Below are 142690 nucleotides of genomic sequence, written 5' to 3' on the forward strand. Positions count from 1 at the left end.
ACCCCCCCACCCCCCAAAAAATATATTAATATATATCAGAGCCTTCTCTCCAACATGCATGCCAAGACACCCAAAGATATAAAAAAAACAAACAAAAAAAAAAAAAAAACCACAACAACAACACAGGCCTGTCGTTTTCCCCACCCAAAAGTCCTGCAAACTGGAGGGAGAGGTATGCAAATGCGGGTCTGGACGTTGGGATACGCATGCTGGTATAAATGACTCTCTAAGTAAATAAACGCGATCCCTCTTTTTCAAGTGTTGGGATCCATTAGAAGAAGAGCCATCTCTCCCTCTCCCTCCCTCCCTCCAGCCAAACCGTAATTCAACGGCTTAAGTCGTCCGGTCGCATAGAAACAAAGCCATCGACTGAACTATTATGCAAAATGTGGATTTGCATGCTACCGACACCCAAAGACGTAGCTCTCGGTGTCAGGGAGTGTTTTGAGTGTGTGTTTCAGCGGTGTGCTGCTTTGGTACTGTCTTGGATGGATCGGGAGCGCGCGCGCACACACACACACACACACACACACACACACACACACACACACACACACACACACACACACACACACACACACACACTAGACAGTTGAAGACAAGAGCACACAAACTGTTCTACTACTATACTGCCTCCAATGGAAAGGATTATAAAACATAAATATAGAACACTTAGAGAACTCAGATATATATATATTTTCCCCCATTTTCCCAACTCCCTGCAAAGAATAAAGGAAAAAAAACAAAAACAAAAAAAAAACATGAGTAGTCATAGGCCCTCGCGGTCGGTGCGACTCCAAAACAGGAAGCACCGCAGGACGGAGGCCTCAGCGCCTCCAGCCGCGCCACACACACACACCGTCAGTCAGCCCCAGTGTAACGTACGCTAGCGCTCCCTCCGGGGTCCTTCCCCTTGCCAGGTTTTTCCCATCGGAGTGGTGGGCGAGTGTATACGTGCGCGCCGGCGTGCGTGCGTGTGTGTATGCGTGCGTGCGTACAGGTGCGTGGACCAGGCGGGTGCCGGCACGTGCACAAAGGCGGCAGGTCAGCCAGTTCAAAGCTGGTGCACTATGCTGTCCGTGTGGTTGACGGACACGGGGCCCTCCTGCCGCAGGCGCTGCCACTGGAAGGTGGTGCTGAGGGAGCCCACCTCCTCCTGCTCGCTCTCCTGCTCCTTGGCAAACTCCATGAACACCTGGAGACAGAGGAGATGAGTGAGTGAGTGAGTGAGTGAGTGAGTAAGTGAGTGAGTGAGTGAGTGAGCGAGCGAAAGACTTGCTAACCTGCTCTAAGGTGGACTGGGAGAAGTTGTACTCTTCAAAGTTGAAGGCTTGCTTTGCTGAATGCAAGGGAAAAAGGGAAGAACACGCTACAGGAAAAACTGAATACAAATTAATTAAACAAATCAGTTGGTAAGACACGGCTTGTGTGTGTGTGTGCACGCGTGCAGTGACTCACCAGTCTCTAACCGGGAGAATGAATTCGCCAGTGACTTGACGTCCTCCATTGGGATCTTGTAAACCATCAGAGTGGCAAAGCTGCAACACAGCACCGGCAAATATTAGCATCTCATTACACGCACACGCACACGCACACGCACACGCACACGCACACGCACACACCTCTCTTGTCTCGCAGCGTGAGGGAAGATTCGGAGGATCTCTTTGTGCAGCAGCGCCACCTGCTGCAGCCCCGTCAGCTCCTCCCTGAGCTTCACCTCCAGGCTGTAGCCGCGGCCGTACTTCCCCTTCAGATGCTGGATGGAGCCGATGCACCTGGGGGCGAGGGGGTGGGGCACAGGAGACATTTTACAGACCGCTGTGATGTTGCTCAGGTACTGTATTGGCATAACGACACCGGATACTGTGGTTGTGGCTTTTTATGAAGCACAAACCTTAGCTGGCCAGAAACCATGATGGCCACCCGGTCGCACACAGCCTCGGCCTCTTCCATGTAGTGTGTGGTGAGGATGGCGCCTCGCTGGCGGCTCTTGAACGCCGCGCGGATGGCCCTCCTGGATACAGGACACACTGCGGTCAGAGAGACACGCGGAGGCAAGCAGGGCAGCGGCGTAGGGGATAAACTACCAGCGAGATGAAACCTCGCTGTCAAATTTCCAAAAGAGCCTCTCACCACATGCGCTGTTTAGACTTGGGGTCCATCCCCGTCGAAGGCTCGTCGAGGAGGACGATCTGAGGGTTTCCAAGCATGCTCAGAGCAAAGGACAACTGGGAACCCAAGAGAGAGCAGCCCAACTGACTTAGCAAACCAGTATGAAGGAGATGCCTGAATGATAATAGCCTTCTCTAAATCTCAACTCCATCGCAGGACGAGGCGGTCAGACAAAGGATGTCCGCCAGCTGGAAAGTTGGGTTTGTAAAAGCCATAAAATAAATGATGTCCTTCTCACCTTCCTCTTAAGTCCTGCTGAAAGGGTCTTGGCTTGCTTGTCCATGTGATCCTTCAGTTCAAGAGCATTCACAACTCTGAAGATTAAAAAAAATATAGATATACATACTGCATATATATATTACTGAAATCCATTAAAACATAGTCAAAGGCCGCAGTGTGTGTTGCTGTGGACCCTCACCGCCTGATGATACCAGGGACGTCCTGCCCCCGGAGACCCTTGATGGCGGCGTAGATCTCCAGGTGCTCCTGCAGGGTGATCCTGGGCCACAGGGGGTTGACCTGCGGACAGTAGCCCACGTGCTCCAGGGGGTTGTCCACCGGGTGGAACTCCGTGCTGTAGTCCCCCATTAACACCTACGGATAGAAAGGAGAGAATGTTCAACCACAAGGTTGGCCAATAGGGATGGACTGTGCCATTTGTTTACACCCAATACCGATTTGGAATCCTAAATCTACAAGCATCGACTGATAGAACAGATCCAATCCATTACCGTTACTGAATTATCTACAGTTTGACCGTTAGTTTGGGGGTCATCCAAACATAATTTTTGGAATATAAAAAAAAAAAAAAAAGAAAAAAGAAAAAAAAAAGGGGGGGGGGGGGTCAATCAATTCTCACATACTGGATATTCAAAGGCTAAATTATTTAATTAACAAAATCCTACTTGAAATGAAGATTCACGTGACTACAACACAGGGGTAGATACAGCAAGACACTGATGTGACCTCATGGACAAAACTGGGTATGGATGAATGGAGGGATTTGTGCCTTGGTACCTGGCCGGCGGTGGGGTCCGTGTCACCAGACAACATGTGCATGACGGTGCTCTTCCCTGACCCGTTGGGACCCAGCAGTCCGAGAACCTCTCCTTGGGAAGCACCGGGAGACAACAACTAGGAAGCTCATATTCGTTTCCAAAACAGACTTTTGCATTCGATTTGGACACGTAATAATCGGACGAGCTCATCAAAATTCCTCATAATCGGCACTGCTCTTTACCTTTGCGAACACAGAAGGAGACGTTCTTAGTGGCAACCTTCATATTCTTATCGAGAGAAAAGCCTTCTCTCTTGCCTTTGTACTGCTTCCTCAGGTTGCTCACCACCACCACAGGTTTCTAAATAGACGCCACAGAGCTTAATAGAGCCTGCAAAACAGACATCTCCAGCCAAGTCTCCATTCAAATGCTATTTATGACATAAATTAACTGTTGAGCAGCTCAAGTCTATATATAAAAAAAAAACAACAACATTCCGACTGTGATTTGCAGACCAACCAGCGAGCGCCCACCTCCTCACAGCACTGGCAGGTGAGGGCCTCCTTCACCCTGGCCTTCTCCATCTGCACATCCTCATCCTCGTTCTGCCCTTCCTCTGGATTCCTTTCTGCTTTGGGCTTTGGCTTAGAGGTGATCCTACAAAGACCAAAAGATGAAAAAAAGACAGACATAGTGGCGTTTGGTAATTTAGCTCTGACTTTATAATTTAAAAAGGATGATGCTCTTCTGAAACTGGACAGAAGTCAAAATAAGCTCAATGTACTTATCAATTACACAATCGGTTCCCAAGTGTTCTGGTGTCCTCTCAGCAATTTTATAGGAAGAAAAAAAAAAATCACCATAATAATACAATAATGTAAGGAAAGTAAAGCTAACATAACCGTGAAATAGATAAATGTGGACACAATTGTGTGTAAATTATACATTTAGAACCAGCATTTCTTGCAATTAGGCGTCAATGTGTGTCACGTCGACTTCAAGTTAGATAAGAATCTTTGCTGAGACAAGGTTTCTGCAGATGAAGGAAAATCCAGAGTCCCACAGGTCTGAAATTCACTTGTGGTGGTAGCCGGCTGGGACTCACAAATTGTTTTTCCGAGTTCCCGTGAACGCAGCATCGCTTCCAACATGAATTTGTTTTCAGAGTTCCTGTGAACGCAACGTCACTTCCTGCTTTGAAGCCTTTTCAACCAGAGAGCCGTTTCCGCGTCTCCTAACGGGTTAGGCATTCACCGAAAAGTGAGTTGTTTGCATCCCTGAACTTCCTAATAAGTTTTTAAGACCTGTGTTTCTTTCTAAAAAAATGTTTTTTTAATTAAAACATTTAAAAAATGTGGTAGATGGACTGTAGGCTGCGGTTGCGTGACATGCTGTTGCTTTCTCCAAACAAAACCAATAAAAATTGTGTTTTTATTGTAGATGTATTTCTTTTATCTACTCACGTTTACATGAAACAAAAAAATCCCTGTGTGCGGTGTCCCCCACAAGTCGGAACAAACTTTTAATTTACACCTTGTAGATCTAATGAGTGAAGATTCAGCAACTAGATTGCTTATTTCTCGCCCCAAATTTGTTCAGAAACAGATTTTGGTGGACAGATATGATGAAATCAGTGAAAGTTTGTGGACTAAATACAATGGAACCTGAAAGTCATGCTCAAACCTCATTGGCTCACAGAACTAGGGGCCTCAGGAGGGTGGTGCCACCCACTGAAACAGCCTGTCCGGACGCAGGATGATTTAGAGGCATGTTAGAATGGCTAGAATGCATGTGTGTGGTATTTTTCAGCAAATAAAAAAGTCTTGCAGCGCTCAGAGACCTATATTAACTTGTTGAAAAGGAGCATAATAAAACCCATTAATCATTTTAAGGCCTAAAATTACTATTATTGGATTTTGAGCTGAAGACTTTTGAAGGAAGTGCGGAAACCCTGCTGAGGACGGCCTCGTGTCTGTGATCCGAGCCTTCACCTGCAGAACTGGTCGCTCTTCATGGTCCTGCCCCCATAGCGGATCTCCAGCCAGCGAAGCAGGAACAGCAGCATGATGCACTGGAGATAGGGCTGCGCACCAAAACACACACACACACACACACACACACACACACACACACACACACACACACACACACACACACACACACACACACACACACACACACACACACACACACACACACACACACACACACACAGATACACACAGTCACACACAGTCACAGTCACGCCTGAACACAATGTGCCATGTCGGCAGGTTTGAGCGTTGTGTTGACACCAACGGTCACACTTTATTTCAAGTTCAGTACTTACAGCTATGACGGAAATGAGAAGGTTCTTCCACAGGAAGTTTTCCTCGTAGAGGGATCGGAGGAAGGTCGCCTGTGAACAAATGATATGCTGTTAAACTCGCTCCATTTTCTGTAGAATATTCTTGCTCTTAACTGCAGCTTTTGTTTTAAAATACATGATGGCAACGTCAATGTTTTCAATTTGTGAATTGCAGGCACCGCTCGACTGCTAAGATGCAAATAACTACCGTAACCATAAACTAGAGGAGAAATGCATCAGAGACATTCAGAGGGGAAACAAGAATCGACCCCGTCCATGAAACATTTTGGTTGAAATTAAGGATTGAATCCCAAGTATAAGCAGCCAAAAGAATGATTTGGAGTTGCAGGTGCATGGAGAGTTGCTACCTTGGTGATGAAGTTGAGGCAGGCCATAAGCGGGTAGAGCGGGTTGAAGAAACACAAGATGTTGTGCAGGTTCCTGGTTAGACCCAGGTTGTCGTTCACGAACGAAAGCTGCACCAGGGAGGCCGACACCACACACACCTGAGAGGAGAAGAAAATAAAAAAATAAAACAACAAACAGTCCCACAGTGAGTCTGGCATTAAACTGTGACAATGGACTCAGTGCAAAGAGTAGTTACTCTAACCGGTCAATATCTAGTAACTACTGCATCGTCCAAAATAAATGCTCGTCTTTACTTTCTACTCCCCTACACCCCCCCCCAAAAAACAAGTGCACACAGACTGTTTTGAAAAGCAAGATTTCTCAGAATCTATTTAAGTAAGACGATATCTGCAGGCGCAGCTATTTTAAAACCCATCCAGGGATAATAGTTCCTTTGTGCCATAAATAGGGGACATTTCACTGATGTAACCTTAAAAATGACGAATTACAGATGAGAGCACTGGAATGCTTAAATAAATGTATTATATATATATATATATATATATATATATATATATATATATATATATATTATTAAACTGTATATATAATATGTTCCATTTGTTACTGCATATCAAATCATACCAAGCCTTTTTGATAAGGATCATCAGTGATTTGGCGAGCAACACTCATCTCAAACCATATCAGTGTTGAGTTACAACAGGACCCTCTCAGTGAAATGTGCACTGGTGTGGTGAATAACTGTGTGAAGGACATGACAGCGTGTGTCTCACCATCATCGAGACAACGGAGAAAAAGTCTCTGTTGCTCTGGACACGGGCGAAGCCGAAGGACACGACATAGGTGAAGAGAATCATGGCTGGGCCGAAGCCGACGGTGCACAGAACCTACAACAGCGGAGACGGAGTGTCAGCGTGTTAAAGTCAGGAAGCGTCAGCGGTGGTGAGACAGTTCACTACTGATGATGAAGGGTCTTTCAGTGTCATCCTGTCGTGCTTAAACCAAGAGATAGCCCCATCATCATCATCATCATCATCTTAAAGATGGTAACGATGCAGAATTTCTCACAATATGTACACAATACGTCTAAAATATTAGAGGGCATATGGCACCATTTGGCGACAAAGCTTAATGACATAGTGTTCCAAAATACCTTATGGGTGACATCTATTTAGCTCAGAAACGTGAAAAGTGAAGATCCAGCATTTACAAGCATGTTTCTGTATTTGCATGTCGTACATGTGTTCTCATTTATGCAGCGTGAATCATGCATTGATCATAACATCTGGTTCCCAGCGAAATCCAAAACAAGCATGAGCACTGAGAGAAGGAGGGTGTCGAATAGGAAACAACAGCCTCTGCTTGTCTCACACTGCTGAAATGAAATTTCAATCCGAGATGAGTGTAAGACTCAATGCGGACAGAGGAACAGCCCTGGGCCAAGTTCCTCCAAATAAAACAACTAAAAACACACTGTATTTAGTTGTTTTGTTTGGAGGAACAGGGCACGGCTCTCTGCGATTGGTTACACAGAGAACCGGTCACACATCTAAAATATATTTATGATTCCCCTTATGTATGTACCGTAATTTCCGGACTATTAAGCGCACCTGAATATAAGCCGCACCCACTGAATTTTTTATAAATATTTATTTTGAACATAAATAAGCTGCACATGTCTATAAGCCGCAGGTGCCTACCAGTACATTGAAACAAATGAACTTTATACGGGCTTTAACGAAAGCACGGCTTGCAACAAAAATTAAAAAAAATAGCGGTAAACAGTAGCCTACCAAGAAAGTCATTGGTCACTATCTTCCTCCTCCTGCGCACTGAAACCACTGACGTTTCTCCTTCGGTGTCGGAGTTGAATAGCCTCAGAATTGCTTCATCTGACGTTGGATTGTTTTCATTGTCGCTCTCGTCACTTTCATCCGGAGGCAAATTCCCCGCTGAGCTCATGCTGCCCTCTTCAACACGCAGCAGTCCAGCCTTTCCAAACCCGTTGATGATAGTGGCTTTTTTGACAATGCTCCACGCTGTCAGGACCCACTGGCAGACTTGACCATAAATTGCTCTTCGCATGCGGCCCGTTTTAGTGAAGGATTTCTCCCCACTTGTCATCCAAGCCTCCCACTGAACACGGAGCCCCACCTTAAATGCACGATTTACACTGATGTCGAGTGGCTGCAAACACTTTGTTGAGCCCCCGGGAATCCCAGCTGGAATTGAGTTTGTCCTCTTGATGGCTTCTTTCACAGAATCTGTTATGTGGAACCTCATGCTGTCCAAAATGAGCAATGCCTTGTTCCTGTGAAAGAATCCTCCCGGTCGCTTGCCGTAACACTCCGTATGCCATTCATGCATCAGGCTTTCTGTCATCCGTCCTTTCTTGTTGACTTTCACAACAATTCCTCTCGGGAATTTTTATTTTGGCATTGTCGTGCGTTTAAAAATCACCATCGGTGGAAGCTTTTCTCCCCATGCCGTGCAGCTCAGAACACAGGTGAAGTGCGTTTTTTCATGCCCAGTTGTTTTCAGCGTGACGGGTGATTCGCCTTTCCCGTTGACAGTCCGAGTGAGAGGCAGGTCAAACGTCAAGAGGAACCTCATCGATATTTATGATGTCGTGTGGGCCGATGGAACGCTTCGCTATCTTTGCATCAGTGAATTTGCGGAAGCTTGAAACTTTTCCCTCGTAGTCGGGAGGGAGCTGCTGACACAGACTCGTCCGTACACTGATGGACAGGCCTTTACGTCTCGTAAATCTGAGACCCCACGATGGTCCACCTCTAAAATCCTCAAACTTCATTGCGGTGGCGATTGTTTTGGCTTTCAGTCGGATCTCCACAGTTGAAACACCTCGGCCGTCTGCTCTCTGTGTGTTGACCCAGTCTCCGAGCTCATTTTCTAGTTCGGGCCATCCGCTCTTTCTTCCCTCTGAAAGCTTTTGTTGTCTTTTTGCACCGAGTGAGTTCCTCACGCTGCTGTTTCCAACGTCTTATCATCGACTCATTAAGGCCAAGCTCCCGTGCAGCAGCTCTATTTCCTTTTTCAACAGCCAGATCGATCGCCTTCAACTTGAAAGCTGCATCACATGCATTTCTTTGTGTCTTTGCCATGATGAGGGTGACGAAATGACGACCGTTAATGATGGGAAGTTTGAGCGCGCTCGATTTGATCTAAACAGTTATATTGTTTCACCCTAACCCGTTCGGCAATTTCATTGGTCTAATGAAAGCTTCATGCCGCCAAAAAACTGAGCACCGTCACATAATGTGTTTTTTGCTCAGTTTTTTTGGCGGCATGAAGCTTGTGAAAGCGGGAAAAATCCATATATTAGCCGCGTCATTGGATAAGCCGCGAAGTTCAAAGCGTGGGAAAAAAGTAGCGGCTTATAGTCCGGAAATTACGGTACCCTGTTTTATCCTGTTACCGCAATGCACACTGACTGAAAAAAAATAAAATAAAAAAGAAATAAATAGATCAAAATTAAAACGGTAGGAACGCAGTACCCCAGTGATACCTGCTTTTTCTGCGCGGTAAGGAAAAAATGATACCATCACAGCCCCAACTGTATCATGAATGAACCTGCACTCATTAGGTTTAGGTGATTAAGGCTGATCTGAGCTGCTTGTTGGTGTGTTGGTGTGTTGGTGTGTGTGTTTGTGTGTGTGTGTGTGTGTGTGTGTGTGTGTGTGTGTGTGTGTTTATGTGATAGGTTTTATCTTTATCCTCGCACCACGGCGGTGAGGTTGCTGGAGGTGAGCAGGTCGCCGGCGTGGAAGGAGAAGAGGACGGTGGTCATGCTGGACAGGATGAGGTAGTAAAAGGGGATGTCCACCGCCGCCTGGCCGCACCAATAGGCCGACGGCACCATGCCCGAGATACGCAGCGTGGAGCGACATTTGATCTGCAGCCGGAGAACACGGGGAAATAAACAACAACATCAACAACAACCTTTAGTCGGTGTATCAACTTCTATTTGCTGTTATTAACTGGAATTGGCCTAAAACTTAAGATTAAACCAGCAACATGACATAGGACCACAAGACTGGGTTGGAGTGTGTACTGGATAGTACAGTTGTGGGAAATTATATTGCTGCACAGGAAGTGGTGTGGTTAAAGAATTATTTGACTGTATTTTAACTGTGTTGTACTTAATATTAGTATCGTTGGAATTTGTCTAAATGTGTCATAAATATTCATTATAAAATACAAAATATCGTTGCACAAACTTGTGTGGTTTTCTGTGGCGTTTGAGTTACTGTAGCTAAATGACTCCATCAGTTATTCACACCGTAGTCGTCTTGTAATGAGGATAATCACATCATATGTAAGCTACTAAGGCTAACTACATATAGTATACACATTCATATCATTAGGATATACCCCTTGAAATGCATCAACTCTTACTAAATTTTAGTAGGACCCAACATATAACTAACATGGAGATGTCCAGTTCAAACTTCAAATAAAAGTCTCTTTCACTGAAAGGGCAAATATACATTTATTATATATATATATATATATATATATATATATATATATATATATATATATATATATATATATATATGGTACTTTGCAAATGAATTGCAATCATTACAAAAATATAAACAAATAAATAAATGTCCGACTCTTCATGCTCTTGTTCACTGGAAGTCCTCTTTCCCTCACCGTGCGTTAAACAAACGGAATCAAATCGAACGACCCTTTTTACTGAGTGACTCGTCCAGAACCGAGTCTCAAAAAAAAAAAAAGAGTCAAACTTTTCATCACGAGTGGAGCTCCATTGTGACAGTGATAGATCCTCAGTCTACACAACGTTAGAATATTGTAGGGCGACAAATTAATAACTGATCTAATCTTCTTTGTTTACATTGAAGTACTTCCAAACAGCCGACATTTTCTTTACTTCGCTCTCTTCTTTGAGCTTCAGCTACGCAACTACGTTACGTTGGTATGGGGTTTGAGTATTGGAGCATTTTTACAAGTACGAGTACAGGAGCACTGTATCTGTGTGTAAATTAGACACAGAAAAATGATTTGGCACAGAATCAGAAAATATATCTGACACTGATCAGCCGGTGAAAACCAACCGATTCATGTGACTGGCCGACCGATCGGTGCATCTCACGTTTTATGTGTTAACATTACGTCACATTTTTGTGCTTTATTATAACTCTCCCACTTCCCATTTTACCTCAGAAATGCAGCTGGACACCTCGGTGAATAATTAAGTACCGCTCAGATTACCCGATGTTACCATGGCACTTCGTAAGGAAACCACGGAGGTTCAAAAAATCTCACCTCCCTATCTCGTGAGTGGTCCATGGCAAAGTACGCCGGCATCCCAGCGGCCAACATCCCCAGGATGACGGCCTCGATGTACACTAGGGCATAGGAGGTCCCGTCCGGGATTTGCTGAAGGATTGTAACAGTTAAAAAGTCTGTTATAAAAGCCATCTGTAAACTCCATTGGAAAAAAAAAAAAAATAGATAAAAGTAAAAAAAAATCACAACGGAGCTTGGCTCGTGATTTGAATTCACTGAACTCACGTAGTCGAAAGGTTTGGTCCAGGTTCGAATGTGCCCGCTACCGTTGAGCCCTCGTAGGAGAGCGTTGCTCAGAACATTGACGGCCATCGGCAAGGAGTGGACAGTGGTGCTGTTGAAAGCGAGGCTGTATCTGAAACCCTGTGAGCGGACAGCACAGCAGAAGGGATTGAGAGCGAGACTGATGACATTGCAAATGTCCGGCTACTGGCTGATGAACAAGCCCCAGTGTAAGCATCGTTCTATCTAAAGACTAGACCGTCAAGTACAAAGAGTCACTCCGTTTAGGGTCTGAGCAGTTGAGATCGGGATCGAGAGAGAGAGAGAGACGGACAGACAGACAGACAGACTCTCTGGTCTTGTCGCCGAAACACAAGCGACCGGACCTTGCTGGATCCTGTGACGTCGATGGCGGCGCTGTGCGGGGCTGCGGCCATGTAGTCGCTCTGCTTCATCATTTCCACCTTGATGTCCTGAGACTCCAGGTTGTGGATGAAGTCGGAAATGTCAGAACCTGTTGAGGAGAGGAAAAAATAAAATAAAATAAAAAAAATAAATAAAGAGGAAAAACTGATAAAAATCAACCGAAGACGAGGAAGGAAAAATAAGATGAACAGTTACGGAGGACCATATTAAATTAGCTATTGCTACTTTGCAGTGGAATTTTAATTGAGTTACAGCCAACATGTTACAGTTGTTTGTCTTTTCACAATAAAATATACTGTATAATTGAATGAATATTAAAAAAAAAAAAAAAAAGGTTTGGGAGGCTCTGCAGGAAACTAACCAGAGGAGTTCTGAACCAGCAGGCTGGTGACGTACTTCCTGGGGGCCTGGTTGTGTCTGAGGAGGTAGATGGGCAGGAACTGGCGGTCTGGAGAGTGGATCTGGATGTTGCCCGTGGCCACGGACAGCACCAGCACCGCAGCCACAAACACCACGAACAAGGCTAGACTAAGCAAGAGAGAGAGAATGATAAATAGAGGACAGAAAGATGGCGAGAGACGGAATGTTGTGTCGTCTGTGCTGATATCACTAAACATACTCCCCACCTACCCAAAGACAAAGGCCACAGCAAACGCCGGTACCACACGCACACAAAAATTTAATCGTGACCAACTTTCGATCTACCCTCTTATTAAATGAATGACTATTATATTAAAATGTTTAGGATCATATTATTATAATATATCATTTTCCTGACGGCGACTGTGATGAAGTCTTTTCCACTACTGTCAGTGCTGCTAAATCAGGGGTTTCCAAACTGGGGCCCAGACCCCCCTAGAGGTCCGCAGAATTATTTTGTTTACTCAACTACACAATTTTTTGTTGTTGTGATATATGCACTTTTTCGTCCACAAGGTTTTCGATAAATGTTAGATTTGTGTTGCCATGTAATGGCCAATATTATATTTGTGTAGGCAGATCATTTAGATATTATCACTTTTTTAAAATTTATTAAAAAATATATATATTTTACTCACGTGTAGGCGAAGGCCTTCCTCTCTCTGCGCATGTTGAGCATGTGCAGCCAGGCCACGGTGCTGAACTGCTGCCTCCACAGGGCGTGGCCGGACACGGTGTCCGAGCGGCTGTCTGAGAAGGTCAACAGCTGCTGGTCGGTGTCGCCCAGCGAGGCGGCGTCGTACTCCTCCTCTGCCTGCTCCTGGTTAAACACACTGTAGTCTACACACACACACACACACACACACACACACACACACACACACACACACACACACACACACACACACACACACACACACACACACACACACACACACACACACACACACACACTTAAAATAATAAAAGCAGTGAGGCCTGTTTCAGAACGCCTGCGTTTGTTCCACACTCACCTGCTTGGTCCACTTCAGCCTCGGCCTCCAGACGGAGGAAAACATCCTCCAACGTTGTCATGGAGACGCCGTAGTTGATGATTCCCAGGTCGGGTCGACAGTCAAGCTCAGAGAACAGGCCTGAGGGACACGAATGGGACCCACCGAGATCAGTTCGACTACATATAAAGACTTCTTTGCACTTACCAGATTGGTATGTGCAAAGTGTGTGTGTGTGTGTGTGTGTTTTTCATCGACGGTGAATAGAATAGAATGGTTAGTTGAAACTCAGTGCTCAGGAACTCCAACTCCAACTCAGCTCAACTGCTGAATGTTTAAAAAATAAACCGAAGCAGGGAGAAATACTAATGTCATTCTGTCCTGATCTCTATTTGAGTTGCTTCTCACCTGGAAAGGTGTCCATGCTTTCAAACGGCAGCGTGAAGGTCAGCTCAGCCTCCTGTTGCCGTGACAACTTTGCTTTGGGGACGTGCTGTTTGACCAGCGTCGCGATGCTTCCCGTCTCACCACCCTCGCTGACTGACATTCTAATGGAGGAAAAAAGGAAATAAAAGTTACTTTCTGAGGTAGGAATGCAAAGAATTATTATTATTTTTTTTTTAAACCACAATTGAAAATAAACGTAGTTGTATCACTTCCTATGATCATATGCATTCTACATATCACAGAAACAACTCAAAATATATTAGTACGCATCTTTCTTCATTTTCTAAACAAAGAGCCATGGCCTCAATATCACAGAAAAAAGAAAACACCTTTGTTTGGGTTGCAGTAAGTAAAGTTGTCAAGGGAATACATATTCAATTCAATATATAGGACAACAATTTCAACCACATGTTGTGGAACAAAAGAAGCTGTGGGCTTCTAAGTTCTAAAATATCTCTAAACTGGTTGAGTAACCATGATATGTAATCGCTTAGTCTGTAATGAATCAAACTTGAAACAAGAGAGCTTTGTTATATTATTGAGGTTGAGGTATATCGTGCTCGCCTGAGGTGGTATCCGACACCGCACTTCGTCTTCAGGTAGAGGGAGGAACCCACGCACCGCAGTTGACCCTGGGAAATCACCGCTTTCCGATCTGGGGGCAAATCAAATCGGGATCTGCTCTCAAATGTGTAAAGGAAACCGTTTTAGGGATTTTGTAATTTGTAAAAAATAAATAAATAAAATAAAAGGTTATTTGCATGTGTTTGTGTGTTAAAGCCTGTTAATACCTGCCAGTATGTCGGCCTCGTCCATATAGTGTGTGCTGAGGACGATGACTCTGCCTGCCCTGCGGCTCTTCAGCAGAGACCACACCTGGTGTCTGGAGCAAGGGTCCATCCCCGCTGTGGGCTCGTCCAGGAGCAGGATCTGACACACGCAGAAACACACTCAAGGGTCCGTACTCGGCTTCCTGACACTTCACCTGACTTGGAAACGGTTGCCAACAGAGGTTCCTGACAAGCAATGTTTATTTATGCGACATTCATCAACGTCTGAAGTCGCTGTTCGGCGGCGGCCATTCTAAAACCGAGACCTTCCTTCTACAAAGTACTTTGCATCATCATTTTCTCCATGTCCTGCATGTAGCTGGTGCGAGGGATCTTGAGTGGCTCACAAATGAATGAGTATCATCTTGCACTGAGGCCTCGTTTGAAAAATTAAGTTGTGCAAACGAGAACGTTTTAAAGTACAAGTGGGAGAAGTGTGCGAATGAAAGGCTGTCTCTCTCTGCAAAACAAACCCCATTGTGCACACTGTGTCTTAATTAATACCGTCCACAAAAATGGTTGGCACAATTGGTGGCAATCCAATTACACAAATGTCCCCAAGGGTCTCAAAGGGCTTTACAGGCAAATATTAACAAGATCAACAGGACGACTTCCAAAGCCCGAAGAGGCAAGAAAAGACTCCCATAAATTATTTGGAAGACCCTCAAGAAGGGACTAGAGAGAAATCCCCGTCCAGATGACTAGGCGTCCAGTAGGAGCACGTGGGGAAAGCAACAAAGTAAAAACACATAGAAGACAGTTGGTACCAAGTCCAGGAAACAGTCAGTCTTTCATCATAGACTTACGACAGACACACACCACCGACACCTACACTTTGTCCCCAGTGAACGCCGACACGACCGTCACACACTGACGGATGAGAGTGAGTGGTGATAATAGGAGCGGTAAACTGAACGCACCTTGGGGTCTCCTAGAATGGCAATGCCCACGGAGAGCTTCCTCTTTTGTCCTCCACTCAGGTTCTTTGCCTGGGCGTCCATGATCTTCTCCATGTCCAGATCCTTCAGAACCTTTCGAACCTGTGGCAAAATTGACATAGATGGTCAAAGGCAACACATTGACTGCAACACATTAGGACTCCCAGGATCTCATAAGCAATTTGATTTTCATATGAAAGGGTCAGGATTTGATAAAAAAGGATATTGATGACAGTTCTTCCCACAGAATTTGATTCCATTTGTGTTGGTAGCTGAGCTGAGCTGTTGGTAGCTGCTGTTGCTAGTGTCCCCGTTACGCATAGTGCTTTTTTTGTTTCGTTCCAATAAGGAAATTGAGTTAAATAAAACACTGCAATATATGAGGAGCAATCTCAAATAAAAACGCCATGTTTTTATTTGCTTTATTTAGAGGAAGGGGGACATGCGATCGCTCCCTCTTCAACATCTCCTGAGGCATGAAGAGGGAGACAGGCTTGCAAATTGCGCACCGATCGCTCCTTCAGAGTACACACTGAGGACCCAAAATGTACTTGAGTTTTTGATCAACGATATCATATTATTTTCAAGGACATGATTGGAATGACAGATGAATAGATCCAGGGCTATTTTTTTTTTCTTATTCTTATTTTTGTTTAAACAAAAAAAAATGTTAGATTGGTGCTATTTCAGTCATTCTTTTATGAATGAAACCCATTAGTCCTTAATTACTTTTCATATACTTATCACATGTTAAATATTAAAGGGGACCTATTATGCTTTTCCTTATGTTGTCATTTTTATAATATATGTATCAAATATATCACAATGTGGGATGTTCATATTAGACGTGGCCAAAGCGTCAAATAATGAGGTAAACTAATTACAAAGTAATCACTGCGAGATCAATTTTAACAACTGACCGTTTGTATGAACCAGACATTCTAGGTGGTGAAAACCTTTACCCGCCTATTTTATCTGACCAAGCATACCTCGCCATCGATGTTGGCGGGCAGTATGCCTTTGATGGCGGCAAATATCCTTAGGTGCTCCTCCACGGTGAGCACGTCGAAGATGATGTTGAACTGGGGACAGATGCCCACCAGCTGCTTCATCGCCACCCCGTCAGCGACCTCCGCCACGGGGGAGCCGTAGATGGTGGCTGAGCCGTCGGTGGGCGGACAGATGCCGCACAGGATGTTCATGAGGGTCGACTTGCCGGCGCCGCTGTGGCCCAGCAGGGCGGTGATCTGTCCTTCGTAGATGTCGAAGGTCAAGCCTGAGGATGGGTTGGTTTAAAAATAATGGAAATGACAACAGCACAGTACAGTAACACCGGGGCATCTGCAGGCAAAAGGTGTTATAGACTTTTTAAGAATTAAAAAAAAAAAAAAAAAAAAAAAAAAAAAAAAGTGTTCCTTTAAATGACCAAAGTTTCACTAAATCGTAGTTAATTTTGGGTCTAAAATGCATGCAAGCTTTGTACATGTTTTATCCATTAGCAGATATCCACAATGTCCATTTTCTGAATTACTGCTTGTATGGAATCTTTTTTTTTTTTCCTTTTTTTATTATTAGAGGCAAACAATTTGATACTTCTAAAAGTTGAATTTCAGACTTTCAAGTACAATTCAAGACCTTTGCTTTTGCTATAGATAGAACACATTTTAATGATACTCTGCAGATACTCCAAACTCCCCCTCTCTATTTTAACTTGTCTCCTCTGGGATGGATATAGACCTGCACATAAGCTGCATCATAAGCATTAAGAAACTCGACGCGCCCTCAGGACCCACTGATACTCAATTGAGAGCTCAATTGATTGGTTGCCGTCCCGCTTCATCTGCTATCTGAGAAACACTTGACACAGACTGAAACTCCATTGGGGTCAAAACGCTGTAGGCCTGACCTCTCAGCGCTTCCACGACATTGTCCCTCTCCTTGTAGACCTTGCGGATGTTGTTGATGCTGCGAGGAGGGAAGCACAGCGGAGGGGGAAATTAGGAGACGTTGAGAAAACGTGAATATCTGCAGACAGCATCAACAGAAGAATCAGTATCCAAATGTGCATTGTAAGCAGAGGGCTCTATTTCAATGTGAATGAGACTTTTACCGGATGGCCTCTTTGCCTCTGAACTCCGGTGAGACGGGCTCGACGGCCTCGTCTCCGGTGGGCGTGCCGTTCACCTCCGTCTCGTAGACAGAGCTCACTTCCACATAGCGCTCCCGGCGCTTGGACCAATAGGACGGCTTCAGGAAGTACAACAGCGATCGCCTCATGCCAAACTCACCTAAATGTGGCATCAAAGAGAATAGGTCATAAAGAGGTCATCTTATTAAAAAAAAAAAAAAAAAAAAAGAAAGCTAATATATATATTAAAAAAAAAAATATATATATATATATATTTTTTTTTTTCCCAGTATGTGCGTGCATACCCGGCAGAACCTGGTCCAGGTAGAGCGCCAGGAGAAGGTAGAGAACGCAGTCGATGACCAGCATGAACAGGGGAACGTAAAGAGGATGTGGACCGCTGGCCAAGGTGGAAAACAATGCTCCATCACCCCGGGCCTCCAGGTAGACGACCTGACACACACACACACACACACACACACACACACACACACACACACACACACACACACACACACACACACACACACACACACACACACACACACACACACACACACACACACACACACACACACACACACACACACATTATCGCTTGCATGACACTGGCTGACTCAAGAACTTATATGCATACATTAATAACAAAGGCTATTGGTAACTTATTATTATTATTCTTAAAATAAAATTTTATGTTTGCAGCTGTGTTTGCAATCTTAGAAGCATAAAACTTAACACCTAAAAATAATCTCAAAAAAAAAAAAGCCTTATTTTAGGCTTAATTTATTTAATTTCATTCAAAGATTATTTTTTTTCCCCCATCAGCAACTTGGGTCTTTTGAGCAGCCTACATTACTTTTCAAAAACACATTGTAACACCACATTGCACAACACAAGACATTAAGAAGTTTAAAATCTATTGAGGATAGATTGAATACTTTCGATTGATCATCTAGATGCCCTGCAAGCACCGTGTGTGTGTGTGTTTGTGTGCGCTTACCTGTGCGATGCCGATGGAGAAGGCGCTGGGGGAGAGCAGGCAGAGCAGCCAGACCAGTGGCTGTGGGAAGTCCTTCATCAGCACGGTGAACAGCGACAGGCAGCCGAACACCACCGTCAGCATGGAGCCCACCGTGCTGGCGAACTTGGGCTTCTTGAACAGAGGAGTGAGCATGAAGGAGAAGAATATCTGTGGCGGGCGACCAAAAGAGAGAGAGAGAGAGGTAGGTGAGAAGAGAAGGAGACGAAGGAGGAAACACATTAGTGTACTAATAGTCAGTGTGCACACGGCTGCATTGTAAGAACTTGGAAAAATGGGACATTTGCTGAAGTCAAAGTGTAAATGGCTTAGATATGTATAAAAAAAAAAATCGGATTTCCCAGATACACAGTTAACAGGATCGAAAAAGGAAAGTAATCTAAGCAAATGGGGAAAAGTAGAATAAACAAATAAACAAGGATCTTCTTTTTTTTGACATATTGTTCGTTGTGTGGCAGTCAGAAACCTAATATAAAGTAGAGATCCCCCACCCCCCAGATGAAGACAGAAAACATTAATTTCCGAGGCAAACTAGGTCAGCATCCCAAACAAGAACAAAATGTTTTGAAAAACAGTGCAGGGAGCAAACGCGGCACAAGTCCCTCAAGGCTTTCTGGGTCCAACTTCTTTCAAAACAAAAAGCGTAGGAGGTGCAGGGCTATTCGGTTCTCCGTGCACAGCGCTACTCACAGAGGAGATGCCGTAGAGGAAGATGAGGAAGAAGATGACAAAAAAGTCACTGTTGGGGAAGAGCGCCGTGTAGGTGGCGATGATAGACATCAGAATGGACATGGTGGTAACCAGAGCAGCGTAGAGCAGTCCCCATGACAACCTGAGGAGGGATAAACATCGCCGGAGACACAACAAAATAATTTTACAGGACAATTGTCATGTATTCACGCGTGTCTTTTTACTTATTTCTGCTTCTTTGACCTCTTTTCAGGCGTAACTGGGTGTGCAGAGGCCTCTCCTTATGTCCCTTATGTCAGCCTAAATCGTCTAAATAAATATGGTATCATATAGATATTCATTCTAAAATAAATATTGTACGCGTAAAAAAGAAATTTTGCTGCACATCTAATAAAAAATGTTCCACTATATTTTGGGAACTTTTGTCATATCACATGACTTTTCCATAGCTGTAAAACAAAATGATTGTCCTCCTCACCAGAAGGCGGTGTCGTACAGGCCCATCATGGTCATGGTGTCTTTCAGGCGGTGTTCCTTCTCCGCGGCCACGTTGACAATGAGGAAGGTGACGAAGGGCGTGAAGGCCAGCACCAGGTAGATGGAGATGAGGGCGTGGGGGAACTTCTGCACCTCCACCGAGCCCGGCTGGCCCATCATCACCGCCCGCAGTTTCATCTCACTCCACACCGAGCGCTTGGTCTGCATCTGTCGAGGCGGGAGGCAGATGCATTGGACCGAGGACAACTCTCCAAAAAAATTCCTCCCCGCGAGTCCGTCAGCTTAAACTTCTCTGGAAGTGTGTCATCAGACCGCCGTTGCAGTTCCCAACAGGACACCAAAAAGCATTTCCATTTGATCTTATTCCATTGAAAAACCCAGTTCTAATGCTAATTAAATGTTCATCCAGATAAAATAATATATCTTATAATGCATCAAGCAAAGCACCTTAATGTGTGTCCGCCAGTACCTCAGTGACTTGTGATATAACCTTTTGGAATCCATCCAAAATGTATCGCAACAGCATTGTATAAATAAATCATACAAATCACTTAATCACTTGAAAGCCGAGGCGTTTGCACATAGCGGCGCGTGCGGAGACCCGTCCCCTCTTTAGGTCAAGCGATTTCACCCCAGAGAGCTTTCCGCTGGAAGCCCTTCTCACCTGGATTATGGCCGCGTCGATGAGAGACTGGACGCGGATGAAGCCTGAGTACCAGTAATTGGCCGCTCTGCAGTTCATCGAGCTGGCAAAACAGTTGGCTGCAGGAGGACAAACGCCACGACAACCGCCATTACCGTCTCCACCCGGCTCAGGCTGCGCTTTAATCATTCAGAACTACTTAGGTTATATTCATGCTTTGTTTTTTTTTTATCCAACTCCTCTTAGCAGCGACATCACAATAAAATGGGAACATTTTCACAAACCGATATAGCTAGATAGCAAGAGAAGATTTCCTCTAGAAATGAGGTAAGTAATTTCTTGAGACGTGAATCCAATATTTACCAACAGCTTCGGTGTAGTCAGATGGTAGTGGCAGCTGGTTATAAGGGAAGCGTAGTCTGTAGGAAGTGGCGGCGCTGTCCAAGAAAACAACCCCGACGTAGATGGAGGGCTCGTACAGGCTTGCGTTCTCAAGGTCTTCTTCGCTAGAAAACAGCTCTAAACGGTCTTGCATGTCTGGAAGGGAAAAATGCCACGGAGCTCTATGTAAATTGCAGATCATGAACCCCATGAAATGCTGGTGAGGGGGATGTAGACAGCTGTATTCAGAGTAGGTCTGGGTATCAACATTTTGACCTGATGTAAATTAGTCAAGTCTAACGTGATTAATTTCTTAATAATTAAGTCTGTCGTTTTTATTTGTTATAGGTGACTTTTGGACAGTTTGGGTGATATTTCTATAACAAAAACTGGAATAGTCATTTTATTTTTAAGTATTGTTTAGCAACTAGTATCGAGGGTGAGGTGTAAATATCCCGAATAGGAAATCGACACAAGACTTGATCAAGTGGGATGAACTTGGAGGTCAGGCGTCACTCACGCAGCTCCTGGGCCACTTCCTCCATGATGTGATTCGTGACATTGGTGATGGGGGTGTATCCGAGGCCCTTGATGAAGTGGTGGTCTTCCCGATCCAGCTCCATGGTGCTGATTCCACCGTGGTAGACATGGGGGTTCAGGGTGCTGATGAGGATCAGGAGGCCCAGCAGGAGCAGCGGCAGGATCAGCTCCTGGAAAGAGAGGCCAAAGCATGACAAACAGGACACATAAGGAGGAAGTTCAGCTTCAAGTTTGCCGACAGGTGACCTCCGACAGAAACAAACTCTGCTGTTTAGGCATCGCCGAGGTTAATGAATGCTCCCGCACGAACGCACTTCACTAGATCCAAACGAAAGTATACGTGGTCAACTACGGAGCATGAAGCCTGTAAACTAGCAACACATTGCCATACAATTTTCAACTTTTCCAACACTGCCTGTCACCCCTCCCCATCGAGGCGCATGATGAACAACTACAGCTTCTCTCTTTGACCAAACATGACCGTGGCAACAGAGAGGGGATTTAAACCCACAACTGGTAGATATCGGTTCGCCAACATCTGAACCATATATGTTTCACACAGCTGTATATCAAGAGAGGTTTGGGGCGCCTGTGGCAGACACAATTTAAGCTGAATTGAGTCTGCGGATCAGGGTTCACCACAATGTTTTGCGCACAAAACCCCCCTATCTAAGGCACAGACGCGGGAAGAGAAAAAGATCCCCCCCTCCAGAGATTTGAGTCAGCAGGGAAACACTCAATAGAACCCAAAAACCCATTTGGTAAACAGCTTTGTTGGTCCTTCAACGCAAATCGATAGCTTAACTGGGAAAAGCAAGGCACAGAGTTGAGCTCACTGCAAAACATTGTGTAGCACAATTAGGTTGTTTTCGAATTTAATAACCTCTGAACCGGCTCTCGTAAGCCAAGACAGCCAGTGACAAACAGCGGCGTCTCGGATTCCGACTGAGATGAAAACAGGTTCTATTGTGGCTTCTTCACCAGTAGTTTATTTTTATTTTTTTTATTATTCCAGGAGGCTCACAAACACTTACCCCAGTGGGGGGGGGGGGGTGAAAGAGAGACACATTAAAAATGCATCACTTCAACTTAAATTCAAATGAAAGATGCATGGTCTCACAAAGGAGAAAAAGGGGAGGGGAGAGAGAGAGAGGGAGAGCATCAAGTGTAAGAACTATCATTAACTCTATTACAAAAGTCAAAAGCGGAAAAGCTAGAAAGTTCTCCAGACTGAGTTGGGGAATTGTTTTGTTCAATTTCCCCACTGCAGCGGCCACAGGTTTCCAGACTAGTCATACCACTGAGCCAGAAGCTCATTTAAAGGCCTTGTTGAACAGAAACGCTGGGGGGGGGGGGGGCTCATAAAGAATCAGCTGTGACCAAATATAGTGTGAGGTACTGGCAGATCACTGATAAAACAAACTATGTGGAATTGTTTTAAAGTTGAAATACTGGTTCAGTGAGCATATGAGAAATAAAAGATAACAAAATGGATCTAAACAAAATGGATCTAATGTGTGTCAAAACAACCTTCTAAGGTGAAATTACTGGTAGCAGTAAGAGAACAAATCAAAATGACACTGTGTAGTACAAGTGTAATTCATGTGTAATCTGCTCCATATTTTAAATCACAAGTTTGCTCACTATTTATGTTGGAAGATATCGAAAATACTAGAGCTGTACCGGACTCAGATTTTTGTCAGTCCAAATTGGATTCGGCTGTTCAATGCCAACAATGCCTCGGCCCGGCCACCCAGCCGGCCCTTCCTATAGGTGAGAGAGGTGGCCAGCTAGGGCGCCATCCTGAGAGGGGGGGTGGAGAGGGAGCGATTGAGGCGCATTTTGCGCACCTGTCTCCCTTTCCAACGATGCCTGCGCCAGCGGTGGGGCACCGACGCCGACGCCAAAGGAGTGTTTTTATTTTAGATGTAGGTTATTTTATGTCTGCTTATGGAACGAAACAAGTATGTATGAAACGGTATGGAACGAAACGGTGCGTAATGGGGACACTTTCTCTGTGACTCTTTCCCTGATCACCCCCCTCTCCATGCGTTATGGGCAGAAATGTAGCCGTACTAAATACAAGGGCAACCGCCAGACAGAACAAGAGACTTGTATGTATGTATACATTATTAATCCGTCTTGGGGAGTAATAACCGCATTTTATCCATCCTAGTAATCTAGGACCAGCGAATAAGGACCTCGCTGGCGCCTTGACAGTTTATCAACAGCGAGTTGAAGACAAAGCACCTGGAGACTCTGTTGCTTGGTCCTCCATTTGATGAGTAGATTCTTGTAGAGGAGACTCCTCGTCTGGTGCCAGACTCCAGCGTTGCTTTTGTATGTGGGCTGCATGCTGCCTGCATGCCTTGTGTGGGCGACGTATGGATGAGCAGTGGTCTCCCTGATGTTGGGCTCCGCTGCAAACCATAAGAGATGCCACTGAACAGGTGTACCCTCTGCTCCGAAACCCTCCCTTTCTTTCTTTTCTGGAACCTGACTCCTACCGATCGTCTGGTTTGTCGTGAGGCGTTGACGTATGAATGTCCCAGAGTGTAGACATCGCTTTATTAAATTTCACTGGGACTGCCTTTCACTTCTAGCGCATGCCCCGATCAGTGCGGGAAAGGCGGACCCCGCCACCAATGGAAAGGGCACCTCGAGGGACGCGTACGCAACGCAAATGCACGTCCGTTTCTTAGGCGCCGTCGAATTAAAGTACGAGATGTGGGATTTTTTTTTCTCTGTCAAATAATATTGTGGAGTACCACTTTAACACATGCACATTGGAGGGGTTAGCTGCGTGTTAGCCACAGGGAAGCTAGCAGGCAACAGCACAGTCGCTATGATCACAAAACATCACGCTATAACGTTGCAATGAGGAGAAAACGCATTCATTAGAGGTACTCACGTATGAAATACATTAAGGCATGTCTTTCTCGTAGTTTTTTCTTTTACGTAATCGCCTTGCGTTTCACTGATAATATATTGTACAAGGAGGAAGGAAAAAAACAAAACAGGAATCTTAGATTTTATCGTCGCTACTTCTGCTGTGACGTTGTGATTGTGCTGTTGTCCAATCAGATCACGCCCCGCGGTGATTGACAAGGATTGTGAGCCAATAAGAAAAGAGCAAGTGCATTTCATCGCTATGGGGGAAAAGTATTTTATTCTCAAGCGATAAACGCAAAACTTCGCATACATTTAACCTACCAAAAAAAAAAAAAAAAAAAAAAATGGCAATGAATGACAATTCTCATTTTAATTACAATCATTCAAATGGAGGATTGGAGAAGTTAAAGTTACAACAAGGGCATGTTTAAAGAGCATTTCGAAATTAATACTATTGAGTGAATGGAGCAACATATTAATTCCTCATGTAACTATGTCAAGTGCTGTCTGACATTGTCCACATATTAACTTCACCGATGGTGGATCCCAAAGATCGGGCCAGTTTATTTGGATAAAATGTGACCACAGAAGGAGGGACAAAAACATTGCCTCTTCATAGGACGTGTCGGTGTTTGTGTGTTCTGTAGTACTCCAGGATTCGATGGGACAGGGGCGGTGCGGGCGGCCGCGATGAGTGTGTGCAAGCAGGTTTGGGGACGTCCCTGAACTGCAGGAAGTCGTGGAGCAGCGGAGGCACCGGAAGCTGCTGGGCAACGGCGGTCCTCATCAGTACATCCGACCCCAGCGCCCTCCTGACCTGCAGTCTGCACAGGTGGGACAGGCAGGGAATGGACTCTGCAGGGGGAGGATAGAGGGGAAGGAAGGAGGGAGAAAACGGGAACACAGTCAACCTCGCTACACAGCCAAAGAGTAGTAGATCTGATCATCTTTCTGCCCCGCGTGTTGATCGCTGTACCGAAGTTCCCGTGTGGTGTCCAGGTCTTCTCTTCCAGCCTCTCCTCAAGTATGTGTTTCAGGGGGTCAGACAGAGTAGACCAGTTTACAAAGCCCAGCAGGTAATTCAACACGCCGCTCTCTGCCTCCTCCAGCCTAATAAGACAAATTGACGAGAGGAGGAGGAAAATCTCGTCAAGCGCGGACTCCTGGAAAGTTTGTACGACACGATTGTAGGATTGTAGGTTTCACGACTTACATGTTGGGCTGGAGCAGTAGCGAAGGCTCGAGTCCTGCATCGAGAAGCAGAGGAAGCCAGCAGGGAGCGAAACGGATCTGGCTGAGTGCCACACACACCATCTCCCTCAATTCCTGAAGCTTTAGCACCGTCCTTGTTGACTGATTCGACACTGCAACACTCCTGCTCCAGTTCTCTGGACTAGCGATCCACCGGTGCTCGAGTATTAGCTGCAACAGCTCTGTTTTGTCAACAGCCAAGGCATACAACCAATCGTCCTCATTCAAACTGGCCCCAGCAGCGAGCAGCAACCTCAACGATTCCCTGAAACAGATTTTGAATCAAATAAGGTAGAAAGGTGCATGGCTGAGTTTGTATCTGCATGTTACGCAGTTTAATTTGCTTGTGCACGGACCTTTGTGACTTGTTAGGTGCGAGGGACAGGGCGAGGGACAGGGGTGAACGGACGCCCAGTAAGTCCGTGCAGTCCTGTGCATCTGGGCTGTAACCCTCCCTCAAGAGCAGCTCAAAACTCTTACAGTGATTCCTCACAGCAGAGTACAGTGGACTAACCATGCCCTCACCGCGGTCGCAAACACGATCCGTGACAGCCACCAACCTCTTCAGAATACTAAGAGGAAAGAATTACACATGTAAGCTTGTCTGTGTGTGTGTGACAGTTTGTGCATTTAAATCCCTGTGACCAGCTACTTTGCATAAACAATGTATCTAACTAACAGGGTTCATACTGGCATGACAAAATGAAATTCAAGGACTTCACGCAAAAAAATATATACAATATACTGTCCACCATTGCTGGAAATAGACACTTATAATAGTAAATGACAATGAGATTAAGATTAACGAGATAAACCAGTCCCTCTTTTTACTGAGTGACTCGTCCAGAACCAAGTCTCAAAAAAAGAGTCAAACTTTTCATCACGAGTGGAGCTCCACTGTGACAGTGATAGATACTCAGTCTGCACAATGTTAGAATATTGTATCTCATTGTCATCTACTATTATAAGTATCTATTTCCAGCAATGGTGGATACATTTCCCTAGCATAATTTATGTTGTGAAAGCGATTCTGGAAAATGTTTATCATGTTACGATTTCAATAACAAAACCCGAGGGGATATCACAGGCTTTCAATGATCACGTTTTTTCAAGGACCTTTCAATAACTTCAGCACAAAAGGATTTTCAATGTTTTCCAGTATTTACATTTCTGACGGTGAAATAAAAGCACTTCAAGCACTTCAATGACCTAGTAAGAACCCTGAACTACGTGTTTAACTGTAGTTTAATCTCGAGAGAACCTTTAGATCAGTACCCGTCATGGCCAAATTCAGCCGCGGCATGAATGGGCAGCTGTCGCCAGTCAGAGCTGCAGGAGAGGTTTGGGTCAGCACCACGGTCCAATAAAACCTCCACGCAACCCTCGTGACCCTCCTGAGATGCAATCATCAGCGGTGTGGCCAAGTCTGCCGCCTGGGCGTTTACATTGGCACCTAAATGGAACAAAAACACAATGTTGGCCCAACCGATTAAAGTTCACAGAGGAGGAATAGATTTGGAACGTTTTTGAGCCAGTGAATGAATATGTGTTCTGTGTTGTGTGTTTTTGTTCCCGTGAACAAAAACCTCTTCAAATACAAACATTAACACACATTCATCCACACAAAACAGATGTTCACCTGCATTAGCAAGAATTTCCAGACATTCCTGCTGTCCATATTGAGCAGCCACGAAGAGAGGGGTGATCTTGTGGTCATCAGGGGCCTCCAGGTGACATACTCGTACAAGAATGCGCACAATCTCACTGTGTCTCTAGCAGAGTAAAATATTTGGTGTGTGTTACAATGCAGAACGATCCACGCAATAAAATGCCCCGTAACACCGGTGTCGTCAACATTTTACCTTATAAACAGCTTGATGAAGACAGGTCCAGCAAGATGCAGTGTGTAGGCCATTCACTTCTGCGCCTTTACTGACCAGCAGACGCACAACCTCTTTGTGACCACCATCCACAGCTATTGATATACATTTAGGAATTATATGTTGTTTTTTATATATGAGAAAATGTTCACAGTAATTAAAAATCATTGGTAGGCTTTTAAGGGCAAATGTGTGTGTATACGTATGTCGCTGTCTTTTACCTGCGTAGAGAGGAGAGGACAGGTCATTGGTTGACTGGTTGATGTTGGCATGTGCCTTCAGGAGGAGTCGGATCACTGCAAGGTGCCCACGCTGGGCTGCCACGTGAAATGCAGACTCACCCTCATGGGTCAAAGAGTTAACATAGGCACGGCACTCATCAGAGGAGCCTGATCCTTCAGCCACATAGAGAATAGAGCCAGGTCAAATGCTGATTTGCAATCCACTGTTCTAGTATACTATACGCCAACACATACAAAGCACACTGTGGCCATGGGTTTTGGAACTGTGCTTACCGGCAGCGGACAAAATCTCTCGTACACAGTCTTTGCTGCCAGCGGCCGCCGCCTCATGGAGGGCGTGCCAACCCCGGTTGTCCCTGCTATCTATGCTGAATCCTTTGCGGATCAGTTCCCGAGCTCGCTCTTTGCACCCAGAACGAGCCGCCGCAGCAACACTAGACACCGTGTCTCTGTAGCACTCTTTGAAGTCCATCCTCTTTTTCTCGATCCACCTAGGTTCGAGAGAATGAATTGTAGTTGGACGAAAGAAGCCAAAGGGGTGACTATTGAGCTAAACAGTGGTAAACTGAGTGACATCACACAAGCAAACTTTATACAGAGAACCAGGGATGTGATTCCTGGTTTGATGGCGACCCTCCCCAAATTCTTTGAACTATGCGTATTTTGAAGTCTTGACTTTCTCATGTCTGTACGTGTGCTGTGTTTTTAGCCTGCATTGGTTGTTTTATACGGTGAGCAGAATTTCACAACAGGGATAAAAAAAAAAGAAAAGTACATTAATCATTCAAGCAATTCCTGTTCCAACATGAGTTTTGACATTAGGCTTATCCTGTGTGTGTGTTACACAACAGAAAAGACATAAATGGATGGACATCATTCCCATCATTCACTGTCTTACTTAACTGTGTAGTACAATATTAATTGACTGAGATGATTTGAAGATGGATAGCATTGTAATAGTTTTGTAGACTATTACAATGGTATCATGCCTGAAACATTGTGTACATATTTATTCTGCCTGTATTATTGCATATATATACTGTGTATATATATATTTTTTTCATCATCTGTACAGAAGATATCCAATCTATATTTATGCCCACAGTCAACCATAGTGCCACTCAGCCTCTGATAACGCCTTTTAATGTATCCAGTGCATCGACCATGTTTCGTATATTCTTTTGGCATTTTTTTAGACTGTCGAGGTTTTTTTTTTTAATAAATAATACCGAGGCAAATTCCTTGTATATGAAAATGTACTTGGCCAAATACACCAATTCTGATACAAACGCAGAACAATGGCTAATCATCTCATAATGACAATTACAGACAGAAGATTCTACACCTGCGAGAACTCTACAGAGCTCGCTATACGGTTCGGTAGACAATACGGTTTCTTACCCCTTCTAACGTGTACTTCTAACGTGTAAAAAACTAATAATCAGATTTTTTGTTTTGATTTGCATTTTGCAACCTCGGCGCCTCTTGACGTTGAACCTACCACTTCGGAGTTCGGAGGTGTCGCGCGTGTGTGTGCAGATCGGAAACGTAACCCTTCTTCCGTAAACAAATATGAACGCTCCGCTATTGGTCTAAAACAAAGCCACGCCCACCAAGGACACTTCCGGAAAGGAACCGCAAAAGGGGTGAACCCGTTGGAGGTTTATGGTTTTTGTTTGTCGTCGTTGCGAAGATTTGAGGCAAAAGTACAAAAAAGGGAAACCCCGCACAAATCAGTTATCACAGGGCAATTGTTCACGGGAGATGTGCAATAACATACATATAAATTAATAGCAAAAAGGAGAAGGAAAAGAAACATAAAAACACAGGTGCAATTTGAACATTATCCTCGACAAATGCGAGGCGTTTTAAGTAGTCCGAGGACTTTCGCCCATTTTCTTATTTTTATGTTTAAAATGACAGAAGCCGAATGAGAATTTAAATCACAATAACTACATATATGGAGGGGGGGCGGTGATCTTTCATTTTCACGAACGCAATGCATTGACAGGGTAAGAATCGAATGTAGAACGTAATTATCATCCGCTGCTTAACTTGGGTTAAATCAAGCGGGGGGGGTGAGGACGTAACAACCGACTCAAATAATATATATATATTATATTTTATATATTTTTTTCCCCTGCGTGGGCTCCGGTTCCGCCCGCCGGTCCGGTCGGTGGCCGTGACGCGCCTCTACGCGAGTCGCCGACCGCCAATAAACAACCAAAGAAGAAGAACCCCCGACGTGCCGGAAGTAGAGCGACAAAAACAGCCGCGACGCTCTTCCGTGGACTCCATTTTCCCGGGGGCGACTTGTTTGTCGTTTTCTTTAAACAAAAAAAAAACGCGTATTTCGACGCCGCCGCTCTTCGACCCGCTTTGAAAATGAGACAAGGAATGACGGCGTCGGCGTGTTTCGGAGTCGTCGTTGTCGTCGTTTCGTGTTGCCTGGTCAGCCAGGCGCGAGGTCAGGCGCCGACCCCTTCGCCGCCTCCGCCCGAACGTAAGGGGTTCCGCCGCCGCCCACTGGATATCAACAACATGGCTGCAAACACAGTTGTTCTGCGGTCGGACCGTCCTTTTTAAATGTGTGTGTGTGTGTGTGTGTGTGTGTGTGTGTGTGTGTGTGTGTGTGTGTGTGTGTGTGTGTGTGTGTTGTGTGTCCGTGTCATCTGAACATCTCTCTCTCTCTTTCAGCCTGCACCGCCCTACCGAACTGCGATCGGTGTGTCCGGCGCACCGCGGTAAGGTTCGATCGGGCGACGGTTCCAAAAGCTCGAACCCTCGCTGCGGTTTCAGGGTCACGACACGAAGTTGTTTGTTGTTGTTGTTGTTGTTGTTGTTGTTGTTGTTTGTCGTTATTGCTGTTGTTTTCCCGCCCCCGCGCAGTGCCTGTGGTGTTTCACGAACAACACCTGCGCGGACTACCCCGGGAGTTACGTGCTGCCCCCGCCGTCGGTGTGCAAGTTGTCCGAGGCTCGATGGGGCGTGTGTTGGTGTGAGTCTTTCCTTCGCTGTTCGATCCCCGACCTGCAATGACAGTATTTGACCACCAAAAAAAAAGAAACAACCCAAAGAACACATGCCTCAGTCCTTTTGCATGACCTGTGGATTTAAATTTCAATAACAATTTTTTAAATTACATTTTCACATTTTTTATTCTATTGTATTCTATTCTCATATGTGTTTGTTTGTTTTTTTAAATTTATTTATTTGTTACCATGTTTTAATCAAATAAGCTTAACTATTCACCCTTCCTTCTCCCAGAGCGGGGATACATAAAGGTTGAAACATAAACAAATCTAGCTATCGAGCACGAAGCAACATGGGAGACATAACGCCCTTGTTTGAGATTGCATAAAATACTCTTTTAAACTAGGTTTGTCATGTAATTGGGTTTACCCAATTCATCGCAAGTTCAAGTTGGCTCACAAGATCTTCAACAAATATTCTTGGTTAGACATTTGCCCTGATTTGAAATAAGACCCCCCCCCCCCCCCCCCATGGATTTGAGATGAAAATGTACAATACAATTTGGAACAGTCCTCTTAACTATATATATTAAAAAAAAAAAAAAAACCTTCTGGCATTTCCAGGTTGTTCTTTCTGCTACTGATGAACTATTGAACCTATGACGAGAAACTTTATTGTCCCCATGAGGACATTTAGACTTTCATTTCACTCTTCCAAGGTTAAATGAGGGCACTCAAAAGAATACAAGAAGGCTTGGTACTCGGCCATGTTGCCGCCATATAACTACCCCTGCCTTTTGATTTGACAGAGTGTGTTAGTGAGAGGGATTATAATTGTTGTGCCCTCAGGCTACAAATAAAACGGACGGGATAGTCTAGCTTAGTCTGAACCCAACCCCCACTCACTCCACTTCAATAGTTAATTTACTTAAACAAGTCTCTTAGCAGCTCTGGGACACAGTCCAAGTTATGTTTCAATTCAAAGAGAAAACTGTTACAGTTTCACTTTGCACCAATGCCATTGCTTGTCGTTCCACTGTATTGCCAGTAGTTAGCACCATTGAACATTAAAGTAGTTTCGGTTAGAGAATTCAATTCAAAACGTTGCGTGACGAATAAAGACAGTTTCTTCTTTCTTCTACAACTTTATTAATCCCCGGAGGGCAGTTTGATTTTGGGCAAAGTGAAACACAATAACAACAGACACCGACAGACACACCAGTGCTATGGTAGTGCTGGAAGTGCAGTTGCAATTAGGTAAATAATAATAATACTACAAAAAGACAAAATCTATCAAAACATAAAAAATTGAAGTTCAAATAAAACTGATTTGTTTTGTGTCTGTAGTTGGTATCTTGGAAACCCGAATGAAACCTAATCAATCCCACATACACTCGGCATGTTTTCGAGACAATATTGGAGTGTTGACATTGACCCTTTTTGTGTGTGTTCCAGTGAACTTTGAAGCCCTGATTATCGCCATGGCGGTGGTGTGCGGGGTCATTTTAATCAGCATTATCGTATGCTGCTGTTACTGCTGCTGCTGCTGCTGCAAGAAGCGTCGATCAGGGTAACAACACACAGGAAGCAGCTGTTATTCAAATACAAACTCCTGGAAAATAAGCAAAACTTCTGATAACAAATCGAAACCTTGGATTACATTTTTCTTTTCCGATTTTCACTTTGCCTCATTCCTTTTTTACTGAATGCAATGTCAGTTTCGGACGCAAAACCCAATCATCAAAGATGATCTTTTTTTTTTTTTTTTTTTTTAAATAAATCTAGTGCTCAGCTTGTCACATGACAAGGTTCTTACCAGCTCCCTGAGGTGCTTGAATTGCTAGAATTTTGCCCATAGAAATAAATACTGGAATAAGTGATAATTGAAAACCTGTGATATTCCACCTGGTTTGCTAATTCAAACCGTAACGTGATAAAAATTTACACAGTAGTGTTTTTTACCACAGATTATGCCAGGGAAATGTACATTTAATCTAGCATGGTTGGAAAGATACACTTAGAATAGTAGATGACAATGGGATTTTATATATATATATATATATATATATATATATATATATATATATACACACACACACACACTAATATAAATTATAGACAGTGAGACCAAGATTATATTTTAATTAATAGAGGTTATATTGAAATTGGTATTATTTGTTTTGCATAAAGTCCTTGAAAATGAAGAAAATAGTGCTTACTAAGTACTTGAAAGTCCTTCAATTTCATTGTGTAATGGCAGAATGAAAAACCACCGTGGCACTTATTTGTCTTATTTCTTTGTGCTATGTCACTGCTACTGGCCTGCGGTTATTGTCCATTTGACACGTTCCAGCAGATGTAGATATTTGCAGTATATATGCTCCCTTGTTTACTTCGCCATTTTTTTTCCCCAGGCCAGACAGAGATGAGGAGAGATTCTCGCAGAGGAGAGAGGAGATCAAACAGCGATCGGAAGAACGGTGAGATCGTCCAAATGTCTCCCGGTTCGACTTTGCATTCTGTCGCTGCCGCTGTTTTGCTTTTTCATATTTGCATGCTCATAATACCATTTGCGTTATGTTTATTCTTATACAGTCACTATGCATTTGAGATAACTTTTTTTCTTCCCTTGACATCTTCACTGCTCACAGGAAGGTGGAGAGAAAGGCCCGGCACGACGAGATCCGCAGAAAGTATGGTACGTCGCACTGCCCTTCACTGCACTCCCACTCGAAACATGAAGATGGACAGACAGAGACACTTTATTCAACCACCGGAGGGAAAGTGCATTGTCTCGACGACTCACATAAAAAAAAAAAGTAAAGCGAAATAATAAATAAGCAATACAATACAAATATATAAAAAAGAAAATGGCAATAGAAGGAACATTTGGAAAAATGTAACTGTACAAAATAAAAAAGTAAGTAAACCTGATGATGAACAACAAATATAACCTAAAAATAACAGAAAAAAAAAGAAATAAGGTCATAAAAAATATACGGCCCTACAATAACTTGTGAAATAAACAGTGAACCAGGAACTTAAAATGGAAATGATGGTGACGTACAATAAACCTGACATCAAATGTTATAAACCAAAGTTTTCACAGTAAATATACACTTTTTGTATTAACAAAGTCACATTCTGGTGGGGTTTTTTTTTTTTTTCCCATCGTTCCCAGTTTGGCCATCAAGGTTTCATTTCGTAGTGTCATTCTTATTGAATATCATTTCAGTTTTCTGTGTCATTAATACATTATTCAGCCAAAGCAAGCGGCTTCAGCTCCTGTATCGTTTATGCAGACTGTCCCCAAATATATTCAATAATAATTCACTCGAATCACAATGACTTCATTCAAAAGAAGAGAAAAAAAAGGCTGAAGCGGCAGCTTGGGGGCCCCCTGGTGGCTTTGGGGGCCCTATGCAACCACATAGTCCATAGCAAGAAACGGCCCTTATTTGGATTGAAAAAATTAAAATAAACCATAACAAAAAAAATATTTATTTTGAATTAAAAAAATGTTTAATTTGCCAAATATACATAAATAGTGGAAAAAAGCAAAACAAGAATAGTCAAATATACAGAATAAACAATGCGATGGGTTATTGGTATGGTTACAAATGATAATTACAACTAATGTATTTACTAGATTGTTAATCATCATCCAAATGCTGTCAATTCCAGGCTCCTTGATGAATTCCAGCTGTTTTTTGGGGGGAAGGGAGGGCCTTACAGGTCAAAAGACCAAACAAATGTCCTTAAATGCAACACAATCACAGTACAGTACAGTACAGTACACAGCAGCAGTAGAATCCACTTGGCTGGGGTCTCATTTATATATTTCGGTTTTCATTTATTTCAATATCGGATTATGATTTGGCCTTGTTAAACCAGTGTCTTGGATAATTAACCGCAGATAGCATTGTTTCCAAATCTTGAAAGCAATAGCAATAATAGAATCCAGAATGCCTCTGGGTGCCACTTGAGACACTTTAGTGCCTGGGTGAACTTCATTTTTTTAATTGTATTTCATATTTTTAAATCTTGGCTTCCATGTCAATCCTGTTTGTTTCGCTGCTCATCACGAGCTCCACCCACATCTAACCGCTCTCCTCCTCCTCGTCAACCTTCTCCCGTTTCCTCAGGTCTGATCGTAGATTCCGACCACCCCTACAGCAAGTTTGACAATGAGTAAAGCTCCGGAAAGGCGGAGGTTTCCCCACCCCCCCAAAACCTCCCTGCCCACGCCCCTACCACCAGGTTGTAGCCACGCCCCACCGCCGGCATTACCGTTCTGTTGTTTTAGTCCACAACCATGAAAAACGCAGAAGCGAGAACTTAAATTTGAGAAAATGATGTCATTCCGTTGAATGCTGAAATCGAGATGCTGTCGAATTGCCTTCTCTTTTTTTTTTTTTTTTTTTTTTTTTTTTACCAGATTAAAGCCTCAAGTCATCGGTGATGATTTAGAGAGCGGAAGGATTTACTCCAGCTGAAGCTTGTTTTTCAACTGTGTTTCTCTTTTTTGTCATGAATTATGTTTTTAATCTACTTTTTTTTTTTTTTTTTTTTTCTCTTTCTTCTCATCGTTCTTTGCACTTTGACCCTGTATTTTATGAATCGAGGTTATTATAATATTTTTTTTCTGAATGGCTGCTCAATCTTTTTTTTTTTTTTTTTTTTTTTTTCCTGTTTTTCGTTAATGCCTATTTTACTATGTTTAATGATTTACTCGGCTGGCTAAATTAGCTGGAGGTTTGTGTGAAGGTTGTCATCTTGCCCTTTGACAGTTGAAGAAGGAAGCTCCCCAGGGTGAACCTCTGGAACCCTGGAGCTCCTCCAGACAAGCAACAACATGTTTTTCATTCTTTTAAATTTTCTGTTTAAACTATGTATAAAATGACAATAAAATACACTGATCGTATGAAAAAAACAAAACAACAAAAAAAAAAAACTTCGAATGGGGCACTATTACATTTTGGAGATGTTTTTTTTTCCACGCTGCAGCATTATTATTATTATGCATTGGATATCAATGGAAGTCGGAAATCTGATTCTCAATCTCAACACCAAAACACTACGAGAGAAGCGCGATGGTTGCCGCTCGTCGTATGTAGAGTCTTCTTACAAGACCTTTTGAAAGGCTTAGTTTTCAAGAGCTCATTGTTAATTTCCATTGGCTTTCCATTGAGAACATGCTGGGCAAAAACTGCTCAAACTGTATTTTTTTAACAAATTACGTTTTTAAAGAGTTCTCGTCATAGTGGGGGAACGTGCTTGAGCAGACTAGAGTTGGAATTCTCTTAACAAAACTTGGTGTTCATAAATGTACATTTTCTGACCAAGAAAACTTTTATCTTCTCAACAAGGAGCTTGATTTAGATTGAAAACCATTTCAAAATCAGAGACTAGAAGATATTTTAATATTCATTCAGTGAGTGAACCTGGTTTGCCTTAATTTAATTGTATTTCATTGTTTATTGATTGTATTTTGCATTTCTGAATTAAGAATAAAAAAATTATAACTCATCAGATGGTTCGTGCAACACTTTATATCTATCTCCTTATAACTTAGCAGTTCTAAGTTACTTTCCAAAAGTTTATTGAACACAATATCAAGGATGGCAGCTATTCATATTTTCTTTATTATACCCAATATCAAAGAAGACCACTGTGAATTCATTTTCCTTTTGTCTCATTCTGTCTGTCCTTCACAAATTCCCTTTTCAACATTAAAAGAAGGAAGTTTACTTAAAAGTGCCAGATATTAGATTAGATATACATATCATTTTGACAGATTGATCCCAATTTTCAAAAATTACAGTAATAACACATTATTATCTAAATGAATGCTATATAAAAATAGTTAGGTAAATTATATAACACTTTATACTTTATATTTTATTGTAGAAATAGCGACCCCTTCTCATTGGCTTCTAGCTGGTGTCTGCTTTATCTGTCCCATCCCTAGGCAACTCCCCTGGCATCCTCTCTTTAAAGACGGGCCCATTACTTTTTTCACGTGCGTCATCCAGTTTATTGTCTGGCTCCTGAGAAAGCCGTGGTACTGGTATTGGTATTCTCAGGCAAAAGCCTTTTTCGGGAAAAAGCTCTGCGATCGCAAAGCCCGTTCGTCAGTTATTTAGCGGAAAACATCGCCGCGTGGCAAACGCAGCAAGAACAAATTTGCAACCGCACGACATTCGCTGTGCGGTGACGATTTACACTTGCAACCGAGTTCCTACCCCGTCTGCTTCGTGGAAACACTTCCCTGGCTGTTGCTGAGCGACAAAGTGAGAGTTCCTCCCCCGGAGGCCTGGGCAGAGAGATTGAAAAGGCCTTTGACACAATGACACCGCCATAACTCAGTGTCCACGGCTAGGACAATTGGAGGGGAAGGATCAGGGGATGGGACGGGGTGTAGAGGAACAGGAGACATTGAATAGATTTAAGTGTGTGTGTGTGTGTGTGTGTGTGTGTGTGTGTGTTCGGCGCACATGCACAGGGCAATTGGTCCAGGGGGAGAGCTCCGAGACGGCCACTTTGAAACCTCCGTCCAGGAGCATCTAGGATGGCTGGAGCTGGAGGAGTTTCTCCGGCGCTGATGTGATGGAGAGCCGTCATCAGGCGGATACGCACTGAAGCTTCGTTTGTTCTGAGAGGGGAAGGATGTGATGTTCTGTGAGACAAGATAGACCGACAGGAACCCATGGCTTCTCGCGACCTCCCGGCACTAGTGTGGGTTCTGTGTGTGTCCTCGGCCGCCGCCGCCTCTGAAGGTGAGGCAACGCTTTGGATTTGTGTTTAATGATCCGGTACTGAAATGCTCCTTGTGGGGGAAATTCTTTTTTTTTTTTGCTTTTTCCCACGAAGCTACAAAACCGCGCATAATTAAACAACTAGGACATTTCATTAAAAAATATTCATCCCAAAACTATCTCAGAAATGAAGAGAATCGCTAAATAATCCTTTTCTGAAATAGAAATATTAATAAATAAAGGGCCTCCACAAGGAGATTGGGGAGAGACGCAATACACAACTTTAACAAAGAGAAATAACATTTTGGGGCACGGCTTACCATTTAATAAATGGGTTAGAAGGTACAATACGGACATTCTGACAATTAAAAAAAGAGATGGCAGCAAATAAATGGCAAAGTTTTTGTTTGTGTGGATACTATTATTCATTCTTTACCTAACAAAACAAATCATTTATTATTATTATTATTATTATTATTATTATTATTAATAATAATAATAATAATAATAATAATAATAATAGCTTTATTTATATAGCAACTTTAAAAACACAGTTTACAAAGTGCTTTGATGGAGGAAATAAAAGCAGAGTGCTCAGATCATGAATTTAAAAGGCAAAGGAATATTAATAAACAGGAATAAAATTCATCAAATTGTAAAAGAGGATAAAGAGACAAGAGAAAAATTATGATTATAAGAAATAGAAATAAAATGAAAATATAAAGTTAAATATACACGTTAATAATAAAAATCACTCAACTCACTCAGCTCACATTAAAGTAGATGTATAAAATGTGTTTCGAGAAGTGACTTAAAAGAAGTCACTGACTCAGCCAGCCGTATCTCCTCAGGCAGGTCGTTCCAAAGTCGAGGGGCCCCGACAGAAAAAGCATGGTCACCTTCAGTTTTAAATCTAGACCTTGGAACAACCATGAGGGCCCCTCCCGCCTGAGGATTTAAGGCTGCGCACTGGCTCATATAGGGTCAACAAATCCGTTATGTAGCTTGGAGTCAGACCCAGACGTGCTTTAAAAGCGATCAGATCAATTTGGTTAATTTTGTTTCCAATATGATCGTCTCTCTGTGTGGGAATGAAAGTCGGTCGTGCATTTGCTACCGCCCGCCTCCACTCCGCTGTCCTCCAGAGGTTCCCTGTCCAAAAGGTGGCCGGATCGACCAGTCGGGCCTGCGCTGCTTCTGGCTCTCTGAGACTCGTCTGTGCTGGTCCGAGGCGCGGGACGCCTGCAGAGAGATCTGGGGGGGAGACCTGGCGGCCGCCGAGGGCTCTGGCACGCAGAGCTTCATCTACCACTCCTTTCCCATGTCAGTCCAAACTGCCGGTAACTAGTGAAGATGTCTGTGCTTGTTGCAGTTTATTTACCTCTGTACAGATCCTTTCCTTTCTTTGCCCGTGTAGGAAAGACAGTGTGTGGGTGTGGATCGGGGGACCGGGGGCAGAGGGACCCCAAAGGGTTGGTGCTCTCGGGAAGGAGGGTCCTCGCCGGCTGGGGGATGGCGCTGAGGGTCAGGGGCTCTGTAATCAGATGGCGCTGGGGAGGCCGGCACAGCGGAGGAGGGCGGGATGCGTCGGAGAGTTCCTCTTCCTCTGTGAGAGAAAACTAATCGGTGAGAACCTCATTTAGAACCTTTAAAGGCTGTCGGGCTTTGTGGCTTCAGTTTGGATGTGGGAGAAGAATACTCCTTATCGCACGGATTAACAAATCATTAAATGCGCTCTTATGCCCCTACTGTGCGCTCAGTGTCGCTGCCGTCTGTGGACAGTTACCTGACAGGGGTGGTCCTCATGACGGGCGTCTACGCCAAGGTCCTGCTCCCAGCCCTCCCCACCCTACCTGACGCCAGGCAGTTCACAGTAGAGGTCAGTAAGGGACCTTTAACCACAAGTTCCCATCAATTATGAAAAATAACTTGATGATTTAGTGCTCTGCTAAGACACAAACTATCCATTGGATTCCATTGGATCCAAACTGCAGACGCTGCTGTTCCCTGGGCTGTGGTTCAGTCACGCAGGGACGTTGGTGTCGGTGGAGATGGTGGTCCAGCCCAGCGCGCTCCCCAGTCTCTCCCGGGTCCAGATACTCCGGCCCTACTGCAGCCCCAGTCAGCATCTTGTACCCCCAGGTAACACTCTTCTCTGGAGTTTGGTTTTTAACTGATACTTCTATACATACTTTTTCCCCTCCTCCCTAAGCGTTGGATGTTTAATCCCTCCTTTTGCCGCTCAGGTTGCAGTTCTCTCCTAAATCCATTCAGTTGCTGCTCAGCAGTGGCGCTGTGTAACACCACAGGGGGCTGTTCCCTCGGACGCTATTGGTGCCATCTGCTGGAGGCCTGCTTGCCCGTCACCAGCCCGTGCAGCCCCTATGACCACCCGCCCACCACGGGAGGCCTCAGCTATTCTCTGCCCCCCAGATACGCCGCAATATCTCCCTTCTACCACCTGGTAGCAGACCTGCCCCTCCGAACGGACCCCATCCCCGAAATGACGACTATTGCTGTTAGTTGGCTTTTAATGTTCAGTATTGCTGCCATGTTCGTCCAAGTAATATGACAATCACGGTGTAATACTCTCAATGTTATTGATTTCAACTGTTTAAAACTTTTCTCTCACAGTTGGTTCTTCCTGAGAGAAAGATCACCGTGTACCCTGATGATATTTTGGCTGTGCAACACACGCGTGAAACCGGAAACTTTCTACATTGTCTGGACAGTAAGTCGTCCCTGGATTCACCATGGCGCCAGAGCTACCTCTCCCTGAGGGGGGCGGAGCAGGGGGGCTGGTGGGAGGGAGGTGTCGTATTCCCGACCCAGGGTGGCCGATGGGTGGACGGGGTCGTGTGCAATCTACGGGTGTTGTACGCGGACACCGTGCACAGGGAGAGCCCCGGCCCGAACGCAGAGCACACCGATGATGATGTTGTTGGCTTCCCCAGCAAGGAGAAACCATCAGGCCCTGAGATCAAAACCCCCACCATCGCTTCTGCTCCACCCCTGAGTCCCATAGCTGGACTTGAAGTAATTTACCCAGAGCCCGATGAAGAAGAAAAACAGGTTCATGTGCAAATCAACGTCCCAACTCTGATCGTGGTCAGGATCCGGTCTGGGCAGGGGGCCAGCAGTTCGTGGTCAGCTCCGGTGAAGCAAACAGGGATCCCTTTCCTTTCCTTTTGCCCGGGGGAGTTGACTCAGTCCTGGCCTGCCTGCCACAGGGACTCCTACGACATCCGGTTCTCCTCTGTGACGCTTGTAATGCCATCCGTGGGAGTTCAGACTCTGAACATAAGTGCGATGAATTTGGTGAGCTCCCAGCGTGCCAGTGTGAAGGTGTGGGGCCACGAGGCGGTGAGAGGACTGAGTGTGGAGCCACGTGGGCAACGGAGGATGGTCACTGGCGTGTCACAGGTGATGAGACAGCAACCCTTTCCACCCTAGATCCATCCCAATACGACAACGCATCCTGACACATGTTTTTGTCCTTTAGTCATTCACGGCCAAAGTGGAAAGTGGTTCCTCAGTGAAATTCACCTGGGTGATTGACAACCTGGAGATTTTCACTTACGAAGGGGAGTCATACAGCGTAGTGTTCAAGAATCCTGCTATGTATAAGCTAAAGGTATGATGAAAGACAAGGTTGATTTTAAATAGGTATTTTGGTTAAAAAAGAGCTTGCTGTGCATTAATTTTATTTCATAATTCAACAAATCGGATATCACCACTGTCCTGACAGTTCTGTTAATCCATGAACATTTCCGTACCTGTATTTTTCTTTGTTCTTGAAAAATGTATGTACAGTTTGTTGACTACGAGAGAGGGAGAGAGAGAGATGATCGAACTCTTGGTCTATATGCCTTTTGCTTATTTGCCTTGATTACATGCATACCATTTGGTTGAGCCACATTCCACTCTGCACTTCAATGGCTTCAACACCTCCTGCCACAGACAATATTTTCGTTGTCTCAGGTGACAGCAGCCAACCCTGTGAGCTCCCAGGTGCTTGAGATTCTCCTGACAGCTGATGCTATGGCCCCACTCGCTGACCCAGAGTTCCTGTCTAACGGTGAAGCTGTAGCTGTGACAGATGCTCTTCTTTACAGCCTTCGGGTTAAAGTGGATATCTCCCTAGGGGTTACCTTCAGGTAGGGGCCTTCATCACTTTTCTCCAAGGTGTTTGATATTCTTAACATACATGGGCAATATAGATTAAAAGTCATTTGGGCTTTAAATCATGTTACAATTTCTGCATCACGGCACATGATTGCTTAGGTGGAGTTTTGGGGACGAGACTAGCCAGGTCAGCCACACACACCCTGCTGCCTGTCAGACCATGGAAGGTCTGGTGGAGAGGGGAGAGACACAGGTGTATGTCCAGGACTCAGTTAGCCATGCATACCTTTCCCCTGGTAAACAAACGCGCACATACACCTACAAACAAACTCACTCAGATTTGTTATAATAATAATAATAATAATAATAATAATTGAATAGCTGGAGATTTAAATGCGTCTTCCTTGCAGGTGACTTCACACTTCAAGTCCATGTTTCCAACCGTTACGACGGCATCGAGGCAGTCACGGTCGTGAAAGTTCGTCCGCCGCTGGTCCACCTCCTCCTGTCCTCCTCCCCTTTAGTGGCGCTTGTAGCGAGGCCTCTTGTCCTGGAGGCTCACCTGCAGCCCTCGTCCTATGGAGCCTCCTACACTTGGGACTTCGGCGACAGCTCAGGGACCGTCCGGGTGTTCCACAGCGGCGTCAGCCACTCTTTCGGATCCGCCGGGGTTTACAACGTCACCGCGCGTGCAGACAACGGCTTTAACGCGTTAACAGCTTGGCTCGCTGTGGAGGTGGCCGAGGAGGTCACTGGACTAACGTTGAGGTACAACGGACCCAATGAGCTGAACTCCGTCACAGAGATCAGGGGTCAGGTCAAAACAGGCACAGGGGTCGTCTGGGATTTCGACTTTGGCGACGGGTCAACACAGAGACAGTCGCAGGACCACTCTGCCTGCCATGTGTATGATTCTCCGGGAAACTACACCGTTGTCGTGAGCGCCTCTAACTCGGTCAGCCAGGCTTATCAATCTATCGAAGTTGAGGTCTATAGATTAGGTATTGGTGGAATAATGCCTATAGAGTGCATAGCCATTGGAAGAGATGCACAGTTTAGTGCAATGGTAAATGGAAATGCATCCACATTGACTTACCATTGGGATTTTGGGGATGGTTCACCGTTGACCGTGGTGATGGGAAAGCCTACAGCGGTTCACACTTTTTCAGGCGTAGGCATTTATAACATGAATGTGACCGCGGTTAGTTCCGTTAGTTCTGTTTCTCATCACGTTGGTGTCTGTGTCCAAGCCCCAATATCCGGTGTGACGCTGCAGCCGTCACAGAGCGCCGCGGCCGTGGGACAACCAGTGTGTTTCAGTGCACTTGTTTCTCCCGAACAGATTGGTTACCAGTTTACATGGAGTAGCAGTTCATCGGGTCACTCTGCTGACACAGAAGGGGCTCAGAGATGTCTTGTCTACAAGGAGGAAGGGACTAAAGAAGTGTTAGTATTGGTGAAAAACAGAGTGAGCAGCAAAACTGCCCAAGCCACCGTGGCCATTCAAAGACCTGTGAGTCAGCTGCATATGGCACATAATGGTCAAAGTGATACGTTAACTGTCAATACGATGACTTTGTTCTGGATTGACAGTTGCTCAGGCACTAATGTTTCTGCTCTATGGGACTTTGGTGACAGTTCTCCGATAGGGCAGAGTCTAAATGTGTCCCATGCGTTCACCTCCGCAGGTCAATTCACCGTCACTGCCACCGTGTTTAATGCTGTGAGCCGAGACTCCGTGACCCTTAAAGTGAATGTTTTGCTTTCTGTTTCAGACCTTACAATTCATACCAACCAGCCATATGCTGTAGTAAATGAAGAAACTGTTGTAACGGCAAAAAGCAGTTCTATTGGCAGTACTGTCTATTACTGGACTGTAGATGGGATGATGGTAGCCAATCAGGGAACTTATCAGCTTAGATATGTATTTACTACACCAGGAGTGTATCAGGTAAGAGTCCTAGTCCAGAACCCGGTGAGCAAAAGGGAGGCATCCATTTTAATAGAGGCCTTTGTAAGGATAGGGGGTCTTCATATCCAATGTCAGAATCTGACACACTTGAAATACCTTCCAACCAGAGAGAGAGTACAGTGTATTGCTTCACTCACTCAGGGTTCAAATGTCATTTTCCACTGGTTGGCTCTGCAGAGTGGAACGAAACAACAGTCTACCGGCGACAGGGAGCTTTTCCAGCTCCTAGTTGAAGCTCCAGGAAATGTCTCTGTCCAGGTCAAAGCCTCAAACAGGCTGGGTGAGACCACCAGCCACGTTTCACTTGTGGCGGTCGAGCCGGTGATGGATGCCAGCCTAACGACGCCGTCAGACATTGTGGCAGCGGGGAAACCCCTAAACATCTCTGTGACTGTAGCCACTGGGTCTAACCTCCAATATCTCTGGTATGTGAACTCCGACCTCTTACCCATGAAGTCGGATGTGCCCTTCTTCCGACATACCTTCACGAGTTTGGGTTGTCGTGTGGTCACGGTCTCCGTGCGAAATATTTTCAGTCACGTTAATATAAGCAAACAGATTATAGTCCAGGAGGAGGTTGGAAATCTTGACGTGCAAATAGATAGAAAGCCGCTCCCATTTCATGTCAATAGAAGTACAACTGTTTTACTCCATGGAATCATCCATACAGGAAGTGATCTGCACTGGGAATGGGAAATTTGGAGTACCGCCGAGCCCACCGCTTTTAAAGGATACAGTCAGTCTTTTAATTATAGCTTTACAAATGAAGGAGTTTACAAGGTTTCTGTGAATGTCTCCAATGGAATAAGTTGGCAGAGGGTTTCACACAGTGTCACAGTCCAGGACGCCGTCAGCGGACTAACTCTGAAAGTGAGCAAGGCTTACGTCTGTACCGAGGACCCAGTTGTTTTTACCCCAGTCGTTTCCAGCGGAACCAATGTGAGCTTCAATATAGAATTTGGCAAGGAGGATCGAACTCATGGACGCTCCCTTTTCAAGAGATCATTCACCACATCTAGCCTCCCAGTTGGGGAACATCTTGTACGAGTGAAGGCGTGGAACCAGGTCAGCAGTTCCGAGGTCACTTCCCTCATTGTTGTCAGCGATCGCATTAGAGGTCTACACTTGGTCGGCTGTTGTTCCAATTCACTAGAGTCTCTGAAAGAAACGACTTTTAAAGTACAAGTCCAAAGTGGCTTCCTGGTCAGCTTCACCTGGACGTTTCACCTGGAGGGGTTGGAGCCTTCACATGCCACTGGAGAGGAGGTGGTCTTCTCTGCACCCGGAAGTGGCCAGGTGTCTATTAGCGTTGTGGCCAGCAATGGAGTCTGCTCTCAGACTCTGAATGAGACCGCTATAGCGGAGTGGCCTCTAAAAGAAGTCAAGCTTTCATGTCAATCAGCAACAATCCTCACCGGATACACTGTCGGGTTTGCGGCCGAAGTTAACGGTGGAACTAACTTTACATTTCATTGGGATTTTGGAGATTCTACTGAGGTTTTGGCAACGGACAACAACCTGGCTGATCACATATATCACATTTCAGGGGGTTACATCGTTACAGTTAAAGTTTTTAATAATGTCAGCCGGGTGTCGGCACAGCTGTACCGTGTGGTGGTCGAGCTCCGGTGCAGCGGCCCCCAAGCATCCTTAGTCCAGAAACATTCCACCATCCGCAGGTCTAGACCGAGCTACTTTGAGGCCATAGTGGATATGAAAGACTGCTCTGCTTATAAGGCCATGTATCTGTGGGAGGTATTCAGGAGCTCCAGTTGTGCCGAAGCTGATGAGAATGTCCGTGGGAACGCGGTAGTCCTTAGCCGCCCGGTGGAAGTGACATCGCCGTTGCTCTCCCTTCCGAGGCAGGCTCTGGAGGTGGGGCTTTATTGCATGGTGTTCACCGTTTCGCTCCAGGGAACTCCTCTCCAAATCCAGTGTAAGACTGATGTGACAGTGGTCCATGCCTCCTTGGTGGCTGTTATTAAGGGGGGTTCACACCGGCTCTGGCCCCTCCTGGGCGACCTCGTCCTGGATGGCTCTGAGTCTCATGACCCTGATGATGAACCGGGGGTGGAGCACCAGCTGGAGTATCACTGGGACTTTACAGTTGAGGTAAATGTCTCTCGGTACTGCATCACTCTTGCGTTTGGTTGTGTAACGCGTGGTGCATGTCAGTCTCTCATAGCCTGAGTAACTGATGCTTTGTTTGTGCTTTTAGAACTCCATAGAGTTTGAATTTCCAAGCCAGTGCATTGGGAGAAATACCAGTAAAATGACTGTACCGGGCAGTGAATTACACCCCGGCAGGGTCTACATTTTCACCCTCACTGTACGCAAGGGTGTAAGGACACCCGCTTCTACTACACAGTTTGTGAGTACAGAAGATCCTTTCATTTGACACACAGACAGTCATTATTTCCTTTAAGTGCTGTGATATTTTTCCTTCCGTATACTGGTTCCGCAGTATATTATTTTCTGCCCCTAGTTTTGACAGATAGTCGTTTTAGATCTAATAGCACAATGCCTCCCTCCAAAGCTGGGACTATTTCACCCCGAACCCTCCCTGTGTTTAGGTGTCGGTGGGCAACGCAGAAAGGGTCTTTCCTGTGACAGTGGACTGTGTGTCCTGTTCTCCCCTCTCCTCCCCCTCCTCGTCATGCCACGTCAGCTACTCCAACCCCCTGGTTCTCTCCGGACACTGTGAACAATGCGACGACCTTGCACAGGTGTGGGCTCTGATACAGGGCTATATCCTGCATCGATCCCGCATGTCCAAGATCATTTTTGTTATTAATAAGAATGTATTTCTCGTGTTCAACGTTCAAAACAAGTGGAAATATTAGTTAACATTGTCCGTCTCCAAAACTATTTTGATTATTATAGCATGCACTGAGCACAAGTGTACGTTAAGAAAGGTCTCTAAAATTGCTTCAATATGTACTGTTACAGCTAAAATTTGATAAGATAAGACCATACTTTGAAAATGAGTTCATAAAACTCATTTCTGTTCATTTCTTTGTTGATTTGATTTTGAAGCTTATTTGCAGTACAAATTCAATATGCACACAAAGTAAATGAAATAAGAGTGGAGTTCAGTATCCTAAATGTAACTGCCATCTCTTTCCCTTCCCCTCACAGTACGAGTGGAGCGCTGAGAATGACAATGGCGTGGCCCTCGACCTGGACGAGGTCACCACCTCCACGGGGGGTCGTTCCCCCGACTTGGCGGTCCGGCCGGGGATCCTCCGGGACGGGTGGAGTTACAACTTCGTCCTCAACGTGTCGCAGCCAGCCAGACGGCAGTGGGGCAGCGCAGGCCTCACAATACTCCCCAACCAACCTCCCTACGGAGGGCGCTGTGTCCTGCGCCCAGAGTCGGACATACGCCGCCTGGAGACGGTGCTCACCTATCACTGCCCGGGTACAGCCACACAGTTTTTAGGGTCTGGGTCAAGCAAAGTCAGCTCATGTTAACATTCATCAAATTCATCGCATTAAACTGAGAAGAGGATAGCTGCTGTTGTAAAATTTTTCTACTTCTAACATACATGAACTTTGTATTGTTCTGTCATGAATATGATGAATAGCAGGAATATTCACATTTCTGACTCTTCTTCCTCAACACTTGGTTTGGCTATGCGCTGTGGTCGTAGTTAAAAAAAAATTCTGATGCCTTGCTATGCCCCTCACCAGGTTGGCAGGATGACAGCAGCGATTCCTCTCAGCTGATCTACACCTTCCAGGTCACCTTGTGCCGTACTAGAAGCACTGACTGCCCCCCACTCATCCTTTACAGGTCAAAATTGACCCTGACTTATTGAATATGATAAGATTAGTTCCAGGCCGTTGGTTATAGCTTCTCTCTTAAACGACAATTACAGTACATGTTTATTTTATTGATTGATGATTTTCTTCCGCAGGGGAACTCGTTCAACTTTTGGCACCCTGGTCCCCATAGGAAGTCCTGGGACGGAGAAAAATGTGTCATTTATCACTGTTACCTTATCGGTGGAAGACCAGCTTGGCGCAAAGGTCATTGCTCTAAACAGGTGAGCGACATGGAACGCCCATGTCTGTCTCTCTGTCACTCCGTCTGTCTATCCTTATTATTGTATATTTGACTGATCCCATTGCGTTTCTGTATTTTTACAGAACTTTGCAGACATTCAAACACCCTGGAATGGCCGAAGACGCCGGTCAGTGGCTTAAAAACAAGAGCCAGACGGAGCTTTGGGTTTTAGTCCAACATGGGAACCCTCAGGAGATCATTCCTTACTCGGTGGCCCTCACCAGCCACCTCAACCAGGTAAAGTCGTCCTTGGCAGTTTTATTTACTCAGACAAGTACTTTTCTCATAAATATTATGACTCTAAAAGGATAGGATCGATTCATGACTTGTGCTCGACCACCTCTCTACAGATGCAGGCGGACGGAGGCAGCAATGTGGATCCCAGGGACATGAGGGAGATACGGGGGAATGTGACCCGAGCCCTGGCCTCGCTCCCTCTCTCCACCTTCCACAGTGTGGACCAAGTGAGCTCGGCGCTGACACAGTCCACTGTGAGTCGGACTCGCTGTAGTTCTCTATTTTTTTAAATGGAAATGTTACCTGCGATCTCCAAACCAAAGGAAAGTACTTTAAATTCAAAACATGACAAATGAAAGAATGGACTCATCCTCTGGGCGTGATCGGTTGATGTCCGTGTGTTGTCACCAGGCTGTCACCGGTGAAGGTGTGTGGTGTGAGGACTGCCAGGAGAAGGTTCTCGAAGCTGTCGGGAAGATGATCAATGTGATAGAGGAGCGCAAGAGCGTCAACGTTCCTTCAGCCGCCAACGTGGGAAGAAACATCCTGAGTGTGATCGGTGCTGCTCTACTATAATCTTTCCGTTGGTTGTGTAAGGATTTTATGATCGATTTTTAGGTTATTGGTTCACGACGTGTGAGGTGAACATTTTTTTTTCCCCCTGCGTCTTCAGATAACACGTTGATCGCTGCGTCCAGCTCTTTGGAGACCTCCGGGTCCATTCCCGCCCACACGAACGCTCTGCGATCAGCCTCTAGAACGGCATTGTCGGCGCTAGACTATGCTGGAGCCCTCATGCGCTCTTTGATGAGATCCCGCGTACAGGGAGAAGAGCCCCTCTCGCTGTCCGCACCCCACATCAGCACCTTCGGCTTCCATGGAAAAGCTTCAAATCTCCTCTGCACTCAGACCATCGGGCGTAAGCCGGCGTCCCTTCTGCACTTTGGCGGACCGGAAACCACCCACCCCCCGTGTCGATTCCACATCCCGCCCTCCCTCACCGCTCACTTGAAGAATCAGAGCTCCGAGGTAGTGCAGATACTCTTGGGACTGGACGTAGGGTGGAGGTCTAATCCTTTCCTCAGCTCGGCAGACCCGCCTATCTCCACCGCCGTGGCCGCCATGGAGTTCTCCACCCCGCAGGGCCGGCACATACCCATCAGTGATCTGGAGCCCGAGCAGGCCATCCGGGTGACCCTGCCCAACAAGCGCCCCCCGGCTTGGGGAGGGAGTGGGAGTGTAGGTGCAGAGGGAGGAGTCGGGGAGGGGATTCCGTGTACGCTGGCCGCTCTCCCCGCCGAAGGACGGCTCAACTTCACGGTCCAAGCTGTGGACGATCTGGACGACAAAGCGGGGCTGTTCATCTCCTTCAACTTCAGCCTGGCTCCAGGTACAGTGACTTGTTGAACCGTGTGACCTCCGAGGGGTCAGCAGAGGTATGACAGGGGATCTGTGAAATTTATCTGAAATATAAATGTGCTAATATTTGTGCAATCTGATGTAAACAATGTAAATATACTGTTTGCAGGACATGCAATTTTTAATTAAGCATCAAGGCTTAATAAATGCTTAATAAATAATCTTATCTTATCTCATCTGGAAAAAAAAGGAAATCACTTCATAATCTTGACTGAGCAGAGATTGTATGTTTGTTTGCCTCTTGGTATTAGTTGATTAGAAAGAATCTGTGAGAACGGAGCCGTTTCTTGCCATATGTGGACTGTGCGGTTGCATAGGACCCCCGAAGCCACCGGAGGGCGTCCAAGCTGCAATTTTAGCCTTTTTTGCCACGGCGCACACCGTGTTTGATGAGCTCTTGCGAGCGCAGCGCTCAGTTTTTAAGCATAACATAGCTCCAAGGTCGGCAAAAAATTAAATGGGCATGACTTTTTTCAAACGGGTCCCTTGACCTCTCACGTCAAGATATCTAAATGAAATTGGGCTCATTAAAACCTTGCCATGCCTGCCATATGTCAGCTACCTAGAATATGTTAGCTTCAGGGTGCTAAGCACACATTGTGTATGGGTTGCATGCAGTGAAAATATGTTATTTTCACCTTTCCCTATTTCTGCAAACTGTGGTACCTAAACATTCATGGAATTGTAGAAACTGTGTGTGGCTACAAAGCAAAGAGCCCAATTGAATTCATGTGTGATGGGATAGGGCCTCATAGTAACCTTTTCAATGTGATGACAGCACGTTCTTAAACTTGACCTTACGGTATTAAAGAATCTATTGTGAGCTCTAGGATTGTCACAGCCTGTAGACACCTAGACCGTTCAGAAACTGTATGGGATGTCTAGGTAGATTGAAGATACGTGGGTTTTTATGAGCCACTTTCAGAAAGTAGTGCTTGTCATCCAATCGTCAAAATCCCACAAATCTCCAGTTTTAAAAAGTTATTGATACTGCAGCGCAGCGTTATGTTTTATAAAGTGTTTTTCAAGGTCATGAGATCTTCAGGTGGTCTTTTGGGGGGATGTTTGACCCTTTTTCTCCATTGTCGAGTTTTCAAAAATGGCTCGAAAGTGTACTAAAGCTGTGTAATTAATATCAACCCACAACTTGATGCAGCAACTAATCACACATAAATGGGCAAGGGAACAGCATTATGTTTATCACCTTTTAATTTATAGAAAACATTGGCATACAGTGTCAAGCTGCATCTCAAATAATTCATTAGGGTCTCAGCTTTCTGCGGCACCAACTAATGACCCCGAACCCCCGAACTTCAATCCCTCCACCTCACTCGGAGCCCTATCTAGCTTCTTCTCCTCTTAATGTGCACCAGATTGAAATGTTAAATGCATGCCTCGGACCACCTTAGAAGGTTTGGAAACCCCCCCAACATAGTATCACAAAATAGGGGCCCCCAAACATTTTTCATTGGGCCCACAATAAGCTAGAAATGGCCCTGAGTGAGGAACTAATCAAGATCAGACTTTTGTACATTGAAAATATAAAGGGTGTTCCATAGCTTATTGTGGAAATAAGGTCACACAGGGGAGAGACCATCATTGTTTTGTTTTTTTCAATGTTTCTTTTTTCTGTTGTACTCAATGTGTGTTTCCAGGAGCGTTACCGGGGAGCTCTGGGCAGGTCTGGGTAGAAGTGAGCGCTGTGCCGGACGACCCCGGCGCTGCGCCCCATGATTCCCTTGTGAGAGAGCTGACCCTGTCCCTCACCAGTCAGAATGACTCCGTAGAGGAAACCTTCTTTCTATCTCCGCTGTGAGTCCACGTTCTGCTTTCTGAGAACCATCGAACAACCCAGCGTCACGTTCCGTCATTACCCATTCATATAACGTCTAGACTTTTATGGAAACTCTCACATATTGTCATTATTGACACGGGATTTCTGCCCCCCAACAGGTTGAAGGGGAAAGGAAAGTCGCTCTTCGTCAGCGTGAAGCCGTCTCTGGCGGGCGGCGGTCCCGTCCGGGCCTCCTTGTGTGTCTTCAGCACTCTGTGCCGGTACTACAGCGTGAGGGACGGGTGCTGGAGCAGTGATGGAGTCAGGCCACTAGAGGGCAGCACGCTCCACACAGCACACTGCCTCGCGCAGCATCTCACCATGTTTGGGGCCAGTCTGTTCGTGCATCCCGGGGCTGTGGTGCTCGGGCCCCCGGTATGGGTGATTTTACTGCCCGGTAGCAGTAGGTTCCCGAGTGGATGATGTTGAAAAGATGCTCCTTAGACTGTCAAACATTCAACAAACTGTGAGGAATATATACTTGATACATGCAAGTAGGGGATGATTTGCAACCGGCCGGTCATCATGGGACATAGGATGTAGAGCTTAGGGATTTTGATATAGATGTCTGCATTCATGTCTTCCATTGTAGTTTCTATGTAGCGTCACAAGATTGAGCCACAGTATAGTGTTAGCAAGAGCATGTAGGCGGAGTGATGTGAATGGTTTGCCCCTGGCAGTGGTCATTATTAACAGATCAGTGGTCATCATTCAGAAATAACAACTGACGCTTTTGACCAACTAGATTCGACTATTCCACAGAGCTGATTTAACTTGTGGAGTTATGATGACGTCAAGGATGTTCACAAGCAGAATCCTCTCCTCCAGGCAGGTGGCCCGGTGCGTAATGTGGCGGTGGGGATTGTGTGCGCTGTGTTAGTCCTGCTGCATCTGCTGCTGGGGCTCATCGCCCACAAACTAGACCACTTGGACAGCGTGAGGCTGAGCCAGGTCCCTCTGTGCGGACGGCCGGGGGTCTACCAATACAGAGTGCTAGTGAAGACCGGATGGAGAAAGGGAGCAGGTCAGTCCAGCCGTCTATCCTTTAGTGTGATATTCCAAGTGTGAATCCACCGAAAAATGACCGACAGTGTTACCCGCCAGGCACCACGGCTCACGTTGGCATCAGTCTGCACGGCGTGACCAGGAGCGGCTCTCGCCATCTGCATAGGGAGGGAGCGTTTCAACGCGGCGGCCTGGACCAGTTTCACCTGGAGACTGACGCCAACCTGGGGGAGGTGTGGAAGATTCGCATCTGGCACGACAACACCGGTGCGTGGTGGTGATGACCCTCCCCACAGCCTGTAACTATGTAGTGAATTGCTTTTTGCGTGTCTGTGTTTATGGAGCTGGACTGTGAAATGCATACTGTGCGGGATTTTCAATCTGTTGATAAAAGCAACTCATCTGCCCTCATCACTGCCACTCACTTGATTATTTTTATTTTTGTCCTAGGTTTGGATCCGTCCTGGTACGTGCAGCACGTGGTGGTGTGGGACCCCCTGACGGACCAGCTGTTCTTCTTCCTGGTGGGGGACTGGCTCTCAGTGGAGAACGAGAGGAGCGGCACCGTGGAGAGGGAAGTCCTGGCCTCGTGTGAGTCCGCACCTTCCACCATTTTCCTTCTATCTTGCTTATGTGGCTGCTTGCGGTACATCTGACACACTGGGAGCATGTGCTGCTGGTCGATCGAGGCACAATCTCATTTTACGACTTCTGTTTTGAACCCAGGCCCCGAGGAGCTCTCTCAGTTCCAGAGGGTCCTCGCCTCCCAGCTTCTCTTCTGTCTGACCGAGCGACACCTGTGGCTGTCGCTGTGGACCCACCCGGCCCACAGCGCCTTCACCCGGGGCCAGAGGGTCACTTGCAGCGCCCTGCTTCTACACCTCTACCTGGCCCTGGGGGCGGCATGGTACGGGGCCGTTGGAGCAGAGGGACACAGGTAGAAATAATGTTAAACCCATGGTAGAACTATTTCTCTGTATTTTTTTTATTGAATCTGTCTTGATTTTACAGGATCCATGTTGATTTACAGTGTGTCCGGTTTGTTTTTTTTAGCGGGCCGATTTCAGCCCACGTGCTTGTCAGCGTAGAGGCGGTTGCTGTGGGGATGACTGTTGCCGCGTTGATGTTTCCTCTCCAGTGTCTTCTCTGTTTCCTGTTCCGGAAGATTCCCAGCCAGGTCACCGACTAACTCACATAGCCTCTAATAGTTGTGGCGGTTTCGCCTACCACACGCCACCTAAGTGGACACAGGCAATTGAGTTGAAAACACATCAGTTTATTGTAAAGAGTGGGCAAGGTGGAACAAGCCCGGAGCAGATGGATAACATGTCACGACAGGGGCCTCTCTCCTGTGTGAGTGTGTGGGGATGGGGGTTTTACCTGTTGCTCATTAGAGTAAACAACGAGCAACAGGTAAAACCCCCATCCTCACACAGGCGTACAGCCACACTGATACTGGGCCCAATTACCCAGACCAAGGACAGGTGTAGCTAAAAAACCACCCCCCACGCCACAATAATGTTTTCCCACTGCCCCTGACCCCCCAATGTGCCAAGAACTCACTGGTCTTCAATACATTACATTACTTTATGTAATTACAATACACTTTATTACTATCTACCATTGTCAAATTGACTAAACGTATCGCCATACTGCAAAACAAGTCGAGCCGTAGTTTGGGAAACCCAAGTTCCACCAGCCACAGTATAAAGGTTGTTGCACGACTATTAGCATAATTACAGTACTATCAATATCAGTCCTTTTAGATAGCGAGATAGGTAGATGGAGGGGGTGAAATAGTACTAGATGTGTGGAAAAAACTCAAATTAGTTCAAAGTTCAAGTTCAAGAGATTATTCGTCACATACATATACATACAGTCATACATATATGCAGTGAAATGTCATGACACCTGGTGATTACGCACAATAAGCTCTAAAAATACAAAAAAATACCAAAATGTGCGTAATCGACACAAACATACACAGGCTTATCTAGGCTTTCCTTTTATCTGCAGACTGTAGAAATGTTCAAACAGTGTGTGTGTGTGTGTGTGTGTGTGTGTGGGTGTGTGTGTGTCTGTGTCTGTGTGTGTGTGTTGAGCATGTGCATATGTGCAAGAGATATAATGTTTGGCGGTTATTGCTTTCAATCTTAAAGGTTAATGCTGGCTTTGGAGATGAAGGTATATAAAATCGAATTCAAAAACCAAACAATAATTTCACATTTTAGTGATGATGGCAAAATAATCTACTGCTAATATTCTTGTTCTTGTTCTTGTTCTTGTTCTTCATCATCATAATAATAATAATAATCAAGGTCAGATTAATTATTTGGCCTTCAATCAATTGTAATTCAGAATGGATTGAACTAAATCAGTAGTTTTACCCTTAGTAATCTTAAGGGGAGGCTTTAATGTAGATATTAACTCTGTGTAACTGCATGTGTGTGTATGTGTGTGTGTATTAATGTCATGTTGGTGTGTATTCCAGGTGGCGCTGGACGTGTCGGTTCCCCCGTCTCCAGTCTGTCACTCGGTGGAAATGGAGGTCTACCTCGGCCAGTCGGCGCTCTCCGACCCCTCGTTCCTGTCTCTGCCGGGCTCCTCTAGCATGGCCGAGCGAGACAGCAGTCCCTCGTCTGTAAGGACACACACACACCTAAACACGCACACACACACATAAATCCTGAGTCAATGTGTCTCAATGCCGATCCGTGTAACCATCAGTTCCTTCGTCTAGTTGTTAGGAAGCAAGGCGTTCGACTCTGGAATCCTGGAGTTCTGGTCAGCTTCGGGGCTGGCCCCCGGAAGAGCCGTGGGGGTCCACGGCCGAGGCGAGGGCCTGGTGGGGTGGCGGTCCCGCTTGAGCCTAGCGGAGCTCCCGTCCTCCGAGCTGACCTTGGACGTGACCTCGGACTTAGCCCTGGACGGCGTTGAGGCTCCATCCCGTGCACGGCTGCTGCGTCGGAAGAAGGCCCTGACGCAGCTCCGCCTGGCCTCCCCCTCCCCCGCCGCTCTCGCTCTCTCTCCTTCGTCTGGTTTCGGTGTTCCCATGTTGCGTTCCTCCCACCAGCCTCCGAATCCAACCTCTTCCCTCGTTCGTACTGCCCCCTTTGACCCCCACAAGCTCTACCCACACCTGACATCCACTTTCCTCACTCAGTCCGGTAAGGGAGTAAATGGTGGAACCTTGAAACCATCATGTTTGTCTGATTTCCTTTCACTTTTTTTTTTTTTTTCACCTCATCAGAGGAGAACCTGCTGAGATCGATAGCGGCCGACACGGCGGAGGTGGACGTCAGTGCCTCCACCTCCGACAGTGGGCGCGACTCCCCCAGGACCACCTCCTCGTTCTCAAACACGTAGGCCCCCATGTAGCAACATTTGCGGTCCAGACTGATAACAGCTAATTAATACACTTCTTGAATTGTATAATGTGTTCAAAATTCCACTGAAACACCAGGCAAGCAGTCAAGCAATTCTCTCAATACTGGATCAATTTAAAATGCTTTGTTACCAATCACTGGATTGACTCCCAAATGATTGAAAAATAAGTCTTAGGTGAAAATATACCAGAGTTTTCTGTTAACTCAAAAGCACAGAAACATGAGAGAGCATTCCTGAGCAAGGTATAGTTTGACAACTGTATGAAACGCAAATAATACACAGCTCAAGACGGGAAAAACTTGCTGGAAATTCCATTATTTGTCTCGACGCAAACTTCTTCTGTTAATGCCTTTCCCGTGAACTTTGCCTTTTATTGTTCTGCGTACCTTTAGCCGGAGCGGTTCCTGCAGCAACTGGTCAGATAAGCCCCAGCTCGTCCCGGCCTCTTCCAGCTCTCTTTACAGGTGTCCTTCCACTCTGTCGCTCGGCTCCGTGGCCAGCACCTTCCTCCCGAGCCCGTCCCCCGACCCCATGCGCTCCCCTTCTGTAACCCGCATTGGTGAGTGGAGCAGTTCTGCCTTCCGCACACCACCCAAGTGACGTTTTCAGGGCCCTCTGGCCCAGAGACACAGACGTCGATGAGGCAGATGGAATATGTCATGACAGGGCTCCTATCCTGAGTGAGTGTGAGGATGGGGGTTTTAACCTGTTGCTCGTTAGCCCAACCAATGAGCAACAGGTATGCAGCCACCCTGACCCAATCAACTAGTTCCAGATCAGGTGTGGCTGCTCAAACCATCCCATCGACACGCCACAGTAAGTAAAAAGGACGATCCACCCGAAGACGACGTACTGACACTACCGTCCCTGTGACCCTCTTGCTCTCCGCTCCCCAAGGTGTGGCCCGTCGTCCGCCGGGCTGGGCGCTCCCCCCGTGGGCTCTGTGTGTGGTCTACCCCCTGGCGGCCGTGGTGCTGGCGGCATGCCTGGCGGTGGTCGGCCTCTATGGCAGCCGCTTCCCGAGAACGGTGCTGCTCATGTGGCTCGTCTCGGCTCTGTCTGCCTTCCTGGCGTCCGCTCTGGTGCTGGAGCCGCTCAAGGTGAGGCTTCAATGTTGCATCCTGTTTTTCTGTCAAAATACTGCCAAACTTCTGTGATGCTGGGATCGAAAGGCAACATAGAAGGCTAGCGATTGGGGCAGCCTTGATAAGCCAAAGTGCCATTCTGTAGCTTACCTTAAGACTCTTCGAAAAGGACCAATAGATAGATAGATAAACTGTTTGGTTAGGGTCTTCAGGTGCCTTAAAGCTTATCCATGCTTATGCTTTTTGTTTGAGCAGAGTATCTGGCCTTCTAAGCCTCATCAAATAAAGAAACACCGAAATGACCCCTCATCCTTTCATCCGCCCTTCCCTTCACGTCTGTCCCATGTGCAGGTTTTTGCCCAGGCTGTGCTGAACACGGCGTTGTGGCGGCCGGTCGATGCGGAGGTGGAAGACCTTTTGGCGCAGGAGTCCACGGTGAGGAGGGTTGAGGTGGAGCAGGGGAACAAGGTCCGTCCGCCCTGTGGGTTCGGCCTCCTGCAGGCCAGGGCGGAGGCGCGCAAAGTCAGGGCGCTGCGCTCCCTCATGAAGGTACGTACTAGGACTGAGACTGGTCATTTCACCAAGGCAGGGAAACTGGGGTTGTGATTAAGAACTACATGTCTAATTGAATTGAAATATGGCCTCAGTGTCTTTTATGTGAACATATTAATAAAATTGGCCTTATATTTGATGTAGGGGCAGGCAGTAAGGGACAATTGATTATCATTGCCCTAAACTAAACTATTCACGAGCAATAATTCAAGAGAAATACTTTGGTGAGGAATGATAGTAGATCGTTTGATCAGAAATATATCTGGTATTATTATTGTTTATAAATGTATTTATTTATTTATCCATCTATTTGTTTATTTATGTATTAATTTGTTTGTTTGTTTCTTTCTTTATTGATGAATTATCATTTTTATTGAGAGAGAGACACAATTTGGGGCCCATGTGTTCTCAATGTTTTATTGTTTTAATTTCATTTTTCACCCGTAGCACTGTGTGTGTCAGCTGCTGTTCCTGCTGCTGGTGCTGCTGGTGAACTACCAGGGTGTCCTGGAGGACCGGCAGGGCCGACTGCTGCTGTCCAGCGTCAGACGGACCCTCCACCAGGCCCCCAGGGGCCACGCCAACCTCACCTCACTCAAAGGGCAAGAGAAACACTGTCAAACTACACCACCAACACCAAGCTCACACTAAACACAGATTGCACTTGCAGTAAGGTACTTCTGAGGTGAAAAATTACATACAGTATTTACAGTATTATTTTTCTTTGCATTTATAATTATACATTTATTATTATCAGTGGCACTACCATTTTTTTACTACTTATTATTATCCACATCATTATTATTTCCATTAGTATTATTATCCTTATTATTGTTGTTATTACCGAGATTGCTGTTATGATAATAATTATTTTCACTACTATACTGCTATCTCACCACTATAGATAGATAAATTTATACAATATGGCCTACATATATTTACTATACCAGCACATTAACCAGTAGCATCATATACTATGCTTTAGATGTGTGCATATTTTATTTTATTTTTCTATTTCATTAAATTTTTTCCCATATCCATTTTTTTTTTACTGCTATTTTGTCAACTTTGCTGCTGCAACACATGAATACAGTCTTATCTTGTTGTATCTCGTCCTAATAAACATTAAGCACAAACATTTTAATGCGTGATCGATCTCCGTGCAGCTGGTGGGACGCCTGGCAGTGGATGGACCATATACTGGTGCCCCACCTCCACCAGAACCCGGCCCTGCGGCTTGTAGGTTTACCACGGTTACAGCGCACTCATCCCCTCTTCGCCCTGGAGACGGTCTCCCTTGGAAACAGCAGCATGGCGACACGTCACCTCCTCGTCGAGCTGCGCACGGCAGACCAGGCCAAGGCACAGTGAGTTTTTTACTAGAACCATTACCTGCACTCCGGTCTAACTTATTGGGATATCCCATGATGCTGTTCTGCATCATGGGATATCATGGGATCACCCTGCATCACCCTATTGGAAGAAATACAATATGAATCCTTAAATCTCCTCAATATGCTGATGCTGGAGATAATAACTCAGCTACCCAAAAATTGAATTTTGTCTCTTTCGATCCCGACAGGTTTGAAACTCTTCTTGTCCACTTCACACACTACCACCGGGAGTCTGCTCTGTTCGTGTGTGTGTCCGTTCGACTGGAGTGGGTTCAGGCGCAGAGAGTCGTCCCCTCTCTCTCCATACATCCCCTTTTCATCCCTCCCTCCTCCTCCGGACCTGACCTGCAGCTGGCACTTTCGGTAAAATATTCAAAGCACAGAAAAAACACAGAAAAAAAAAAGTATTAAATTGAACTATTTGAATCCTGGAGAGATCCTGGTCACAATACTGAAACACTGTAATTTCTGAATGATTAAAGTAGAAAATATGATATAATAATATACAATAAAAAAAGGATATTAGTGATCCGCTCCCGACTCCTACAGGTTCTCCTCCTCACCTCGGCTTTCCTCTTCCTGGGATGGGAACTCTGGGCTCTGGCCGCTGAGCGTTCCCAGTACCTGCGCCAAGGCCTGCGATTGCTCCAGCTCTGCCAGGCCTTCCTGTCCCTGGCGACGGCCATACTGCAACTGAACTTCCTGCAGCAGGCTTCCTCCTGTGCCCGCCAAGTAAAAAAACGCTATACCTCAAAAATCTCTTGATGGAAAAAAAAAGGACATACACAGCATGAAATGCATAATCACATTTGTTCCTAACCTGATATTGATATGTTTTGGAAGTAAACAAACTCAAAAGAGTTTCAAATACGGTAAAATACTAATAATATAATAGGTCATTATACTCTACATTACTAATAAAATACATTATGACGGACATCTGTTCAGAACATGCAAAAACTTCTTGAATCTTCCTCGAAAGCAGATTTCTATTATTTTTTCCTTTTTATATTTCTGTATTTTATTTGCATTATCTTGACGCTTGACTTTCTTTTCAGTTGTGTTTTGTCTGCTGTGCATCCATTCTTCAGTTTGTTTTCCTTTTATCCATGATTTTGTTGAAGCACTTCATGCATTTTGCATTTCATGTATGAAAGGTGTTGTATGAATAAAATGTATAATAATAATGATAATAATAACAATAATAATAATAATAATAATAATAATAAATTGTGGGGGTCTCTTCCCACAGGTAATGGTTCTGTGAGGGAGGTAGAGTCTTTCTGGCCGTGGTGTGCTGACATGCCGAGTGTTTTATTATCCATTTCAATATGTGGCACGCAGGCCACAATTATATATATATAACTGAGGAGTCTTATAATAATCGGGTCAATTATGGTCCTTATAGTCAATTACAGTCAATTATAGTTCCTCTGCCAGGCTGCTCGTGAGCCTGTGCGCCGATCTCCCCTGTAAGACAAAATAAAATGTTAAGAGTCAGACCAATCGACGGACCAATCGACCCAATCCACCCAATCGACCAAATCGGCCCAGCATGGCGGGCGCTGATTGAGTCGATTCGAGGCAGCTTGGTGGCCGCCGGAAAAGGGAACCATGCTGTTGTCTGCAGCTGGTGCTTGACCACGCATCTTTGTCCGCCACATACCCCCACCGTCCGCCTTAGGCCGGGGAGCCGTCCGGCCGACAGCCGACCCCCCCCAGTGCCCCCCCGAGAGCGGGAGAGAAAGTCAGCCACGACCATCTGCGCCGCCGACCTGTGGACCACCTGGAAGTTAAAGGGCTGGAGAGCCAGGTACCACCGGGTGATCCGGGCGTTTGTGTCCTTCATACAGTGGAGCCACTGCAGCGGGCGTGGTCAGAGGGTGAAAGCTCATTCCAGGAGGTAGGAGCGGAGGGAACCCACTGCCCATTTGATAGCGAGACACTCCTTCTCCACCGTGCTGTACCTCGACTCCCGCTCTGAGAGCTTGCAGCTGAGGTAGAGCACCGGACGCTTGGTCCCCTCAACCTCCTGGGACAAGAGTACGCCCAGCCCTCTGTTCGACGCGTCGGTCTGCAGACAGAAAGGGAGAGAGAAGTTAGGGTTAAACAGCACTGGCTTCCCACAGAGAGCTGACTTTACCCTTGCAAACCCTTGCTGGCACTTCTCTGACCACTGGACCGAATCTAGAGCATCTTTTCGAGTTAAGTCTGTCAAGGGGCTGGTTAGCTCTGAATAGTTGGGGACAAACCTCCTATAGTCACCAGCCAGCCCCAAGAACTGCCTCACCTCCTTCTTGGTCTTGGGTCTTGGCGTGTTTGTGACCGCAGCAGTTTTATCTAGCTGTGGTTGGACCAGGGCTTTGCCCAAGTGGTACCCCAGATACCAAAGAGGTATCTGGGGTATAAGCCAAACGGCGTGGAGAACGCAGATTTTTTCTTGAGACAAGGGAATCTGCCAGTAGCCCTTGGTTAAATCCAGTGTCGTGAAAAAACGAGCTGTACCTAACCGGTCGAGAAGTTCATCGACCGGGGCATTGGGTAGGCGTAAAACTTGGACACCGCGTTCACCCTTCGGTAGTCCACGCAGAACTGTACTGACCCATCAGGCTTACCCACCCGCATGATGGGACTAGACCAGTCACTCGTGGACTCCTCTATTACACCCATGTCCAGCATGGCCTCTAATTCTGCCTGCACGATGTTGTGTTTGTGTTCGGGCAGGCGATACGGCTGAGAGCGCACCTTCACCCCCGGGGTCGTCTCCACATGGTGGTGTATGAGGGACGTGAGGCCTGGTAGGCAGGAGAAAACATCAGAGAAGCGATGCTGAAGTGCATCGACGTTCGCCCTCTGGGACGGAGAGAGATGGTCACTTAACAGGGCCGTGGTATAATCAGCCGCATTTTAAACCGCTGGCCTCGATTCATCTCGCTAAATGACTGCCGTAACCAGTGCCACGGACGCCCCCTCCCTCCATTCTTTTAATAATGGTGGGAGGGGGCGTGTCTGCCTGTCAGATCGTTCTACCTCATAATCGACCTCGCTAACCCGCCGTGTGACTACAAAAGGCCCTTGCCACTTCGCGAGCAATTTAGAGCTGGACGTAGGGAGCAACACTCACACCTTGTCTCCTGGTGCAAATTGTCTGAGTTGAGCCCCCCGGCCGTATAAGAGGCGTTGACGTTCCTAAGCCTGGAGCAAATTCTCCTGTGATAATGGCCGAATCAACGCGTTACTTTGCTCTCAGGTCCATAACAGACTGTATTTCGTTCTTACTGGTGCTAGGACTTTACTCCCAGTTTTCTTTAATGAGGTCTACCACCCCCTGGGGCCTCCTGCCAAAGAAGAGTTCAAAGGGAGAAAATCCCGTGGAGCCCTGGGGAACCTCCCGCACCGCAAACAACAGGGGGTCCAACCACTTGTCCCAATTATGGCTATCATCGTAAATTAACATTTGAATCATGTTGTTCAGTGTTTTATTAAACCGCTCCCCCAGGCCGTCAGTCTGGGGATGGTAAACGCTGGTCCGAATTGAGCAGACGCCCAGTAACTCGTAAAGTTCGTAAAGTGTACGTGACATAAAGGTAGTGCCCTGGTCGGTCAGGATTTCCTTCGGAATCCCAACGGGATTGACGGGAGATGACCTGAAACAGCGCCTGCGCCACACTTTTGGCCGTAATGCTGCACGGAGGCACTGCCTCTGGGTACCGGGTTGCATAATCCACTAGGACTAACACAAAATGATACCCGCAGTCACTGCAGTCTAACAGCCCGATGAGGTCCATAGCGAGTCTTTCAAACGGGACCTCGACTAAGGGGAGGGGTCTCAATGGCGCTCTTGGCATAGCCGGAGGGTTGACTAACTGGCACTCAGGACATGCAGCGCACCATTTACGCACATCTGCCCAAATGCCCAGCCAATAGAAGCGGGCCATTATCCGCTGTCGTGTTTTCTCGTGACCGAGGTGACCGGCCATCAGGTTATGGTGAGCCGCCTGGAAGAGCATTTCCTGGCGGCTCTTCGGCACCAACAACTGGGTTATTTCCTCTCCTGTCTGAGGGTTGGGGCTCACTCAATATAAGCTGTCCCTAATCACTGAAAAATACTGGTGAGTGAGCACGGTGTCTGGGCGCGTCAATACGCCATTGATTTTAACTACCCCCCAAAGGCCACGCGTAGGGTGTCATCTCGCGACTGCTCCAGTGGAAAATAGTCGATAGGGAAGGTTAAAGGGACCACGGGAGACCCTACTTGGGATCCTGCTGCCCCGCACCCGTCGCCCGCCGACAACCACTCCACGTCACCGTGCGCCACGTAACACTCACATTTCCCTACCGGCCGTGAATGCACTCCCCCAGCCTCGTTCATCAATGCATCAAACCCTGACCAACACGTGCCCAAAATCAGGGAATGCGACAGGTGGGAACTAACCACAGCCTGTACCCTATGCCTTGACGAATTTGAGCCGGACCATCGGATAAATGTGAATATCCCCATGCACACAACAAAACTAAATCTGTGACACCTCCACCAAAGCCTGGGTCGAACCAGGTGTTGCTGGACCATCGTCAGCTATTAGCCCGAGTCCAGCAAAGCCTGATGTCTACCCCCTTGTAGCCCTACTGGTACCGGAGGAGGGGTCCGGCAGGCCGGCGACCCGGACCACCTGGCCGAGTTCCATCTGAGGACAGACGTGTCGGTCATGGCCAGGCCGCCCGCAGTGTCCGCACCCCTTGCTAGGCGTCTGCACAGCTCCCTGATTTCCCACGGCAGCACCGCCCTGGGAGCTGACGAGGGACAGAGAGGGGACAGCACGGGAAGGGGAGAGAGCGTCCAGCAGCACCACAGAACCTGGAACTGCGTAGGTCCTGGGGTCAGACATAGCTCCCCCCCGGACATTGTCCTCCGGGGCATCGGGACAAGCTGGGGACCCGACGAATCCCGCTTAGGTCCTGGGGTTGGACAAAGCGCCACCCCTGACATTGTCCTCCGGGGCACCATGACGGGCTGGGCATCTGGCGAATCCTGTGTGGATCCTGGGGACGGACGTTGCCCCCCCTGGGGTGTCCTCCAGGGCACTGTGACGGGCTGAGGACCCGGCGAATCCCGTGTAGGTCCTGGGGACGGACATAGCGTGGTCATTAGTGTGGTCATTAACACATGTATCCTTAACATTCTAGCTCCGGTCACGACCAGAAGACTTTTTGGACTTGCACAGCGTCGCCGCCCTGGCTGCCAAGTCTTCCCAGCTTGCCGCCTTGCTCCTGACACTGCTGGTTCTGAAGGTACCATGACAATGCTGCTTCTGGTGGTACGAGGCATTCACGTCAAACTCAGTAGGCCCTCACGCTCGCGTTTGTGTGCTGTTTCCGCCGTGTGCTCCAGCTGCTGGGCACCCTGCGCTTCGTGCGGCGGTGGGTACTGATCGGCAGAGTGCTGCGCTCGGCGTGGAAGGAGCTCAGCGCTGGGACCGCCCTGCTGCTGCTGCTGTTGTTGGCCTGCGCCCATACCGGACACATGGTACACAACCGAAACACACAACACAACCGAAACACTTGAACAACTAATTTTTACTTATCGTATCTGTTTCCCCTTTACTCTCAGCTCTTCTTCATGTCGGCGGATGATTTTGGATCGGTGCGGCAGGCGGGTATCTCTGCACTGTCTCTCCTGCGTGGCCGGCTGGTTCTCCGCAGGCTGTGCCGGGCCCACCCCGTCCTGGGCCCCCTCTACGGGATGCTGCTGACGGGGGGAGGCCTCTGGTTACTGGCCAGACTCTGCGGAGCCGTTCTCATCCGTACCTACAGGTAGAAATAAGTGACAAAGCAGTCTGGAGGTTAAGGAAAGAACACATTCTGAAACTATATGGGTCTGTGTGTGTTTTGATCACTGGTCCGTGGCTTTGACACGTTAATTCATATCAAGCACAGTCATATGTATAAAACCACAGTTCTAGCTGTAGATTTGCCAAGGAAATATGAGCATCTGTAGTTCAGGCAAAGGAAAATAAGATTCTTCATGCAATGAATTGATCTACTTATAACAAAGTCATCACCAGACTGTTGATTAATAGGAAAATCTTTATGGTTTACTGATTAAATCCTGGAGACAAATTTTATTTTCTGAACCAGCTTTCCAACTCTGGAGTTTATTGGCCATGACAGCAAACGCTGTCACAAATATGAAAATTCCTGCTTTTGAATGTCCTTCTTTAGTGAGAAATGGCAAATTCAGAATAAATTATTTACATTGTCGTTGTGTGGTAGATTGGTGCAGGTAGAGATGTACCGTCCAGCCATGGAACCACAGGATTACGAGATGGTGGAGTTCTTCATCAAGAGACTGAAGCTTTGGATGGGGCTCAGTAAGGCTAAAGAGGTAGAGAGCACATTGGTTGTTGGAGGAATCTCTGGAAGTTGTATCAGCCTTGACCATTTGATCCAATCTCTCTCTTTCCAGTTCAGGCACAGGGTGAAGTTTGAAGGCATGGATGCCCCTCCTTCCAGGTCCTCCAGGGTGTCGTGTCTCTCCACCATCACCCCCTCCATCTCCCTGTCCCCGTCCCCCCGCTCCTCGTCCTCGGCCCTTTCCATGCGGTCGGACGACTCGTCCTCATTGGAGCCCGGTTCAGACATCCAACACCACCTCGACCAACTGCTGCCCTGCGTCAACACCCTGCTGGCTCGCTTTGACTGTGTCAACCAGCTTATGGACGACCTCTGTGACCTGGAGATCCGACTGGAGGAGACTCAGAGCAGAGCGAAGGAGAGTAGGAGGAGGAACGGGATGAATAATAGACAGCAGGAGATCCCCGGGGGAAGGACGAGGTCCAGAGAGCAGGGAGGAGAAGCAGGGGGGTCAGGAGGGTCTGTCAGGACTAGGAAGATAGGATTGGTTAACCCCCACAGGCCACGGATCTTCCTCCCGTCCTCCTTTTCCGCCAACCCTCCAACCCTTCAATCCACCCCTTCTGCCCCGCTCCTCCCTTGTTCACGGTGCTCCTACTCTGAATCCTCTGGGCTGCAGACTCACCTCTCAGAGGCCGTGCTGGACCAGGGGCCATTCCCTGCCAGGATCCCTGGCATCGGAAGTTTCCCCAGAAGGAGAGCCTGGCATTCGGGGAGTTCCCATTCAGCCGATGCAGCTCTGAGGGCTCCAGGTGGAGCTGCTGGGTGTGGGGATGGAGGAAACAGCGGGGGCCTGACAACAAAAAGCAGGCCCAGGAGTGAGGAGGGAATCAGGCGCCACTTCAACAATGGCGCACCTGTCAAAAGAAAGGCCTGGATCTCTGAGGGCTCAGAGAACCAAGACTAACTGACAGACCTGAATAACACCATGAATAACTAACTCATGAGACAAGTTTTCACTGTTGACTCCTTTTTTCCTTTTATAACAAAACCAACTTGTGTAGAAGAGACGATATAGAGGATATTACTGAAAAATAAAGATGAACCACATGGAAGGATTTGCTTATTTAAAATAATTGTGGTCCTAACCAGACTAGAATATGAAACGCCATTGTTTTCTATCTGCACGCTTATGTACTGCGGAAATATTTAGGATGATTACAGAGTGCTCTAATCCTTATATCAACAGTAGTCCCCACTTTCAACAATGCATAAGCAAAAGATCTTTCCACGTGGATACGAGTGTAAACAAATGAGGGTTATCGCCTAATGAGGGTTATCGCTGACCCCGTTGCTTGGCTGGTTCGCGAGGAAACACGAGGAACGTATCCAAAGCTTTTGTAGATGCAGATGTGCAGTACACCGACCGAGTATTATTATTAACCCTCAAGGACGTGGTCTTCCAATTGGAATCAGCATGCGGGAGCCTGGCACGCCGTCCAACTGCCCTTGACGGGACATTGTTGCTTATCAAGGCAGCGCCTCAAGCAAGGCATTCTATAACCTCTATAAACAAACACTAGCTGAAGGTTCCTTTACATTTGTAATTACGGGGGTTGACATTGAGGTTGAGGTCAAGCGTTATTTCATCACTTATCACTTGCAGTGGAAACTACCTGTGTGCATTTCCTTATAGTCAGCCCGTTTGTATAAAAGGGAAGCGTGCATCTTCCGTGGTTATTCAGCCTTTTGGAGTTTCAGGTGAGTCTCTCCCAGACGGCCACCAATCGGCATCTTTAATGGGCCTCTGCTTTTGTTCCCGCAGTCGCTCCGATTCACTGCATTGGTTGTCTCGTAGGCATTTCTCATAGATGTACTGCTGTGCTAGACTACAGATTCTGTGTTGTTCTGAATGACTGAGGCATGTGCTCCATTGCAGTTGACAACAAAACCGACAAAATGAAGTGGGTCCTTTTGGTGTGTGCCATGGTGGCACTGTCCGAGTGCCTTGTCCAGTAAGTGTCTTCGACCCCACAAGCCCTGCCGAGTAATCATAATTGACATTCACCACGTCTCAAATCGAGAAATTAGAAAGAAACATTTCAGCTCTTGCGCTTTTGTCGAAAAGCCTTGTTATTCCGTTTTAGAGGAATGACCATGAAGTCAGCTGGTCACAGGAGATTGACGGTTTATATTTTCTGAAATATCACCAGTCAAGGGTTTAGAAAGGGAATGGTATAGTGTACCGTTCTCATGTAAAATAGAGCACTGGTAACATTTAAACCACTTTGAACCCATGTTGACCAGGATCCCTCTGGAGAAGGGCAAGTCTGCCAGAGAGACCCTGGAGGAGCAGGGACTGTGGGAGGAGTACCGCCTGAAGTACCCCTACAACCCCACCATCAAGTTCGACCAGAGTTTCGCTGTGGCCACTGAGTCCATGACCAATGATGCTGATGTAAGTAGCAAATGACTGGGTGAATAAATAAATAGATGACTCCCGTCGTGGAGGAACCAGCTCTTTCTCATCGTCTCCCTCAACCCTTTTCCTCTGCCCCCCCACTCCAGTTGACTTATTACGGAATCATCTCCATCGGAACTCCTCCTCAGTCCTTCAAGGTCATCTTCGATTCCGGCTCCTCCAACCTGTGGGTGCCCTCCGTCTACTGCAACACCCCAGCTTGCAGTATGTACCAAAAAAAAAAAACAACGCGACAACAAACAACTCTTTCTTATATCATTTGATTTTTGGCGGGGTTTGACTTTACGTCTTTCTTTCAGACAATCATCAAAAATTCAACCCTCGTGCCAGCAGCACCTACAGGAACGCCGGCAGACCCCTCAGCATTCACTATGGGACTGGCAGCATGACCGGCTTCCTGGGCTACGACACCGTGATGGTAAGCACTGTCAAAACCCAAATTAGGGTCTGATTGAAGTGCTGCATTGATGATGAGCTACTACAATCCCTCTGGGTCTGAGAAAAGAAAGCATAAAAACACCAAATTACAGCAGAGCGGGAGTCAGGTATATGTGTGAGGTGTCGCAGTACCTTCTCAAGTAACTGTTCATTCAAGTGATTAATTGCGTCAAAAAACTCATTAAATTTTTGCCTCAGGCCCTTCAACATTACAATACCAACTCTGTGTGTGTGTGTTTATCTCAATGCTTTCTTTTGTGTTTGGCTGGCAGGTCGGAGGGCTCCCCGTGCGCAACCAGGTCTTTGGCCTGAGTCAGACGGAGGCTCCCTTTATGCAGCATATGCATGCTGATGGCATCCTGGGCCTGGCGTACCCCCGCCTGGCTGCCTCCGGCGCCACTCCCGTCTTTGACAACATGATGAAGGAGAATCTGATCAACCAGGACATTTTCTCTGTCTACCTGAGCCCGTAAGGACGGGACGTGGGCAGGGGCACTTTTTTAAAAACCTACATCTGAGGGCACAAAATTCACATAAAATTCTATAGCCTATAAAGAGTGACTGTACGTCCTATAATAAGTTAGTTAGCACATAATAATAATTCAATTATAATTTATAACCTATATGCCATAACAATGATTGGTAATGTTCATAGTGTCTCATTTGTAGATTTGTATATCTTAAACATCTGAATATTTCAGTTTTGTATTTTTGCCTATTTGTAAAAATTTGACATTTTAATTTTAATTTGTTGTTTTTAATCCTATTTTATTTTCTTATTTTCTTATTCTCCTTTTTTTGTTAAGCTTTTTCTTTTTTAATGCTTATGGTCTGTGCTGAAGTGCACCAAACCTCAACAGAAGAAATTCCTTAACGTACACGGCGAAAATAAAAACGGATCTGATTGTGATTGTGAAGAGGTCTGTCCATGGCAAGTCATCGCCAGAACGGCAAACTGCAGCTTAATGCTAATGTTTGATCCATAGGTAGGAAGGGGGATGAGGTCAGGCTCAGGGTTAAGGGATTATCTATCAGTAAGTTGTCCCTCTCTCTTTCTCTCCCTCTCTCTCTCTCTCTCTCTCTCTCCGTCTGGCTTTGCAGTAACTCCGCTGCGGGCAGCGTGGTGACCTTCGGTGGCGTCGACCCCAACCACTACTACGGCTCCATCTCCTGGATCCCTCTCTCCAGCGAGCTCTACTGGCAGATCACCGTGGACAGGTAGAGATCGGAGAGACCAAGAAGGTGTTTGTGACGGCGGAGTGGGTTTTTTTTAATGACAGTCCGTGACCATACCTATGTCTCTTCCAGGGTCACCGTCAACGGGCAGGTGGTGGCCTGCAACGGCGGCTGCCAGGCCATCGTGGACACGGGCACGTCCCTGGTCGTCGGCCCCCAGAACGCCATCGGCAACATCAACCGCCGGGTCGGCGCCATGGGCCAGAACGGAGACGTACGTATCACGGGTATCAGTCAAACAAGGCAAACGGAATGGCAATGGCTCCTCTTACTCTTTCTTACCACGCTCCCCCCCACCCCCATTCTCTCAGTATGTTGTCAACTGTAACAACATTTACCAAATGCCTGCTGTGACCTTCCATATCCACGGACAAGAGTTCACCATCCCAGCCCCCGCCTATGTCCGCCGGGTAAGTGTGTGTGTGTGTGTGTGTGTGTGTGTGTGTGTGTGTGTGTGTGTGTGTGTGTGTAGCCTTCTGCCTCAATAAAACAGTGAAAAAAGTGTACTGTTAATGTTATTATCATTAGTACTATTATCCATATTATTATTATTATTGTTAATACAGTAGTAATACCTTTCGTACTAATATAATATTAATTAATCAGGTAAATTGTGAGAAAAAATGTGAGGATGTTTACTTTGGATTAACAACTGTAGATCAACGAATCAAAAACGATTTATAATATAGAGTCATGCGGTTAATTTGTATAGACTATCCCTGGATTACAGTCTAAAATGATTCAGTGCTTCAGTGATTCCTCTCACGCTGATTCAAATGAACTGAGGGGCACAAAGCACTGGATTGTATCAAGCAAAAATCTTGTAAAACATATATAAATTGAAATAACTAGGAATAAAAAAAAGAAGGAAAAATATTAATTAATTAATATTAATCTTAAAGATCAGCTCCAATCGATCAAGAGAAAAACATATATATATATATATATATATATATATATATATATTTCTGACTGCATCTTGACCTTGTCTCCTCCATCCCATAGACTGGGTACTACGGCTGTCGCACCGGCTTCGGTAACGGAGGCAGCAACCTGTGGATCCTGGGCGACGTCTTCATCCGACAGTATTACTCCATCTTCAACAGAGCCCAGAACATGGTGGGCCTGGCCCGGGCCCGATAAGTCCGGGATCCAGGATCCATGTCTTTTTGGTTTAATTAAACATGTTATTAATCGTCTTACTACAATCCTCTTTAAATCGCATGCAATATATGTTATCTGTTGCGCTTTGTTGCAGTGTCTGATGAGTTTGACGTGTACTTTTTCCTCCTTTTTAATAAAGTAAACTAGAAGCAACTCAGCCTGTAAGGTTGTTTTTGTTTTGAGTGTGGTCTTGAGTTGGGTTGTTTGGTGAGGGCATGGGCAAAATACACTAAAATGTTATGCCGCTTATGAAAACAACTATATATATATATATATATATATATATGTGTATATGTATATGTATATATACAGGATATAGATATATATATATACAGTATGTATATATATATATATACAGTATTTATATACAGTGTATATATATATATATATACACACACAGTGGTACCTTGAGTTACGAGCGCACTAACATACGAGTTTTCCGAGAAGCGGATGACGTCCATTGACTCAAAGCGCAAAATAATAGAAAAAGCATGAGCGAGGTGTGCGTGTGATGGAACTGGCGAGGCAGTACGGGCGTAGTACCTCTACGATATGTACCATACTGAAGCAGAAGGGGGCGATAAGAGGTATCACGCCAGCCTAGGGCGTTAAAATAATGTCAAAGCTGCGGACCGCTGTCCATGAAAAGACGGAGAATCCGTTGCCGGTGTGGTGGACGGAGAAGCAGCTCGCAGGAGATAGCGTGACGGAGGGCATCGTCTGCGATCATTCTCTTGTATTGTGTTTTTTTATGTTTTTATACAATATTTGTTATTCATAAATACATTTGTCTTATTTAAAAACACAAAATTGGGGTGCTTTTTGTTGGGGGGGGGGGGGGGGGGGGCTGGAGCGGATTAATGGCATTTCAATTAATTTCAATGGGGAACATTGATTTGCTATACGAGCAGATTGAATTACGAGCTCTGTCACGGAACGAATTAAACTCGTAAGTCAAAGTACCACTGTAAATATATATATATATATATATATATATATATATATATATATATATATATATATTATATATATATATTGTTGCTTGCGCATGTTGTGGGAATTATGGAAAATACTTTTTTCCTAAGTGATTCCAAAATAATGGACCGATCTGGATCAAACTTCGATGGCGGCATGTCGGATTTTACAGTTTTTCATGTCCTAATAACAATTATATAATTTGTGTGAAGAAGAAGCCTTCATTGCACAACGTCCTCCCGGTCGGAGGTCCTCGCCGGATCGCCTCCGCCGCTGGCGCGCAACCAATGGCGGCGGCGCCGCGCGCGGTCACGTGACACCGCGGCGGCGGCTGCACGGTTTGGACGCGTGAACGAGCTCCCTTCCTGGTGGTGTCCCGGTGCTCTTTTGGAAGGTGGTGGTGTTGGTGTTGTCGTCGTCGTCATGGCTGAGGCCGAGGCCGGGGCCGGACTCCCTAACTCGGACTGGATGTCGAGGTTGCCGGAGCAACTCCAGCACGTTTGCCTCTGGAACCTGGCCATTCCCGGTGAGGTGCACGGGTTTTGTCGCATTTTTATGCCGTTTTTATGTCGCTGTTTGGTACCGGGGGAGAACAGGACGAACGCCGCACGATACTATATATAAACAGAACAATTGAAATACTTCAGTCGTATAATATGCGTTTTGAAAATGTTATTTTATTATTATATATATTTTTTTTAAAATAGCACCCCACAAAGCTGGTACCTCTGTGTCCGCCTGTGTCGCGACCCTCCTGAAAGATGGTTCCCAGACTTTAACGTGCGAGGAGGCGGAGAGTTTTGTTCCATTGGGGTGGGAGTGTGGGCAAAGCTGTCAAGGTAAAGGGAGGTTACTGCGAAGAATCTGAAATATACTCCGATCGAGCATTTTTTTGGGTTCCTACTTAATAAAACAAAACGTGTGTGTGTGTGTGTGTGTGTGTGTGTGCGCGCTTATAGTTGCAGAATATAAATGGCGATGATACAGCGTAATGTATATTTTTTCAGGTAGCCACGACACAATGAGTTATGACTTGGACATCAATTCATCCATAATGGAGCCTGACCAGCTGAGACCGATGAGCAATGTGCCTTGTGTACGTCACCTCGTGTACAGCTGGGCTCAGACTCAGGTGTGTGTGTGTGTGTGTGTGTGTGTGTGTGTGTGTGTGTGTGTGTGTGTGACCTGCAAGCATTTTGTGTACCAACCACACAAGTCTTGGTCAAAATACCCAGGTACAAAATAGCAGCTGAAACTATGCCAAAAAAAAAAATAGATATATTTTTTTTAAATCGTAATTTAAGTACGCAAAACAGTCAGTCGCTACAAAACAATAGCGTACATTTATTGGGTATTCAAACTACACCCCCTGGATTGGACCGGATGCTACGACCTGTAGTTCTGTAAGCCCTCGCTCTCCTCTCACTCAACTGATATGCATCTCACTGGGCGCTACTTTATTATCCACGGAGGTGTAATGCCGCATTTTGAGGTAAAATGGGACGTACGGCCGATATGATCAGACCAAATGTTAAAAAAAAAATTGTAATGTTGTAATTCTCCGATTGCGGATATAAACTCAAAATGATCGGGCAAAATGTAAAAGTTATTTATTAGTGTGTTTATTACGAACATACAATTGAATGAAAATCTGAATCGGCAGGTCAGACTTTGGAATTGTAATCGACCAAGAAAATTGCAATCGGTGCATCTCTAGTTGGTGAACATGTTTGGTAGCTTTACAAGATGATGCATTTCAAGGGGTATATCCTAATGATATGAATGTGTAAACTGTATATACTGTAGTTAGCTTTATCAGCTTACATACCATGTGATTATCCTCGTTACGAGAAGACTACGGTGCAAATAACTGATGGAGTCATTTAGCTGCAGTAACTCAAACACGTGCGTGCGTGCGTGTGTGTATGTGTGTGTAATTATTTTTCTGAATGCCCTGTTTTCTAGATAACAATGAAGAGGAAAGAGGTTTTGGTCTCAAAGTGAATTTATTATCTTGTACAAGGGTTGGACCAGAGATGTGCTTAAGAGCAGCTCTCTGGAATCAACAGTTTCTTTTGGGGAGTCAGAATATATGGTCCGTTTGGTGTCACAGATTTGCACGTGTTCAAGATGAGCCAAACCCTGTGACGGTCGAGGGAATGAATGAATGTACAGTTTATCTCGTTAGATAGTTCACAGTGCATACTGTCTGTGTGTGTGAATTAACTGTGTGCTGATATGTGATTACATAGATTTACATATGTTGTTACACACACAACTTTATATGGTCATGGTGACATAACGTGTGTGTGTGTGTGTGTGTGTGCCCGCGCGCGCGCACTCCAGGAGGTGAACATTTGTAAACAGCTGGATGAAGGCGTTCGCTTCTTTGATCTGAGAATCGCGCACAAGGAGAGCGACCCCACGCGGCTCTACTTCTACCACGGCCTCTCCACGCGGTCTGACGTCGAGGTGAGGCCACGGCAGAGCCCCTCTGCGTGTTGACGTGGCTAAGAGTGACCCAGGGTCAAATTTGGCGTCTCTCCAAAACATTGAATCACCATCTTAAAATGATATTGGACGATTTTGATGCACTGACTCAACGATGAGTGGCGTTTTTTCCTGAACACTGAGAAAAAATATTTCTTGTGAAGTTGCTGATTCACTGCAGGAAGTGAGTGTCTAAAATAAATGCACCCCCCACCCCAGGTTCAGAAGCCCTAGTGGTCAAATCGATAAATAAATAACGGCATAGCCAGCTCTTGTACTGACACAAATACCACGGAGAGTCCCGAAAATGACACGCAGATATATTTGTTCGGCACACAGTGCAAATTTCTTTGTCAACTAACTTTTTATTATTTTAATCGGCAGACTGTTCTCAGGGCCGTCAACGACTGGGCAGGGCGGCACCCGAAGGAGATCCTGATCCTGGCGCTGTCCCACTTCAAAGAAACAAAAGAGCAGGTCCATGAAAAACTCATCAACTTCATCAAGACTCTGTTTGGGGAGAAGCTCCTTCCCAGAACAGAAGGACAGGTAATGTTGCTAGTTGATTTGAACGAGTGGCCGAATAAATGCATCAAAGACAACCCCGGGGCGGGTGACCGTGGCCTTCAAATAATGTGGTTGACGGCGTAGTGGGTGCAAACAATTAAGTAATATGTCATATTGAAGTGCTGTATCTGAATTGTATCTTGATCTTTCCATGGTGTGGAAACAGAACCACCCTACTCTGAAAAGCTGCTGGGATTCGGGACGCCACGTTATTATCTCAGACTCTTTTTCGATGAATAATCACCCAGAATTGTGGAAGAGCATCACTTACTTCTACGGTAACACCATGGTCCCTTCTAAAGTCAGGTCGGCGTTGGACGATAAGCTGCGAGATCACAGGCCTGACAATGGTGAGTTACGAGCTATGAAATGAATGTAGTTAAGAAGCGAGTGTATAGAGAAACTAGTTGAGGTGCAGCGGCAGGTCAGAGGTGAATGAAGCTGATCTGTTCTTCCCCCTCCGCCACGGACAGTTTTCTTCGTCTGCGGCTTGAACCTGACGCTGCCGGAGAACCTCGAGGCGCTCAAGCACGTGGTGTTCTTCTGGAGGACGTTTAAGGTGCTGATCCTCAAGAGTCTGCCCGAGCTGCTGGACTGGACCAAGGCGCAAACCCCCGGAGCCGGCGACATGCGCGTCAACATCATCGCCTCCGACTTGGTGGATAAAGATGACTTTTCCTCCACCGTCATCAAGCTCAACGACAAAATACTGCATCGGTAAAATCTTGGAACAATGTTACAGCCAGCCACTTCTATTTTTTTACCAAGGAATCCGATTTGTTATTGACTTATGTTGGGGAAACATTACTCAGGGTATTCACTCACTCACTCACACACCCACAGGTATAAATAGTTACACACCGCAGCAAAACCCGCCGACTCTAGCATTTCTTAAATTGCCAGGAGCAGCCAAATAAGTTGAAAAAACCTTTCTTGAAGGAAAACGAGATCTTTCCAGATTCGTGTTCCTTTGTGTGTTTGTTTTTTTTTTTTGTTTTTTTTTATCTCAACGTATTTTCAAAACCGAGTTTGATTTATAAATAGTAGAAAAATGTTAAACCGTGGAGTTAAATATTTCCGTTAGATTACATAGGGTAACGCAGTTCACTTACCGAGACGCTAAACAACGCCGATCGATCGTTTCCTTTTAAGCGAGCCCCCAGGTGAAGATCATTCCTCCATATTCCATGTGATATGAAGTCACAATGTGAAACCGCTTTGATGGAATTCAACCTTTAAATCGTACTACTTTTACACACACACACACACACTGACATGGAGGGGACGTTCCGTAAGCAAGACGAGGATCAGGTTTCACTTGTCTGTGAAAACTCTGTTGTTATTGATTACGAGAAGCGGGTGGAGGAAGATCTAAATCATATCACGGACCTTAATCTGGCCAGTGCGATAGATCCAAGTCAGTGTAAACAGCGTGTACTGGACTTAATTTTCCCCGATGATAGTCAGTTCTCCGACAGTTGAATCTGACATTATCCCGGATTTCAACCTGAATGTGACGATGAAAATGAATATTTTCAAGAACCACCGGAGGAGACCAACGATACGCCCGTTGTGACGATGTGATTTTCAGATTTTCCGAGACACATATTATTGATAGACCCTACATTTTGCTGTGTTGTTCATACTTTTAAACTCCAAAACAATCCCACTTTTATAAAACTTGTATATTCTTACTGTTAAATAAAAGCTTTTTTAAAAACAAAAATAGTTGTGTTTTGATGACGCTGTTCAACGTTCCCTCAAAACACAAGAACAAAGCAGTGATTGGCCCATTCAGCATTATGTTAAGTAGCCATGAGGCTTTGTTTGTCCGCCAACACCATTTGCATTCTGGGAGCTGGCTGAATGAACCAAGTCTGGGCGAAACTTTCAAGGTGATTATCTCAGAAACACAGTTTGCCACCCCCTTGTCATTAACAAGATAAAAATATTTGCTTGATTTACATGGTTACAAGTACATGGTTTGGAAGCTCTGATTCTCCACTTTCAAATGATGCGGGGGGGAAAAAAAAAAAAAAAGTCGAAAGCCGTCAAATGACCCTGAAGTATGCGGGGGATCACAATTAGGCAGCAAGTGAACAGTCAGTTCTTGAAGTTGATGTGTTGGAAGCAGGGAAAGTGGTCAAGCGTAAGGATCTGAGCCACTATGACAAGGACCAAATTGTGATGGCTAGACGACTGGGTCAGCATCTCCAAAACGACAGGTCTTGTGGGGTGTTCCCGGTATGCGGTGGTTAGTACCTACCAAAAGTGGTCCAAGGAAGGACAACCGGTGAACTGGCGACAGGGTCATGGGCGCCCAAGGTTCATTGATGCGTGTGGGGAGCCAAGTCTAGCCGATCTGGTCCGATCCCACAGAAGAGCTTCTGCAGCACAAATTGGTGAAAAAGTTAATGCTGCTATGATAGAAAGGTGTCAGAACACACAGTGCATCACAGCTTGCTGCGTGTGGGGCTGTGTAGCCACAGACCGGTCAGAGTGTCCATGCTGACCCCTGTCCGCCATCGAAAGCTCCTCCAATGGACAAGTGAGCGTCAGAACTGGACCATGGAGCGATGGAAGAAGGTGGCCTGGTCTGATGAATCACGTTTTCTTCAACATCATGTGGATGGGGTTAGGGTCCGATGGAGCATCTGTGGGATGTGCAGGAAGAGCAAGCCTGATCTATGGGGCCCCACCTCACAACTTACAGGACTTAAAGGATCTGCTGCTTTCCGGGTCTGGGTGAGGATCCTCAAGTCCTTCTACTGTGGGGCAGTGGAGAGCATCCTGACAGGCAACATCACTGCCTTGTTTGGGAACTGTACTGCTCAGGACAGGCGGGCCCTGCAGAGGGTGGTGTTTTCAGCTGAACGTACCACTGGAACTACACTCCCCTCCCCGCAGGACTTATACACCAGGAGGTGTAGTAGCAGAGCCCGCAGGATCATGAAGGATCCTCACCAACCCAACAACGGACTGTTCCAGCTGCCGCGGTCGGGCAAGCGCCTCCGCTGTCACACAGCGAGAATAGAGAGACTGAGACGGAGTTGTTTCCCGCACGCCATGAGGACTGTCAATGCTGACCTCACCAGGGGTCCTCACTGAGCCACACACATAGGCTCCACTACCTTACTGTGCTGTATGAAGCATACTGTACCGCATACTGTGTCACTGTTCTGGGTTGTTCGGCGTTGCCGTATTGCTGCGCCGTACTGTTGTATACTGTGCTGTATATCTCACAAACACTACCTCACTTTATTCACATGCCACTTTAATGCACATATCTGTGTATACATATAGCCTACCCCCTTTATCTATTCTATTTTATTTTATTTGATTTTATTCGATATATTTTTATTTTATTCTATAGTATTCGACTTACCGCATTACGTTTTAGGAATCAGTTAGTTGGTCAAGTAGAAATTCTTAGGTAGCTACTGTGTTCAGCCGAGGACATAAGTGTGCGTAATCACCGGGTGCGTTGCGCTGACATTTCACGACATATATGTCTGAAAGCATGCATATGCATGTGACGAATAAACCTCTTGAATCTTGCTAAGGTCTTGGCGCCAGATACCACAGGACACCTTCGGAGGTCTTGTGGAGTCCATGCCTTGACCGGTCAGCTGTTTTGGCGGCACCAGGTGTGTGTGTGTGTGTGTGTGTGTGTGTGTGTGTGTGTGTGTGTGTAAAAGATCTCTCGCTGGCTTTTCTTTCCTGCGTATTATTTCGCACAATATGTCAACAAAGCCATGCTCACGCCAACGTGACGAGCTGACGATGGGCTGCGTTCCAGGGAAACTCGGAAATCAGGGATTCGAGCTGAGTGAGTGTCTTTGTGTTCAGGAAATGAGCACGCAACACGTGCCCTTCAGTTTCGGTTAGTTTGTCAAAATTGTACTTAAGTTCGACTAAGGCGCGTTTTGAAAGAAACGATTCAAGGTCGGGCTTTTCAGAATTTTTTTTTTTTTTTTTTTTTTTTTTTGTGACAAGATTTGTCCGTCACAGCGATGTGTCGCGGCACGCAGCACCGGTGTCGACGCGGGGTCCCCGCAGCGCCACCGCGCGGCCGGAACCATTGACCGGCCATAAAGTTGGAACCGCGACGACTCCCCGTTTTCGCTCCGCTCCGAGCCCGCGCTGAAGCGGCGGTCGCTCTCGCCCAGCTGCCGGCTGGAATACGATGTTAAGACTCGCGTGGGGCCGGTCGCTGTGTACGAAAAGCTCGGCCGCTCCGCGTCTCCCGCTCGCCGCGGCGCACCCGGGTGCGGACGGTCCGCGGTGCACCCCGGGCTGCCGTTTCGCGGGTACCGGGCAGACCCCCCGTCGTCCCCTACCACCGCGTAGTGACCGCTCACCGCGGCTCTACGTCTGCCGCCGCTCCAGGTAAAGCCACCTGGGTCAATACAAACATAATAAAAAAAAAAAAAGAAAATACGTCGCTTATACGGTTGCGTGACGCCACCGTGGAACGTGAGCGCCACGTCACTTTAAGGGGCCCGGAATGATGTATTAAATGTGGAAACTACTTTTTAAGTATTGTCAGCGCGTGTTAGCATCTCTTCGCTGCTTTATGCTAGCTGCATTAGGTTAGCATGGTACACCGACGGCTGCTGACGCAATCTGGCAGCGGATGGCGGGATCGGCGCCGGTGACGCACCGTGCTCCAAAGTTGGCAGTCACCAAAAACAGGCTGAATATAGTACGGAATATCACCCCCCTTTTTACTCCACGAGTGACTGGCCCGTGGATCCCTTAGAGTGGTAATCCGTCAAATCAATAAACTCCATATTTGGTACTTTTTATTTAATTCTACTGCTGACGGTTGGTGGCGGGGTCCGCCGCCTTTACCCGGCAGGAGGTCGCGGAGATCGGGCGCACGACAGAAGTGGAAGGCGGGCGCAGTGAATCCGGTGTAACGAGATGAATGATTCACGAAGCAGAACCAAGGAACCAGAGCCCCCCGGGGACGGAGACAATGACCCCCCCAAACTAAAGGAAAACAAACAAATAGACACGGTCTTGAAGGGAAATGTCGCGTAGCCCACCCGGCGCCGACCATCACAGAGAGGCCACTTCAACGGAATGACAAGTTCAGAAGCAGTGTTGTTCGAAACATCCTATTTTAAAGACGCGTGTTTTTGCTGTTTTTTTTTTTTCCAGCCCGTCCGCCGGCGCGAGGATGGCGTCCGGGAGTGCCGGGGGGCCCGCCGCCCCGCCGCCCGCCGGCCCCCGACACAGCAACAGGCTGGCCCTGGAGAGGTCCCCCTACCTGCTGCAGCACGCGCACAACCCTGTGGATTGGTGAGCGAGCGCTCGTGCTGTCGCGGTGGACGCTGCCGAAAAATAACAACAACAGTAACAATAACAATAATCCTCGCGTTGTTTTCCCTCCCAGGTACCCGTGGGGTGCGGATGCCTTCGACAAAGCCAAAAACGAAGACAAGCCCATCTTCCTGTCAGGTGGGGGCCGGGTTCGAACAACATCACCTCATCACCACATCATTTTATTTTATTTTCTTTTTAAGGCGCTCTTCCTTATATATTTTCTCCGGCATGATTTGTTAGTGGGCTACTCGACGTGCCACTGGTGCCACGTGATGGAGAGGGAGTCCTTTGAGGACGAGGAGATCGGGAGAATCCTCAGCGACAACTTTGTCTGCATCAAGGTGGACAGAGAGGAGCGCCCCGACGTCGACAAGGTCTACATGACTTTTGTGCAGGTGAGCGTTTTTGGGTATGTAGCCCCGGCCACCCTTCACCACCTTTCTGCGATGCCCGCCGTTCACGGGTGGGGGTGTTCTCTAGGCAACGTGCGGAGGAGGCGGATGGCCGATGAGCGTGTGGCTTACGCCTGATCTTCGGCCTTTCATCGGGGGAACCTATTTCCCCCCCAGAGACAGCAGGAGAAGCCCCGGGCTCAAAACGGTCCTCAACCAAATCACGGAACAGGTAACGAGGCTCCTGAACGGAGCACAAATACGTTTTTCTTTTAATTTAAACATTTTCCGCCGGCGCTTCGCAAAACTTCTCGCGCGATCGCTTTTCCCTTTTTAGTGGCAGAGCAACCGGCCCGCTCTGGAGTCGCGCGGGAAGAGGGTCATGGAGGCCCTCAAGAAAGGGACGGCCATCGCGGCGAGCTCGGTGGAGGAGCCCCCTCCGCCCGCCGTCGACGTGGCCGACCGCTGCTTCAAGCAGCTGCTGAACTCCTACGAGGAGGAGTACGGAGGCTTCCGGGAGGCGCCCAAGTTCCCCACACCAGGTAGACCCCTGCCCCCCCCGCCTCGGCTCATCTGTGTGGCGGTTTCAGCTCCTCGACCTGCTTCCCCTTTCTTTCGTCTTTCTTTCAGATTTTTTTTTTTTTTGCGGGGGGATTATTCTAAAGGGCTTCAGGTAACTTAATGATGTAAAAACGCCTGTAAGGATCATCCAAAATTGTGAGATCTTTAACCCGGTTGCAGGACACTATCGGTACTGCTGTAGCACAGAAAAAAAAAAAAATAATAATAATAATAATAAATGTCAATGCCAAAAACAAGGTTGGTGTGGCTTAATTCGCCGATATTGCAACAAAACATTTTGGATCACTTCCGAAATCTTTGATTCCCTTTCAAGTGTCAACACACGTTCCCCTGTGACTTGGATTGATTTAAAAAGACAAAAAAATTGGTCATTTGGCCACATTCAACTCACATGGAGATGCGAGTTGAATTAAGATATGAGCTTCAGTTGCCGCCTAAATCTGGACTTGACTTTTTATATTTCCAGACTTTTGCCTTGTTGAGCCATTGTCCTGTTTTGCTCCTTTCTCCCTCCATGTATGTGGAAGATACAGACGCATACAGACTTTTAAGATAACTTCCGCTCAAGATAACTCACTTTATTTTATTTTTTCTGCCCCCCCCCACCCCCCCCACACACACACACCGTCCTTCACACACCTCCAGTGAATCTGATGTTCCTGATGTCGTATTGGGCGGTGAACCGCTCCACCTCCGATGGGGCCGAGGCCCTCCAGATGGCCCTGCACACCCTGCGCATGATGGCCCAAGGGGGGATCCACGACCATGTGGCCCAGGTAACTGCACACTCCGGGGCTGTTACACAGGAATACCCCCTTCCTTTTCTCTCCCACAGAGCAATGGGGTCCCAAAGTGGGGTGCGGGAATCCCCCAGTGGTCCTTCATGAGGTTCTCGTCGTCGTAGTAAAATAGTTAAACTTCTCCGTCATTTAATTCACAAGACTTAAGCACCATTAGAGAATGCACAATGACTGTTTTGATCCTAGTTGTACTGTTATCTCCTTAACTATGGTGTAAACAGGTATGGAGGTTTGGACTAAATCACTTCGAGTTATCAAATGGGGTTTGTGACCTGATGGGTTTCAGATACTATATCAGGTATCAGGTACTTGAAGTAAGGTTGAGAATCACTGCTATAGATCTATAGACTAAATTGTGATGTGGAATACTTAGAAAACACACAGAGATGCCCTCTTCCCAATAGGTACCTTTCTGTTTTTTCCGTTCTCAACCATGTTGACAAAAGCCTTCCTGTTTGTTAGTTAGTTGTTTTTGAACCATCTTGACCCCTCCCATACCCATGTGTCAGCGGAACTGCCACATTTGAGAGACAAGGAAGAGAGAACAGGAGGGGCAAACCTTAAGTTCCGATTCATTTTCTATCTATTATATTGTGTCTCTCTCTTCCAGGGTTTCCATCGTTACTCCACAGATTCATCGTGGCACGTCCCACACTTTGAGAAGATGCTGTATGACCAGGCTCAACTGGCTGTAGCGTACATCACCGCCTTCCAGGTAGGGGGGGGGGGTGTGTGTGTGTGTGTGTGTGTGTGTGTGCGCGTGCGTGCGTGCGTGCGTGCGCGTGCGTGTGCGCCTGTATCCGACAGGGCAAATGTATTTTCTTCGACTCCCGTCTCGGTTGTGTTAACCGTCACCGTAATGTCGAGTCATGTTAAACCGCCTCCGTCGACCTGGCACATGTCCAATTACCTTGTTTGGACGCCATCTGGAGCTGTGATCAGATTAGACTGAAACACTGCTGCAGGCACACTCTTGCACGCAGTGAAACACATATTGGAGTCCATGAAAGAGGGTACGTGTTTATAGAATCAAATCTAATTTTTTTTGTTTTTATCGAAATACAGTCAGAGATACAGTTATCGTCATACAAAGGAATTTGAGCGCTCCGAACGGTAACGCTTTCGGAGCACCGGAGAGCAGGTATTTAAATCGGCATGGCACTGAAATGAGTCACCGAAATCTGCGTTGCGATTCGGTCCTGTAGAAAACATCTCCCGGAATTAGCACGTTAGAGTGCTCCGGTCCTTCATCCAACGGGTTGGATCTTCAGCCTGCCAGGTATTACAACTGTCCAGGATTCAGCAGATTGCTTAGACTCTGACGCCAATAGCTTCGCCCAGCTGCTCACTGTCTCCTTCCTAAAGCCTTCCCTGTTTCAGTCCTCACTTATACCCCCTCAGTAACCCTACAGACGAAAGGATATAACCCAAAAAGGCCACTTCAGTTAAACACAGCTTTATTCTAAGCGAGTGCCAGTTGATGTGGTTGCTGGGTTTTCATTTAACGCCAAGTATACTTTTATCATAAGGGGATGTTTCGATATGGGGGCTAGGCTATCCATTTTGATCCTATAATGTGTCCTAAATTCCTAGCTTTTTACCATCTACAAGCAAACCCAAACTTAGGTGACTTGTTTCTCTAATCTAAAAAGAGAATTAAATCTGTTACTTTAAATGCAGGTAAAGTGTTTATTAAAGCGTTGCAAAGGGGTAATTAATCAACACATGATACAGACAGGTTGTGATTATTGGTATTGATAAAAATCAAACAATCAATCTGATCAAAATCGCTAAAAAGAAAAAATATTAAAAACATACCCTTGAGCTTTCCCTAACTTATCTATTTTGGCCTAATTTTAATTCGGGAGCCGGCGGGGGGGGATTCTCATGTCCTAATATTCCAGAGAAGAGGTTGGTGTGACAAAGTCTCCGACTTCAAGTTGCTTCTTGTCGGGTCCTCAGCAGAGCAAAGAATCCCAGTGTCCCTTGCTCGTCCTCTTTTTATTCATCTTGCCAACGTCTCCTCCTTCTAGGATCACGTGATCAGTGACTTATGCCTGCTGTCCTATCAGCGTCCTCTCCCTCAGTGCGAGTTGTGCTTCTAAGGAAATGACATGTTCGGTTGATTCCAAATGACTCACTCCCCCCTGACTTTCCCAACAGCTTGTTTTTTTCCTAAAATGGCCGTCCCAGGCTCATCCCACATAAAGTCCCACATTACATTGAAATCTTTCACTGTGAATACATTAACCCATTTTTTTTAGGACTTCCTTGGTATTTTAAATACATATTTCTTTATATTCACTATTTTCTCTTTGCTCTTTGTTTTTTGCTTACTCTTACTTATTCTGGCTGTTGGTTCTGGTGTGCAGCCTCCTTCTTTCCTGGTCTCCGGGGAAAGGGAGACTCTCCTCAGCTACCCACACGTCCATCCTGGAGATGCAGACTTGTACGCTGCCATCCATCGTCGAACTCCCAGTTCTTCATCGGGAGCGGGTGGAGGAGCCCATCACAAATTTTCTGAGGTCCTCTGACGACACCAGCCTCTTGTTGCGTCGTCAATCCTTGGTGGCTCGTCCTTCTCTTCAGTGCAAAAGACTGCTTGCACACAATCCACTGGAGAGCGATTGTCAATCGTTGCACCACAGGTCTGGGCCAAACATTCACAAGTGACCCGTTACCAGCGGGGGCTGCTTGCAGCTTCAACATTCTTCCAGTACTTGGCCAGCTCCGCCAGCTCTTTCTCTTCAGAAAGGAACTTGTGCTCCACCGGGGTTAAAATAGAACTCCATAGCGTGACTAATTCTCTTCCTTTGTTTCTCACTGCATTGTCTTCTTCGCAGCTGAACTTGGCTTCTAGCCTGCACACCAGGCTTCTCGGCTTGAGTTTAACTGCAGTTAGGATTGTTCTTCATAGATTTTCCAGATGTTCTTGATCTTGAGCTGATGATCTTTAATCCTGTGGAAATGGGTGTGGTAGACGGTAGTGTTATCGTAGTAAAGCACAGCCTCGCCCCGCCGGGCATGCACCGTCACGCCCACCGGGCGCGCAACATCATGCCCACACCATCACGCTCACTGGGCCCGCACTGTCACGCCTGCCGGGCACGCACTGTAACGCCCGCCGGGCAAGCACCGTCACACCCACCAGGCACGCACCATCATGCCCGCCGGCCACGCACCATCACGCCCGCTGGTCATACATATACTGTATGTATGATCGTATGTATATGTATGTGATAAATAAACATCTTGAATCTAAAATTTCAAAGAAGCACAGAATATAAAGAGCCTTGTGCCATAGCCACAGTGCTCTACCATAACACCAGGTGCTAATGAAAGCCTCTAGATCCTGTCTGTCCCTGTAGTACCTGAAATCCACATTAATCCTGGAGTGTGTACCTCTACGTTCAAAGCATCTTAAATTTTTCTTTTCAGAGTAGTGTAAATGGCCTTCTTTGCTTGCCAGAGCACACAATTTAAAAGTTGGCATTTTTGCTTATATTTTTTGCTGTATTCAAAACAGGAAATGAAAGTCTGTCGAGAGAAAACTTCCCCAAAAGGCATAAAAAGTCTTTCCAATAAGGGGAAAAAAAAGAGAGTCTGGGACATTCTAAAAAAACCCATTGAAAGATAGTTTCTCTCTGTGCACAGAAACTGCAGTTGCGAGACACACTTGGGTTTAAAACAGAAATAAAGGAATTAACAGCAAGGATTCCATGTAAAAGCCTGCACTGAAGATCAGCAACCTTTTTGTTTATTGGTCGTTTGTAGAGTGCCCTCCACTCTGATCTGACATCCACCTTCAGGCCCCCAGGGACTGTCAGAGCGACCATTCAGTTTGGATTTGTTTTAAACCTTTGCACACAGTTTATAAAACACCTTACCCTTCAATTCCCTAAAAAGAAAACAGTTACAATTGTTTATGGTTAAAAAGGGGGCTTTAAAATCAGGCCGGCTAAAGCCATGCCAATAGGACCTTAAAAGAACACATTAAGTCCCAGTGAGCTGATGCTTCCAGTTATCCAGCATGTGTTGGACAAGCCATGCGAATTTTAGTCCAAGATGTGCGGGCAAGCCAGCAGCATTGTCCAGGTCCGGCCCGGCCAGCTCCACCAGACGTCCCAGAGTGGTGACTTTGGTCCTGCACAGGAAATTCAGCAGTGTAGTTCCTATCCTGCAGAATGAAAAAACATGTTTAAGCTGGGGAGCTTTGTAACCTAGGGGTATCAGCTTGACAGAGGAAAAAATCTGTCCAAACCTGGCCAGCAGATTTCCCTGGTCAAAAAGCCGGCAATTACTGGATAACGGGAACACTGCTCTGCAAGGGCCTCGATACTCCAAGCTGCAGCCTGAGTAACCTGGAGCAGGGAAATGTCCTCCAACTCTTCCATCCTCACTGATGTGGTTCCATTCTTCAGTACTGCATCAGGTTCTCGTGTTAACTTGGGTGGTGACTGATCTCGTTCCTTTCCACTGATCCCAGCAGACGCTTCTTTCTTCTTTTCTTTCTCTCTCTTCCTCTCTTTTTTTCTTCCCTTGTCTGGGCCCTGGTTTTAGGCCTTGTCTTGCCTGTAGACCTCTTTTTGCGGTGGTGTCATCTCCTCGGCTTTAATCGGGTGCTTATTGTGTAGGGTCCAGGGTCTACCCAGGGTTCACCCATATCAAATAGTAAAAAAAATAGAAATTCAATATGTGGCGATCAATGTTTATATTTTGATTGGGGGGGGTGGGGAACAAAAAAAAACCCCAACAAACAAAAAAAACAGCAACCTTAAAAATATGTGGGGGGAAAAAAGAAAACGATGATGCTTAGGCCCGATGGGGGGTCAACTTAAGGCCAGTGGGCTGCCGGGCTTGCAATACACTGGGGGAAACCCCGACGCTGTTAAGTAGGACAAACAGGACATCTAGTGGTGAAAAAGGATACTAGAGCTTGCTCAGCGCTCACAAGTGGTGTGTGTGTGTGTGTGTGTGTGTGTGTGTGTGTGTGTGTGTGTGTGTGTGTGTGTGTGTGTGTGTGTGTGTGTGTGTGTGTGTGTGTGTGTGTGTGTGTGTGTGTGTGTGTGTGTGTGTGTGAGAGAGAGATATTTATTTATATTTCCACATGAATAATACAGCAGCGTTATTAAGGTTACATGAGGCGTGAAGTATGGCTCTGGGCTGGGGTTTTTGTTTCAGGTGTCGGGGGAGCCGTTCTTTGCGGATGTGGCCCGGGACATACTGGTCTACGTCTCCAGAGATCTGAGTGACAAGGTGAGGAGAGAGAGAGAGAGAGAGAGAGAGACTCCCTGCTTACGAAGCACATTTCAAACTGCGATTTGCAACAGGAGTAATTAGAATCTGCAGGTGTGTGTGTGTACTGTCATTCTAAAGGTCATGGGGTGGCACCCTTTGACAAATAATGCCTTAAATCTTCACTCGCTCGCTCTCTTGGGGTCAGCTCAACCCCCCACCGCCCCCACCTTCACCCCTCCTCAAGACACAGGCGCGGCAGCCATTTTCTTTTTGATTAATGACTCGACTGCATCAAAGGGGGCACACAATTAAAAACTGCACTCATTGTGATCGTTATATTCGCCAAGATTTATTATGTAATTATACTCTATGAATTATGCCGTTAAAGTAATTCACCACCAGATTCTGTGATCCTATTCTGCTGCGTTTGAGGGGGTGGCGGTGGGGGTGGTTGTGTTTTTTCTTTGGGGGGGGGGGGATCGGGGGTCTCCCTCAGCTCTCTGCAGTGTCTTGGTGAATGCAGGCTTACTATGTGTCAGTCTGGAGCGGTCTGAGACCCCCCTGGGTGTCTTCTCAAGTGAGGGTGACGCTACATCCCATTAGATTTTCCTGTGTCTCTATATGATACCAATGGAGTTGTTTATTTCTCAACTAAGAAGATACAGATACTGTCCAATGAGGAATGAGTTTACGTTTGTCGGTTCTACTGACGTACACTGAACATTCAGTTGTAATGTTGCATGACAATGTTGTCCTATCTCTATGCTCATCTACCTTAACCATCCCAAGGAACAGTTAACCTTGTCTTCCGTCTCAGAACTCCACCGTTAATGCTATTTCAATGCCTTTTACTGGCTTTCATATTATTGGCTATCTAGTTTTCTGCTTGTCTTGTTTCATGCAAGAGTGCAATTCAATTCCTTTGGTTGTACTCGTCGAATGACGATATTCCTTTTCAAGCCGTGCGCCCGATCAGTATAACCTGAAGGTATGACGGATTTATTCAGGCTACAGCTGCTGAGAAGGAAAACGAGAAGAGTTAAAAAAAAAAAAAAAAAAAAAGAAAACCCCATCCTGTTGTTATCGGTGTCAGCAAATTTGTATGGACGCTGTGAAGTAGAAAAAGTTGTCTTGTGCCGTCTCAACCTTTTGACCTCTCTCTCTCCCGTGTCACAGTCAGGGGGGTTCTACAGCGCCGAGGACGCGGACTCGGTCCCCTCCTCGGGGGGGCACAAGAAGCGGGAGGGGGCTTTCTGCGTGTGGACGGCCTCCGAGGTGCGGGAGCTGCTGCCCGACATGGTGGAGGGAGCGACGGGGTCCGCCACGCAGGCTGACGTCTTCATGCACCACTATGGTGTCAAGGAGTTGGGGAACGTGGACTTTGAGCAGGTAACTCATAGTGATGTTGGTGAAGAGAAGGTGTGCGTTCATAGGAATAATAGGATTGGAAAGGTTAAATAATTTGACCAGTGATTTCTGTTTGATTGTTATAAAGTTAAAAATATGATGAATATGATCATTCAAAATATTCATAGATTGATTGATAGATAGATAGATAGATCGATACTTTATTCATCCCCGGAGGGAAAGTGTGGTATTACAGTAGAATAAAGATAGAAAATTTGACATTATATATACATTAAACCCAAAAGTTAACAAGAAAAAAAATAACAATAGTAAGGCAAATTTGACAATAAACAGTAAACCTAAAAAGGTACAATAAACAACACAAATAAACAAGAAAAAAATGGCCATATACAATAAAAAATGAATAATTCCCCCAGAGTGGCTCACCAGGTAGAGCACACCATGTACAAGTCCTTACTGCAGCAGCCAGGGTTCCATTCTGGCATGTGGCCATTTGCTGCATGTCATCCTCTCTCTCTCTATCCCCTGCCTTCCCTTTCTCCTGATACTGTCACTGTCAAATAAAGCATGAAAAATGCCAAAAATATTGTCTTTAAAAAAAAAAGAAAATAATAAACAATAGACACAATTCACAATCTGACAAAAGTGATTGAACATGTAAAAAAATAAATAAAACTCAACAGAAACCGGTAAATGAAGCACAGATCTTAGGGTAGGTTAAAGCTTCACTAAAATAACTGCGCGAACGTGTTCAAAAGCACATGTCTCTGGGTGGAACCTTCTCTCTCTCCTCCATATGCTCCAGGACCCCCACGGGGAGCTGCAGGGCCAGAATGTGCTGATCGTGCGTTATTCCACGGAGCTGACGGCGGCGCGCTTTGGCGTCAGCGTCGACAAAGTCAACGAGCTGCTGGCCTCGGCTCGAGCCAAGATGGCCGACGCGAGGAAGAGCCGGCCACGTCCGCATCTGGACACCAAGATGCTGGCCTCCTGGAACGGTGAGCCAAACTTAGAGCCACGAGACCCATTTTCAACCTTGTGTGGGTCTCAGCTGCCCTAGAAGATGGTGTGAGTATGTTGATAAATGCCAGACGGTTCACTACCGGGGTTGTCACAGAAATTGGATTGTGATACCGATACCACCAAGAATCGGTGCCAAAATTATACTTGGGATGAAAAAGGGAACCATCAATACCACCAACCATATCATAATACTGTTGCGCTTTCTTTCAAACTTCTCAGTCTTTTCCAGTAAAAAAAAAACAGTTTTGTGAACACTAAGCAACATAACTAAGTTATATTAATAAATACATATTAAATAATTAATAGTAAGTATGATTAAAATAATATTGTTTGTATCTATTAAAAATCTGGATCATCAGTTATTAAAAAAAATAATCAGTGAATGTCTGGAAGTTTTGAGTTTTTGTTTCATTCCACATTGTCTCGGGGTTGTGCTTTGGAGCAATTTTTTGGTGCAAATTGCGATGGAAGAAAAACAGAACAAACATAACACAAAGCATGGACAGTTTGTTAAAATTTTAAAAGGACATGGAACTTATATTTATTGAACTAAATAGCACAATCAGTTCACATGATCAAACACCTTAATTAAGGAATTTAAATCATTTAAATATTGTTTATATTTATCGAGCAAGAAACCAATTGTCCGGGTAGTTTTTGCCCCGTCATATGCATCCTGGTGACCAAAGCCAACAAACATTCCACGTCTGCTGAGGTTTCTTTTGTACTTACCTGTAAAAGCCTCCATGGAATCTAGTGGAGGTAGAACGATGGAGTTTTCTCACCTTTTCGAGTATTGGCATTCAGCGGATGCAAAAAATGAACAAACTTCATTCATCTCCTTTATTCCATCCAACATGATTGATAAAAAAAGAGGAACCAAACACATGCACCCGCTCGGAGACAAAGCCCTACTACGCACACACATACACATACACATACACACACACGCTCGGTGGCGTATGAAGACGGAGAGCGTGTGTTAGGGAGGTAATGAAGCGCTGCAAACCCAATTCCAATTAAGACGCAAGAGCCTCCTTCCCACTGTCTAATGAAGGAACACCTCCATTAATCACCTGTCCTGCGCGGCGGCGCTTTGAAGAGCGGCCTGTTTTCACTCGCCGGCTCTTTGATTTCGCCGCATGAAAGTGGTGTGTATGGAGGGAGGGACGGAGGGATGAAGAGACGGCTTGAAAGGGAAATGAGCAGAGTGCGACGGAGGATGAGAAAGTGACGGAGAAGCTTCAAAGCTTGACAATGATAACCAATTCTTGCACTTTGCTGCCATCTTTTTTTACGTTTATTCCTCATTTGGTCACCAACGTAAACCCCCCCCCCCCCCCCCCCCCAGGTCTCATGCTTTCGGGCTTCGCTCGCATCGGGGCGGCACTGGGGGACAAGGCGCTGCTGGAGAGGGCGGTAGAGGCCGCCAACTTCCTGAAGGAACACCTGTGGGATTCCGAGCATGTGACAATCCTCCGATCCTGTTATCGTGGAGATGAGATGGAAGTGGAGCAGACGTAAGCATTGTTTTTGTTATTATTATTATTATTATTTTTAAATGCTTCAAACACAGCGCAGCTCAGTGAACAATGTTGCTCCTCTGCAAACGGAATCTCTACACCACCAACGATTTGTGACGGTGAAATCTCCATCCGTGAACCTGAACAACTACCTCCCATTCACAATTCAATGCAAGATTGTGGTAGAAGTGGTAATCTGTAACATTTTGTTTCAAAAATAAAATCCCATGTATTTGCGTTATGCATGCACTCCTCCATATGCTTTTGCTACTGTTGGTGGCGGGGTGAATTTGACAAAGCAGCGTATCTCGTAGTGGTCAGTAAGCTGTCAAAATGGACGTTCATAACAGCACCCTCATCTTAAAAATATCCCCACCACTTAAAGTGACCAAGAAAAACAAACAAGTCGGTCGATCAGGAGAACTCTTCCAAAAAAATAAAAATTGACCGGACTGGGACTTAGTCTACTAAAGTGTAACCCACCCAACACAGGCCATCTTATGGACTGCCCATTTAAGGTACTTGCTGACCAAAGAGAGAGACACATTTTGGACTGCCATTCTGACAGATTCCAGTTAGCCAGTCTGCATTGTTAACTTGAATGATTAATGGATTTATGGACATACTATGTAGTCATATCACAAATAAACTGTGAGAAAAGTCGCTCAAGGTTTGATAATCTGAGAATAGATTCTCAGTTCTGTAGTATGTAGATTTTGATTAGTCCAGTTCATAGCCATACAAAGCCATCCCTTTGAGAGGAGTCATGAATGAGGAATAAATTCTTCTTCTTGAGGAAATTCACTTCACAAGGGGGCAGAAAAATATGGGAGAAAAAATATGCCACGATCAATAAATTCAAGAGTTTGAGTGTCGTCAAGAGTGGACTATACTCACTCGTAGCACTGCCCTCGACTTAAGATTTTCCGAGTTGACTGTTAGTCGTCAGTTCAAGCCATTAGTCGACTAATCGTCGCACGTTTATGATACGTATTTAATAATTTAAATATATGTTTTTGGGGCATCAGAAAATGGTTTGAGTTCCAGGCCTGAGAAGGAATTGTTTACACTCTGCACACTGCTACATTAACAGATAAATACAAAACCGAATAACCAGGCTTTGAAATTTAAATTTCATTTACAAGCGCTGAGCACACGTGGCGTCCGCCTGTTAATTACACCAGTTAAACTTAGTATTTTATTAATGTGCACATTTTAATCACATATTGACGTCATTTGCACTGGAATGTGGCATATGGAAGATCATTTTCCCGGTGTCGGCATCACCTCATTAGGAAGCAAGGAGACTGAACATTTATTTTTGTTAAAATTTGTTTCAAATTAAAAGGGCTTCAGCATTTCATTCACGGGTCCAGCTATATACTGTAGGTTTTAAGGTTAATTTTGGCAAGTCGCAGCTCCTGAATGGATTTATTTTTCTTCCTGCGACGAACCTACTTGGTGGACTAAGACTCTTCTCCTCGACTAACGTTTGGTCAACTATTTGGGGGCAGCCCTACTTAGTCGCATAGTTGCAGACAAATGACCGTGAGCTGGGGAATATTTTCCCGAGCAAAAAGAAGTTGCCTTGTTGACTGCACAGCACCAGGTGTCCCAGTTCTGGGTTGGCGGCCAACTCCGTGTCCCAGTTATCATGAAAGAGTAAACGCAAACCAAATCAGTAGAAGCTCTGCCAGGAGTCCCACAACACGCATGATGGAGGACACACACACACACACACACACACACCGACACACACACACACACACAAGCACACACATGCACGCACGAATGAACACACACACACACACACACACACATACACACACACACTGGCCCTGTTTCACACCTTCCCTCTCATTCATACTTGTCAAATCTACAACGCTGTCAGCATGGATAATGCTTACCAAGGCCCTTTCCCCAAACTGGCTGGCCCGTTTCCTTACATGGCTAAATCACTTCTCCAGGCACATATGGGCCACCGGCTTATTTACCAGGAGTGATGGTTAGGGCTGTGACTAACTATGTTAATGGTCTGGGGTGTGGGTCTGTGAAGCAGTTGGTGCTGTATAGACTTTTCTGCGTTTCGCCGTTCACTTATCTGCAATCTCTGCAAACCTGTGAGATTCCCCCTTGTTATGTTATTCAAATCGTAACGTAATAAGCATTTTCCAGAATCACTTTTTAATCTACTATATATATATATATATATATATATATATATATATATATATATATATACTGGACGACAAGACAATAGGACTAAAATATTATATTTGAATTAAAGATCACGTTGAAAATGTATTATACTTGTTTTGCGTGAAGTCCTTGAAAATGAAAAAATAGTGCTTTAAAAAAGTACTTGCAAGTCCTTGAATTTCATTTTGTAATGCCAGAATGAACCCTGATTAAAAGGCACAGCAGGGGAGTAGAGTTGAAGTATTGCAGCAGCTAGGCCATGAGTCACCCTGAGCACAACATTTCCACATATCAACAAAAAGATTACTCATATCCTAAAGAATTGACTTGTTACCTGAAAAATGTGAGAAAACAATCAACCCAGACAATCTAGTAAAGAGTAGACAAACTGAACAGCTCGGCCAAGAAAAGCATGATGTTTAGTAAAAGATATTTCAGGGCTCAACAGCTTGCCAGGTTGCCATTGGCAACCCTTCAGAGAAATTGTCAACCAATTTTTGGACTTTTTAACATGAAAAGCGATAAACGATTGCACGAATATATTGGCAATCGGCAAATTTTTTATTTTGGGCCGTATTTTGCACTTTTTTTGTCCCTTTACTCTGATCATTTAATGGTCTGCCTCCTCGAGAATTAAACTCGGCAAATAATGAACCCGTAAAGCGCAATTCAAAGTGTGCGTGAAACGAAACTGACAGTTGGAGTTGGGCTATATGCACAATCTTGTTGCACTGATTTCCGACCGGTTTTCCGTATACCCACTTAAATATGTGCAAGGATGTGTAACAATATAGTTTTGTGACAGAACTATCACTTCAGTGGTTTTGTTTCAAAATTACCGGATGGAGTGTAACTGCTACAAAATAAGTTGCCGGTGCCAGGATGTCAGAATTTGCCATAGCACCGGCGCAGCACCTCCAAGGATTTCCTTTCATTTTAACGTCATATAACCACTTTCAATTGAAATAACTACTGTCCCACAATTATTTTTTGATTTATTTAAGACAGATAATTCGTAAAACAGGCAAGTGTAGAGCAGTGGCGTAAATGTGTAACGGCGAAGGTCTGAGGCATCTCCGCGCCACTGAAGCCCCGTGCCGTGCGCCTCGTGTTAAGGCTCCGTAGAGCAGAGGCTCCCAACCACCGGGCCGCGGACCGGTGCCGTGCCAGGCCGGGCTCCGCTGCTGCAATTAACTAGACTTCATTCACGTCCTTCGGCTTGCTGTTTGCGTTTTGGATTAAAAAGCGGAGAGCTTTGGAGAGCTTTTAAGTGGAAAGATGCATATTAGAATTTACCACTGTTAACGGTAATGGGACAAACAGGACTGTTGAGATTCTTATTGTCTGTGTGGTGAGCATATACTGTAGAGGTGTGTGTAAGAGACGCAGGCTAAGTGTGATCAGGCCAAGTGTGACCAGAGGAGTTAGTGTTACCGCAGCTCTTGTCTGTCTTGACTCGTGTTTCTTCTGCTCTGAAGATTAAAATTCTGTAAAGTATCAGATAAAACACAAACTACAAAGATTTTTTTTTTTTTTTCCAGTGACCATAATAAAGATTTTAAACATTATTTTATGTATGTTCGTTTTTATTTTAAGGCGACTAAAAATGGTAACCGTATTTTCAGATTCGGGGACTCAAAAGCGGATGCCCGGTTGCCAGTCTGGCAACCGCTTTTAAAGGTTAGCGCTGAGCCCTGCATTCTGAGCGACTAGACGCCAGACCGCTTTAATTTGTATTTGTAATGTTTGTTTGCACGGCGGAAGTTCGGTCTGAGTGTGTGTGTGTGTGTGTGTGTGTGTGTGTGTGTGTGTGTGTGTGTGTGTGTGTGTGTGTGTGTGTGTGTGTGTGTGTGTGTGTGTGTGTGTGTGTGTGTGTGTGTGTGTGTGTGTGTGTGTGTGTGTGCGCCAGTACACGGCGAGAAAAAAGGCAGGCAAAAGCCGGAAAGAAAAAGTAGGTGGGAAAATATTAGCTTGGCCACTTGTGGTATGGTACACGGAAAGCAATTAGGAGAAGGCTGCGGGATTGTGTGAGGGAAGAATGGTGAAGGCCCCGAGAGAAAGCAAACAGAGCAGTGTCTCCTGATTAATGAGTCCAGCAGGGAAACCTGTTATTTTTACTTTTTTCCCTCTTTGTCTCCACTTTTATTCCCGTACTTAGTCGTTCTATTTGTCTATCACTTTGTTTCCTTCCTTCTCTCTCTTTCTCCCTCCCTCTCTCCGTACACCACACCCACCCTCCTCCCTCCAGTGTTTTTATAATTCTTTTCTTCCTCAGCGATGACACAGCAGATATTTCCTCTCCTCGCGCATTTATTTTTGAGCACATTAAAACGGCGCGGCATAAAGGTCAACGCCGTCGTAATGATGTGCACGTGACCGGCGCTTGTGCCAAATGGGTTTTATTCCTCGAAGACTTAATCCGAGTCAACTCAGCCATCGAGTGCACAAGACAAGTGCTCTGTTGGACCCATGACACTGAACTGAGTTCCAGAGGTGTGTGTGTGTGCGTGTGTGTGTGTGTGTGTGTGTGTGTGTGTGTGTGTTCGTGTTCCCTGAAGGAGACCAGAATAGGTGTGTAGTAGGTGTAACGGTACCTATGGTTTGTCTGATGGATGTCAGACTGTCCCTGGTCCTACTGTGCATCACATGAGTTCTTAATAAACATAATTAATGTGCATGTACCGGAATGACCCGAAACTTTTCATCTAGAGTTAGGAGAACATTGCTTTGGGTCATCTGAAACAAGAGTAAGACATTCTTTAATGTGTCTGAAATGATTATTTTAATAATAGTAAATTCCCCCCCCCCCCTTTTTTTTTTTTTTACTTACTATACGGACTGCTGTTGTGATTCGAGAGGTCGACAATCACAATTTTTGCTTTTATTTATCATTATGAAGTTAATGTTGCTTGCACAGTGTAATGGCTGTAGAATAATGACACCATCAGCATTTCGATTGGTTTCATATCAGCCTTGATTTCACTGCGCAATACGGACTGCCACCGGGTACGATCTCCTGGGGAAAACGAAGGATCGCTTTACGGCACAAATTAAGTGCGTCAACCATTACATTGATGAAGTTTTCCTGCGCACGGTTACGACCCGGGCTTCTTTTTTGTTACACTAAAAACACAAAAAATCATTGTTATTACTGGGTTATTGGTTTTGTTTGGAGAAACGGGGAACAGGGACACAGCGGATCGTGCAGTGAAGCGCGTGTGTGTGTGTGCGTGTGTGCGTGTGCGTGTGTGCGTGTGCGTGTGTGCGTGTGCGTGTGTGCGTGTGTGTGTGTGTGTGTGTGTGTGTGTGTGTGTGTGTGTGTGTGTGTGTGTGTGTGTGTGTGTGTGTGTGTGTGTGTGCGTGCGCGCGCGCGTGCACAGTAAAATGCTGGAAATTTCATTATACCACGTTCTTACCTGGGCCTTGAGCGCTTGCAGTGCTTGAATTTTGTCCTCGGAAATTGAAGCACTGGGAACCTTGAAAATAGCCACTTTTGTGCTGAAGTGCTTGAAAAAGAAACGATCATTGAACTCCCCCTGGTTTTTTTTTTATTGAAATCGTCATGTAATGTGTGTTTGTGTGTGTGTGTTTTTCTCCCCTCACCAGTAGAGACATAACCGGGGAGGTCAGCGGCGCAGCCAACCATTTTTTATTATTATTTTTTTTTTTTTTTTTTTTTTCTCAAAGGTTAAAATTCTAGGAAAATAGAAAAAAACAGAGAAGACAGCGGGAAAAGGGGGGAAAAATGCAGGAAAATCCCGAGAAATATGGGAGGGCTGACAGCAACACATTGCTTACATAGAACTTGGTGCTGAGGAAAACGTAAAGCGATCCGGTTGTCTTTGCGACAGCGACGCAAACAATAATACTGCTTGGAGACGCTTGGGGGGGAAATGTTTTCTGTTGCCCCTTTAATGTATTTCGCTATTTTTTACACCCTGGACTTCCATGGACCCTCCATGGAAGCAGGAGGATGGAAGTGAACCAGTCGGCACCGTATGGATTTTTAACGTGAGAGAAGAGGGGGAAGAAAAAATCCGAGGCAGGTCGTGGGAGACAGCGCTCTGTGTTTGTGTTCGGAGGTACGAGTGGAAAGGGATGAAAAGGGTCACGGAAGAGTGTGAAAATAGGGCTGGGAAGGTCGAGCTCCAGCCGGATCGGCCCAATTACTGTACCGCACCAAACTTCAAAGTCTGTGTGTGTGCGTGTGTGCGTGTGTGCGTGTGTGCGTGTGTGCGTGTGTGCGTGTGTGCGTGTGTGCGTGCGTGCGTGCGTGCGTGCGTGCGTGCGTGCGTGCGTGCGTGCGTGCGTGCGTGCGTGCGTGCGTGCGTGTGCGTGCGCGCGCGCGCGCGCGCGCACACCCTATGTCGACTCAAAAGACATTTCAGAGAAACTAGAGGGGGGGGGGGTGGGGAGAAACCTTGTGCCAGCAAGAAAATAGTCTAGTCCACCATTTTTAGGCAGAAATGCTGTCCCTGAATGCCCCAATGCCCCATCAAACTTGACGCCTCTGTGGAGTTTGTCTTACCATAGTATAACTTATTCACACTGTTTTCCCAGTTATTATATCCACAGTTACTTTAGTTTAAGTATTTAATATTATTCGATTTTTGAGTTTCTTAGTCACTGGTTTGTGTTGGAGGCAATTTGGAGCAACAAGGAAGTCAAAACTCAACAAAAAACGCGTTTAGTTTGTCTGTGCACGTCGATCAAGTCTATCGTCCGCTCTCCTCTCCGTTTCTGCAGGTCGCCGCCCATCTCCGGCTTCCTGGACGACTACGCCTTCGTGGTGTGCGGCCTGCTGGACCTGTACGAGGCCACGCTGCAGACGCGGTGGCTGCGGTGGGCGGAGGAGCTGCAGCTCCGGCAGGACGTCCTGTTCTGGGACGAGGAGGGCGGCGGGTACTACTGCAGCGACCCCAGCAACACCACCGTGCTGCTGCACCTCAAACAGGGTGAGGGGGGCCGCGGTGAACGGGGGATGGATGAAGGGATGGAGGGCGGGACGGTAGCTAGGAAAGATGGATAGGGAACATGTTGATGTCACAACTGGCTGGGAGAAGGAAAGAGGGATTGATGTTTAAACAAATGGTAAGGCCCATGAGAGAGCTGCAGCATTGAGGCTACTCAGGCACTTATGACACCACAAGAGTAGGGGATGGATAGATAGATAGCTAGATGGATAATATATATACATATATATATATATATATACACACACACACACACACACACACACACACACACACACACACATGGTTGACATCACACTAGGGCTGTACCCGACAGGTGGACTGGTTGAAGTGTCAAAAGTAACTTTATAACAAGACAGCGGCTGCGCTAATTGACCAGGCGAGAAATTGTTGAAGTCAGAGCCACTTCCTGTCAGCACAGCTGCCCCGCTGGGGATCGAACCTGCGAACCTGCCGTCACTGGACAACCTGCTCTACCCGCTGAGCTCGAGTCCGTCCCTTCCCTGCTGCTCCTGCTCCTGCTGCTCCTGCTGCTCCTGCTGCCCTCTGTGCTTCTATTAGAGACTGAGTCAGCTTTTGATGCATGTGGAAATTACAGCCACTCCTCCTGTCCACACCCAAAAGCTCTATTAACAACCACCCATAAAAAGAAAAAATAATAAATTATTTATATATATATATATATATATATATATACACACACACACACACACACACACATTATTATTATTATTACCTGTACTATTTTTATTATTTTTATTATAATTATTATTTTATTATATATTATGTTATTATAAACTAATTATTATCATAAATCATTTTTTAATTGTCATTGTTATTAGTTTAAATGAATGTGTCGTCTCTCTGATATCTGGTTGTGGAGTTCTAAGGTGCAAGGTGCCGTGAGGTGTGCTGTTCCAGGGCCGTCAGTGGTGCAGTGGCGTTCCTCCTGGTTCAGCTCCTACTCCGTGGAAGCACCACCGGGCTTCCATTCACCGGCAGCCTTTTGATCACTGGATGCTTCAGAGCGCTCTCCTCCGTCGCTCGGTTTGCCTCCGACAGAACGGAAGGCGCACACTGCCGCAGGGACATTTGGGTCCCAGCCTCCTCTCATCTCCCTCTCTTTTATATGTCAGCCGCTCAACGCTCTCCGCTATCGGCCTTACGCTGCCTCCATTACACCCGCCCGCCCCCTTCCTCCTCCCCCGGCGGCGTTTTTACATTTTTTTTTTTCTTTTTCCCCTCCATTTCGTCTTAAGTCTACGCACGGAGGAAGTTGTTGCAAAGTGCATTGCAACAAGGGTGAGGCTGACGATCTGAATCATTTCATGGTACTGACCAAATTCCAGTAATCTCTGAGTGTCTGTGGAACTCGGTACCCAAATGTTTTTCTCTTCAGTGCCCTCACGCCCATGAATAATCCTTAGGTTTTGAGTATTGTCTTTGTTTAACAGGAGGCAATGTTTTACCTCAGTGAAAAAGGAAAAAGTAAACATAATTTAGCGCTTAATATTTTGGTTATTTAGCCAAAAAAAGTTGAACGTTGACTGGGATGGAACTGTCTTGACATTGAAGGAAGTGTTAGTGTGGCCCTCTGCTGGCAGGTAACAGAAGCTGTGTTTCTACATTTTAAGTCACTGGACCAGAGGTGGATCTCAGGGTCTGAATGCATTTTATTTACATCCAGTTTCTTATTGTCAATAGCGACCTCCTCTCATTTTAACGTTTCCACTTATGTTTCATGTTAGATAAGCTGCAATGCATTAAATATAGTATATCTCAATACATCACTAGTATCTTACAGAATTATATGACATGACGCTTTCACATCTCTGCGTATCTCCCTGGTGGCTTCACAATGTGTCTAAGTAAGTCATATGGCTCTGTAGCCGGGGCTCTGAGGCTGGGAAGGTTTCTCCGTCCTCAGTGGGCTGTCAGTCCACACCCCTCAGCTCGCCGGCAGCTCAGAGCGGCTGGCACCACGTAGACAAGCTGACACTTACCTTTGGTCTGACAGGCCAGAGACCCCCTGTCTGTCTCTTACGTGCCTCCCTGTCTTTCTTTCAGTCTGACAGAGCTTTTCATTTTCACCTCTCCCACTACTCCCCCCTCCTTTTCTCTCTCTGGTCAGCTGGTGCCCCCCACTTGGCCCCCTGATCGTTTCATGGACACTCTGGCTTTTTTTTTTATCTCTAATATGCACTATATATATATATATATATATATATATATATATATATATACACTTTCTTGTCCTTATTTAACACATTCTCTGACTTCCTCTTCTTTTCTCTTGTTTCTCCTCGTTTTTGCCTTGTCAGTCGTAAAGTGTCAGAATTGGAGATATACTGTAGGTATATATAGCAGAGAACCAGCGGGTTAAGTAGTAGTGCACGACTCCCATTTTATCCCCCAAAATAGAATGGATAGCCTCACTCACTCACTCACTCTGCCAGATAGAAGGGTGAAAATAGCGCAGACGGTAGATCCTGCTGAAGGGTGGGATAAGCAGCGGAAAAACTAATAGTTGCTCTTGTTGTGGGCTGTTGGCAGATGAGAGATGATGGGAGCACACACACCTACACCTACATACCTACACACACACCTACACACCTACACACACACACACACACACACCTACACACCTACACACCTACACCTGCATCTACGGCATGTGTGCTTATTGGAGCTGACGCGCAAGAGGCTTCTCATCTGGGAGGATTGACTGAGCCATTATGGCACCGTCGCTGCGGAGGGTTTGAAGCCGATTAGTGACGCAACGCCCGCTGCAGTGGGAACTTGTCTCCCCACCAACTTATTCTGTCAACGGAAGACAGATTACTCCACATCACATCGCCACTCTCCGTTTTACTGTGTGCGTGCGTGTTTCATGTCCTTCCCTGCAGTTTCATAAGAAGAGAGATGAGGTGAAAAAGTCGATGCACTCCCTTTTTGGTGTTCTTGTGTAGCCAGGATCAGTGTTGGGTTCAGGGTGAGCCGAGCGACCTGGAGGCCTGGTGCACCGTGTCCAAGTAAAGTCACATGGATTCTTAAACTGGAAATCTGTCACAGCAGCTCCCCAATTTCTTCTCTGGGGATTTATGTTGTTCCCTTATTTGTAAGATCGTCCGTGTGGATAACACTCCAAGTCCCAGAATTCCACTTGAAACGGCAATGGTTTTTTTTTGTTGTTTTTTTTGTCTCAACGTCTGAGGTTTACCCTCACCTTCGCTCTAAGACGCTCACAATTGTCTGTCCGATGGTGCTGTTTTTTTTTTTTTGTTTTTTTTTGGTGAATGTTCATCCGTATTTACAGTTTACCGACCACAACAAGCTACACTGGTTTGTGAAATTCATCACTGAAATTCACTCCTTGCGCGTGTACGGTCTTTGCGTTCTCGGCGCGGAGGGGGACCCCGCCACCGACGACGGAAACGGCATATAAAAGAGCACACGCATGATGCAAATACATCGAATGGCTGTTTCTTTGTAAAGTGCCAACTAAATAAGGGATTAATATCAAATATGGGATTTCTTTGACAAAATAATCTTGCGGATTACCACTTTAGCTTAGTCAATGTGCACAGAGATGCATTCTGTTGGTGAAACTACTAATGACACACGAGGCAGGGGTGAAGTGTGTGTTTGTGTGTGTGTGAGAAGCTTCTATTTCCCATCACACGCCCAGCTGCTTGTGTCATTTCTCTCTCTCTCACACACGTACTCAGACCAACACGGATCGCTGATCGGCGGACACGCAGCGCGAGGTCATAGGTCACGAGAAGAGCGCCCTCAGGGCTCTCGTCGGACGCCGATCGCAGATAAGGACCAATCACTTAACGTGGCTGGGACGTGAGGTCATCTGCGAGTCGCGCTGCGAGTCATGACGAGAGTGTGTTTTCTTCTCGAGGGGCGAGATTGGGGTGCTGTCGCAATTGCTTTATATTCTCTTCGGCTTGTGAGCTGGTCTGACAGTTTGACTCAGGAATGCTAACGTTTTAGCAGCGAGACATCACATTTGATATTATCTGAAATGTATTCTTCCCTCCAATGGCCCCGCGGTCGGAAAAGTATCAAGATTGCGTCTCCCCGTCATCCCTTTAGTTTGAGGCGTACTTCTGTTCTGACTCGGCGCCATGGTTCTACACATCACCCTCGACTGCTTTCTGTTAAAATATGGAGACACAAATAGATGAGTGAATATGTAATAAAAAAAAAAAAAAAGTTAAAAAGGGTGCTCTTATACTATAATTATATTAAACACACTGGGGGGGAAAAAAGCTGATTTTGGTACCAGCGACGGATCAGCGAATCCTTTTGAAATCTTCAAAAATGTGAATTTGCAGTAATGCGTAGTGTAATGTGTGTTATTTATTTTTTACTTTTTTCGCCCCCAGATCAGGACGGCGCGGAGCCCAGCGGCAACTCGGTGTCCGCCCTCAACCTCCTGCGTCTGTCGCACTACACGGGTCGCCAGCAGTGGCTCCACATGTCCCGGCGCCTCCTGGCCGCCTACTCCCAGCGCCTCAGCCAGGTGCCCATCTCCCTGCCCGACATGGTGCGAGCGCTCATGGCTGAGCACTACACACTCAAACAGGTCAGGACCACGCACGCACGCACACACACACACACACAATTGCTGCCTGTCCCCGACAGCAAACCAAAGTTTAAGGGGGTCTTGCTTAGGGCTGGGTATTGGACAGGATCTATGGGATTTGATTCGCTTTCGATACAAAGCATCAGGATTCACTACTATATTGATATATTGACATTTTGTACATGTCAATATTTTCAGTATGCTATCTTATGTGCATTAAAAATGATTCCACAGAACAAATGGAGTCTTGTACAGGAATTGTATATTTATATGCATTTTAGACAAAAGGTCACTTCCACAAATCCATCCATCAATATTACACATCACATAACAGCAGTTGTATCCTTAAAATCCTCGCTGCACCCCCGAGACGACTCCACCTGCCGCCACCATTAGCTAATAGTGAATTTATTTATTACTTTTTTAGACTGAAACATCGCCCACAGGAAATTCTAAATAACACAGAATACCCTGAAAAATCTCCCTGAAGCAAAATTGCCTCATTTCATTAGAAAATGTGCGTGTTTTTAATGCTTGAAAATAATTTAATTTTATTATATTAAAAAATTTTGGGTGAATCAGATATTTTAGTTTATGACTCCATGCAGCCTAAAACTGCCTCATTTGATTCGAAAATGTGCGTGTTTTTAATGCTTTTATTTAAAATAATTTTATTTTAAATAAAAGTTAATTAATTTATTTATTTATATAAAATGTATTTTATCTTTTTTTTTGAGTCAATCAGATATTTTAGTTTGTGACATCATGCGGCCTTTTGACAATGTTGCCCTTTATTCTAGTGACATTCAAGCATTATGGCTGCCGTTCGTTTGACACATGTGCCTCAAAGTTTCTTGGAAGTAAAAAGAATTGACTCGCTCAGGTGTGAATACAACAAACATAAGAGCTCGGGGGGTGTGGGGTGTTGGTGGGGGGGGGGGGGTGGTGAGAGAGGGAGCATCATCAGTCTCCCGTCGATCAAGCGTGACCCGCGGGGGAGGAGCCGGGGGCGGACGTCTGTGGGGTGCAGGGGAGGTGAAGAGGGCACACCTGCTCCCCCTTGTTATCACCGCGCAGAACCGCCCACCTTGACTCGCTCTCTTCTGTCTCTTTTCATTCTTTCCCCCTCTTGATGACTGCCACCTCCACCTCCTTGCCCCCACCCCCTCCCCCCACCGTCATCATGTTTGTTGTTGTCGTCGTGTGGTACCACAGATTGTGATCTGTGGCCAGAGGGACGCCCCCGACACCGGCAGTCTGCTGGCGACCGTCCACTCTCTCTATCTACCACATAAGGTAAGTGTTGACTCAGGGTAGTGTGTGTGTGTGTGTGCGTGCGTGCGCGCGTGTTAGGCGAAGTGTCATTCTAACAAGCTTGTGAGTCAGCGGTAACTAACCCTGAAATAATAAGATTAAGCTGTGACACACACATGCTGATGTGAGGGGAGTCACTGCTCCAGCATGGGTCTATTGGGAACAATCACTTTTTACAGAGGGTTGTGGAGTAATAACATGCGCACACACACACACACACACACAGGGTGACTCCAGCCTTGGACAGTGCCCCGAGGTGTTGGCTGGTTCAAGTGTGGCTGTTTAAAGGTCAGCTCCGGCTCATCTCTCAGTCCCACTTTCCCTCCCTAAAAATAAATCCTCCTCCTCCTTTGGGGACATCTAATAACTCCACTTATTTGACCTGAAAGCCATATTACCTCCATGGGCTCCGATCCGTCCGAATCATAACATCACTGCCGTGCCGTGTCGGGGCGCCTCTGTGCCCCGACATAACCCGACTGCTGCGCGGTGACATAAAGTGACAGCTGTCAGGCTGCGTCAGGCCAGCATGTATCGCCGGCGACGGCTGAGGTGTTGACGTGACCATTTCCCATCAGGCTGCTTCTCTCGGGCCCGAAAGACGAAAGCTAAGACACCCTCCCGATTCCCCGGGTTACGGAGGAAACCGTTCTCTGTGGGTTTTTTTTGATTGCGGTTCCCGTAGAAAGGGCCCGAGCAGTATCAGCATTTGTTGCTCTCTGTAAGGATCCCATCTCTTGGAAAACTTTGACTTTCAGGCCCAGCTCTGCCGAAGTGTCTGCTACCGTATTAGACGCAGACACTCGAGATCTGCCCGTCGAAACTTTTGTTTCCGTCTAATAGCTTCATTGTAGCTTGGTTAGGCCAGTACTAACACTAGTAACTCTTAAAAGTTTGTATTTGACCACCAAAAAGTCTCCACATAGCTTTAGAGGCTCTGAGGTGTATGCATGTAAGATATTGTTTCGTTGCTCTCAGTTTCCCCACTGGCTTGTTAAATGTCCAACTTGTTTTTTTTCCCCCCCATCAGGCTGATTTTAAACCAGTCTCTCTCTCACACACACACGCACACACACACACACTCATACATTTTTTGCGCTGGTCATTATCGCTGTGTTCGAATGGTCGCCGGTTTCAGTGTGAGTTTAATCGAGCTGGCCGTGACTGAAATTAGACCAGTGAATTGCAGCAGCAATTGCCTGGAGAGAGCCACACACACGCTCGTGTGCGCGTGCACACACACACACACACACACACACACACACACACACACACACACACACACACACACACACACACACATAGGAGTTCACAGTCACGCTCTCATTGTCTTTCTCTTCGCCAGACACACACACACACACACACACACACACACACACACACACACACACACACACATAGTCGGACTCATTGAAATATAGATGAGTCTGCCTTATCAGGCCCTGTGCTGCTGCAGTCTCAAGCCATTTCTTGTCCCCAGAGAGAGAGAGAGAGATGTTGCTAGAGCAAGAGATACTGATTAACAGGAGAAGCATAAGGAATGGTTTCTTGTCTTTTATTGACATTGTTGTGTAATGATAGTATCTTCATATTGTGACACACAGTTTTACCGTTAAATTAAGGATTATAAGAAGACGCACAGTTTTCAAACAGTGATTTCACACCACTATATTAAGTGGTGCCAAAACCATGAAGAAATCTGCTTTAAATCACCTGCTTTCAAACATCCTTGTTTCCCCTCGTCTTCCCTCTGATACGGCCACTTTCTTTTCTCCAAAGTTTGCCTCCTTCTGATCGATTGATCGGTCGTTTTCCTTTTTCTTGGTCACTTGAGATGGTGGCGATATTTTTAATCGGAGGGTGCTGTTCTTTTTTGTGAACCTTCATCCATATGAAGTAAACGACAGTTTACTGACCACAACTATCCACGCTGGTTTATTAAATTCACCCCGACTGCACATGCCAGAGTCTTGCATTCTTGTCGGGAAAGGTGGACCCCACCACCAACAATGCAAGCGGCACATCGAGGAGCACACGCATAACCCAAATTCTTTGAAGTGCCAGCTAAATAAAGCATCAAATATGGGATTATTTTAGACAAAATAATCTTCCGGATTAACACTTTAATACTCATATTTGTGTCTCATTATATGTCTTTAAAGCAAATAATGATGACATATATCCATGTCAAATTAAATAACATTGAATTACAGCCCAGCTCTAGCACTTGTTATGTATGTGCAGTCCCAGGCAGCAACAGAAGCTGGCACAGGTTTTCCTCCCGCCATGCTGTTCTCCTGGGGATCGTTCAGAGCGCGTGACAAATAAGGTAATAAATGCAGGTGTTTGTTTAAAGTGCGTGGGCGCTCTCTCCCTCGCTTTCTCCGCCTCTCTCTCTCTCTCTCTCGCCCTCAAATTGAGCTACAGTCATTATGCTTTGGCCTGATGTGGGCTGTCGAGCTAATGAAGGCTGTGATGGAAAGGCAAGGGAGCATCAGGTAGCGAGGTGTGAACGCTCTTACCGGCCTGTCCGAAGAAATGAGATCAAGGCAATCCACCAAAGAGACTTAACGCTCCCACTGGGACCAGTAAAATGGAAAGAGTGGACACGCACACATACAGGCGGTGGAATAAATGGCGGTTTTTATCCAACTCGAGTCCCAAAGTGGAGACGGTTGCATATTTATGTGAGATGGAAAACATAAAAAAATAATAAAAAGATAAAAATGTTCATATGGGACAGAATCTGAGATTCTTGATTACAGATAGGAGTTTATTATGTCAAAATTGAATGAGATTACATCTCTGTGCGTGTGTGTACTATGTGGGAAAAAGACCCCTGAAGACAACGTCCACAGGCTGCTCGGTCGCAGCCAAATGACAGATTTGGAGTTTTTCTTCTGAAGAGCCTTTATGAGGCCTTGGTGACACAGCGGAGAGTGAGCTGTAAAACAAAGAGTAAATAGAAGAGACAGGGAGTGTGTGTGTGTGTCTTTGTGCGTGCGTGCGTGCGTGTGTGTGTGTGTGTGTGTGCATACAGACGCAACAGAACAGCATTCCACCAGTAGTGTTGGCTCGGTTGTGATTGATCTCCACGGCGATGGATACATATGTCCAACAAAACAATCCCTTGTATTAAGCCCATAAATTCCAGGTGTTATTTTTTCACCTGCAAAAAAAAACAAACATATTACACTCGCATTTCCGGAGACCAAAGGTAAAGATAGACAGAGAAGGTAAAGACGGGGAAAGAGCTCAGAGGGTGGGGACAAGGTGCGGGGCCGGAGAAGGAACAGACGAGGGAGCTGGAAAGAGAAAATGTGGAAGCTGACGAAAGAATACAGAGCGTCCTCTGCGTCACGTCTGGCGGCCCTGAGCAAAAGAGGCCGCCGGATTTACCACCGACCCCCACCCCCGCTATTAGAATGAACTGCCAGAGCCCCAAAGGCGTGCACGGACTTCTGCACGCACGCTCCCCGGCACGTCCAGGGCTTCAGTCCATTTACTCTATGTGCTGTATGAATACACCTGGGACTCGGATGCCGTCTTTACCCGTGAAAGTAAATTATGAATTCTGACAGTGGTGTTGGTGGTGGTGCGGGGTGTCAAAAGATTGTAATTGCTGCCATGAATTGGGCCTAATTCTTCTATTACAAAGCAATATGGCTTGATTAGACTCGGGTCAGGGCTGTTGATTTTAAGACGTGCCACATCGGGCGGAGGCGGCAGGGGGCGGTTGCTCCGAGATGAACCCCGTCTCATAGTCGTTCCTCTCACGTTGTCCACGCTCGCTCTCCGTCTCGCACCGTTCCTCTTTGTGTCTGTTTTTATTTCTCCCGTGTCCTCCTTGTCCTACCCGTCCCTCGCTCTCCTTCTTCAATCGGTTTCTCTCACCTCCCTCCCTCCTGCCATCTATCCTTCCCTCCGCTTTCTTTCATACACCCCCCCCCCCCCCCCGAGACCCTTGTTTTAAAATTTATCGCTTTCTTCTCCCGTCTTGCTCCCCAGCTTGGGTTTCCCCACAACAGAATACATCTGTCTTTACTGAAAGCCCCCCTGAGCGCTGTGTTATTCTTCTCTATTTACCTACCTCAAACATTTCATTTTGAAACATCTCTGCACCCGACACTGTAACCAAGACAATGTAACCCCCGGTGAGATTCACAATATCCGTCGAATGATTCCACCACCAGGTGCGATTACTTACCCGAATCTGATGCTTTTATTTATAGCATAAGAACCCAAATTTACAGCCGGCAAGCACAAAAGCAAATTTTTTTTCCAAAGGCTGTTTTTACAAACCACCCTTAGATTTTCGTTTCTTTCCTCGAAAAACAAAACATGGCTGCCAGAGCATCAAAATGGCTCTTTGTGGCAAGAGACCGTGGAGCTCTTGAGATGGGTTTTATCCCTGGAAACACTAATTACGAGTAATTCCAAGACTCGTAGGGGCTTTCAGCACAGAGAAGTAAACATGAGATCACAACGTAGTGTTATGTAGTATTATGTTGTGTTATGTAGTGTTATCTAGGGCTCCTGCAGGTACAGTATCTGAGCCAGCTGTTACTTTGCTCTCCTCCCTCCAGAAGAAAGGTTCGGGGCTGCTTCCGTAATCTCTCATCCGGCAGGATGTGCTTTCAAAGCTGGAAGTGCTCTGGTGAGGTGTTGCGGGTCAGGCGCACTGTTTTGACCGCAATTACATGGAATTGAGAGTTAAAGTAGTACGTAACACCATATATGGAAATGGTACAGAAAAATTAAAGTAAAACAGGGACTCTTGTGTATTATTGAGGCTTGGCGTCCTCTCTGTTGTGCTTCTACCCCCCCCGCTGCGTGAGCCCATATGTTTTATAAATGTTTTACTCCTTTACTAAACTTTACTAGAATGTTACCTATTTTCCTAATTGAACAAAACATAAAAAAGTGTGTGTCCTTTGCTTTTGACTGATACCCCCCCCCCCAGATGGATGCACGGATTATTTACTTTGCAACATCGATAACTGCAATCAGACGCAAAACAATTATCATTAAATATCCATTTAATGATTTTGATGAGTCATAATCATAACTCATTATGATGAGTTTAACTTTAAGTGCCCAACCGGCAGACTGACATAAATCAGAATGACAACATGGGCGCCCTTGTTCTTTTTGTTATTTTAATTAATGAAGTTCGCTACGACTTGTTTTGTCACTTGTCGTTCAGCCATTATTCATGGCCGGTGAGGCAAGCTTGCTGACAAACAAAGTCTGATAACCACTGCAGCAAACCCTCGTAAATCATCCAGTTTGGTTGAAGCCGTTGGGGACAAAATGGCTCAACCAGTTTTGTTGTTATTTTGAGAGGTCTATCGTTTGGTTTGGTTAGCGCTTTGGATGCAACAGGTGGGGAGGTGCACAAGCCCGGCTTAACCGTGGTATTATAGCTGTGAGCGTTGGATTGGCCGAATGAAACCATCAACATGCTGCATCAGTAAACCGGCAGGGATGTGATGGGGTTTGGGAGAGAGTTTCTAGGAAATAGAATTGAAAGGTCTGCAGGCTTTCCAAAACACCGGTGGTTATCAGTGCCAGATGGAAGCAGTTGAAAGATGCAGGAACCACCACAACCTGGCGTTACAAAGGCGATTCGTATAGGACTGGCATTTCATTAAACAGAGGACTGTTATTAACCCGTAGCTTGAGGTACTGCTAGTGTACATTAAAGGGAGAAACGGCACGATGGAGGTAAGATGGAGGCGGAGGGCTTCTTGCGCTCTTCAACTCTTGTGCGTGACTTTATTGGGACGATGTCACTTATCTCCCTGTCACGGCTGCGGATTTCAGTGCAACCCAATTGTGCAGTTGTGCCACGACGCTTTGTTTGATCTTGTTGACTTATTTAAATATTTTCACTCAAAAGAGAGTGAGATATGTATGTGACAAATAACCTCTTGAACTTGAACTTGAACTTGAACTTGAAAGGCCTCTGCATTACAGTCCCAAAAAAAAGTGATGAAAGTGAGGTAGTGATGTGCCCCCACAGACGCGGACGGCTGACGGAAGAATACATGTCTTTGATTTGAAATGATTCAATGTGGAAGGTGTAGTGTTAAAAATGATTCTGCGCCAGAGGTCTCAGCGCTGTGCCTCCCTGTGGTTCTAACTGCATGGAGAAGAAGAAGACGGGGATCAGTCTGTGGGGAAAAGTAAATCTCTGGAGATTCGGAGACCTTCTCTGAGAACGGAGGAGCCAAAACAGATCCAGGTTGAGTGGGGGACGAGGAGGACGAGGGTGGGGGTGGAGGGCTAGTGGTAATGACACGCCACAGCGCACAGAGAGGGATTAGCGATGCTTGAGGAGGCCGTGCTGCGCCGCTGTCGGTTTCACACACTCCTCCGCCGTGAACCCTGACCTCCCTCTCTTCAATCTGCCGCTTTATTGTCTCTCTCTCTCTCTCTCTCTCTCTCTCTCTCTCTCTCTCTCTCTCTCTCTCTCTCTCTCTCGTCCTGTAACACACAGACAATCTGCTGTTCTCCGTTAGATACCTGCTGTGCCCAGTGACTGCTCCGAGTTCAGAACCCTGTTTGATTGACAGCAGTTGCCCGGCTCCCATATGGATCCCGTCACAGGGAACTGCCTTTTAACCCAACCCTAATGCTGTGCGATGGCTCTTCTCTCTCTCTCTCCATTTCTCTCCATCTCCAATCCCTCCATTATCACCTGCTACTCCAGATTCTGCTCAGGATTTCACAAACTCCCGGCTTCTTACGAATTAATATGGATGTTTGTTTCTTACAGATGGATGTGGACTTGCATCTTGCCATATGCCTCAACTTTGAATCCACTTCTCATTCATCTTTCCTGGGGATTTGAGCTTGGCGTGAAGGTGTTGCTGGGGAAACCCCCACCCCCCTCGCTGTGCTCTTATCTGTACCTCTCTATGGTCCTTATCCACAGCCTGGCCTGGTAAATAAAACCAGACCTGAGCAGATGCTTCCGCGACTGTGGCTCGTTCATCTCGACACTCCTGTATCCGCTGCTATCCCGACGACACACCCGTGTAGAACGTTAGTGCGACCGGTGTTTATTTTCACCTGTATTGGCAGACTTAGGTATTTCTTCAAACATTACTCAGACGCAGGATATTTCTTCAAACAAAGGCCCCCAAATTGACTCAGAGTATGTGGTGTTATAGCTTCCCCCCCATCCCTCCTGCTACACAGTGCTTGCATCTCTGCCCCCACGCCTTCTCCCAGATGAAGCATGTCTTGTAATGCTATGGCATCATATCGCTTTTGCGATATTCCAGCACTGTTATATTGTTTACATCTTGCATGTGGGCGCGCGCCCGGATGACCGCTTCCCGTGCTCATTGTGGTTAAATAAAAAATGATACTAATAATGAAACCATCACAGATGACATAATGTTCCCCGGAGAAGGCCGGTTGGTTTCATCCCAATATGGCAGGATGCTGACCTCATTTTACTAAATTCTTTCCTCGTCCCATTTAGATACTGACATGCTACGTGTGACAGAGACCCTAATGAAACACCTCTCCCACAGAGTCTTAAATCACTGTGCACCTGGCCATCACATTTTTTTTGTTATTTGCCAGAGTGGTCCCGGCTGCTGAAAAATGACCATCAGGAAAAGCTCTCAAAGCAGTAAATATTTTTGGTGAGACAAAAGGTTAACAGGGATTAAACAAACACAGTTCTTATGAAAAAGCTTGGCACTGTGCAGATGGCAGGTGTGGAATAAGCAGTGGCTTTCACTGCCATTGAAGAACAGTGTTTTTAAAAGCGCATTACAAGGTATTATTGTCAGAGTGCAAAGAGCTGGGAGTGCTGCGCTCATGTTATGTTGCTTTTTTGTACTTTTTTTTTTTTTTTTTTGGACCTGTTTCATAGCAACAGAAGTAGGGCCTGCTGTTTCTTTCTCCATTTTAACATCGTTCATCAAAAGAAGGATCCTTATTTACTTCCGCTGTATAATCTGAACCCGGCAATCCTACAGGTCAACAAGTGACCAATTTTTTATTTTATTTTTTTCCCAGTGTATGAGTTTGTTTTAAGCCAAGCAGATGGAATAACACCGGTTTTCTAACTGATGGTAGTTCATTTGCCACAAGTGAATATCTCACTGTAGTATACTGTATACCTAAAGCCCACAGGTGGTATAACCAAGAGCCCCAAACCCCCCAAACATGGATTGAAGGATTGTATGTTGATTGGTTCGCTTTGGTCAAAAGGCAGTGTGTAATCAACATGTATGTGAAGATAGTAGTGCTGAGCGTTTTTTACCTTGATGACCTCTTGGCAAATCATTTTTTATTTTTATTTTTCTTATTTGAATGTACCATACATTGAATGAAATTACCTAGCGTATTTTTTATAACCTTTAAAGGTGCAATTTTTTATTGTGTTTTCTTAGGCTGCGTTTTTCATTCAAATATTGAGTAAATGATTGAAGTGTGTTACTATCATTACTGTAGGACTATGACTTTTTCATGAAATGTGACCACGTGATATATTTTGTATTGAAAAGTATCAAGGATAACCGTGTAAACTGCAGAAAAGCATTACATGGACATGATAGGCAAATATATGTCCTATCATGAGTGGGTATAACGCTCCTCAAAGGTGTTTTGATGTCATGAAATCAGTGCGTGTTGAGTAAACATGTCCTCCTGATCAACCTGATAGGAGTACAGTGTACAGCAGCATACAGAGTATACGAGCTGACGTAGGGCGACGTAGTAAATATACCCTGTGTGCTGCTGTAAATACACACCCCCGGGGCTTTTACCTGGTCAGGGCTGCGCCACGTAACACGGGAGCTTCCCTGTCCCGGGAACATATGGCCACTGATGAGGATCAATGGCAGATAAAGCTCAGCATAAATGTGGAAACGTGCAACAAGCTCCCTAACAGCCAACCTGATTTGATGGACCCTGGCAAGCCGACAAAAGTTCCCCAGAGCAAACCAAACGATAACTATTTCAGTCAAACATGGTTTTCAAACATAGTTTTTTCCTCTAGTTGTATACTTAGCAGTCAGTGTATCATCCCGCTTCAATTACAGGATAAGTACTGACTTTAACGATACGCGGTGGAGACATTGTCAGCCAGCCGTCAAATCGGCTTTGCTTTGTAAACAATTCTGTTTTCCTTGACAGAAACAAAAACAAGTTCTGAAACAGCATCAGTTCTGCATTTAGACTGCGATAAGTTCATTCGGTGTATTTGATAGCGTGTGATACTATGTTTTGGAGAACAGCATTCAGCTTCACCCCTCGGAGGAAGGGAAGCTCCATAATGGAGGGGCCTCCCATGGATGAAGCTTTGTCCCCTCGGGGAGGTCCTGAGGTGGGCAGGGAGGTTGGACCTGCGCCCCCGGAGTGGGTGGAGCTCTCCCATCTCTGCAATAAGTGATGTGTGCTTCAACTCACGTCTCTTCCATTTTTTGCCACGACCAGGTCTGGGAGTTGTCCGCATTGTACATCACGGGCACTGCAGTGCTTTGCCTGGCAGGGGTTCCTGTCGGCCCGGCAACCTGTCAGGCCCGTACAATTACAGGGGAAACACTGTTGCGAGGTAATGAGCTATTAGTCATCCTGCTTGTCACCAAGCTAAGATATTGACTGACAATTAAAAGATACGGCTATAAGTAATGTGGCAACAAATCTGAGTTAAGGTGTGCGTAAGGTGTCGTACCCCCTCCCCCTTCAGGGACAAGCCCCATCAGTCAAGTGGCACACCATACTGGGAAGGGAAGCATATGACAACTTAGTAATTACAGGCTGACTCGTTTCATTAATGCCGTAACGTAGTACATAATGTACTCCTTTCCGCTGTTGCAGAAAATTAATGGAACTAGCATGAGGGCTCCCAGAACAGGGATCCTATCGGTCAATAGGAAACGTCTGGCTCGCAGCGCTGCCTCGCCGCAGTCAGACAGACTGTGCGACCTTTTTTGGGACGCACAGCGACTTGGAAATGTGGTTCGCATTATTAATGTTTTCTTCCCATAAGACATGTTCGGTGGACGTGTTCCCACAAGAATACCCTTGACTGTAGAGGGTGACCCAAACCTGCTGTCGCTAAACTAGCGTCGCATCAGATGCATCGTTAACCCGAGACGTATGGACTTGTTGTACCATTGTGCGTCTTTCTCCCGATCGGATAGAGGCTGTTGGAGGACCTGAGGGAAAATATAGAAATTGAACACGCCCTACACTGTAAAATATTGCCGATCGTGCCCAACAAGGGTTTTTTTTTTGTTTTTTTAACATCCACTGCCTTTATACCTCTCCTTCTGACCATACTCCTCTTCTCTCACCTCCCATTGTTTCCTCCTTTGTCCCGTTACTCCGTCTGCGTTGACAATTCTTTTTATTTTTCCCTTCCCTTGTTCTGCACGTGCGCGCTTCCCCCGCCCCGCGTCCCTCGCCGCTGTAAACCAGAGTTTGGAAAAAATAAGTGGATTTGATGGTGAAGTCGGTGTCGACGGATGACTGATAATTGTGCGTGCCGCCGCCCTCCATCACATGCACACATCACATCACATGCGTCTGTGTGTCTGTGTGTGTTTGTGTGTTCTTGTGAACGATTGCACGTGTGCGCACGTGTGTACGTGTCCCGCGGTGATGGTCCAGATGCCCGTATTGTTACGATGACTGAGCAGGACCCTGTGTGTGTGTGTGTGTGTGTGTGTGTGTGTGTGTGTGTGTGTGTGTGTGTGTGTGTGTGTGTGTGTGTGTGTGTGTGTGTGTGTGTGTGTGTGTGTGTGTGTGTGTGTGTGTGTGTGTGTGTGTGCGCGCGCAGTTACAGTTAGTTGGGTAAAGACAGACTAAATCTCCTCACCTCATGCGTGCGCACAGCTCTATTGTCAACCATAGCTCTTACTCAGGTGTGACAAAGCCTTTAAACCGTGTGTGTGTGTTAGAGTGCGCAATGTGTGCCTCCTTTTCTCCAGGCTTTGGCTCGCTGGGATTCTTGCCATATGCTTAAACTTTGAATTTGCTTCTCATTCATCCATCCATCCCTCCATCTGTCCATCTCTTCCCCCCCCCCCCGGCAACACCTCGTCTGTGTGTGGAAGTGTCAGTGCAGGTACACTGTGTTCTTCTTAAGTGCGTTAGCATGGCTGGGGTTATCAGAGTGAGGGAAGAGTGTGGGAGGGAGCTGTCAGTACAAGGACATTAAACGAAGGAGTGCTGTTTGTGTGTGCGCATGTGCGTGTGTGTGCGCATGTGCGTGTGTGTGCGTGCGTGCGCTGTTGTATTTCTGCGTTTCAGAGGTTCCCGGAGTATGAAGGGATTAACCCTGTGGGAGTTTTGACTGAGCTCCTGTGTGTAGCCAACTGTGCTGTCTGTAACGGCTTCCAGCAACACAACAGAACACAAGCGGCAGAATCACACATCGCTCTTTCCATGTCGCCTGCAACACAACAGGAACACACAACACACACACCCTCCGAAATTCAAGTGCGCTTACATTTAGACTGAATTTTTAGACTGAAGGCACATTTTCCCATCCTCATGGCAAACTTGCCTTTTCACGTCCGATCCTACCATGAGGTTTGTGTGTGTTTGTGTTGCTGCGAGGTGACAGTCAAACCATAACCTTAACCTTTTTAGAGGGTTGGGTCCAGTCGGAGCATTGGGAAAGCAGTCAGACAGGGAACTCCTGCTCCTGTCTCCATAGCGATGGTCACGCATCTCTGACCACATTTTTAACCACGTTCCTCGCCGGTCTGTGTGTGTGTGTGTGTGTGTGTGTGTGTGTGTGTGTGTGTGTGTGTGTGTGTGTGTGTGTGTGTGTGTGTGTGTGTGTGTGTGTGTGTGTGTGCGTGTGCGTGCAATTTGATGTCTGAGAAAATTGGAGTCTGCAGACCCTATCCCGGTGGTAAGCCCACAGTGGGGACGGATCTCTCAGGGTTCAGCAGTTTCCTCCCTCAGCTTCGAGCCTTCCACTCCTGACGGTCTATAAACAGTACATTAAAACGGAACAGCCTCCGGTCACTTTAAGAGGAGGATTTTGTGGCAAGCGTAACCCACAAGTGCCCGCACGCGGTGCCCTTCCACTGTCAGATATCCGGTCGGTGATGTGCTGTTCTTTTGGGGTTTTTTTTGCTGACAGTTGCCTCAGCGTCCAAAATGCAGATGAGCATCTGAATGACTCAGCGAAGCGTTTGAGCTTTCTAATCTAAGGTGAACATAAGGCTCATTGACACAAGAGAGGACGTCGGCGGTGGCTCTGCTTATCTTATGTGGATGTAACTGTTTACGGTGACTTTGAAGGTGTTTTTGTATTGTTTTTTACCTTTTTCATCTGGGGGGGGAAAAAAGTCTAAATGTATGAATATATTAAATCGGGCTCGGCTATATTTCATTATATTATCAATATCATGATTTGAGACCTACTTATCATCTAAAATGTTTTGAAACGTTTCCTGCTCTGAAAGGCTGCATTACTGTAAAGTAATGCAATTTATCGTGTGTAATTATTTTATGAAAGCACCAATTGTCATTCCCAAAATATCTGCAAATAATCAAAGGTATCTGACAAAATATTGCAATATTTAAATTTGTCAATATTGTCCAGTGCTGACATGAAATGCTAACTGTGTGGATCCAGCTGTAGCATTTGTAGGGGAAGCAGCATGATGAGGTCATGAACCATGTGGACAACAAAGCAGCTGGGGATGTTCTCAAAAATTTGTTTTAAACATTAAAAAGTGTAAAATGGGAGCAAGGTTATCAAATTAATTAAAGGTAAATAAAAAATATGAAAAAATATATAAAATTAATATTTGAATTTATTTCAGTATTCCATGTTTAAAAAAAAAAAAAAAAAAAAAAAAAATTGAGTTTCCAGTAAAGCCTATTAAACATCCATAGACATCCACAAAGCTAAACCAATTATATATATTTTATTATTCAAGGATAATTGATATATTGAAACATTTATTTGCCGAAAATAAATTTTCTCAATATTAAGTATTGCATTATTTTTTTTCCCCTTTCTGCTGCATTCACACCGTGAGACGTACCGCCCTTCCCCTCCTCCATCCTTCTTTCCATCACTTGTCCGAGACACTGGTCTGATGTCCGTGGTGAGAACAGGTGGACGGAGGGACAGACAGGCAAACAGACATGGCCACCGCTTCGTCCACGCTCTGCTGTGTGACTCGCTCTTTGCGGACATATTTATTCATTCAGTCAGTCAGTCAGTCAGTCATTCCCACTCGGCCAAAAATGTTTTTCTGTTCCCATGCTTTGTGTGTGTGTGTGTGTGTGTGTGTGTGTGTGTGTGTGTGTGTGTGTGTGTGTGTGTGTGTGTGTGTGTGTGTGTGTGTGTGTGTGTGTGTGTGTGTGTGTGTGTGTGTGTGTGTGTGTGTTGCATGCACCCTGTGGTTCTGTCGTCATGGTGTCCTCCCTAAACATCTCTCCTCCCTCCAACCAGGTCCTGATGCTGGTGGACGGCGACGCCGAGGGCTTCCTGTCCCAGCGCCTGCCGCTGCTCTCCGCCCTGGCGGCCCAGCAGGGCGGCGCCGGCGCCACCGCGCACATCTGCCAGGACTTCACGTGCGCGCTGCCCGTCGCCGACCCCCAGGAGCTGCGCAAGCTGCTGCTGAACGGCCACACGGAGTGACCCCCACCCCCGGCCCGCCCCCTCCACCCACCCAGCCAGCTAATCGCACAATGAAAACACAAATCCTCTCCGCACTGCTAGTTAATATGGCGTTTATTAGTACGCCCCCTAGTGTTCTACGCCTGCCTGTGATGCGTGACCCCTGGGGCGATGGCGGTATGAGTACGTATCTCATCGGGTCGGCGGCGAGAGAGCGCCAGGGAGTTCGCAATCTGTGACCCTCCATTACTTGAAGCTGTAGAATTAATCCAGTGCCGCTTGTGTTCTCTGCTGCCGATGCCACCGACTATAGTTCCGATAACATTAGCAGCGCTCCGGGTCCTCCAAACCGCAGCCCCGCAGGCCACATCCTGTCGGTGACACAACTCAATGCAGCCTGTTAACATGTCAATGACATGTTTTTGAGTCGGTCCTGCAAATTAATTTCATAATCACGCTTAATCGATCCGTGCAGTTTCACTCAATGTCATCAGAATATAGAGATTTATATATGCTTATGTGGCAAAGGGTAAAAGAAAACAAACCAAAAATAAACAGGAGACAGTTTGTTTTCCCTTGATGTTCAATACACCATCACCACCTGGCCAGTGGCGTCCAGGTCACTGCCCCGTTGTGGGGCAGTTAGGGCCGCTCTGACCGGCATCGCCGTCACAGGAAACACCGCCAGCTGAGCTGAGCTGAAGCTCAGGTGTTGACATCTGGGGATAAAACGTCCCGCTCACTAAATGCTTCCTCGTAAACACCGGCGGCGTGTCACTCTGACTCGAATAATGTTTGAGCAGTTAGAGGGCACGACCAGACTGCGGAATTGACTAAAATGGAACCAAAAAAACTCTAGATGAATTGCACTGAATTAATCTTATCCTGTCTCATTCATGTCACACGGATCGCGTGTGTGTGTGTGTGTGTGTGTGTGTGTGTGTGTGTGTGTGTGTGTGTGTGTGTGTGTGTGTGTGTGTGTGTGTGTGTGTGTGTGTGTGTGTGTGTGTGTGTGTGTGTGTGTGTGTGTGGGGTATTTGAGTGAGTTACTAAATGTCCCCAAATGCATACATGCGTTGAGATTTGTGAGAAATCCTGGTGCAACTTCCTGTAAAAAGGTGTGTGTGTGTGTCGCAGCAGATGAACTGTCTTCTAATGAGCACCCCCTGCACCATCTGCTCCACACACACTGTGTTTCTGTCCGTTCGCTCTCCATCCCCATCCATCGCATTGCACATGGCGTCACTTTATTTTTATCTTTGATCCTTGCGTGGGGGGAAAAAAAAGACCTATAACCAAAAACAACCACAATGCGCACAATGTTTTCATTTCAATCAATAAAAAGGCACCGCACCTCACACTTGAAATCGTATGTCTGCTGTTTCGCCGCTTTAAACCGGGAAGAAAGCGTTTCCCGACCTCTCCGTTCTGTTTCGGCCGTTCGCAGCACGACTGCTTGCAAGAAGGCAACGCAAGACCCTTGATCAGAAGGAAAATTGCTTTCACCAGAAGATAACAATCATAAGACTTCTCCAAGCAAGATGAAACGGCTGCAAATATCCACACAACTAATTATATATAAATATATGTAGATATTTTACTTTGGTCTAAAAAGGGATAAGTTAGGAGGGACTTTTTTTTGCCGTGTTCTTTCTTTCTTTCTTTCTTTCTTTCTTTCTTTCTGCTTGTCTGTGATTTCAGGAACCCCCCCCCTCCCCAGCAGCAGTGAGTCTCTGTATTCCAGCAGGGTCCGCCCGTCTCTCTCCTCTTCTATAAATACACGGTGCCGCCTAGACGCTCTCTGTTGTCTGTTCCCATCTCCTCAGCCCCTGTTCGGCGCGGTGCCGGCAGAACGGGTGTGGTAAAGGGACGTGAAACGTAAGGTCACATCGTGTCGGCACCGCGGAAGAACCGCAACCGTCACCGTCAGCATCGTCCTCCGCCGTAGCGGTCTGGCTCCGGGAGCCGAATGGCGTCTGGCTTCCGGAGGTTAATCCTTACGCACAAATCGAAGCGCTTGAGCCTTATCAAATACGTTGGACCAAAATAAATGCTCCAACTGCTCGTATTGTACCCTTTGTCGGACAGTACTTTAAAGACTACCTGTTCGCCTCACGCTCTCCCTTCCTCCATGAACCCCCCCCCTATTTTTTTTTAGGGCCGGCTTTGCTCGCGTCACCCTAAGAATAAAGAGAAAACCCGTCATATTAAGACATGCGCTTCTGTGGAGGAGTGGAGGGAATGGAAAGTAAGCGAGAGGGAAGATGATGGAGGTGGGGGGCGGGGTTGTATCCGGTTTGCTCTCGTCGTTTCCTCTCTCGGCCTCACTTTGCAAGCTGTCATAGTGGCTACAGTCACGCTTTCTCCAACTTCTTCTCCTCTTTTACATACGTGTCCTCAAAATGCCTCTGTCGCTTATGCTGTCTCGCCCTATCAGCTTTCACCAGGTCTTGCTCTCGCTCTCTCCCCACCTCGCTCACGTTTCTCCTCACTGTCTTTTCTCTTAAACCTCCCCATTTCTGCTGGATGCCCCCACCCCCCCTGACGCACACAAACACGCATGCACACTCCCCCGTGCCTCCAGTCTTAACCCTCCTCCGCCCCCCTCCACCCGCTATATTGTGCTGCGCTAATTGCTCAGATGAGCTGCACCAGCTAAATTTTAATTAGCGCTGAGATGAGGGGATCGCCCCGGCCAGCCTGTTGCCCTGGTAATTACGAAAACTATGATCTCCATGCCAGAGAGCGATGGAGAAGATTTTCTCCTGTTGTGTGTGTCTGCACATCTGCAGAGTGCTGTTAAACGATAGAGCTTCGATGGCACGTTCAAGTGTCGGAATTTAGTTTGCAGAAATCTGCTCTTCCGGGCGCGGGAACACAGTCGTGGCCTGCGCATTTCTTCCTGTGTTTATTTGGGTTTGTTAACCGGCTTTGAGATGAAGCTCCTCTGTCTCGTCCCGACTGTGTGATAATGAGGCCACAGGGGGTGAGAGGAGCGACAGCGCCACTTTCAGAGGTAGAAAAAGGCTGAACATTTAACGTTTTTTGAAGAGGAGAGAGAAAACAACCCCCCACCCCCACCCCTGCCAAAAAATAAAGCTCTGTGCTCTTCTTTTCTCCCAACTCTGGGATTTCTGTCACCTTTCTCCATTACGCTTATTCTGAAACAGATTTTCTGCTCTAGTTTAAGTCTTCGAGCAAAGTTTAAGTTCTCAGCAACAAAGAACGTGTCCCGCGTCTCGTCATACGTGCATTCCTTTTTGTGTGTGTGTGCGCGCGCATTTTGGCAAGGTAAACGATATGTCAAGAGTTATTTTATCACCCGGCTTGAGGCGTGCGTGCACGGGCTGGCGTGTGTGCATGTGTGTGTCAATCAGAGCATGGGGGGGGTGGAGGGCGGTTGGGGCTGGGGTTACCGCCGGGCTTGCTCTGATAAGCCCCCCAAACTCCAAACGGGAAAAATCAATACCCCTACTCATCAACCCAGTCCAGTTCCCAAGTAATTACTCTCTCTCAAACACACACACACACACACCAAACACACACGGTGGTTGCCTCTCTGTAAGACAACCATCGAGAAATAGACAACAGTCTTGGGAGTCCGCAAGTCCGTAATCTTCCCAAACTGCTCCAGGCTTTAAACTGGCAATCTATAAAATCCTTCGTGTCGGGTGGGTGACACGGTAAGTTGCAGAATTCCATTAGAAACGTTTTTTCTTTCTTTATTTTTGACAGCAGGGTTTACCCTCGTCCTCGCTCTCAGACAGTGGGAAAAACTCCTCGGCTGATGCCTCGCTCAGCGTAGTAGAGGAGCGCGCGCGCGTGACACGTGAACCTTGAACCTTGAACCTTGAACCTGAGGAATCCCCCGTCTTCCACGTTACTCTCCGACCAGTAGATACCGCCTGGGAGGGCCCTTGAGAAACAAGTTGCTGTGGAATTGTGCTCTTCCCCCCAGAATGCCAGATGCAAATCCCCCCCTTTTCCCATTGAAATCCATAGAGGTCAAGTCAAGTCAAGTCACACTTTATTTATAAAGCGTATTTCACGAGGCAAAGTTCTATCCCAGAGGCATGAGTGATCAGCTCAGTGGTGTGTATGTGTGTGTGTGTGTTGGGCAGATCTGTCCATTTTTATTCATCGCTCCTCAAAAGAGAAGGTCAGTGCGAGAGGGGGCAAATCCTACTGGCAACAGTACAACCAACCAGCTTAAACTGATCTAACATGGTGTTTTGTTCAGCAGAGCTGCCCAGACTCCACGTCTCACTCTCTGGCCCTCTGTCTTCAATGCCCTTTCTCCATGCATTGTATTCCCTCCGCATTGTCTTTCCTCCATTTTTCGCCAACTCTCTCTCTCTTTTGACAATTTTTGGATGAGCCGTGAGTTTAAGAACACGATTCATGCACTCCATCCGTGAGCCCGTCAGCTGCACCCAGCCCAGATGCCTCTGGGTCAACAGTGGAGCATTGGAGGTAACCGACAGACACTGCCAACAGAATAGTGAAGACTTATCAGAGGTTAGATAAAACAACAACACACACATTCAAGAGATTTAGGAGAAGATATAGATAGCAACCTATATGGACCAGTAAAAGCCATGGTTGAAGTTGGTTTTTACGTGCACCTGGCTGTGACGTATCTTATTGCAGCGGCCATGACTAGTCCCTTTGAGATGTCAAGTCAAGTCCCACTTTATTTATAAAGTGCATTTCATACCAGGGCAACACAATGTGCTTAACAAAAAAATACAATCAAATAAAGAACAGTTGTCAGTTGGTCATTTCAAAAGAATGCCCCTGAAACAACAGCAACAACAAAAGCAGCAGCAGCAACAGAAACAACTACAACTGCAGTAGCAACAACAGCAGCAGCAACATTAACACCAGCAGAAACAACAGCAGAAACAACAAAAACAACAGCAAAAACAACTACAACAGCAGCACCCATGATGTCACAGTTGAACCTGAGAGCCATATTATTCCTGCACTCTATTCTAAGTACCAACCATGTGTATAGAAAGATTCAAATAAATAACTATATTTGCAATTTCTGCCGTCTTTATCCTGTTAGTAGCCAAGCATTTTTTTCCCCAATCAGTGGAAGCAGTAAAAGGACACTGCATAATGCTGTGTGTTTAGACCGACAAGAGCGACATTGCCTGCAAAAATGCAAAAGGATTATATTGTTTGCATGCAGTAGGATGACTTTCACTTATATAACTTGTATTGCACATTTTCAATCTAACAGGCTGCACAACAACAAAACAACCCAAAAGTGCCTCCATGATTCAACCAAACCAAGTTCTGTTTGTTGTTGTTCCTTTGTCTAGATGTGGATGCATTTTTTCTGAAATTGTATACCCAGCGGCAGATCAGCCACAACATTAAAAGCACCAGAATTAACCGCTAATATTGTGTAGCTCTCCCTTGTGCTGCCAAAACAGCTGTGATGCGTTGAGGCATGGATTCCACAAGACCTCTGAAGGTGTCCTGTGGTATCCGGCACCAAGACGTTAACAGCAGATCCTTTAAGTCCTGGGAGTTGCGAGGTGGGGCCCCCATGGATCAGATTGTTGTTCGAGCACATCCCAGTAGAAGAAAGCGTTATTCATCAGACCAGGCCACCTTCTTCCATTGCTCCATGGTCCAGTTCCTTGGACCACTTTTGGTAGGTACTAACCACCGCATACCGGGGGACACCCCACAAGACCTGTCGTTTTGGAGATGCTCTGACCCAGGCGTCCAGCCACCACAATTTGGTCCTTGTCAAAGTGGCTCAGATCCTTACGCCATTTTTCCTGCTTCCAACACATCAACTTCAAGAACTGACTGTTCACTTGCTGCCTAATATTTCCCATGCTTAACAGTTGGAACGATATGATCAATGTTATTCACTTCACATGTCAGTGGTTTGTCAGTAGCTGGTCGGTGTATGCAGCGTGTACAAGAAATTCAAGCACCACAAGGCCCTAAAAGGAACAGACAGGGCTCATTCTCAAACAGTGAACCTGGGCTTATTTCTTCCCACAACTAAAGCGCTGGTGTTTCTTCAAGGGGTGGAATTGATTCTAAAATAAACCCAGACCTAAACAACTGGGACAGGACTGCACAGCCTGCCTGTAACTGTGACTCACTGCAGTAAGGTCAGCCCGGGAAATCACCAATCTAAAAATTTGATGTTCACTACTTAGTCACTCTGTGCATATCTCCCCGTCCTGATCCCTTTTATAGTTTCCTGGTGTGAAAGTGAATCTGTCCACGCCTGTTACGTTAGCTCAGCTTAGGTCTTGAACTAATGTACCGACCCCTCTGGACACTGTTGGCTGCTGCAGTTGCTGCTCCATTGCTCAAGGGCATTGCTTGCAGAAGACACTTCTGAAATTTCATGTAAGAGGGAATTGTATGAAGAGAGATGAGAGATTAATTGATATGACTAAATGAGCAACTATATAATAAAGGAGTTATCAAGGACTTAGCATCCTATCACACGCTATAGGAGCCTTTAATACCTCTGACATTATACTGTAAAACCAGCCTGATATTCAGATGAGGGTGGGACTTATCACCAGAGTTTCTCTCGGTCTCACCCAAACTCTCAAAAACTCCAAAAGCGCAATCTGAACAACCCCTAAGACAAGACATTTTCTCATGATCCTCCTTGGATCTTGAACATTTTGGGACTCGGGGAAATCCCCCGCTAAAGGGCTTTTCTGCAAGAGAAGAGAGATAGAGGTTAAGTGATTTTTTTTTTTTGCCAGAGATCATTGCTTTCTGTGACGTAGCCTCGATTGTATTGCGTGCGGTGTAGGAAGCGGAGTCTCTTCCGACGGCGGTTGGAGCTTCTGTATCCTTCTCTACGTCCTTCTTTATGTCCTTCTTTCCGTTGTGCACGTTACCGCTGCTATGCTGCGGTGTTGCCCCCCGCGTCATTGAGCCACGGAGCCGCCGAGCGTGTACAAACCACAGTAACGGCGGCCGTAACGTTGAACGGCGCACGGCTAGAGTTGGTAATGAGAGAGGAACTACGGCATCACAGTCCTCCTTTTTCTTTTGACTTTTACATGCTATACAATGCAGACCTATGACGGATGACATGTCCTGTATTGTGCACATTCGGGGGAAACCCACCTATTTTGCGTTCTACCTCGCTGGGGTGCATTTTGCGTCCCTCCGTTACAAAAAAAAGGCGTCGGTGGTATTAAGGTTTTGACTCTTTTTGAGGCGATGATCTCGAAATGCAGCGCTATTTGAAATCCCAGTACTTTGGGGCCACCGTCATCATACGGCTGATTATATTCACAGCGAGCCAAGATGAATCTAAGATGGTGATTAGAACAGGGGTTCCCAACCTTTTTTCCTCAGAGACCCAACCCCCCCCCCCCCCCCCCCCGCCCTAAATCAAACCTGATCCCGCGATTTAACCAACACAATCCTTTTTTCCCTAGGTGCATTTATGAGACGCCAGTGTTCAGTTTTGTCTGAATTTGTCCCGTTTTCATGGCGGAGAGAGCACTTTATGGGGCGTGCGATGTATTATCACAAATTGTCGTGGATTCACACTCCTGTGGATTTTTTGAACCGATTGTTGACTATTAGCAAACATTTCACTCCAGTCGTCCAATTAGGGCCTCACACCCCCTCTGCGGTTTCTGGCTACCCCAGGTTGTGAAGCACCGGAAAACAAAGACTCTGACGATTCATCACAACAACGCTCGCAGCACTTCACTTTTCTCCACTTATAGCCAGCCCTCCCCATGTGTCAGAACAGCGTTGGAATTTGGCTGTACACGGTCGTAAAAGTCAAATTTCTGATTCAGTGGTCTGCCCCACGGTCGAACACCATCATTCTTTTTTTCAGATTCTACAGTGAGCACAGATGTCTCATTCACTTGTGGCCACTTCCAGCTGTTGGGGAGGGAGAGAGAGAGGGAGAGAGAGAGGGAGAGAGAGAGAGAGAGAGAAAAGCTGCAGACAAATGACGGAATTAAGCGACACAATGCCGTCGAGCGAACGCCTCTCCACCTCCTTCACCCCTCTCTCCCCTTCCTCCGAAAAGATTTATCATGCGTTGCCAGGCCCGGTTTGCGTGGCGGGATGGGAAGAGAAGCGGAGCGAAGCAGGCTCAAGGGCGGGTGGGGACAGGGGGACTAGTTAATCATGTTAGCCTAGTTAGAAGGAGGGAAAGAGGAAGTACAGCAGAGATTTGAAGAGGTTTCATTAAATCCTTCATCTCCGCTTCCCTGCTCCACCCGTCCAATGTCCAATCTACGGCTTAGTGGGCGTCGCTGTTTTGGGTCACACAGTTGAATGTCACACGGTCTTACTCTTGCGTCGTTGTGCACCTGTGGTCATTGACATCCTGTCAGGTCCATGTTGTTTCTTGACTAGTTCTACACCAAGCCAAAGCTGTTCGGTTGGTGTCGCGCTGACGTAGCGATCGATGACGCTAAAACGGAACGATTCGTTCGGTCGCCGGGAGGAGGTGGACCGAGGTTAACCCTGTTGTAGAGACACACACAGACACACACACACACACACACACACACACCCTCATCCCAACGTGGATCCGCCACGAGGACTCGTGTCTGTCTCTATAGTCCCGAACCCTTGACATTTCCTTGACATTTGTTGACATTTCACCGACACGTGTCGGAGCCGGAAGACTGGTGAGTTTATCCAGAGAAATGGGAGCGCAGAGGAATACTGATGACCAAATGTCAGCGCTCCGGAGCCATCTGTTGCTCCGCGGCGAAGCGCACTGTCAGACGACGCCGGCCGCATTCGTGGCTAAAGAGGCGAAAGAGTGGGGCATTTGGGAAGGATGAGGGTGGTTCTGGGCGGGGGAGGTGGGGGTTGAAGAGCCTGGGAGAAACTCTATTAACCAGCTTCATCAGCGACTAACTGTTCACTTGCGCACCAAGTCCAAAAAAATGTCCAAATGCATGCAAGGGTGATAACGTAGAGAGCAGGCATGCCGAAACTCTTATTCAAACGTTTATTTTTTCCCTCCAGCTCCCGAGTCCCGGATACTGTTCACACACACACACACGCAGACGCACACGCAGGCACGCAGCCCCCGGATCGTTTATGACTTTTGATTACTGAGGTCATTTCAATTACGCGGTCTTAAATGTAGCGTAGCGTCGCACGCTATAGCTCCACGCAAGACCCTCCTTATCGGCAAAATGAATCACTTATTCAGAGACGTTCTTTTCCGAGTGTTTCTCCTGCATCATGTCAGTGAAATTGCAACCAGCCAGCCGCTCTGATGGAAACGATATAAAGGGATTTTTGAACGGTCGGAAGCAGAGGCACACGATTATTGTTAGCATATGGTAATCCGTGAGTCGGTCCTGGTGGACCTGATTGGCGGCGGCCGATATAAATAGACAAACACGTTCCCCCGACTCCCCCAAATAAAATGCCTTGTGCCCGTTTCTTTTCCTCCAAGGAAGAAGGATAAGATGGCAGATACTGAGACGCCGCTGCAACGGGACGGAAAGAACCGAGCGATGAGCGATGGGACTTATAAAGCTCCGCAGTCCTGGTGCGCTTCTCAGCTGGTTCTTGGCTCCGGATCCTCATTTCTCTTTGAGCGCAACCCCAAACACGGTGATTTGAACCTCATTCTCGTTTACTTCCCCAGATCAATAGTGCAATAGTCCAACCATGCTTGATGCGGAGAGGTTGACTTTAGGAAGTGACCAATGCGATCAGGTCATATGAGCTGGATAACAACAGTTGTAGGACGGTGTGGGACGCCCGAGCTATGACCAAAAATAAACAAGAAATGCAGCAGACCTCTAAAAATATCTATATCGATCCTCTAAGAAGTAGGCGTATACACCCGCGGGCCCCCACTAGAAATGGACCTTCGTGACCAAGTTTTGGATCTGGGCCCACCAGTTGCGCACCGCTGGTTTAGCAGATGGATGGGTCGAAGGAAGGGAAATCGTATCAATACATTCGGCGTGGCTTCCTTCCTCCTTGCAATCCCCGCGGCGGTGTCGCTCACGATGTCCGTTTGAATGCACATTTTGAAGAGTGAACTGCAACGGGGTGAAAAATGAACGAGGGCGAGATCCGTCCAAGATCCACGCAAAGAGGAGCCTTCTCCTTCCTCTCGAGGCCCGGCATGCTTTCTCTGTTTAATTCTCCTTTTTTCTTCCCCGGGAGTCGGCAGAGCCGCTCTCTCTCTCTCTCTGAGCAGCGACGCTCCCACCTCATTTTGAGCGTTGGGCTTGTACGTTCCGCCAAGTTACACAGGCACCATCCCCTTTGGACCTCCATTACTTTGTCTATGGCGATAGAACTTGCCTTTTCAGACCGCTCCAGAAAGCCCTCCCCACCACCACCACCACCACCACCCTGAATCAGAGTGGATGCAAGGGAGAAGTGGAATTCCTTTCTTTTCGTGAAACGGCTGAACTTCGAACAGGCTCGTGGCCACGGAGAAACGACTGTTTCTCATCTGGATGTTTCGAGAGAGAGAGGCGGGTCGTGGCCGCCGTAACTCTCTCCAGACTGTTGGACACGATCAGCCCTTTTCCCCCTCTCTCTCTCTCTCTCTCTCTCTCGCCCTCTCTCCCGGTTGTCGCCCTCTGTCTATTGGTCTCTTACCTCACTACTACTGACTGACTGCTTAGTTTCTCTCTCTCTCTCTCTCTCTCTCTCTCTCTCGGTAGAAGTCCACCGGACGTGTTGGTGCAGCGCACGGGTGCGGCGTGCCGTAAGTGCTGCTTCTTATTAAACCCGTGTTAATCCACCGCTGCAGCTCCACCGGCCACGTAGCCGCGCGGCATTACTCTATCTTTACGCGAGAGGTCTATTTTTTTTCCCCCTTCGGCTACGCGAGAAACTCACGATAAAACGACATACTTTTTTTGTAGAGAGAGTGCAATCAATTTAAATGTGTTTTATGTGAGCTGCTGTCGGATTTTCTTATCGATCAAGACCCGTTTCAAATACCCAGAACAAACACGCTATGCTGTGTGAGTATGACTGTGGGGGGGGGAGGGGAGAAGACGGGGGTTCATGGTCGTCGTTATAACGTTCAGAAGTTCGTCTGATTGCAGCGGAGGTGTCAAAAAGGGACACCGCCGTCGCACGTTGTTATCTCCCCGGCTCGGACACCTCAACCCCCCCGGGGTAGTTGCAGCCTCGTCTCGTCTTCGTCTCTGCGGAGTTTCCGTCTGCGTCTCCTTCATTGTGTCTGGTGGACCCCGCCACGCGTCACAGTATTATCAAACTGTGTTCAACTCGCTGTTCTTTCCAATACTCCTCCTCTCTCTACGGCGACGTTGACGCGTCTGGGACGCTTCACCACGCAGCCGGTGGAAAACCGCGCCGCGCGCCGCGCCCTTGCGCTGCGCCAACGCGTCCGGTGGACTTCTACCCGTCTCTCTCTCTCTCTCTCTCTCTCTCTCTCTCTCTCTCTCTCTCTCTCTCTCTCTCTCTCTTCGCCCTCTCTCTCTCTCTCTCTCTCTCTCTCTTGCTCTCTCTCTCCATATGGTTAATGATGTGTGACCATTTCAACAGACGGAGAGACCCGCAGAGCGAACTCACCAGGGAGCGGACTGAACTTCACAGGGGGAATGTGCGGAAAAGCACACACACACACACACACACACACACACACACACACACACACACACACACACACACACAGACAGGGATACCTGTAAACAAATCCTCAGTAATCTAGGTCCTGGGTTTGCGTGTGTGTGCTTATATGTGTGTAATTTTTGATATGGTGTATGTGGAGTTATGGAAATCTCACTCCCACCTTCGCCGCCACATCTGTTTCTTCCTGCCGGTGCACCCCCCCCCCCCCCCCCCCCCGCCCCCCTCTGATCTCCCTCCAGATGACATTCCTGTCTCCCCCGCCTCCCATCAGAGTCCCCTGATGACACCCGGCTGAACCCAGGTCAGTCTACGCGCTTCTATTCTCTGTTTGCCAAAAGCGGAGGGCAGCCATCTTTTCCTTTCTGTTGTTAAATCATTCAAATACTTTGAAATACTATAAGTTAATTAACAATGTGTTGTTGAGGATGTTTTTTAACTTTCTTTTTCTCACACTAAATCCCAGTGGTGGATCTTGACATGTTGGCGATTTTGGGGTGGTAGCACGGCTGTTAGTATTGGCTGTGGATATAAATGAATCATGAATATTAATTTCATTGGGATATTTCTGTGCCTGATGAATAAATATGTATTCAAGTATATGGACATGGATAACAAATACAAGTACTGTACAATCAAAATCTTATTACATATATGATACAAATAATACATATATAATACAATTGCACAAGTAGTAGCAGTAGTTGTAGGTGTGTATGTATGTGTGTGTCTGTGTGTGTGTGTGTGTGTGTGTGTGTGTGTGTGTGTGTGTTCTATATATATATATATATATATATATATATATATAACATTTGATTAAAAAAAGTTGAAGGATATGTTCTATATACAGTATAATCACTTTAATGTTAATCAATTAACCAATTAATTAACAAATTAATTAATACATTTTGACTTTGTATTTAAATATTTTGTTAACTTGTTAAATGTCTGTCGGGTATTGAGTAATACATATTTAAAAATACATATGTTGTCAGGTTGCAAAGACATCAGGGGCTAAGCAACCAGGCTAACCGTCGACCGGGTGTGACGGTGGTGATGGTGGTGGGACAGTGACGGAGAAGGAGAAAGTGTCCCCATTACGCACTGTGTATACAAACGGTGCTGGGAATAGCCCCCAATCTCCATCGCTGGGGCCCCGTGGGCACAGCCGGTGCCGTCAGAGAGGGAGCGATCTGGGCACAGAGCCCGCCCTGAGGGTCTAAAGCCCCCAGTGCCCACCCCTGACGACGCCACTGTATGTTGTATATACAGTAGGTGTGTATATGTGTGTGTTGCAGGGAAGCAGCCTTTTTTCCGTCTGCCTGGCTCACTGTTTGTGTGTATTTCACTCGCTCCTTCTCTTCTCTCCATTTCACATATACACAGACATGCACACACACACACGCACACACGCACACACGCACACACGCACACTATAAAGTATAAACACAGAGAAGCTTCCCTCACTCCTATTCTTTTCCATCAGTCAAATAATTTAAAACACTCGGCGCTCGCTCCCCGCCATCACGCGAATGGAAATATCGGTCTGTGTTTCAAGCGTCGGGGGGGAAATAACTAAAGACAAATGTTGAATAAACCTCTGGACCCCTAATTTGATCCATTAGGTCTACTGTGTGTGTGTATATATTGTGGTATATATACAACTAGCTTCTGTTTCTGATGTATAGGATGGAAAGGCCAGCCATTTCCTTCTTCCTTTTTAGGGAGGAAGTCGTAACATACCTGCTGTGGAGGTGAGAACACCTGCAGACTGAGGGATGCTGGAAATTCACTCCTGAGTTTTTGTCTTGTTTGTCTCTGTCTTAACTGTGCGTGTGTGCGTGCGTGTGCGTGTGTGTGTGCGCGCGCACGTGACATTTAGATTGACGGACAGGTTGTCAGGTGTAGTTGGCAGGTAGCAGCTGCAGATGATCAGGCAATACTTTCTGGAGGTCAGAGGTCGAGAACACAAATAAACCAAAAAAAATGCGCACACACACACACACACACACACACACACAGACACGGACATGGACACAAAGACACACACACGCACAGCAGGAATCAGGTAGAACATATGGTACAGGTACAACATGCCCTATTAGCACCGTCCCAGTAATGAAGGGCCTCAGTTGGACACCTCTCCAGACAAAACGTCTCGAGACCCAAATAGACGGCGGGAAGTTTTCCTGACGGCGCTTTAAAAGTTTAATCACTTTTTGTCGGAATGACGGAGGAGGGGAAGAGAAGTGCTGGGAAAAATCTCAGAGGGCACGGCGTAAAGACGTCATTACATCTTCATTACTGCCTCTCTACTATCTCTGTTCTGGGAAGAAATTAGATCTTAGGAGCGGCCGCACTTTCCTGTCCCATTCAAACTGTGTGTTTGTGTGTGTGTGTGTGTGTGTGTGTGTGTGTTCTTGGTATCCGCGCGGCCTTTGGAGATATGACGGATGCCTCCATCCGCGGCGGGGCCCTCAAGTCGAGGGTCAGCCCCGTCAATGTGGATGCCCTGTGGGAGATCAGTCGCCGCGATCGCTGGTCCTTTGAGGCGCGCCACGGCGAGCCTTCAGCCCTCGCGGCGTCGCCGCCACGCCATCACTCAGAGCGTCCGACAGGAGCCCATCTGGGGTCTGCTGATAGGATTTTCCAATTTTCTACTTATTTTCTTCTTTCATTCTTCTCTTTCATGCAATTTTGGGCTGCCTTTGATCAGCTAACCAGGGACAACAGATGTAAATGAGCCTTTTGGGCTGACTCTGGCACATTTGCTGTTTCACTGTCTATTAATGGGCATTGTCCCAGAAAAATAAACAAGTATTAAATAAATTAATATTGCTTTTCAGTCCATTACATATTGTTTGGAATTGGCACATTTTGACACTTTCATTCAAAAAAGTCACTGCTACTGTTGTAGTATGTCAAGGTAAGAGGAGGAGTCTGTATTATACACTAAATAAAATTCAATGTGAGCTTGACTAATTCAACGTCATCACAACTTTGTTTTTGTGCAGAATTATTAAATGATTTATATATCACAAAAGCGCAACGTGCGAGATGAAGCTTGGTTGGTCTAGTATTTCTTGAGAGACCCACCTACAGTGGCTGTAGTCTCACAATCTCACACTCGCAATAACTAGATGAGGATTTCCAATGCAATCCAATTTTTGGGGGAAATTTCACAGGGCCGAGGCCAGTTGATCCCCCCCTTGCAGCCTTGCATTAGGCTAACACAGTCATAGCATGCAGCCCGTCGCTCTCTCTGTACTGGACACACAATGATGAAATTGGTATTGACCTTCTCGTCTGAATTGGGGGGGGGGGGGGAAACAAGACAAAAATAGTACCCCTTTAAGTTTTCTTTCTTTCCTCCGTAATGATGGTGCGCGTAAACACATGCTATTTGGACCTCAGATAAACTCAGAGTGTAGGCTCATTATCTCATAAGTAATTCATTATAATAAGATATATTTGAAGCACAGCTGTAATACCTTATAGATGATCCATTATATTGTGCAGGTGCATGCAACTAGCATGCATCCACGGAAACACAGTTAATACAGTTAAACAGTGCGGGGGGTGGTTCAGGAGGTAGACCGGGTCGTCTAGTATTCGGAAGATTGCTTCGATCACCGGCTCCTCCGGGTAGCATGCCAAAGTGTCCTTGAGCAAGACACTTAACCCCTAAATGCTCCCGATGAGCCTTGCATGGTGTATGAATACGTTATAAGTCGCTTTGGACAAAAGCATCTGCTAAATTACATAATGTCATGCATAATGTAAACACGCAACGCGAGTGCATGCTTGCCCCACATCTTCTACACTGTGGCACTGTGCAGCCGCCTCCCACCAGGAACAATGACAGGAATCCTCACGTGCCCTGTGTTATTAGCTGCACTGGAGCTCCAGAGCAGGAGCCCCGTGCAGCCCTGCCTTCTGCCCAGGGGAGGGCAGCTCGTCCTGGGCTGGCCCCGCCGAGCTCCCCCTGCGACGGCATGGAGCTCTCCAGAACCGAGCTGGAGGAGACTCAAAGAGAAAGATGAAAGGGGGAGAGAGCAAAGCGTCAGGCGCCCCCGCCTGCTTCTCTCCCTCTCTCCCCTCCTTTCTCTCTTTCACTCTTTCTCTTTTTCCCTCCACCCCCCCCCCCCCACACTTTTTTTGGGCTTCCGTCTCCGTGTTTTTGTTCTGTTGCAATAACAACTTCTCGTTGCTCAATTTGTGTGCACGCATATAAGAAAAAATGCTTTAATTGAGAGAGAGAGAGAGAGAGAGAGAGAGAGAGAGAGAGAGAGAGAGAGAATCAAAGGCAGAAACAACAGTGTGGACGTCCTGTCTCAGTGCCTGTCCATTAGTCATCAGCGTCACAGGCAGCGCTGCCAAATCCCTTCTCCGTCGTCCGCCTCTCGTTTCTCCCGATTCCTTTTCCCACTTCGAACATCGCTCCGAGTTCATGCGTTCTCTACCCGTTCTGTCCCGTTTTTGCCCCGCTCCCTTTCTCCATGTCATTACTCTGATATAAATAATGAAGAGTTCAAATGTTCCATTGCGTGCTGCCCTTCTCCGTAACCGTGGTTACGGCCGGGGAGCCGAGCATTCCGATCGGAGGCTTCGTCAAAAAGCAGATGATCCCAAAAACCGGCCCTTGCCCTCAAGGTCACTGGGAAAGGGCATCTTTCTTTTATTATTCATATAATTATTGTTATTATTATTATTATGTTTTCATTTTGGATGAACACCTCAGAAGTTCGACTCTGCGCCATTGCGGTGCATGCGCGTGTGTTGATGTTCAAACAATTGGGAGTGATTGGGTTTCCTCTAAATGACCGATATTGTTTCTGACCTCCTTTAATTTTTCATAACGACGGCCAGACACGCACACACAGAAAACACTTTGCCTCCGTGAGTCAAATCAGACGTCGCTGCGCTGCAGCGTTGTTTTGAACTGACTGAAGGTTGAAATAAACTGGCGTGCATTTCATCAGATAAATAGTAAATAGGACTGGCAGGCAATCAGCTCTTTACTCTGGCCGGGCTGCCCTGCCCAGCGCCGCCTTCCAACCGGTGTGTGTGTGTGTGTGTGTGTGTGTGTGTGTGTGTGTGTGTGTGTGTGTGTGTGTGTGTGTGTGTGTGTGTGTGTGTGTGTGTGTGTGTGTGTGTGTGTGTGTGTGTGTGTGTGTTTGCGTGCGTGTGCGTGCGCCACTGTGCCCTCAAAAGTGACTCACAAGTCTTTCAGGCCGCGGCCAGGCCAAAACAGGGTCACCCTCAGTAGTGCCACTGGTGCTCCCCGCACATTTCTCCGGTTTCCCCCCAATCACCCGGTCGACTGACGCCAATCCCTTCGGGAACGGGAGGTCTTTTGAACCAATTTTAACAATGGCACGACCGAAAATAGACCTTGTTAGCGAAGCCATTTTTGTCCGATTTTATTAGCATTTTCCTTTCTACGGCTCTAAAGGGCGCAACGGCCTGAGCAAGGGATTGGCTCCATTGAGATGTTGGGTGTGGATTGCAGCGCTGGTGAGTCTGCCGGCCTTGTCACGCACATTTCATTATGAACCTTTTGAGATCATATTCTTATGCTTGTGGTCCAAAAATCTTTTCAAAACATTTATTTCAAACCCCACCACCCCACCACCACGCCCCCGTCTGCACCCATCAGACCCCAGGAAGCTGTCTGGTCCGCCCTATACACCGACCCAGTTCTGGAAACTGTGACAATTATATGAAATGCCATTTCAAAAATTCCCTCCCCCCCATGAGATCACTTTCAATCCAGAAACAGTTATTTTACAGAATGATGGGATACGAAATGATGACATCACTCATCACACGTTCTGTTTAATAACCGATCGCGTGCGAGGACTGGTTATTATCACCGAGATACGGTGAATTGCAGCAGATGTTCGGTTATTTTGACTCCCCCCCCCCGGTTCTCCTCTGTTTCCGTGCGTCCAGTGGATGCGTCCAGAATCCCGAATATTCCTCGCGGAGCACAGTTTGTGTTTGTACCGGCGAGGTGTGAGCGTGGGTGTGCTGGAGCGACCGAATGAGAACGAGCTGCTTTTCCACAGAAAGAGAATCTGCAAGATAAAAAAAAAAAAGTGTTGGCAGGAAACGGCTCGTAGCGCCCATCCAGGCTCGCTGCTGCTTTAATTGAACCAAACCAGCCAACTTAGCACATTTGGGCAGGGCAGCGCGTTTAACGAAAAACCCTTTCCCTTCCCTCAACACGCGAAAAAAAAAAAAAAAAAAAAAGGCAAACCAATAACAGATATCAAGGTATCAGACGTACGCTGCTTAGAAGCGAGATCAGAGAAATTTGAGCGGTGGAAGAGTGACATCATTTTGTTCTGGACAAGCACAACGCAGCCATTTAATCGCTCTGTCAGTACATTTTTATCACGATGTGAGGTTTTTTTGCACAATGTACCGACCCTGATCCAGACGTTCTGAACCTAGGGGGCGCGACCCCACTTGGGGGTCACTTGATTTGCACACGGTTGTTCGGCAAGTTTATTTGGTTAATACATTTGTTTGAATGCTAAATTCAGTTACATATGTTTGAAATATATCGTCGTCATTTCATCATTTTGTTCATGTTGTATGGTATGGTAAAAGTAGGGGAAGGGGGGCTGGAAGGATTAGAGCAGGTCTTCTGTCGAAATTTGGCTGGATGATCCCCAGCTCCTCCTGGTAGCGTGTTGAAGCGTCCTTGATAGGGCCGGCTCTAGGCAAACTGTGACTGTGAAACTCTAGCTACTTGTGGAAGATTAAATTATTATTATTATTATTATTATGCAATAATGAAAATAATGCAATAATGAAAAAAAACAATAATATTATTTGTAATAATAAATAATGATAACTTATCTGCGGTAAAAATAAATAAATTGATAAATAATTGAACAAACCAACCCAAAAAACGTAATGATTTGTGTGATGAGGTGTGGGCCAGTGGGGGGTGTGTGTTTGAGAAAGTATTGCACAGAGAACTGCCATCACTCACTCTGATGAATTGTGGTCTTAACCAGAACTGGATAGCGCTAACAAACATCATTCATCAATGACTGGGAAATGCGGAGGAAAAAGTCCCGCCTCGTGGAACGGTTCACGAGACGCTGTGCGTGTTTTATTCGGCGGCGTAAATTATAGATGCACTGTTGTATTGCTGATTATTAATTGAATGGGTGTTTATGTTTCCAAGTGAGCACCTGGCCCGGGCCTTCCTCTCCTCCGCTCCTGCCGCTGTTCGCACGTGGCGCTGACGGAGCTGGCGGAGCTGGCGGAGCTGACGGAGCGTCGCCTCTCCTGCTTGATGTAGGTACCGAGCTGCTCTGGATCAATACGTGTTAATAGGTGGTGTTTTAAGAGGCCACACAATTAAGTAATCAGTCTCACAGACAATTTCTATTGACAGGCGACCAATAAAGGCAGAATCCCCCAGTGTGTGTGTGTGTGTGTGTGTGTGTGTGTGTGTGTGTGTGTGTGTGTGTGTGTGTGTGTGTGTGTGTGTGTGTGTGTGTGTGTGTGTGTGTGTGTGTGTGTGTGTGTGTGTGTGTGTTCGCATTAATGTACATTTTAATATATGTTTACATATATTTATATATGTTGTATGCTCACAAACATATGCATATTTGAACTGTATGTACATACATTTTTTATGTATGTACAGTATATAAACATATCTAGATATACATACATACATACAGTATGTCTATCATAACATCTGCTTTTCTCTGTATCTGGATCTATATGTATGAGTGTGTATATACACAAATATCCACCTAAAATTGTATCGGATCTATATGTATGTGTATGTTTATACGGTGCGGTATACTGTACATATGCACTACATATATGACCCAAGGTGGCGTTGACTCTACATTACATTACATTACGTCATTTAGCAGACGCTTTTATCCAAAGCGACTTACAATTATTCACTCTAACCCATTATAACAGACTGATAACAGATAACAGATTAACAGACCCCTTGTTTAACTCTATAAGATTCACGGTCAAACACTACTGGCTTTCGATCTCGCCCGCCATCCCTCCCGGACAGTAGATCCAGACACACAAAATCCCAATGACATCCCATAGTTCACTTTCCAGTCGGCTGAAGTCACATGCGGCATATGGCAACTTTCTTCTTTCCTCCAAAATCGCCGATAATAAACCTTCGCACCAATCGGCGGCCAGCTCCGGTCAAATGCCACACTTTCCTCGCCTGTGATTGGACCCGCGCTGGGAATGAGATTCCAGCTGTTTCACCCCCGCCCCGCCCCCTTTCCTTCCTGGAGGCCGAAGCGCCGATCGACGCGCGCCCCAGCCAATCACAGGGCGCCGCCGAGTCAGCGGCGGCCCGCGACAGGCGGAGGGCGGCGCCGGGGGCGGGACCGGAGAAGTTGCGCTCCGCCAGCTGTGTGTGCGGCTCTCGGATGGAGGGAGTCGTGGCGGACCGTCTGCGGGAGACACAGGACCAGTGCTTCGCCTCCCACTGATGTGTTAGAGAGGCTCGAACATCTGCAGGGGATCGCGTCTTCATGGAAATCTTAAAAAAAAACAAAAAAACCCCCAAAAAAACACCGACGCGCGGATCTGCACCTCAACTGTGGATGAAGTGCCGCTGGAGTCTGAATTACCAAGGAATTCAAGGGACATCTAGATCACCCTCTTCTTATTTATAACTCCCATTTGTCGGATTTATAATAATAATAATCATCACAATAATAATTATAATTATTATAATAATAATTATTATTATTATTGATCTGCCTCTCCAGAAGTTGTGCATGCCTGCGTGGTCTTCGCACATTAAAAGCATCGTCTCCGTCTGAGAAGCGGGGCGGATTTCGTCTCATTCGGAGGGGTGGTGGTGGTGGGTGGGTGGGTGGGGTGGGGGTTCGGTTCTGGAGGAGCCGCTGGGTCCCACACGGTCTCGGGAAAGCGAGCACCATGCCCGGAGAGCCGCTGTAAGCCGGGGTCTGCACAGACACGTGTCTCCTCTCCTCCTCCCTTCATCCTCCGTGTCAAAGGTGTTTTTGTTTATTCGGTGAAAAAAAAAAACAACAAGAAAAAAAACAACAACAAAAAAGAGAATAGTAATAAAAATTGGTGCGTAGCGGGGGGCTGATCAATAGCCACGGAAATCGATCATGCGATGACTGAGTGCGCTTTGGCCATATCTACTGAGTCAACCACAGGTAAGACATGCACGCGTCTATCTTCTCCCGCGATGTCGATGTGTGTGTGTTGTATCACTGGATGCGATGTTCTGCGGTTGAAGGAACCGGAGCAAGCCTCCCTAATAATAATAATTCCTCCGGGAGGAATTTGGGCATTGACTGGGGGAGAGGAATGCGCGCACACGGGGAGTCCCTCTGCACATGTTTGGAGGCTTCGCTTCATTTCTGGATCCGTTTTGTTTTGTTTTTTTTCTCTCTCTCTCTCTCTCTCTCCCCTCGGATACAGAGAACGACGTCCTGCAGTTTGACTCATATTTGTTGAAACGTTCATCTAAGAAGAAAGTGTTTTATGGAATCATCCCTGAATGAGCCTCATTGTAGTCTGTTCGCTCCAATGTTAGATTTAATTGTTTGCACGTGTGCTGGTGAGGAGGAAGATGCTGTTTTTTTCTCTCCTCACATTTACGACCTAGTGGATGTGGTTTATATACTTCTATATCTTAAGTACCAAATCAGTAAATAAAGATAACGATTTTCCTCTATGTATTTTTCATATACAATGTGCGCTATGTGTGGCGTTGCGCGCAACACGCAGCCTGCAGTTGCTCCTGCAGACTATTATTTGTTCAATGGATTATAATTATTATCATCATCATATAATATAATATATGATATCATATCATCATCATCATTATTGTTATTCAGAATAATATTAATATCATTATTATTATTATTATTATGCATTTCGATTTTTATTGAATTAATGTAGGCTATGTATGCATCCCCTCTGCCACAGGAGGTGAATGATGGCCGAGGACGGGGGAGATCTCTCCGGGGCCCCCGGCTCCAGGGACTCGGAGGGCCGCTCCTCTCTCCCCAGGACCTTCATCCGGCTCAACGACCTCTCCGGAGGGGCCGGTGGGGCCGGCAGGAAGCCCGGCGAGGTGGAGCCGGCCGCGGCCCCGGCACCCGACGGAGCCTCCACCGCCGAGGAGGAGGACGACGCCGCCTCGGCCAGCGGAGAGGAGACCCTGCCCTACCCCACACTGGCCCCCGTGGTGTTCTTCTACCTGAAGCAGACGTCCAGGCCCAGGAGCTGGTGCCTGAAACTGGTCTGCAATCCATATCCTTTTGTTCACTTTTCATTTCCACCTGCACAAGGTAAGGCGGTCAGACCTGCTGGCTCTATCTGTTGAGCATAATCAACACTGTGATAGTTTGGCCCCCAATGGAGCTGTGTGCACAGTTGCCCGCCTCACTATTTGCAAGGCAGCAGAGCTCCACTGGTTTGAATTGGATTGGATTGCACGTTATCCCTTCCCGCGGGGAAACTGGTCCGTTGCAGGAGCAGGGATGTGGCAGTAGAGGGTAGTACAGGGTGCAGAGGGTGCAAAACACAACCTCTAAGCATCAAAACTGCATGCAACCAGTAGGTTAATTCATCCTTTAATGCAAAATTTGGTGGGCTTCGAATAAAATGTTACCTTTTGATTGCGATTAGCAATTGAATTGATCCGAGCGACCGGGCTGTGACCTTTCGAGACGGCCCGGCGCCGGACGTGCCGACGCGGTTTCACCCTGTCGCTGTGAGAGCCGCTATGGAAGCGGACACGATGCGATCTGCTGCTGCAGACGCCGTGTAAAAACCGAGGGCTCCGAGCGCCGTGTTTGACCTTTGGATCGAGCTGAATGATCACAAGCAGAACACCTGCGGATGCTGACACCATTCAGGAAATGTGGGAAACGGCAGCGCATCGAAACCGGGAACGTCAAGTTGCCCTGATTCCAAATGGCTCTGTTTTTTTTCCTCAGGACGAGACGCTACTTCCTCTGAGTTGGTGCGGGAGTTTCCATAGATTATTTATAATAATTAGAAGTGCTGGAAAATCCATTGACCTCACGTGGCCCGGTACAATCGGGGGTAGATGTGAGTGCTGGATGTTATAATTAGGTTATTGATACATACCTGGCTGTCTATCGACTTCTCTACGAGGGGCTCACGCGCAGTGAAAGGGGAACGGCGCTGGTTTTTGGTGGTGGGGGAGGGGAGGGGGCGGCCTCTCCGAGCGTCGCACTCCCTTTATTGAATCAGCCCGGCGAGGGGGCTCCATTATCGATTCACAAGTGTACGGAATTGCATCGATTTGGTTTTTTTCTTCGAGAGGGGAGAGGCGGAGGGGGGAAGCGAGACGGGGGGAGAAGCGAGGGGTGCATCTGCTTCTCACTGTTCTGTGTCTTCCGCGATGTGTTCGGAGGGTGTTATCGCGTACATCTCTGCAAGCTTGTTGCTGTGTGCGCGGGTGTGTGTGCGTGTGCACGTGTGTGTGTGTGTGTGTGTGTGTGTGTGCGTGTGCGCGTGTGCAATTAGATTTGGGTAGCTCGGTGGCTGGACCTGAGCGGCCCCGCTGGGGGAAGGAATGCTGTTTTGGCGTGTCAGAGCGTTGGCTTATACACGGTGTCTGCGCTCAGCTCCGCTCCGCTCTGAAAATCTCCATGCATCTGTTTCCCGGCCCCAGAACGACGAGGCCAACCGATCCATCGTGCGCCCGCGTGTACGTGCCTACTGTATGTGTTGTTTGTGTGTTTTGCAAGGGAGCAGTTGGGAGCTCCGGTTTCCCTTTCCTCCCTCCTCCGTTTGCTATCTCCCGCTCATGCCGCCCCCTTCAACCTCTTCTAATTGGGGCGCTCCATCATCCTGTCCGCGCAGTCCTCAGCCGTCCCGGTCCCTCCCATCTCGTCTCATCCTGTCACGCCGCCGCCGCCGCCTTTCTCCAACGTCAATTTTCCTCATATCTCTCCCCTCCGCCATCCCTTCATCATTCCCTCCTTTTCTCTATGGCCGTGTGTTTTTTTTTGTTTTTTTTTTAAATTTTATTTTATTTTTTATAAACCCTCGCTTTCTCTCCTCTTTTGCTGTTCCAGTGGGCGATTCCTGTCCGTCGGACTTTGTTGGCTGGTATTCGAAGGCCCTTCCATTTTGGTAATGGGCTCCTCTCTGAAGCCCATTACCTAAATCAACGCTGCAGAGAAGTCCTCTGTAGCTCTGTCGCCAGGTCTTCCATTCGTTGGGTTATTCAGAGCCACGCTCAGCCCCCAAGCTATGACTGGACACGGGTGGCATCCATAGTGGTGTCGGGGTGTTTTATTTGTGGGTTGAGTTCTGTGATCATGCGCTTGTGCTTCTCAAGGTAAAAACATCCCAAACCAGATTTTTCACAGAAGGTGACGTGGTATTTCCTGCTCATGCATGGGGAAGGGGGGCAGGGAGTGGTGCCTGCCCAAACCCCGCATACAAACATACAGCCACAGATGAACCCACTCGAGCAGTGAGAGTTACAGTTTGAAACTCTGAAAAACTTGGCGACACTTTGATGTTCCATCTGATTTTGTTTAAGCCAAGCAGTGAATAACTGGGTTACGGGAAAAGAATACGTACACAGTGATCCCATGATTACGGGACAGGCAAAGAAATAAATCACAGCGTTATTAAAAGTACTGGTATTGGTGCAGGATGTTGGCAGGCACCAAACACAATGAGCGCTCGGCCCAAACAAAGGTATCGGCGCACGAGGGATGGGGTCGGAGTGGTCGAGGGGGTGGAGGAGGTGGTGGTGGTGGTGGTGGTGGTGGCAAGTGGTGGCAAGTGCTGTCTAGACGACAATGTGTGTGCGAGACAGACCGCACATCCAGTCTGCTGCTTCGAGGAGGATGTCAACTCCCTTTCTCTCGCTCTCTCTCTCCCTCACCCTGTATCAGTGGGTCGCCGGGTAGCTTTGTGCTGTGCATTTCCCATGGTGGGAACTTTTTTTTTTTTTTTTTTTTTTTTTTTTTTGTCCTTTCATGTTTATCTGCAGCGATTTAGGAAAAGGTCAGCCGCGCAGTAATGCCTTTTTTAGAGCGCTCGCTAAGATCAATCTCAGACGATTCTTGCCTTTGTTTTCCTTTTGCGTCGTCTGCGTCTCGGACATTCACCAAAGAAATGAATGAAAGAGATTAATGTTCAGGTCAATAACATCGTTTTTGGTTTACACGTAACCGAGTGACTGAGTTTAAAGCCCAGTTCCCGGTAACGCAAACCTGCCGGTGGATCGGCACCAGCGTCGTCTGGTCGTGGTTGGTTGGATTGGATTAGAGTCAGCTGGTTGTCATTGCACCGAGTACAAGTACTGAGGCGACGAAATGCAAGTCTCTGCATTTTACCATCCTAGTAACCAAGGTATCTCGGAGCAGTGGGCTGCCATGCAGCGGCGCCCGGGGAGCAGTTAGGGGGTTAAGTGTCTTGCTCAAGGACACATCAGCACGCTACCAGGAGGTGCTGGGGATCGAACCAGCAATCCTCCGATTACTAGACGACCCGCTTTACCTCCTTGGAGCGTTGGACCAAGAGGATGATGTAGCATCTGGACTCGTGGTGGGATTCAAAAATATCTGTACCGCAGAAGTTGTGTGTGTGTGTGTGTGTGTGCGTGAGTATGCGTGCGTGCGCGCGTTGGGGTCGGCATGGCGACGGGGAATTTCCCACCGATCACGACAGCCCGACATCGCCTCGCTAAGCATCCAGCCCCCCACCCCCCCCGTGCCGCACTGAACCATCCCATGACGGGACCCCAGACGCTCCCGCAGGCCCCCCTCTCTCTCTCTCTCTCTCTCTCTCTCTCTCTCTCTCTCTCTCTCTCTCTCTCTCTCTCTCGCTCTCGCCAGTCAGAGGTAATTAGGAGCCACGGA

General features: G+C 46.5%; 8 protein-coding genes across 8 annotated transcripts in view; 6 read left to right on the forward strand and 2 right to left on the reverse strand.

Moving 5' to 3' along the window:
* Positions 1–832: 832 nt before the first annotated feature.
* abca5 (ATP-binding cassette, sub-family A (ABC1), member 5) lies at positions 833–21422 on the reverse strand (the record flags this gene model as incomplete). Its single annotated transcript, XM_080021190.1, has 36 exons — positions 833–1195; positions 1284–1339; positions 1459–1538; positions 1623–1775; positions 1895–2014; positions 2134–2228; positions 2411–2486; positions 2591–2766; positions 3190–3281; positions 3413–3530; positions 3704–3827; positions 5162–5253; positions 5500–5568; positions 5886–6023; positions 6660–6773; positions 9629–9799; positions 11200–11313; positions 11449–11586; positions 11820–11959; positions 12233–12399; positions 12930–13131; positions 13305–13424; positions 13692–13831; positions 14295–14385; positions 14522–14660; positions 15481–15600; positions 16488–16774; positions 17405–17463; positions 17609–17786; positions 17932–18079; positions 18627–18815; positions 19356–19497; positions 19834–20060; positions 20518–20615; positions 20860–21033; positions 21398–21422. The coding sequence occupies 36 exons, from the start codon at positions 21420–21422 to the stop codon at positions 1055–1057; spliced, it is 4713 nt and encodes a 1570-aa protein (XP_079877316.1). The 3' UTR covers positions 833–1054.
* Positions 21423–24639: 3217 nt separating this feature from the next.
* asb3 (ankyrin repeat and SOCS box containing 3) lies at positions 24640–29225 on the reverse strand. Its single transcript, XM_080021855.1, has 10 exons — positions 29184–29225; positions 27956–28173; positions 27662–27835; positions 27423–27535; positions 27200–27332; positions 26836–27013; positions 25917–26132; positions 25523–25825; positions 25286–25419; positions 24640–25164 (listed from the first exon to the last, which is right to left on the reverse strand). The coding sequence occupies exons 2-10, from the start codon at positions 28152–28154 to the stop codon at positions 24923–24925; spliced, it is 1692 nt and encodes a 563-aa protein (XP_079877981.1). The 5' UTR covers positions 28155–28173; positions 29184–29225; the 3' UTR covers positions 24640–24922.
* Positions 29226–29963: 738 nt separating this feature from the next.
* LOC307245921 (pituitary tumor-transforming gene 1 protein-interacting protein) lies at positions 29964–36174 on the forward strand. The gene is made up of 7 exons (XM_080021659.1): positions 29964–30185; positions 30380–30426; positions 30572–30680; positions 32110–32224; positions 33069–33134; positions 33306–33352; positions 34800–36174. The coding sequence occupies exons 1-7, from the start codon at positions 30068–30070 to the stop codon at positions 34847–34849; spliced, it is 552 nt and encodes a 183-aa protein (XP_079877785.1). The 5' UTR covers positions 29964–30067; the 3' UTR covers positions 34850–36174.
* A 1189-nt stretch (positions 36175–37363) lies between these two features.
* pkd1b (polycystic kidney disease 1b) lies at positions 37364–65809 on the forward strand (the record flags this gene model as incomplete). The annotated part of the gene is made up of 44 exons (XM_080021233.1): positions 37364–37433; positions 38558–38735; positions 38830–39020; positions 39173–39291; positions 39407–39554; positions 39659–39930; positions 40047–40835; positions 40915–41046; positions 41394–41569; positions 41697–41833; positions 41948–42708; positions 42814–43999; positions 44279–45621; positions 45728–45850; positions 46083–46235; positions 46648–46930; positions 47203–47305; positions 47430–47558; positions 47662–47815; positions 47929–48069; positions 48227–48374; positions 48489–49205; positions 50890–51046; positions 51188–51443; positions 51897–52092; positions 52173–52340; positions 52524–52664; positions 52800–53010; positions 53127–53250; positions 54565–54714; positions 54814–55240; positions 55324–55435; positions 55853–56019; positions 56358–56560; positions 56897–57094; positions 57545–57699; positions 58264–58464; positions 58680–58854; positions 59041–59223; positions 63676–63780; positions 63881–64015; positions 64100–64302; positions 64762–64873; positions 64955–65809. 44 exons carry the CDS (start codon positions 37364–37366, stop codon positions 65807–65809), a joined length of 12087 nt encoding a protein of 4028 aa, XP_079877359.1.
* A 992-nt stretch (positions 65810–66801) lies between these two features.
* On the forward strand, positions 66802–70141 carry LOC307245432 (pepsin A-like; the record flags this gene model as incomplete). The annotated part of the gene is made up of 9 exons (XM_080021002.1): positions 66802–66857; positions 67150–67300; positions 67411–67528; positions 67624–67742; positions 68035–68231; positions 68864–68980; positions 69071–69212; positions 69310–69408; positions 70004–70141. The coding sequence occupies 9 exons, from the start codon at positions 66802–66804 to the stop codon at positions 70139–70141; spliced, it is 1137 nt and encodes a 378-aa protein (XP_079877128.1).
* Positions 70142–71547: 1406 nt separating this feature from the next.
* Positions 71548–75858, forward strand: LOC307245843 (PI-PLC X domain-containing protein 1-like). Its single transcript, XM_080021542.1, has 6 exons — positions 71548–71663; positions 72145–72269; positions 73484–73609; positions 74012–74176; positions 74361–74544; positions 74668–75858. Exons 1-6 carry the CDS (start codon positions 71561–71563, stop codon positions 74913–74915), a joined length of 951 nt encoding a protein of 316 aa, XP_079877668.1. The 5' UTR covers positions 71548–71560; the 3' UTR covers positions 74916–75858.
* Positions 75859–78285: 2427 nt separating this feature from the next.
* On the forward strand, positions 78286–118498 carry spata20 (spermatogenesis associated 20). Its single transcript, XM_080021761.1, has 16 exons — positions 78286–78583; positions 79361–79501; positions 79596–79660; positions 79766–79920; positions 80006–80149; positions 80255–80459; positions 81145–81275; positions 81910–82014; positions 86481–86555; positions 87714–87926; positions 88711–88903; positions 90280–90448; positions 97397–97605; positions 102021–102220; positions 103436–103516; positions 116988–118498. The coding sequence occupies exons 1-16, from the start codon at positions 78381–78383 to the stop codon at positions 117174–117176; spliced, it is 2478 nt and encodes an 825-aa protein (XP_079877887.1). The 5' UTR covers positions 78286–78380; the 3' UTR covers positions 117177–118498.
* Positions 118499–137716: 19218 nt separating this feature from the next.
* The window catches only part of LOC307245590 (voltage-dependent T-type calcium channel subunit alpha-1G-like), a gene marked incomplete at its 3' end in the record, with an annotated part of 23419 nt that continues 18445 nt past the window's right edge, over positions 137717–142690 (forward strand). The window contains exons 1-2 of the mRNA XM_080021234.1: positions 137717–137983; positions 138762–139077. Coding sequence (XP_079877360.1) covers positions 138769–139077 — 309 coding nt within the window. The 5' untranslated portion in view covers positions 137717–137983; positions 138762–138768. The remainder of the gene's footprint in view (positions 137984–138761; positions 139078–142690) is intronic.

This window comes from Zeus faber, assembly GCF_960531495.2.
Source record: "Zeus faber genome assembly, chromosome: 20".
In the NCBI taxonomy this organism is placed as follows: Eukaryota; Metazoa; Chordata; class Actinopteri; order Zeiformes; family Zeidae; genus Zeus; species Zeus faber.

What these genes read in the sequence shown, in the direction of transcription:
- asb3 (XM_080021855.1), bottom strand. Translation starts at nt 28,154, where the DNA reads ATGGACTTCAAAGAGTGCTACAGAGACACGGTGTCTAGTGTTGCTGCG. An exon ending in GCACCTAACAAGTCACAAAG is followed by an intron (nt 25,826 to 25,916) that starts GTCCGTGCACAA and finishes AATCTGTTTCAG; the next exon opens with GGAATCGTTGAGGTTGCTGC. An exon ending in CTACTGCTCCAGCCCAACAT is followed by an intron (nt 25,420 to 25,522) that starts GTAAGTCGTGAA and finishes TTGTCTTATTAG; the next exon opens with GCTGGAGGAGGCAGAGAGCG.
- LOC307245921 (XM_080021659.1), top strand. Translation starts at nt 30,068, where the DNA reads ATGAGACAAGGAATGACGGCGTCGGCGTGTTTCGGAGTCGTCGTTGTC. An exon ending in TTCGCCGCCTCCGCCCGAAC is followed by an intron (nt 30,186 to 30,379) that starts GTAAGGGGTTCC and finishes TCTCTCTTTCAG; the next exon opens with CCTGCACCGCCCTACCGAAC. An exon ending in AAACAGCGATCGGAAGAACG is followed by an intron (nt 33,135 to 33,305) that starts GTGAGATCGTCC and finishes CACTGCTCACAG; the next exon opens with GAAGGTGGAGAGAAAGGCCC.
- LOC307245843 (XM_080021542.1), top strand. Translation starts at nt 71,561, where the DNA reads ATGGCTGAGGCCGAGGCCGGGGCCGGACTCCCTAACTCGGACTGGATG. An exon ending in ACAGCTGGGCTCAGACTCAG is followed by an intron (nt 72,270 to 73,483) that starts GTGTGTGTGTGT and finishes CGCGCACTCCAG; the next exon opens with GAGGTGAACATTTGTAAACA. An exon ending in CCACGCGGTCTGACGTCGAG is followed by an intron (nt 73,610 to 74,011) that starts GTGAGGCCACGG and finishes TTTAATCGGCAG; the next exon opens with ACTGTTCTCAGGGCCGTCAA.
- spata20 (XM_080021761.1), top strand. Translation starts at nt 78,381, where the DNA reads ATGTTAAGACTCGCGTGGGGCCGGTCGCTGTGTACGAAAAGCTCGGCC. An exon ending in GCGCACAACCCTGTGGATTG is followed by an intron (nt 79,502 to 79,595) that starts GTGAGCGAGCGC and finishes TTTCCCTCCCAG; the next exon opens with GTACCCGTGGGGTGCGGATG. An exon ending in GCCCAAGTTCCCCACACCAG is followed by an intron (nt 80,460 to 81,144) that starts GTAGACCCCTGC and finishes ACACACCTCCAG; the next exon opens with TGAATCTGATGTTCCTGATG.